Source organism: Cryptomeria japonica, chromosome 2 (assembly GCF_030272615.1).
Source record: "Cryptomeria japonica chromosome 2, Sugi_1.0, whole genome shotgun sequence".
NCBI classification, from domain to species: domain Eukaryota; kingdom Viridiplantae; phylum Streptophyta; class Pinopsida; order Cupressales; family Cupressaceae; genus Cryptomeria; species Cryptomeria japonica.
In genome coordinates this window covers 149,543,888-149,688,066 of record NC_081406.1, presented here as the reverse complement: position 1 = coordinate 149,688,066, position 144,179 = coordinate 149,543,888, and the positions used below count along the sequence as shown (strand labels likewise).

The 144,179-nt window shown below is 37.3% G+C and overlaps 4 protein-coding genes across 5 annotated transcripts; 2 read left to right on the top strand and 2 right to left on the bottom strand.

Moving 5' to 3' along the window:
* The first annotated feature begins 51,977 nt into the window (after nt 1-51,977).
* Nucleotides 51,978-77,086, top strand: LOC131071352 (protein NUCLEAR FUSION DEFECTIVE 4). 2 transcript variants are annotated; one of them, XM_058007154.2, is made up of 2 exons: nt 51,978-52,909; nt 76,186-77,086. In XM_058007154.2, the coding sequence occupies exons 1-2, from the start codon at nt 52,205-52,207 to the stop codon at nt 77,029-77,031; spliced, it is 1,551 nt and encodes a 516-aa protein (XP_057863137.1). In that variant the 5' UTR covers nt 51,978-52,204; the 3' UTR covers nt 77,032-77,086. The 2 variants fall into 2 exon arrangements, with proteins under 2 accessions (XP_057863137.1, XP_057863138.1); XM_058007155.2 differs by having other exon boundaries at nt 51,981-52,909; nt 76,195-77,086.
* Nucleotides 77,087-79,473: 2,387 nt separating this feature from the next.
* Nucleotides 79,474-90,164, bottom strand: LOC131859527 (uncharacterized). The gene is made up of 3 exons (XM_059213402.1): nt 89,799-90,164; nt 89,150-89,687; nt 79,474-79,910 (listed from the first exon to the last, which is right to left on the bottom strand). The coding sequence occupies exons 1-3, from the start codon at nt 90,162-90,164 to the stop codon at nt 79,474-79,476; spliced, it is 1,341 nt and encodes a 446-aa protein (XP_059069385.1).
* Nucleotides 90,165-90,213: 49 nt separating this feature from the next.
* LOC131071392 (uncharacterized) lies at nt 90,214-102,975 on the bottom strand. The gene is made up of 5 exons (XM_058007208.2): nt 102,830-102,975; nt 93,020-93,980; nt 91,770-92,924; nt 91,428-91,591; nt 90,214-91,342 (listed from the first exon to the last, which is right to left on the bottom strand). The coding sequence occupies exons 1-5, from the start codon at nt 102,973-102,975 to the stop codon at nt 90,214-90,216; spliced, it is 3,555 nt and encodes a 1,184-aa protein (XP_057863191.2).
* Nucleotides 102,976-130,735: 27,760 nt separating this feature from the next.
* LOC131071322 (protein NUCLEAR FUSION DEFECTIVE 4) lies at nt 130,736-132,966 on the top strand. Its single transcript, XM_058007112.2, has 2 exons — nt 130,736-131,410; nt 132,703-132,966. The coding sequence occupies exons 1-2, from the start codon at nt 130,736-130,738 to the stop codon at nt 132,733-132,735; spliced, it is 708 nt and encodes a 235-aa protein (XP_057863095.2). The 3' UTR covers nt 132,736-132,966.
* The last annotated feature ends 11,213 nt before the right edge of the window (nt 132,967-144,179 follow it).

Below are 144,179 nucleotides of genomic sequence, written 5' to 3'. Positions count from 1 at the left end.
GAAGTTCAAAGCTGCTTGTGCATCCGAAGTGTTTGCGTCTCCGCAATGTTTAGGAAGTGTTTTTGGATTTTGATGAAAAGTTTTTACAATTTTTAGGGTTTTTGAATGTTTTATTTTATTAGGGGTTTTCATGACTTTTTATGATTTTTAAGACTTTTTCAAGACATCTTATGATTTTTTATGATTTTTAATGACATTTTATGATTTTTATGAATTTTTCAGGACATTTTTAGGATTTTTTAGGATTTTTTCGGGACATTTTATGATTTTTAGGATTTTTTCAAAACATTTTAGAAGATATAGTTCCTCTGATCATGAGATGCCAAATATCCTAACCCACTGCTAATGTTGAGGAGATGCCCCAATGAGGGATAAGACTAGCTTAGTATGTAAGGGTAACACGCACACAGGTTATGCAAAACAATCCACAAGATATGATGGGGGTGGGAAGACTATTATGGAATGGGAGGGTAGATACTGATAAGGCATGATCAAGTAGAGTACTAAAGGAAAGATGAGTGAAATCTCTATGCATGACACCGATTTCCCAGCTTCCACCATTGTACTTGCCCAAGGCACCTGTTTGCCAGGTTTTCACTAGTGGATGAATTTATTTTGCTTCTTTTTTGAATTTTCACTTTTGTTTTTGTGTCATGAGGTGCTTGTTTGCCAAGTTTTCACCAAAGTAATGATTTTTTCAGGATCTTTATCTCTAATTTTTTTAGGATCTTTTAAATAAACTCTCTGAAATACTCAGGTGTAGAACCTGTAAAGGTGAATGCTATTGATTGGATCTTCAAGCGGTTCACCCTCGGGAGTTGCTAGCTGATATGCTCCTGATCCATACACAACAGTGATAATATATGGACCAAGGCAGTTAGGTTCAAACTTTCCCTTTTTTATCTTTCTTGCTAATTCTTTTGATTTTCTTTAAGGAAAAGATCACCAACCTCAAATGTGCAAGATTTGACTTTGTGGTTGTAACTTTTGCACATGCACTGCTAATATGCTCCGAGGTGATTAAAATCACTTTGTCTTCTTTCATCCAACAATTCTAAGTCATGCAAGCGAGAGATTCTACAGTCTTCATCACTAATCAGGTTGCACAAAGAGACCTGTATGAAAGGTATATCGACCTCAATGGGCAATATAGCTTCAACACCATAAACAAGGGAATATGGAGTGGTGCTTGTGGGAGTACGGACACTCATGCGGTAAGCCCACAAGGTAGGGTTCAACTAGACATGCCAATCACGACTAGCTTCATTGACCCTTTTTAAAAGGATTTTAAGGATATTTTTGGTAGAGGCCTCACCCTGGCCATTACCTTGAGGATGATAGTATGGTGCAGATAAATGGTGTTGGATATGGAATTTCTCGTAAAGCTCATGGACATCTTGAATCTTGAAGGGATGACCATTATTAGTAATGATGGAAAGGGGGACACCATACCGACATATGATGTAGTTCAAGATAAATGTAGGAATTTGTTTTCTAGTGATATGGGTAAGAGGAACGAATTCAATCCATTTTGTGAAATATTCGGTAGTAGTGATGATGAATTTGTGGCCATTGGATGAGGGTGGATGGATTTTTCTCACGATGTCGAGTCCCCACTGACAGAAGGGCCAAGAGGTGATAATTGGTTGCAATTATTGTGTTGGCGCATGTATCAAGTCTCCATGTATCTGGCATTGCTTGCATTTCTTAACAAACTGATAAGCGCCCTTCTCCATAGTAGGCCAGTAGTAACCAGTATGCAAGAGTTTTTTAGCTAGGGTAGGACCGCTCAAATGTGCCCCACATATACCTTCGTTCACCTCTCTCAAGGAAGTGTTGGATTTGTCACACTCAAGACATCTAAGTAAGGTACCATCAAGACCTTGAGATATAAGGTATCAACTAAAATGACATAATGGGAGGCTCAACGAATAAAGGTTTTTCAGACCTTATTGGATTGATCAAGAGGTAAGGTCTTATCATGTAAGTAGGAAAAAATATCTCCATACCGTTGGGAATTGGGACCAACAATGAGACATATCATTTCAGAATATAGTACATTGTAGGCAAGCTCCAAGAGTATTTCAACTAAGAACTCACAATATTTAACTTTACTTGGCATTATTACAAGGGAGGCGATTGTAGTCATTGCATTAGCTGCTCTATTGTTGTCCCAAAGAATTTGCTCAAATGTGATTGTGGTAAAGTAAGCCTTGAAATCATCCACCATTCTCATGTATGGCATAAATTTTTTATCTTTTGTCTTATCATCATCATTAACCTGTCTGATCACTAACTGTGAGTCACCAAGAACACACAACTCTAAGATTTTCCATTGTACAACCATACAGAGTCCAAAAAGTAATACTTCATATTCTACAATATTGTTGGTACATGAAAAATATATCTTATAAGACTTAGGGATGCAATCTCCTTGCGGTGTAACAAAGAGGATTCCAACTCTAGAACCACCATGTGTGAAGGAGCCATAAAAATATAAAGTCTAGGGATTTTAAGATTTCATGTTGAAGATTGACTCATTAGGTAACAATGTGATAAGTGGATGATCATCTATGATAGGAGCATCAATGAGTTGATCCGCTATAGCTTGTCCTTTGATTTCTTTTCTTTCCACATACTCAATATCAAACTCGCTGAGAATCATGATCCATTTAGCTAGTCATCTTGTAAGGGTGGCTTTTCTCAAAAGATATTTAAGTGGACCAGTCTTTGCAATGAGATTTGTTTGGTGTGTAAGCATGTAATGTCGCACTTTCTATGAGATAAAAACTTCAACAAGACACACTCTCTCAATAGGACTGCAATTAATCTCATATCCCACTAGGGTACGACTGATGTAATATTTTGCACGTTCTTTTCCTTTAGAGTCATGTTGCACCAAAAGTGCTCCCAGTAATGTGGAAGTTGTGGATATATAAAACAATAAAGGCTTATCATTTGCAGGAGGTACCAATATTAGTGGTGACATCAAATACTCTTTTATCTTGTAAAGGCTTGTTGACATTTGTCATCCCATTTGAATGAAACATTTTTATGTAGTAGGTGTTGAAATAGTTGACAATTATCTGCAAGTTGTGCTATAAAGCGTCAGATAGATTAGAGTTTCCCTTGCAAAGATCTCAACTGATGGATATTCCTCAGTGGCAACATCTCAAGTATGGCTTTTACTTTTTCTAGGATCAACTTAAATTCCTGTAGATGATACAATGTATCCAAGAAATTTCTCAGAGGATACCCCAAAGACACATTTATTTGGATTTAATCAAACTTTATATATTTCCAACCTTGTAAAGATTTTATCCATGATTTCTAAATGTCCCTTCCTGGTGTAAGATTTTTCAAGCAAGTCATCCACATAATCTTCCAGATATATATTCATCATGTCATGAAAGATAGTAGTCATTGCACATTGAGAAGTAGCTCTGACATTCTTCAATCCAAAGGGCATGACATTCCAACAAAAATTTCCATGAGGACAAGTGAATGATGTTTTGATCTGGTCTTCATGAGAAATTTTAATTTGGTTGTATCCCGAGAAATCATCCATGAGGGATAACATCTTGTGTCCTGTTGTGGAATCCACTATCATGTCAATATTTAGAAGTGGGAAGTCATCTTAGGAAAATCTTTATTCAAATCTCTGAAATCCATGTGAACACAACCACTCCCATCAAGTTTTGAAACTGATATCAAGTTTGAAATCCATTTAGAATAGTCAATAGGGCTTATAAATCCAACATCTAGCAACTTTTGCAATTCTGCCTTTACTAATAGTGCCACATGAGGGTGCATTTTTATCAATTTTCATTTGAAGATGGAGAAAATCAAATCTGAAATCTTATTGCACGAGATTCAGATGATTCAACATCTTATCAATGGAGTACCTACAAAATAACACACATGCGAAATTGAAAACAAAACATACACAGGCATGCATTAAACATAAAATCTCACTCCATTGTTCTCCTACCAATCAAGATCTTGTATTTGATATATGGGTGGTCTTAGAAGCACGTGCACAAGAAGATATGATGGATGGATATGAAGATATCAAATATGATGAAATGACATAGAGATGAGATATCAAATATATTGAATGAGCACAATGAACAAATATGAAAATTTAAATGCAAGTGAAAACTTTGAAAATTCAAGCATGCAAATGAAAGATTGAATTTCTAGATGATTGAAAGAGAGGGGTTGGGTTTAAATATATATCATCAGGGTGAATCTAGGTTGTAAGATGAATGTGGGATAAAATATTGGTTTGGAGGTGTAAGGGTTTATCCCATATTCATTAGGTGGATGAAATGGGTAAGAGTGGAAAATGATAAATAAAGGATGTAGTTGATATGTAGGAGGTTTGAAAAATGATTTTAATAATATAGTAAATGAATTAATAATATATTATGACTATTATGATATAATGAAATAGTGAATATTGATGAATGGATATTATAATGTAACAAAGAATAATAATGGATAATATATTATGAATAATGGATACTAAGAATATTATATAATAAGGATCCACCTGATAATGGAAAAAAAAATTAAGTACGAGGAAATTTTAATGAAATTTTTTATGTGTCTACATGATCAAATCCTAGTTTTCACCTATAAAGTGATTCTCCCCCACTCTCCCCCATTTCCCCCTCGGAACTAAGTTCCATGTGCTGGGAGATTCAAAAGTTGTAAAGCGGGAAATTTGCAGAGCTGTCGGACTTTGAATTTTAATTGTGTGGTTTGGTTTGTTGTGGAGCATTTAGTGTTGTAATTTTTGAGAATTAAAAATAACAACTACGTATTCCTTCTCAATTTGGGTTTAATTGAGTTTGTATGCTACCAAAGTTTGTCTTATATAGTAAAAAGCTCTTTTTGTTCCTTGAGAATCATGTTGAGTTAGAAGGGCTTGTTGAGACTAAATCTCATTGTGTCTAAAACAATACTATCCCTTTATATTTCTTCACTTAGATTTATTTTTTCCCTTATTTACACTTATCAATGAAATATTTGTATAGGTTTTTTTTCTATGTTTTTCATAGGCATGGACCTTTGCATGTATTTTTATTAAAAATTTCTATAAGTTTGTGAAAATCTAGGAGTTCAAATTATTTTTGGGGCATTCTTTTATGTTTTGTTGGGGTTTCAAACATGTAGAGTTTCTCTTGACGTCATTTCATTCATTAGCTCCTAAAATCCAAACCAAATGGCTTAAAAGATTTTTATCATCAAGTATTGGACACGTGTCTTCCTCAATGTCATTCCCTTAGTATCCCTAATCATTGATCCCCAAATATTTCCACCGAAATTCCTAATTATATATATTTTTTTAACTAGGTCAAATTAGGCTTCCCCTTCCCTAAGTACTCTTTCCATCTTCACCCTAACACCATAGGCTTTGCAATTAAAATCTTCCCATGTATTTCAAATTGGAGAACTAGACAATCCCTAATTGATACACCTCATTTATTTCCTCCCTAATTCTTGAATTAACAATTAATTACTTTATTAGAGTCAACGTTTAGGTTTCCTTTTACCCATATACCATTTCCATGCTATCTAGATATCTCGAATCGTTGCCTTATAAAAATTTCCTAATTGTATTTGTAGATGTATAAAAATGACCATATTCCTAAATGAATATTTAATGTTCATTTTATTCTCATTCCTCTATTTAGTTAAATCTAATTTATTAAATCATCCACATTCCTCTATTTAATTAAATAAATTATTCAATTTATTTATTTAAATTCACTTAAGCCCTTTATATCATTTAATTAAATAAATTATTTTATTTAATTAAATCCCTTCTCTCTACTTTTAATTAAATTTACATTTAATTAAATAGTTCACCCAAAATAAATAAATCTAATTTATTTAAATCCCCCACTTGCAACCAAATTAAATTAAAGCAATTTATTTTAATTAAATCCTATTATCCCTCACCCACTTGCATTTTCCTACATCTCCCACTTGCCTCCTAACCCTCTTCCTAAATTCTTCTAGAATCACTCTAATCCTAATCAATTAACCTAAACCCTTCAATTATCCCCTTTCCCTAAATTTGAGGAGGCCACTTCTCAAATTTGGAGTAAAGTCTTCCAAAGGCATTAAAGTTGTTATGCCTTGAACAAGATAACTTGTTGAATACCCCAAAATTTGGAAGGACTCTTACAAGTTTGTCCCCAAAGTCTTTCAAACCATTAATGGTTAGCTAACCCTTTGTGTCATGGTTAGAGACTTTTTGCCTAACTCAACCCTCATCTAACCTAGGGGTCTCATCAAGCATTCATTGCTTTGACCATGGTTATCCATTTAACCCTTGCACAAGAGTTTACCCCTTGGGTAAAAGCTTTGTCCAATCGATAACCTTAACCTAACCTTAACCCTTACCTCCTAAGGTAACCATGAGGTCTTCTCAAGCATTTAATGCTTCTTGCATCCCCTCTCAAGCAGTCTTATGTTGACAATTGTCACCATTTCATTGGTGAGAATTGCAAACATGGATTGATAACTTTCAATCCTGACCATCCATTGCCCTGTTTCTCCTATAAATAGAGCCCTCATCCCTCAATTTTTATCATCCAAGTCTTTAGCATCATACTTATACTTAATTTTAGCAAGAATTTAGCCTCTCTTTGAAATAGAAATAAATCTAATAATCATTTTAGAGCATTTCTATCATCTTAGCTTAAATCATATAACTAGTATATCATGTTAGGATGGTATTTTTACTAACCTTGTCATCTTATCCTCTAGTTTAGTTTATTTGTTAGAATCATGCATAAATAGGATGCATTCATACTAAATTTGATCTAAAGCATCCCTCGTTCTTGCATTTGTCATCCCTAAGTCACTTTGCTCAGTGATCTGAGAGCAAAGGCATTTGGTTGAGGAACCTTATGAGATAGAGAACCATGGAACACTCCTTGGGAAGTTGAGCTATTCCTCATGGCTCTATAACTTGCATCAAGAGTCCCATGGGTGTGTGGGAAAGTTTTTGAATATTTTCACAATTTAAGTTTCATTGAACCGCTTTTCTCGCATACATTTCTGGCGCCCACCGTGGGGCTTGACCCCATTAATCAAATTAGTTTGTGAATATGACCAACTTTGCAGGTACGCGGGAAATGAGAATCGACGCGTAGGGAACATCTCTTAGCGCATTCGGTTAACAATTTAACGCATTCGGTCTACTATTTAGCGCGTTGGACTCATTATTTAGTGCGTGGAAACCCTTTCGTAGTGCATAGAGTTTTTAATCTTTCCTATAACTTTCAGCACGAGAATTTAACAGTCTAGTGCATTTGGCAAACAACTTAGCGCGTCGGTTTTGTCTGATAGTGCATCCGGTTAATACTTCAGTGCATCCAGTGCATTTGGTAGCGCATCACAGATAGAAAGCAAGAAATAATTTGTAACAAAGACCCCAAAAATTAGACTTGTGGAAGTCCACAAAACCATCTTTTTGCTAACTGACTAACTGGTTTTCTGCAGGTTACTAACAATTAGATTGCAGGTTTAGGTTTTATTTTACTTAAGGATTAAAGTAGTTTAATTTTTCTACTAGCTTTGCTAAGTTAGTAAAAAAATTAAAATTTCTTTCATTTCTTGTTTAAAATTGATCTCACATTTCATTTTGGTCACCTAAAAAGAACAACAACAAGAATCTTTCTTGCTTTCTTAGGAGAAAATTTTCGTTTGGGCATTTAAAAAGAACCAACAATCTTTCATTTTTGCAAAGGAGATTTAAAAAGAACCTCACCATCCTTTAGTGATTAAAAGAATCAACTTTAATTTTTGCAAGGAAAAATAACCTCACTTCTCCAGTTTATTCAAAGTAAAAGAGGGAAGTTCTTCCGCTTTTGTCGATTTCTTTTGTTGACCAAAAATTGAAAATTTTGCTTTGTTGACTAGGTTTCTTTACTAGAATAGACAATCGCTAATTTGAGGAAATAAAATAAACACCATGTTTTTGTGAAGCAATATCTCCATAAAGACTTTAAACAGATCATTGTGATAAAAGGTTAAAAAGAACACTTGTGTGCTTTGCTTCGAAAGTGGAAGGTATATGCTCTCACCTTAACTGGGTGATAAAAAAGCCAAACCACTCTTACGTTTTTAGTGTTTACAACATTTTAAATCCTTTAGCAGGCCTGCACTCCCGAGGAGTCAACAAACTCTTAAAGTCATTCTTTGGCCGGTGTGAGGGGAACGACCTAAGTGGGGAACGATTTTGCTGCCAAGTCTTCCAACCCACTATAATCAAAAGTGGAAAGTGATGAAAGTCCTTTCAATGGTTGTGCACAACGATTAGCCTTCCCCTAGTATATCTACGATATGTAAATCCTTTGTTCTAAAGGTTGAAGAGCCTCCTGAGGGAGTTTATCACTGACAGCCAAACAGGAAGCCTAATTACGAACTTTAGCATTAGAAACCTTGAGCCGAGTCAATATCCAAACATTTGTAGTATCATAGTGCAAGGGTGGGGAAGAATCCACCCCCACGATTACTCACCATATATCTCGCAAGATAACTACTCAATTATGAAGCAATTCACTTTGAGTTAATTTCTGGCAAAAGACAAAAAAATGGGCACCCCCTAGGGGGTGACAAGGCTGTTTGAGTTGACGAAGTATCAAGACTAGTGAGCTATGGTATTATCGATGACCCTTGAATAAAGAGTCTGACTGAATTGTTTTATCTATATCAAAACCTGTTGAAACACTGGGGATTTGAACACATCCTCATAGAATATACACTTTTTGTTTAGACTAGGCAAAAGGGTTATCTCTTTTATGTTGTGTTTTCATGTTATGCTTCAAAAAATTGTCCATCAAAGTTGAGAAGAATTCAAAAATCATAGAAAACCACCAAGTCAAAACAACCAGGGCAGTTTAGCACATAAGAGAAACATCTTAGCGCTTTGGAACCATCTTTTAGCACGTGAAAACTACAACTTAGCGCATAAGTTCTGAACTTTAGCACATAAACAATCCCAGCCTTCAAAATTCAAACCTTAGCGCTTACTAAAAATAGCCTAGCACGTTAGAACAACAGCTTAGCGCATTGAATTCAAACACTAGCATGTTGAGATCAAAAGTTAGCGCATTGATATGACATATTGGTGCATAGCTTTTAAAACTAGATCAAAATCAAACAATCCAAGTTAGTGCGTCAGAAAGGCTGCTTAGAGCATTGAGATCATTCTCTAGCACGTTGAAGACATTTGGTAGCGCATTGGGTTTCTGGCTTAGTGCATAACCGAAACTGAGAAAACAAAGAGCAAAACAAAAACTTTAAAAAAAAATTCTAAGAACAGTTTAGGAAGCCATTTTTCCTCACTTGAACTCCATCAAGAAGAAATTCAAAATCAAAGTATCAAAACCATTCCAAAAGCAAGTTTTCTTTAAAAATGAAGTTTTCAAAATCCAAAAACTTGTCAAAAGATAAAACACATCTTTTCTATCAGAATTAGGTAACACCATCGCACGTATCGAAAGGTCCTCTAATCAAACGGATTTTATTCCAAAAACATACTTGTTTCAAACTTAAAGTTGTCAAATCGAGTTTCCATATCGAGAAAGCTCTTATTCCATAACATTTGATGCACTTTCTCGTGAGGGGGCATCTAAACCTTCATTTGATAAAAGCAAGCTTAAGTTTCCAAACAAGATATCTAAATCCAAAACAAATCAAAGGAAACCATTGATCGCCTGTGCATGACTAATCCTCATATTCTGAGAAGAAAGAGTATTTATCATAAAACTAAGTTGAGGAAACAACAACCTAGTTCTCTAAGACTTGCTAAATGGAATAGATTTTTATACATCAATCACCAACTCTTCAAATCTCATCGAACATTCCTCCATCATATGCACTTGTATCTTCAAGAAAAACCAAACGAATTTGACGAGGAACCATTGAGGAGTAGAGCATTCTGTCAAAAAGCAGTATTCAACCAATGCTTGAACCATGGAGGAAAAATCAATCCGGCTTTCTTCCCAGAAGTCTACATCACTTACAACGTACCTCGAATAGAGCCGCCAACGCCTGAACAAGATACAAAAGAAGAATTCATTCCCTTCATCATAGAAAGTTTCTATTAGATGCCCGCTATCACTCGCTCTCAATGAAACAAACAAAGAGAAACAAAACTAGAGTCTAGTATGGGATGACAATTATCAAATCCCTTTGACTATCCAAATCTAGAAGACATGAAGATCACTAAAGAACTCCTTCAGGAATGCCAAGAAAGTGCCTCATTCCAAAGACTCATAGAGGCTGATAAAGAAAAATACCTACTCATGCTCACAAGAAAAGGAGTTACGATTCCTAAAGACTTTGATTCAAACACTTTTAGAACAAGGTCTTGACTCTATACTTATCAATAAAAACAAAGAGAAGAAGACGCAAGTGACCTTGAGCAAAATATCCCTAGGCAAAACATACTCGAGCAAAACATCGTTGAGAAAAACATATCGTTACACACGCCATTCAAAAATAGAAACAATGAGAAGGAAGAACTCTTCCCTTGGAAAACAAAAGCACCCTTGGTTGCTCTCACACAACAAATGCAAGACATGCAACAAGGATCAATAGTATGGTATTCCTTGAATGAAATTTGTCCTTATCCTTTTGACAGAAAGTTAAACATGGTACTTTTTCCCCCAAATTCAGATGTTCCTAAATTTGACAAATATGATGGGAAAAGTGATCCTCGTGATCATGTCCGGGAATTCTATACCATCAGCCTGGAATTTACCCATGATGAAACCTATTTGATGCGATTATTCCCAAGAAGCTTGGGAGGGCAAACAATGGAATGATTATCCAAAATTACACCTCCCATCAAATCCTATGATGAATTAGTCAACAAATTCATCACTCAATATTCCTACAACATTCAACATGCCACCACCATGCTAGATGTCTGCAATACCAAACAGAAAAATAACAAAACATTCATGGTATTCCTTCAATGTTGGTGATGAATGGTCTCAAGATATCCTTGAGATGTGCTTGAAAAGGAAAAGATGGAAATTTTCATCGACAACTTGAATAACGAGACGAGTTACAAACTCAAGCTCCAATGCATACCATCTTTTGCCAAATTGATTGAAAATGGCATCCAAGTAGAGGAGACATGTGTAAAGAAAGGAACATTACAATTCCTCAAAGAAGGAACAAATTCATCCAACTCTCACTACAATAACCAGAACAACAACAATAACTTAGACAAATCTAGGTTCTGGACCGGAAACAAAAACACTGGAAATAAAGGAGGAAACGAAGCTAATGATGTGAAGTCCAAACAACCAGTGTTAGCTTTATCAGGAAATCCTCAGGATACCAAGAATCAAAAAGGTGCTAACCAAGGCACTAACAATTATGCACCCAATACCAATCAAGATCATCTTAACATGAACAACACTAACAATACCCAAAACAATAACACCAATCAAGGACCTAATACAAACTCACAAGGTAACACCAATAACTTTCCTAAACGCATGTACACACCATTAGGGAAATCATTGGAGTCAACATTCAGAGAACTCTTGGCAAACAAAATTATCTCTTTACCAACAATCAACAACTTTGAACCACAAGTCAAACCACCTTGGTGGAATGACTCACACTTTTGTGACTTTCATCGAAACAAAGGACATCAAAAAAATGATTGCATGAGGCTGAAAAACATTGTTCAAGACATGATTAATAGAGGTGATTTAACAGTCGATGATCTCAAGACAAATGGTGACCATGGAGCCTTTAAGAATCCTCTTCCAAACTACAACAAGGATGGAGCTTCAACCTCAAATGATACACGTGGAGCTCGTATCAATCACATATACAATAACACCATAAATCATATATCAACTAAGGACAATCAAGTAAATGTTATTACAATCAACGACAAGCATGAACATGAATCAATCAATGTAACCACCAGAGCTCAATAATATGTCTTGAAGGGACATACATTAACAACAAGCACCATACCCAAAATTCAATATGATTTGGTCAGTCAACTACGCAAAAATCCTGCTCAAATATCTATACTTGAGTTGCTGAAACTTTCACCAAAACACAAGGACATCTTGGAACACGCACTATTAGAGACAAATGTACCTTAGGATCTGGATACTAACAAATTCGAAGCCATGGTGGCTCACATGACAGGGCCTCATAATCTCACCTTTTCTGAGCATGATACTATTTCATTGAGCCATCTACACAATACTCCACTCCACATTGAAGTCTTGGTCTACAAACATCGAGTCAAAAGAGTATTAATAGATGGAGGAGCTGGACTCAATATATGTACCTTAAAACTTATCCGTGCATTAGGCTTCTCTGAGCAATCTATTGATCCACATTAAAAAATCACTATCAAAGCTTATGATGATGAAGAAAGATCATCCAAAGGAACAATGGTGTTGCCAATTCAAGTAGGACCAATACAAAAGGACACTATGTGCCAAGTCTTAGACATAGACCTCACATATAATATCTTACTAGGTTGACCTTGGATACATGAAATGCAAGCAGTACCCTCAACTTATCACCAATGTGTTAAGTTCCCATACAATGGACAGGAAATTTCTATATCAGAAGATCATAACCCTTTTCAACATTGTAATGCTATGCGGGTAGCGCAAGATAGTTTGGTTCCACATAACAAGGAAAAACAACTTTCCTCAGCACCAGATCTTCGACAAGAAAAGCCTAAATCTTTAGCTATGGATTTCAAATAGAAGATGAAAATCAAAGAACAAGGAATGGGAGAATAATCTTTGGAACCTTTGTGTTTAGTCAACTTACCAACATCGCCTAAATCTCATGGATTACCTACAACATCAACACATCAAGCGACACAGCTCATCACCAAGTTTGATGGCAAGTTTATTCAACTAGGCACACAAGCACATGAATCAGAGGAAAAGGACATCCTTAGTTGGCTATACAAGGATGAGGAAGAAGATAGAGCAACTACTATCGAAGTAGCTATACCAACATAGATGTATGGAAAAGGCTACCTGATCATGCAACAAATGGGATACAATGGCAAAGGACCTATTGACAAGCGTCAGGAAGGAATCACAAAACCATTAGATCCTCCTTCACAATTTTGTAAAGACAAAACAGGATTGAGCTATGAACACACTCTACCCCCAAAGAAGACACCAAATAAATATCAAAAAACTCAATGGAAGGCAAAGAAGAAATACAAGGAAGACTCATGGCAGGAGGCACTATTTGAATCAACAGAAACAATACGAAAGGAACGTGAATACTAGGAAAAAGAGAAACAACACGAGGAGTCATCCATTCAAACAAAAGAAACACCTTGTGCAAAAGTACATCATGTTCAAGAACCTGTTTCAAAAAAAGAAGAATCACCCCCGGACAACATCACTACTCTCCAAAGAGAGACAGTATATGAGCAGATGTAAAGAGTAGAAGCAAGATCTGATACAAAATCAGAGAAAACTATCAGACTAGTATCAATCATCAAGGACCTGTTTTCACCCTACAACATACCAGTCCACAACACTGAAATAATCTGGGATAATACCTTAGAGACTGATTCAAATGAATATGAATGGGGTAGTTGTTCCAATGTTACTAAAGATATTGCTGAAAACACCAGTCATACACCCCTTTCTCAAGAAGAACAAGGCATAGAACCTAGACTACTTGAATTTGGTCCACAAAATATTTATGATGCCAAGAAAATCGAGCAATGACATTATGAGCAAGTTTACACGGAAGATGATACCATCAAAGACCTCAACAGAATCATTAACTTATTTAATATCCCGACCAACCTTGATGATACCTCCATCCTAACACTTATAGCGGCTGAACTCAACCCACCCAATGACTCTTTACCACTTATCTTTCCTGACCTCATAGACTGGGATGAACCTGAAAATCATGACATACCAATTTTCCCCAATGATGATGCCATTATCCATTACTTGTGTACCATCAACCTAGAAACAGACTCTACCAGTGAACAACTTAATGACATCTGCAATCAGGAGAGTGCCAAGTCTCTCAATCACAAAAACAAAAGAAATAAAGTATCTATTTCTGAAAACTAATCAATGGCAACACTAGATCATAAAAAAGTAAAAATAAAGGACGCATCTATAGGTGAAAACCTTTTTAAGGCACCTAAAGATGAGAGACTTGGCACACTTCCTGAACACTATCAAGAGCGATCACCCATATTGATTGAGCCCACTCAATCAATCAATATTGGTACAACAGAAGCAACCAAAAACATACACCTAGCAGAATCTCTGATAGAGGCAAAAAAACAAGGGTTGATCAACTTCTTCAAAGAAAAGAAAATCAATTTTGCTTGTTCATACACAAATATGCCCAGGATTGATCCATATTTAATCATGCATCACTTGTCTATTGCTCCAGGAGATAAGTCGGTTAAGAAATAACTGAGAAAGATGAATCCACATATGGCACTCATGGTCAAAGATGAGCTAAAGAAACTATTAGATGTCAGATTTATTCGACCTATAGACTATGCTGAATAGATTTCTAACATTGTGCCAGTTTCAAAACCAGATAGCAGTATCAGGATATGCACCGATTTAAGAGATGTCAACAAAGCTTGTCCAAAGGATGACTTTCCTTTGCCCAGTATCGACATAATTGTAGACCTCACAACGGGCCATGCAATGCTATCATTAATGGATGGGTTTTCTGGCTATAATCAAATCAAGATAGCTCCAGAGGATCAAGATAGAACAATGTTTACCTGTCCTTGGGGAACGTATTGTTGGAATGTCATGCCTTTTAGCTTAAAGAATGCTGGGGCAACTTATCAACGAGCAATGACAATAATATTCCATGACATGATGCATGCCTTCATGGAGGACTATGTGGATGATTTACTAGCTAAGTCATTTACTCGAGCAGAACATCAGGGCATCTTAGAGAAATTTTTTGAAAGATTGGAGAAATTTCAAGTTAGGCTCAACCCTAGAAAGTGTGTCTTTAGGGTTAAATCAGGCAAATTATTAGGCTACATTATCTCAGAAAAGGGCATTGAAGTGGATCCAACAAAGGTACAAGCCATCATGGAAATGCCACCACCTAAGAACATCAGCCAATTCGGATCATTGCAAGGATGGCTCCAGTCAATCAGGTGATTCATTGCTCAACTAGCAGATAAAAGTCTACCATTCAATCATTTGCTACATAAGAATGTACCCTTTAGATGGGAAGACAAATGTGCAGAATCATTCTATCAAATCAAGAAATACCTAATAAACCCACCAGTTCTGGTACCGCCAATAGTAGGGAAGCCACTTATTCTCTACATATCAACAATAGACATTTCATTGGGGGCACTGTTAGCTCAAGAAAATCAAGAAGGAAAAGAACAAGCTATCTATTACATCAGTAGAACTTTAAATGGATATGAGCTCAATTATACATTCATTGAGAAGGCTTGTTTAACAGTAGTATTTGCTTCTCAAAAGTTCCGACACTACATGCTAGCTCACACAATAAAGCTAGTAGCAAAAATTGATCCTCTAAAATACTTGCTCAACAAAGAAACTCTCACAGGTAGATTGGCTAAATGGGTAATGATTCTTAGCGAATTTGATATCCACTACACAGAGTGACAAGCTATTAAAGAACAGGTAATTGCAGATCAATTAGCCGATGCACCACTACCAGATAAACAACCAATGGAGATCGAATTTCTCGATAGGGATGTTCTTACTCTTAACACCAAGCAATGGACCCTATTGTTTGATGGATCCTACACTCAACATGGCTCAGGTGCCGACATCTTGTTCATCACTCCCGAAGGACACACCATACTAAGGTCATATAGGCTCATGTTTCCATGCACAAATAACATTTCTGAATATGAGGCATTGGTGACAGGCATCAAAATGGTCATGGAATGGAGAATCACATATTTGCAAGTCTACGAAGATTCACAACTAGTCATAAATTAGATCAACAATGACTGTCAGACAAAAGATGACAAACTGCTACCATACAAACGAATGGTGGATGATTTCAAACAATATTTTGTACACATCACCTTCAACCAAATACCTAGGTTGGACAACAGAGCAGCCGATGCAATGGCTACTATTGCTTCACTGCTACAAATTCCAAAACAACAAAGTCATTACGAGTTTCTGGTAGAGCAATTGTTTTCCCCCGCCTATGACAATTCCGCATCCCATGTTATCTATGCCCTAACTGGTTCTGACTCTCCATTATATGGAACAATATACAACTATATCAAAACCAATACCCTACCCATTGACCTATCTTGAAATAAAAAAAATGTAACTTTATCTGGCAAGCCGCCCATTATACCCTCACTGTTGATACTCTTTACCGTCGAGGTCTAGATGGTACTCTTCTTCGTTGCCTTGATCATAATGAATCTGACTCTACTTTACAAGAGCTTCATGAAGGTATCTATGGCACACATTCCAGTGGTTCTACTCTTGCTAAAAAACTTCTAAGAATGGGATATTACTAGCCGACAATGGAAAATGATTGTTATCATTTTGCAAAGAAATGTCCTAAATGCCAAATCCATGGCAATCTTATACATGCACCAACATAGGAACTGCAACCATTCAAAACATCCTGGCCTTTTTGCTAGTGGAGACTGGACTTAGTCGGCAAAATACACCCTTCATCTTCAAATGGACACAAGTTCATTATCATTGTAGCATAATACTTTACCAAATGGATTGAAGTGGTCCCCATGACCACAATAAATGGAAAGAAGATTGCCTCCTTCATTCTTAATTATTTGATCTGCAAATATGGCATTCCAAGTTCCATCATCACCGATAATGGATGACCTTTCAAAAATCAAGATGTTGGAGAACTATGTGAACGATTCAAAATCCAACAGCATTTCTCTACACCTTACTACCCACATGGGAATGGTCAAGCCGAGGCATCCAACAAAACAATATTGAAAATCCTCGAGAAAATAGTGAATGATGCAGGAAAAGATTGGCATGTGCAACTCAATCCAGCACTTTAGGCATATAGAACTAGCATCTGCACACCTACAGGGGCTAGGCCATATTCATTGGTGTATGGATCAGAAGCAATTTTGCCCCTTGAGGTGGAAATTCCATCACTCAAAGTATCTTTAAAAGGTCTCATTCCAGATGAAGAGTATCGAGTAAACATACTCCAAGAGCTAGAACTTCTAGATGAAAAGTGACAATAGGCCTATACTAACCTCAAAGCATATCAGCAACACTTGTGTCGAAGCTACAATCACAAGGTCATCCCTCAAATTTTTAAAATTGGTAAACTAGTACTCAAAGAAAATCCCAAAAATCAGCAAGATTGAGAAAAGAAAGGGAAATTTGAACCTAATTGGTTAGGCCCCTATGTCATTATATCAACCTATGGATCAGGTGCCTATTAGCTAACAACTTCAGAAGGAGATGTGCTTGACAAACCAACCAACAACATTCATTTGAAGAAATACTATACTTGAGCAGTCTAATGCATGAAAAAGTCAAAAAAATCAAAAAAATCAAGCAAAAGAAAACAAAAAGGTACAATAAAAACAACTGGTGAAAACATGGCAACAGACACTATTGTGAGAGGACAACTCCCCTATCTATCTTTACTCTCAAACTTTTGTATCCACAATCACACACTACCGACCATCGCCCAACACTTTATCAAAATAGCATTATCCAGGACATACTTAGCATAGTCACTATCCTGGTTTATTTGAATATCACTTTATCATATCCCACCATGGCTTGGTAACCACTGTGCATATCCACATCAAGAGATAAATTTAGCTAGGGGAAACATGGATCAACATTTCATTCTAAGTGAAAACTTGTAGCAGACTAAGAGCATCATGTCCATCAAACAAATCAGCAATCAAGAGAACAGACATTGATCACTTAAATGATTCACAACACATAATGGATGATTTTCTGAAGTATAAAATGTTTGCATCTGGCATGAAGTTTTGACTATTTTTGCACTCGAACTTTTTTTGAACTATTGGATCCTCTACATTTTCTCAATGATGCATCAAGCTAGAGAAAGTCATTAAGACTCCAATATCTTTTTAGTTTTTTGTCTGTGAGGTGATCACTTGTACTGTGCACATACTTATCTCGAGACGTGATTCAAAGCATATCACTGAAGACATGGTTCCACTTTGCGCATACAACTGGTTTAATCTTGTCTGTTTATACGCAAGACGCACTCAGGTCATCTTGTTCAATTATACCTCGACACTTGTGCCATCTTGCAAAATCAAAAATCATGTAAATTTTTCTCAGGTCATTATGGTTCAATTATACCATTATGCTTGTATACATTTTCAACATATCCCAACAAATCAATGCTCAATGATGATAACCACAAAGAAAGCAAAAACATGTGACTATACAGGAATGCCAAACGAAGAATGAGGATGATCAATTAGTTGCATATCATTTTACAATTAGTTGCATATCATTTTAAAATTAGTTGCATATCATTTTAGAATTAGTTGCACATCATTATCATTATCATACATCTCATTTTCAAGAATACATCTCACAACATATCATTATCATACATCTCATTTTCAAGATACATCTCACAACATATCATTATCATACATCTCATTTTCAAGATACATCTCATACATCATGCATCAAATATCAAATCACCTGAATCTATCTAAGCATTGCATCACCATCATAGAAGCATCAAAATCATATAGAAAGCATCATCCATAAAAAACATTACATGTGGATCAAAGAAAATAGGTGTCGTATATATATCTAAAAAATAATCAAGTGTACAAACGATATGTCATGTCTGTCCCAAAGTACAACAAAATGATCAAAATACAATAGAGACAAGGTCTCTTAGGTATGACTATCTCCTAAGGGTGATGATCTCGTAGCAGATGTCCCAGCACTTGGATCTCTAGGTGGATCCTGACGAGTAGGACCAGTCACGCCTCTGCTCTCTGTCCTCAAACCAGTCTGCCTAGATCAACTAGATCTCATCGCTATGAAACTAGGAATTCTGCGCTCCCTGGGAACAAGATCATCATAATGCCGCTGGTAATACTTAGCCTCCTTGACTGTGTACTACATCTCTCTCAATGTGTCTCTCATCGAGCCACCCACCGCCACTCTCTCCAAACTATCTGCTCGTGCCTCCGCTTGACCCAAGCGCTCCAAAATGGTATCACGCTCAGTAGTCAACTGTGTAATCTGACGCTGATGCACCAACAACTGTGTTTGTAGATGCTGCACTGACAACCAAAATGATCTAATCTGAGCATAGTCATAGTGCGTGGGAATCTGAATCTGCAAGGGTACCTGTGTAGTGGTACCCCCTATCCCTCTCCCTGTCCTCGACACTAGTGGGGGTAAAACATCAGACCTCCTCCTCTGGGCTGGCTGCCTAAAATCATCTATCCCTCCCACAACTTCTATCACCTCCCCCACTCGCCCACCACCACTAGCTCCAATAGCCAAACCTCCCCTCCTTCTATCCTCCATGGCCCACCGCACTACCCTCTCAACCCGTATCCCTCTCTCCCCACCAACTCCACCTCTATCTCCTCTCCTCCCTCAATCTCCTCTCCCTCTATCTCTACGCTGACCTCGGCCACCTCCTCCATCATATCCATCATCAACTCCTCCACCATCCCCACTTCCCTCATCCAACTCCTCTCCCTCCTCTCTCCGTCTCCCTAGCCTCTTGGGCTGCTTATCCTCATCGTCATCAAAAGCGGGAATCATCTCCGCTGGATTCGATATCCTAGCTACAAAATGAGCCACAAAAAGTGCCACGAACTCATTTGTCATGCCTACATCCACTACCCTGTAGGAATAATCCTAGATCTGGCCGACTAGGTGCATGTACTCCTTAACTGCCACAACGCTATCAATGGTGGGTCCCCACTCTAGCACATCCTGCCTTCGTCGAGCATACAAACATGCTCCCTGTGGTATCCCCTGCTATCGTCCATACTACCGATGAACTCGGTCGTGCAGGAATCTCTCAATAATAAAGGGCATTCACCCTATCAAATATCGGGACATGTAGACATAAGGCATCTCCATCCCATCCTCTACCCACACCTCGCACTCCATATACGATCTCCAGAAAACCGTATCGATATCATCAAGCACCCTCCTCCAATGCTCTAGTTTGCCCAGCTTATGCTAGACAACTATCCCTTTGTATCCATAGGCATAAGCGTACCCAATAGGCATGTCTCTATCTGCAAGTGGCCTCATTGCAGGAATATGCTCCCACGCCCACACCTGTAGCAACATAACCCCAGCTGATAGACTCCCATATCCCAAGTACACCATCTGATGCAGATCCCTGTATAAGTGGGCCAACATAGTAGACCCCCATACAATCGGTGACCCTGTGTCACCATGTCCTCCAAAACCAATCCCCATCCCACTGCTAGTCCCTTTGACCTATGGTCGAGACATAAGAAGCCACCTATGAAGCCTGCCAGTACTGATGGTAGAGGAGTGTAATCCAAAACAATAAACTCCTGCCATGGGATATCATATGCACAAATCATATCATCCTGTAGGATCTAGCAAAGAGCCTTTGTACCACCCTCCTTAGTCTACTCGTATGGCAATAGTGCACCTACCACGGGAATCCGCAAAATCCAGTAACAATCCTTAGGTGTCACTGTAATCTTACTTGTTGCCAAATGAAAGGTGTTGGTGTCAATATGCCACCTCTCAGCTAAAGCTGTCAACAAACCCCAGTTAATGATATACCGGGGCATCTCTAACAAAGAGGATAGTCCACATCTCTCAATGATATCCCTCTCTGCCTGTGTTAGTCGTGGAATCAAAGACCACGGTCTTGGAAATTGCTCTCGCGACTGCACAACCCCAAGCATCACAAACAAAACATGTCCAGTATCAGTTCCCTCATCAAATCCAAATTCATATCATATCAACTTGAAACATTGAAAATCTATTCAAGTTTCACATCATATCCTATCCAAATCAACATCAGAACATATCAACTTGAAAAACAAATCAAGTTTCACATCCATATCAACTTGAAACACAACTCAAGTTTCACTTCCATATAAGCTTGAAAAACAACTCAAGTTTCACATCCTTATCAACTTGAAAAACAACTCAAGTTCCACATTCATATTAACTTGAAACATTGAATATCAAATCAAGTTCATATCAAAAATCCATATCAAAATCCACATCATATCAAATCCATATCAAAATCAGATCAACATCAACTTGAAACATTGAAAAACAAATCAAGTTATCTATCAAATCCATATCAACAATCCATATCAAAGCACCATATCCGAACTCATATCAAACAAATTATCAAAACAACAACAATAGGCACGCAGGTTGACTATCGCACCCATCCCAGAAAAATTGGCAGACACCTACTAATCCCTCACAAAATCCTATTTTCTCCAACATTTTCGCCTACGCGCTACAAACTTTTATCTACGTGCTAAACTGCTAGCTATGCACTATCCAAAATTCCCTATGCACTACCAAATACACCCTAAGAGCTAAACTATTCCTATGCGCTACCCTATTCTATCCTTACGCCACCTAAATCACCCTATGCACTAAACCTCGTCTATGTGCTATCCTCATCTATCTTTGCACTATAAACCTAACCTTACGTGCTAGCCAATTCTACCCATGCAAACCCCTATTGACCCTATGCGCTAGGTCTTACCTATGCGCTACCCTTTCCCCCCTACGCGCTAGCATGTTAACCCAATGTGTTGAATGACCTTGATGCGTTATCCTAACCTACCTACGCGCTACCCAACCCAACCTAGATGCTACCCTAATTTCTAAAACTCTACGTGCTACCCTTTTTATCATATGTGCTAGGGGGTGGACCCTACGCACTAAACCATTAAAATCTGCATTGAAAAGTGGAAAACATGACCAAAAATGACAAAACAAAAAGCAAAAGGGGGAAAAATTGATGACTTACTAGTGGTCCATACGTTGTAGCCCTCTGATACTGTCGAACGTGCTTGAATCAATGAGAAGCATGGGGAACCGACATTTTGTCTTTCTCTCAAAAGGTCACTTTCTCCAAAGTCAACAAGCACAAATGATACAAATAAAACAACTTTTCACCTTTTTATAGGGAAAATGGAAATTAGGGTTACGTGGTGGAACATGTAAATTGCTCGTGGTCTCACTTCTAACCCTAACAAACATCATTATTGAGAGATGAATCAAATTAACACATTCAACATAGACAAAATCTTAAAATGCAATGAAATTTATCAACAATTATCAAAATCAAATCAAATTTTCAATTTTTTTGATTCATCCCCCGAGGGGGCATTATCAACATCATTTATCAAATCTGGAATATCATTTATCAAATCTGGGGCATGACATGAACATCTCGATACACGACATCACATTGATCATGATCAAATTTTGACGACACATCAATTTTCTTTGAATCAACATGTACACACACATCACTTCAAAGAGGGGCAAAATGTAGACGTATAAAAATGACCATATTTCTAAATGAATATTTAATGTTCATTTTATTCTCATTCCTTTATTTAGTTAAATTTAATCTAATTAAATCATCCACATTCCTCTATTTAATTAAATAAATTATTCAATTTATTTATTTAAATTCACTTAAGCCCTTTATATCATTTAATTAAATAAATCATTTTATTTAATTAAATCCCTTCTTTCTACTTTTACTTAAATAGTTCACCCCAAATAAATAAATCTAATTTATTTAAATCCCCCACTTGCAACCACATTAAAATAAAGCAATTTATTTTAATTAAATCCTATTATCACTCACCCACTTGCCTCCTAACCCTCTTCCTAAATTCTTCTAGAATCCCTCTAATCCTAATCAATTAACCTAAACCCTTCAATTATCCCCTTTCCCTAAATTTGAGGAGGTCACTTCTCAAATTTGGAGTAAAGTCTTCCAAAGGCATTAAATCCTTTATGCCTTCAACAAGATAACCATTTGAATGCCCCCAAATTTGGAAGGACTCTTACAAGTTTGTCCCCAAAGTCTTTCAAACCATTAATGGTTAACTAACCCTTTGTGGCATGGTTAGAGACTTTTTGCCTAACTCAAACCTCATCTAACTGAGGGGTCTCATCAAGCATTTATTGCTTTGACCATGGTTATCCCTTTAACCCTTGCACAAGAGTTTACCCCTTGGGTAAAAGCTTTGTCCAATGGATAACCTTAACCTAACCTTAACCCTTACCTCCTAAGGTAACCATGAGGTCTTCTCAAACATTTAATGCTTCTTGCATCCCCTCTCAAGCAATCTTATGTTGACAATTGTCACCATTTCATTGGTGAGAATTGCAAACATGGATTGATAACTTTCAATCCTAACCATCCATTGCCCCATTTCTTCTATAAATAGAGCCTTCATCCCTCCATTTTTATCATCCAAGTCTTTAGCATCATACTTATACTTAATTTTAGCAAGCATTTAGCCTCTCTTTGCAATAGAAATAAATCTAATAATCATTTTAGAGCATTTCTATCATCTTAGCTTAAATCATATAACTAGTATATCATGTTAGGATGGTATTTTTACTAACCTTGTCATCTTATCATCTAGTTTATTTGTTAGAATCATGCATAAATAGGATGCATTCATACTAAATTTGATCTAAAGCATCCCTAGTTCTTGCATTTGTCATCCCTAAGTCACTTTGCTCAGTGATCTGAGAGCAAAGGTATTGGCTTGAGAGACCTTGTGAGATAGAGAACCATGGAACACTCCTTGGGAAGTTGAGCTATTCCTCATGGCTCCATAACTTGCATCAAGAGTCCTATGGGTGTGTGGGCAAGTCTTTGAATATTTTCACAATTTAAGTTTCATTGAACCGCTTTTCCCACATACAGTATTTTCTTGTTTTTCATACTCATCATTACTTTCATGCCTTCCTCGACTCTCAAAAATAAAAATAAATGATCTCTTTTGATCCCTTCAGAGTCAAACTTTCCCCTTCACTCTAGTACCTAAGATACTCCTTACTCTCGATTCTTGACATTTAAAAAACTCTTTTTTTCTGGATCACTTTTTGTAATTTCCTCCATTCCACCTACTACAATGGTATGCTTTTGCTACCTCATTTTACTCTTGAAACACAAGCTAAAGGTAAGAGGTATGGATTCTCCTTGATCGTTGACAATTTAAAGCTCCCACCTGTTCCACATACTTGCTAGAGCGACTTGGAAGAGCCATGTGTGTCAAAAAAGTGCTGATATAATTATCAAAACTATATTTTCACCTCCCAAATACCATTCTCCATGGTTTTGGTACATTTTTTGAATCATTCTAACAATCTTTCAAGTGACAAAGGAATAGAACCCAAGGGTTTCTTGAATATCTTTGAGTAAGAGTTAGTTAAGCATAAACCCCCTTAGTGGTTCATATTCCAATATTTAATGAAAGAGGGTTTGTCCATAGTTATTTTGATAGTTAATTTAGTTCATCCTTTTTTCACCTTAAATAGTAACAAGTGCAACAATTTTGGAGCTATTACAAGGCATTGTAGAAGTAATTTTGGGAAGGCCTCTAAACTAGATAGAAAGGAAAGCTTCTCTACTTATTAGAGGAATGTATCTAAGAATGTGTGAAAAAGGAAGCAAGAGGGAAAAAATTCTAAAAAGTCAATATCTAGTCATATTGCATTACATGCTTAAACTGAGAAGAGTGATGCATCCAATAAAAATACTTCATCTAATGCAGATGAATGTGAAATCAAAGAAGAAAGCACTAACAATCCTATTGTGGACTGTTGTATCACATAATGTGATGACCTCAATGAGATCAAGGAAATATAGTGCCTTTTGGGATAAAAGTATGGAATCTGGCCATGGTACAAAAGGCAAAATATGATAATGTTCACTTTCAAGTATTTCAAACAAAAGATGAGAGAGATATCCCTCTTTTTTTTAATTTAAGAGGAAGTAAAGGTTTAGGGGGAGCATTGACACCCTACCTCAAGTAGACATGGTGGCCTTATAGTTAAATAAAAAATGTATTAGTGCATGGATTATTTTAGACAAGAGGAGAAAAAAAATTAGAGGAACGATTCAACCGCCCCTTTGCCATTGATGTCAAAGGTGGAGAGAGAAAGACAAATTTCTTGTTAGACAAATCTTGTTGATAAAGATGAGTATTGGTAATAGAGGAAGAATTTTGTGTTTTTCTATCAATGACAAAGGGAGAGATTGTTAGACCTAATGTTGACATTGATGTTATAGGAGTTGAGAAATACAACCCCACAGTAGCCTGAAGATCTTCTGCAAGCCGAATAACCTATTACAAGGAGAAGCAATGAAGCAAAATCTAAAGAACACGAAAAACACAGGAAAAACTATTCTCCAAACAAGAGAGCTCCAATTCACCAGGAAAAAGTATTATGAAAATATAATACAATGAAAAGAAAAAGTAACCTCTAATAGGTCAAGAAACCCTAAAAAGGGAAAACCCTAGGTTTGTACATAATAATTAATTAAAATAATTAATTATATGCACCTAATGTTAGCTTAAGTGTAAAAAGATAATTGGAAACTTAAAGAATTAAACAAAAAATGTTTAATTAATCAAGTAAAGACCCAATTACTCTAACACCCCCCCTTAAGCTAGACTTAGGGAGAAGCTAAAACCTAGAACAACTACTGAAAGCATGAAAGATGGGTCCCGGCAACAAGGCCTGATCAGGTACCCAAATACAATGAAATCTCTATGAAACGGAGACAAAGGAGAAAACCTAGTGGGAAAAAACTCCTCTCCAAAAAGAGATAAAAGAACATGCTGAAAGAAGAAGAAGGAAGGAAGGCCTCATAAAGACCCCCCAAGGACAACATCCTTCACCCCAAGCATAGAGCGCAACTGAAGATAGCGCGGCGATGCAAAAGGTTTCGTGAAGATGTCTACAACCTGCTCAGAAGTGGGAATGTACTCTAGAATGAGAACACCATCCTGAATCAACTGATGGATGAAATGCATGTGAAGCTCAATGTGCTTCATCCGCTGATGCTTTACCGGGTTGCAGAAAATATGAATAGCACTCTGATTGTCACACCAAAGAATAGTGGGACGATCAAGAGGAAAACCAAACTCAGTCATCAACTGTCAAAGCCATAAGATCTCTTGACTAGCGAGCACAGCAGAGCGGTACTCAGCCTCTATAGATGATAATGCATGAGCAGTTTGCTTCTTGCAAGACCATGTGATAAGACAAGAGCCAAGACAGAAAACAAAGCCGGAAGTAGACTTCCGATCAGTGACATCACCAGCCCAATCTGAGTCAATGTAGCCAACAATGTGTGGTTCCCCTGATGTATAATGAATGCCATGAGAACTAGTGCCCTGAATGTACCTCAAAATACGTTTGGCAGCTTGCCAATGACTCTCATGAGGATCATGGGAGAATCGAGAGACAAGACCAACCGCAAAGAAAATATCAGGATGGGTGTGAGTCAGGTACAACAAACTGCCTACCAACTGCCTGTAAAGTGTAGAATTGACTGAAGGAGTGGGACAAGCTGTGGTCAAAACAACCCCTGACTGAAATTGTGTTGGAGCAGGCTTGCAATCAAGCATGTCGAAGCGTTGAAGCATGTCAAGAGCATACTTCTGCTAGTAGAGAGAGATCCCATCAGAAGACTGAATCACCTGAAGACCAAGGAAATAGTGCAAGAGACCGAGATCTGTCATCTCAAATTGATCCATCAAGGCACGCTGAATATGCTGAATCATAGAGGATGAGCTACCCGTGATGAGAAGATCATCAACATATAGCACAAGAATCAAAATGTCACCCTCAAGAAGCTGGATGTAGACGGTGTGATCAGAATGACTGCGGGAGAACCCAATGAAGAGCAAGAAAGAGTCCATCTTCTCATACCAAGCCCAAGGGGCCTGTTTGAGACCATACAATGAATGCCAAAGTCTACAAACCAAAGAACTATCCTGCACAAATCCCTAAGATTGTTCCATGTAGATTTCCTCTTGTAGATCCCCATGCAAGAAGGCACTCTTCACATCCATCTGAAAAACAGACCAACGCCGAGAAGCTGCAAGAGAAAGTACAAAGCGAATGGAATTCATCTTGGCTATAGGGGCAAATGTCTCAGAGTAATCAATACCCTCAACCTGTGAAAAACCCTTTGCAACAAGACGTGCCTTGTACTTATCAATGGAACCATCAGTAGCATATTTAGTGCGATACAACCAGCGACACCGAACCATCTTTCTGCCCTTAGGAAGAGGACAGAGATCCCATGTATGATTCCTCATCAAAGAAGAATACTCCTCCTCCATAGCACAATCCCACTCAGGGTGACCTGTCGCCTCTGAAAAATTCTGAGGATCATCTGAAATAGCATGACTCAAAAGACTAGAACCCACTATGTGAGAACGAGTTCGACGAGTAAGTGAAGGATCACCAGCTAGAGTACCTGCCGCTGCAACAGTAAGGCGAGCCCACTTGGGCATCTGAGGTGGAGCAGGTGGAGGTGGAGATGGTGGGGGTGGGGATGGTGGATCATCAGCACCATCATCAGAATCATCCTCAAAAAGATCCTAAAGTGGTGCAGTGGCCGGAGTAGGCAAAGGAGTAGATACTCGAGTCGGGGTATCCACTATGGGAAGACGCTCATCAAACTGAACATCCCGTCGAAACAGGACCTCTCTGGAATCAGGATCAAACAACCTGTATACCTTAACATCCTCACAGTAGCCAACAAAAATGAGTGGTCGGCTCTTCCACTCCATGGCTTTCCTCTGAGCATCAAGAATAAAGGCCCATGCCTCACTACCAAATACCTGAAAAAAGGAAACATCAGGCTTGTCATGAGACTAAGCCTCCTCAAGAGTCATATGTCGAATAGCCTTGTGAGGCATCCGATTCTGAATATAGTTGGCACAATTGATTGCCTCAGCCCAAAAAGATGAATCCATGGACCTGGACTGAATCATACAATTCACCATCTCTCGTAAAGTTCTGTTCTTGCATTCAGCGACACCATTCTGCTGAGGGGTGTAGGGAACAGTAAACTGATGTTGCAAACCATGCTTAGTGCAAAAATCTCTGAAAGCCTGATTCACATACTCCCCCCCATTATCTGTACGTATCCACCGAATAGAACAACCAGACTGCTTCTCGACAAATGTCTTGAAGATTTGAAATGAATCAAAGACATCAGACTTGTACTTAAGAAAGTACACCCATGTGCGTCTGGAGAAGTCATCAATAAACGTGAGTACATACTTGGCCCCTGATAAAGAAGGAGTGGGAAATGACATTAGATCACTATGAATCAACTCCAAGGGTGCCAAAGCACGAGAGGCTCTCCCCTTTGGAAAGGGATCTCTGTGATGCTTGCTAAGAACACAACCATGCCAAACACCATCAGTGCAGGAAATCTGTGGGAGCCCAAGAACAAGTGCCTGTGTACTCATCTGTTGAAGATATCTGTAATTGACATGGCCCAATCGCTCATGCCAAAGCTTACTCACTGAATCTGCATGTGCCATGAGAGATGAACCTATACCCGAAGAGGGCTCAAATTCATCAAATCTGTAGAGACGAGATGCAGAATCCACACTACCAGAAGCCACAACCAAATCAGGGTCATGGAGGTCCTGAATAACCACATCATGTGGTGAGAACTCAACTGTCTTATTAGAGCCAGAGTGGCAAATCTGATAAATGGATAGGAGGTTCATCGAGATGTCAGGGACAACCAGAACATCCTGTAGAGTACCCCCATCCAAAGAGACAGAACCTGAACCCAGGACGGAAAGCTGAACTGAGTCACCCACTGCAATCTGTGAAATACCACAAGAGGCAAGAGAAGTAACCAACTGCTGAGTATGTGTCATATGGTGAGAAGCACCAGAATCTAGAATCCAAATGGACCCAGAGGTCGAAGCTCTAGCAGTGAGAGCATGACCTTTCCCTATGGAAGGAGAAGACGCCTGAGGTGAGGAAATGTGATGTTGTTGCATGGCTTCCTCTAAAGCCTCTAATCATTTCCAACACCTGGAAACTGGATGTCCGTCCTTCCCACAAAAACTGCAAGTGTCTGATGATTTCTTCTTAGTCTTGGAGGAAGACTCACCGGACTATGAAGGTTTCCCTTGTTTGGGAGGAACTAGTTTTGAATCAGACTTAGGAGCAAGCTTGGATGAATTCTCACTACCTGCAAAAGGCTTTTTCGGCTTCGGTTTCTGCTTCTGTTTGTCCTTCTCTTTAGAGGACTGAGCAACCAATGATTTGTTCTTGGAGCTTGAGAGCATATCCAACTGAGAAAGATGAGACTGCTCCCGAGACAAGCGCTCACAAAAGACATCAAAGCTAGGCATGGTGAAATTAGTACCCAAACCATCCATGGTGGAGTAGAAAGAAGAGGCAAAAAATTGAAAGGGACCCCGAAGCTTCGAAAGAATCAAATGAATGCACTCTGTATCAGTCTTGTTCTTTCCACATCCCTGAAGAATAGATCTGGTAGTCTTGAATTTGTTCAAAAAATCCTCAATAGTGGGAAAGGTATCAGGTAACAATGAAGTCAACTCTACCTCAATCTGTAATGCCCGAATCTCATTGACCCTCCCGAAGAGAGAATCAAACTTCAACCACATATCCTGAGGAGTAAGCAACTCATCAAGGTGAAACAAAAGACTGTCGGAGACATGCAAAGCGATCAAATCCATGGCCTCATCCAGCTTGTTCTAGTACATAAGAACCTCATAAGGACAGTGAAGGTTTGGTTGAACCTCATCCAAAGTAGCCCACAACCCTCGTGACTTGAGAAGCCTTGTGATGTGGGGCTTCCAGGTGTGATAGTTGTGTGAAGTCAACAACTCAACTGAAGGATCTACCATGAGAACAAAGAAAAAACTCTGCACCTGCACCTGCTTGTTGGTTGTTTTTATTATGTGATCTTTCAGAATAGACAGAAGATGCAGAAGGGTTTGTTTGTTTTGAGAGTTTAGGTGTTCCTGATTTTTGATATAAATGACAGAAAGTGAGAAAAAAACACCCCCCCATAATGGAGAAACCCAAACCCTAGTACATAGTAATGAGAAGGAAGTAGTGCCTAAGCAAAAAAAACTTCAAACTAATATCTCATGTACCTAGTGAAAATTCTAAGAAAAAAGATCACAAATCTGAATAGAGCATGCTGAGAGCTTTCCAACACCTATTCGTTTTCAAAAAATGGAGTCCGTTTGCCCATTCTAAGACCCCGAAAGTGCAAAAAAGAAGCCCAACTTTGACTGGTAAAAAACATAGTCAAACAGTAGATCTAGGAAAAAAAATCCACCACCATGAGGTCCGGCTCAAAATCACCTTTCCAATTCCTATTCGTTCGCCAAAATCCTATTCCAGATGCATGATCTAGGCCCAAAAAACCAACCCCCTCTCAAAAGGACTAGAGAGGAGGAGCAGGGTGGTGCTCCGGGCGGAGGTGGCGCTCAGGTCGGGCAGAGGTGGTGCAGGGGCGGAGCGGCGCAACACCTGGGTGGAGGTGGCACGGCCGGGCGGAGGTGGCTCGCCGGCGGGTACTAGAGCGACGCAGAGGCTCGCCGGCGGGAGCCGGAGATCTTCGCTGGAGCGGTGGCAGTGTCTTGCCAGCGGGGGTCGGAGCGTCGGTCGGCGTCGAAAACTTGCCGGAGCGGGAGCGGGAGCAAGGACTTTGATCGCCAGCGATGGGAGGATTTGGCCGACAGGAGGCTTGCAGCCTGCGGCGCCAGGTGGGGTCGGCCTGACAGGTCTGTACGGCACCGGACTGTCAGGTCCGGTGCCCAAGCAAAGTTTTTGTTAAAAAAACTTTTGATTTGCCTTCTAATTTTTGTGATTTTTTTTTGTAAATTTTTTTTTGAAAATCAAAACAATTCGGCCTGCATGCCGTAAAAAGGCAATTTTTTTTTTTTGCAAAATTTTTTTTTCTCGATTTGCATGCCAGGGTCGTACGCCCTGGCTTGGAGAAAAAAAAATCACCCAAATGCTCAGGGGTCAAAAATGGATAAATTTTATATGACTATAGGGGTTTTTGGGTCTTCTGAGAACGATGGTGAGGTCCGTTTATGCCCAAAGTGCTCAGAAAAAAACCTTAACCCTAAGCACACAAAAAATGTCTGAAACCCCATATCTGCTTCCAAAGCCAAAAATCTCAAAAAACAAGAACAGGTAGCTGCAGATCTGAAGCTCTGATACCATATAGGAGTTGAGAAATACAACCCCACAGTAGCCTGAAGATCTTCTGCAAGCCGAATAACCTGTTACAAGGAAAAACAATGAAGCAAAATCTGAAGAACACGAAAAACATAGGAAAAACTATTCTCCAAACAAGAGAGCTCCAATTCACCAGGAAAAAGTATTGTGAAAAGATAATACAATGAAAAGAAAAAGTAACCTCTAATAGGTCAAGAAACCCTAAAAAGGGAAAACCCTAGGTTTGCACATAATAATTAATTAAAATAATAAATTATATGCACCTAATGTTAGCTTAAGTGTAAAAAGATAATTGGAAACTTAAAGAATTAAACAAATAATGTTTAATTAATCAAGTAAAGACCCAATTACTCTAACAGATGTCAAAGGTGATGTCAATGTTGTTATTGATGTCAAGGTATATGGTAGTTGTAAAGTATTAATTGATCATATCATGTCATGCCACATATTTAGAAGCACAACGTAAAGTATTGTTGGATAGATCTATCATTGTACTAGTATCATTGTTCATGTTTTTATAGCATATTTGTAGATCTCTAGAAGTGTCTGCAGTGGGTTTCTAAGGTTTGTTGCTCAAAGATAGTATGTGAATCTAGTTGCATTGTCCTAGAATTTGGTATAGTATTCTATTCCAATTGAGAATTATGGCTTGTATTTTGGAATTAAAATTAAATTTGAAAATGAAGTATCAGATTCAAGAGTTTCATAGGTTAAGCTTCAAGAGACAAAAAGTTATAAGCGATAGCGTGTTCACTATGTTAGGTTGTTGACTATCTCGATATTCTCAATGGATGCACTAGAGAAGGATAATGTGTGCCAGTTGGAGGAAATGTTGGATATTGTTGGTCATTGTTGTTGCTAGGATATGTTGTTGTCATTGATGTCAACATATTCCTTTGTATTTCTTTGGTGATTGCTGATTGGGAAGATCTTTTGATCCGGTTTCGCTGATCACTATTTTGCAGAGTTCGGTATATCCTCTCGTATATTCTGGTGTGATCAAATAGTGTGCTAAGATTTCAGAATATTGAATGGGATGGTCTTGTGTATCTTCACTTCAGATGGTTCATGATTTGGTGCTCTGCAAGTTATTTTTCTTCATGACAGTTACCAATTGGTTGTGTTCTTGAGCTTTCAGATGTTGACCGATGAAGATTTGAAAAGTGGTGTTGGCACAACTATTCCTGACGATTCTAACATGCTTGTTGGTGTCTCTTAGTCGTGTCCTATTTGTTTTGGCAATCTGTATTGATCATTGTGCAAGTTTTTGGTGGCTTGCCTTAATCGATGATGATTTTCATGTTATGCAATTTTCCTGGTGGTGTGGCATGTTGCAGATGATCTTGGTGTGATTTCTGGTGGAGTTGTGCATTTGGGAATTTTCTTTAGATCCATACTATGCTATGTAAACCATTATATTGGTCTGGTGGTCGATCTTTGTATTGTGTGATGTAATTTTGTAATTGAGAGTCAAGGGTTAGGGTTTAGCTGACCTTGTTATCAAGGTTGATGAATTATATATATATATAGGTGATATATTCATGTAGTTTGGATGTCAATGTTGTGTCTGCATTATCAGAGAGAGGTGTTTGTGTGAACAAGTGATTTATCCTTTGATGTTGTGGTTGAGGTGAGATTGGTGTTGCAGAGAAGACAACTATGCTTAACTAGAACTGTAATCATGCATTTGGAGATTCTATTCTTTTAGTTCATTTCTTCCGAATTGTAGTCCAAATCATATTGCAAGTCAGTGAGACTTCCCTAAGAGTTGTAGCCTTCTGGGCCATTATATTTGAGCAGTGAGCTCTAGGCAGTGTGCCTGAATGCATATGCATTCCCCATTGTAATATTTTCACATACTACTGCAGAGCATCATCTTATTGTGGGTAGGTTACCACCGTGGTTTTTCTCTGAATCGGGTTTTCCACATCAAAAATCTTGGTGTTGTGTGTTGTACTTTCAATTTGCTTATCTATCTTATTGTTGAAATTCATCAGATCTATTTTAGGTGGTAAAGTTTGTGTATTCAATGAAGACTGATTCACCCCCCCTCTCAGTCTTCCTTCTTGATTTTTGCTACCACTAAGAATGTGAAGGTTTTTTGGGACTAGTGAAGATCGTATTGGGTAACACATTATGTTTCTCCACTTCTAGTCGAATGTGTGGACTTTAGGACCAAGCTGACTACACATTTGGTTAAGGAATTTTCTTGTGGTTGACTTGTCGATTTTGTAAATATTCTCTAGCATGGACATTAGTATGCAATTATTATTGGAATAAATATATATTATTGATCTAGGTTCATTCAATGTAGCACAAGTTGGTAGAAGTGGCAAAAATTGTGCAAGTTATATATTCAGTAGGTAGCAGAGATGAACTGAAGTGTGTGAATCAAGTTGTAGATCCTATATACACTGAGAGAGTTTTTTGATGCAGATTAGATCTAACAGACATTGAAGGTTGATTTGTGAGGGTCTTCTTAGTAAATATTAAATCTCTTTTTTGTATTTGAAGTTGGTGTCTCATAACTTGAGTTGGTGCTTAGTTATTTGGCTAGAGGATTGTTGTATCCTATAGGTTGGTGCTTGGAAATCTGATTAGAGATTGATGTCTCCATCTTGGGTTGTAATTCTTGTGGGTTGTTGCTCACAAAATATTGTAAGTTATTTATTATCTTTGTGAGACTGGATTTGGGTAGTAGATCTAAGTAGATATCCTCACCATGGTTTTTCCCTTCTAGATTTCCATATACATATCCAATGTTCTCATGTGTTGATGTGTGCTAATGTTTATCATTTACATATTTACCTTAATGGTAATGTGAGATACAATAATATTTAATCTTGTATTGTATTTGAAGTTTGAATTTCGCATAAATTGAATCACCCCCACCTCTTAGTATATCTGTGTGATTAATAATTGGTATCAAAGTCAAGTTCCTTGGAAGAAGTTTAATAGATTGAGGTAGATTTCAGATGGAAAACACATCAATTCAAGGTATTTCTTCAAACAAGGAACCTCTATTTGATGGATCCAATTATGCTTTCTAGAGAGTAAGAATAGAAGCCTATTTGATGGCTTTAGGTTTGATGTTTGGCAATCTATTACTGATGATTTATAAGATTCCAAAATATCCTTTAAGAGATCGGGCATGAACAAGATCATGTGAAAAAAATGCAAAAGAAAGGAATACTAATTTATGTTGTTTATCTAACTTGAAATTTGTGAAGATATGTACTACCAAATTGCATATCATATTTGGAACAAGCATTACAATATCTACTAAGGTGAAGACAAATTCAAGGAAGTAAAATTTCAGACCTACCGAGGACTGTTTGAAAGTTTGGAGATGAAGGAAGAAAATATCATTGCATATCTACTCTAGGTTGATGAAGCTGGTGATACTATTAGAGAACTTGGTGGAGAAGTAAAAGAATCAATGATTGTCAAAAAGGTGCTAAGATCCCTTCCCTTTAAGTTTGATTCAAAATTCTTTATAGTAGAAGAAGCCAAAAAGATGAATAGTTTAACAAAAGATGAGTTACATGGGATCTAATCGCATATAAGATGAGGATTTTGAATGATGAAACCTCAAGAAAGAAGGCAACTTTCAGGGCATGAGAAGAGTATGAAGAGATTGCAGTGAAGATTTAGATCTAAAAGAAGAAAATTTTATGAGGAGATTAAAAAGAGGCTATGACAAGTATAAGGGTAAGTTACCTTTTAAATGTTACAATTATGATAAAATTGGGCACATTGCTTCAAATTGTTCCTTCAGAATAGGTAGTAACATAAAAGTCACAACTAAAAAATCTAACCTGACTTTATTAGCCAAATTAGTTTGGAGACTCATCTCAGAAAGAAATGAATGGATCAAATTCATGACTAATATATACCTTGTTGGTCATCGAGATTCTAGATATTTGATGTTTTTGAAAGTTCTCCCTTCTAGTTCTTTGTTGTAGAATAACATGTGAAAATCAAGATTCATCATCCCTAAAGGTTTACAATGGATTGTTGGTAATGATAGAAGTTATATTTTTGGAGGATTGTTGGTTGGGAAATTCTCCTCTATGTGATCTCCCATAGGCTCATCCTTTTAGAGACTTTTGTTTTCGGAATTTTGGTTGGAAGTTGGTTGATTATCTTCAAAATGGAAACTAGAAATATTTATCCATGTTGGATCTTTCTCTTGCTAATTTTCAAAAGCCTCTTTCCTTCTTTCATGTCCCTGTTGTTCCTAAAGATGATCAGATTATATGGTCTTTTTCTTCGTATGGATCTTTTAAAGTGGCTTTGACTTCTAGTATTTTTTTGTACCTGCTTATTCATCATCCCTTTTGGGCTAAGCTTCAGAATCTCCTTCTTATTCCTAAAGCTATTTTTTTCTAGCTTTTGGCCTAGAATAAAGTCCATACTATTGATAATTTATGTAAAAGGGGATTCGCCATTCCTAACATGTGTGTTCTTTGTAAGTTTGTCTTTGAAGACTCCTTTCACTTACTCTTGGGCTGCTCTCCCTAATTTTGTTGATGATCTTTGGTCCTAATAATGTTCCCCCTTCTATAATCGTTCTCTCAAGATTCATTGGTCTCTTGTTATTCCTCATGTGGCTTTGGGTATCTTTCCTCAAAATTGTTTATAATTTTAAAGTTGTCTACATTGAAAGGAGAAAGACTTTGGGGAAATTATTTTATGTCTCCTCGAGCTAAAAATGTGGTGTAATTCTTTTTCCTATTTGTTGAAGATTTCTAAACAAAATTTCATCCCATATTCATTCATTTTAGATGCACTTTCAAAGTAGCACTTTACTTCTACAATGTGATATAAGAAGTTGTTAAATATCAATTACCATACAATATAGTAGAGGTAAGTGTGACCACCCTTCTGTTAGATTTGTCCATAATAAACCATAGCTATTTCTTGATATAAAGATTCTAGCAATAATAAAGAACCATGTTCCTCTTTGTTCTTGAATTTTATGAGAGGGAATGATGATAAGATACGGACAAAACTCCTCTAATAAAAATATTATCAATTTATGAACAAAACTCCAAGTTGTCCATGAAGTTAGAAGCACTCTATGATCTCATAGTAAAATATTATGAATATAATAACAAAACTCCAATTTGTTCATGAAGTTTGAAGCGTCTTGTGATCTCATAGTCTGTTGCTTATCAAAAATTTCAGCCAAAAGTGTGTGGAATATTAAACACAGAAGGTCGGTTTGTATATGCGTCGATGACCCTTCAATGCAGAACAACATTCCTTTAAACTCAATTCTTCTCTGCTAATCTCAAATGCAGAAAACGCTAATCAACACATTCTCTTGCATCCCTAAAAAAAGGATCTTGAGTGTTATGTTTCAGTATTTAAATAACAATCTGATTTTGAAAGGATGTGAAAGCTTACAAAAGTTCTCAAGATGAGCATAGCTATGAAAGTTCAGGAATGGATGAAATCACTTAGGAGGTCGAGATCCATTCTCGTAATAGGGTATTCTAAGATACATCTAGTGGGTGTGTGTTAAGGTAGGGGAAGCATATCAGTAGTCGTCATAGCTAACTTCATCAGATCTTAAATGATTATTCCATTTCAATGATTTTTCTTTTGTTGTCTCCACATATAGTAGGTGCATGTTAGGGTAGGGGAAGTGTATTGTAGTCATTATAGCTAACTTCATGCACCTACAAATCTTAAACGGTATATTAAATTTTGATAATTTTTTTTTTGTCTCCATATGCAACTTGATTACTTATAGCTATTGTTCTAGCTTTTAGGTAGTAACAATGCACATTGGGGGATTTGTTTTATGTGGGCAAGGATAAAAAAGTGGTCATTTCAAACTGTCACCTGATACCTACTTAAAGATGCCCCAATAACCATGCACTACAACTACCTCAAAACTAGCCAATACTTATGCACAAATATCCCAGTCGTTGTGTGCTATGGATACCAATAAAGTTGCACAACTCCAATTAAATTCTTAAAATTCTAACTACTGTGCGTAAAGTGGATGACTATTGGTACATGTGAAATTTATTAATGGGCTTTTAGTTATCATTTTTTTGTTTCTTTAAAGTTAGTAATTGGGGGGATGGGTGAGCAAGGAGTGAACGATGATTGGAACATGGGCAGTAACTGGTGCTCTTCCCCTAGCTATGAAAGTCAAGGAATTGATTGCATCACTTAGGAGGTTGACATCCATTCTCGCATTAGGGTATGCTAAAATACATCTAGTGGGTGTGTGTTGGGGTATGCTATTACATTATTAATTTATCGAATGTCATTTTTAGATAGTGTTGTGTCAATTATACAATATATTAAATAATTATTCATCTAATAAGTCATGATTTTCACTTCACAAATTAAATGAGCATCAACTATGAAATTATTAACTTGTAATGAGTACCAACATCATATATCAACTCAAAGTCATAAGAAATGATTTTTTATCTTCATACTAATTTGAAGCCTAATCCCTACACATACAATCCATCATGCTCTTGTTTATAACAATAAAATCTCAATGCTACAATTTTTATTCCCAATATCCTAATGATTTAAGTGTTTCAATTTTTTTGTCTAATTGTGACAAATTTTGAAAATTAGGAAAAACACTTGCACTTTTTGGTCAAAATGTAGACCCATTTTCTTAGAGTTGCCCAAAGGAGCTACAAGTGGTCTCCATTTTTATGCTAATATTGTATTATGTTTCCCAAATAATCATTGAATTATCATAAACACCATTAGATTTATTTTCAAGAGGTGTATAGAGAATTCTTTAACGTCCACGATTTATCCACACTGATACTAATTCCAAAATGCCTTGTTCACAAAGATCCAACCCTTTTCTATTGCATCTCATGATTTTGTAGATTTTATTTACAATACGGTATTTTTATTTTTAAAATAGGATGAAAATCCATTTTTCGATAACCATGACTTTATTAGAGGTGTCTATTTGTCCATCTACAAGAAAGACAAATCTCATGAAGGTGGTTCATAAGATGAACTTTTGTTTTCTCCTTATTCACAATCATAGTACATCATGATCAATGATATCATAATTGAGATCATTCTTGACTCGTGTGTCGTCATGCTCAGTACGATTGACCTAATTTACAACTTTCTTTCCAATATGGTAATCATGATTGTTATTCTATTCTATATGCTTAGTGGGGTTACAAACTCCTCATGGGTAGGTGGATTTTTGAGATGATGGAGGGGATTGTTTTCCTTTTATTCCTATTTTTAGTTTACAATAAGATGAATGAGTTGGATTGATGGTTTTAACCTTGGTAGTAAGGTGGGAAATGATGATAAAGCTTTGTAATGAGTTCTCAACATAGTTTCAATTATTTTGTGGATAAGATGGAAGTAAATTATTTGGATTTGATAATCCCCATTTGTGATCAATTATTGCATGTGTGTCTTGATTGGTATATATATAAACTGGTTTGATTCCTTCTACTATTATAGACTTTATGGTTTTTGAACTAGGTGGATTTGGTTTGTTTAATTTCCCATATACTTTAACTTGTAGGGATGATAGCTCTAGGGATATCTTAGACATCCTTAATGCATTTTTGGTTGAATCACATAATGGAACTTGAAATTGGGTTGGTATGGCGTTGAGAGGCTCTTGTTGTTATATGGAGCCTAATCAGACTCGGAGGTTAGATTTTCACTACTTCTATCGGTGTGGTTTCCCCCCATATTTTTTTTTATGGAGGTTTGGGGGTAGTGCCCCCAAGATGGGGTCAAGGGGCTAAAGGCGTTGGGTGTTATTTTTCTATTGGCTGACATGTTGTAACCCTAATTTTGTAACTGACATAAGCCTTGTTAAAAAGGCTAAGGGTTAGGCTTTTCTGTAGAGAATTTTGTAGCATTTTGCAGTGGTATTGAGTTTCAAGGGGATTGTTGGTTGTAATAGAGTTTGATTTACTAGATAATAATATTGGACTCTCTGTTTGGTGGATGTAGCCCGAGATTGGGTGAACCACGTTAAATATTGTCTCTTTGTTATTATTTCTATTTTTTTCATTCCTGTGTTGAATATTTATCTTTGTATAATTGATATTTTCTGCATGCAATTCCTAATAGCTCCTAGATATCCTTAATGGACTCGAAGTTGGATAGACTAATTTTGATAGTTTTAGAGGATGATGATATTAGTTTGGGGTTGTTATAATACCCTTTGTATTTACTTGTGTCATTTTATAGTAGTCCTTGGATAAACTCTTTCTATAGGAGGGTGATAGGATATATATGAGATGATTGATACGATATAGCATATTAGTTTGTGAAGCTTTAGAATCATAGGAAGATGAGGTTGTAATTGGATTTAATTGGTTTTGATGGTTTTCTCTATAATGGTTTTTATGTTGTCTAGGCTAGAATAAGGATGACTTAAATGGATATTTAAGTGTTGTTCATGAGGTAGCTAGTACTAGAATGTCCTTAGTTTAAGTGGCATCATTTTTTTATGGTCGTTAAGGATAATATATGGTAAGATATCTCATAACAATATTTTTAATTTGGTCTCTTGGTCAATACTATCATCATAATCATAATGACCATACTATAGTTTCTCAACAACAGTACCATCATCAAAGGTGTTTTGATATTGGTTGTAATGTGGCAATTCATAAGAGTAAACTCGATCGGTCACTTTCATGTCTTGCATGTTTGGATTTAGGATGAAGTAATATCTTGTTTAATAACATCATTAATTTAATGATCCATGATTATTTGGGTTAGGATTTGGTTTTAATTATTCAAATGACTGGATTTAGGATGACCCTAACATTGAGGTTGATTGTAGAGGCTCAAGGATGAATGCTAGATTAGATGGAATGAGTTTTTAAAGGGAATCCATTTAGACTTAAGGGTTGGTTGTAATGGATAGAAAGGGGAAATTGAAAGGGGGATAACTGTAGATAACCTTTTGGATGATTTGGATGAATAGGTTTTTTTCCAAGGATGAAAATTGATAGTTTGGATATTTGGATTGATTTTGGTAGGTTTGCTAGAGTTGGACTATTAAATATTTTACACTTTTCTATCTTAATTTTTTTGGATTAATTAAGATCTCTGGAACCTATAGATAGTTGTAAAGTTCCAAAAGATGGATTTGGACCTTATGATGATTGAGGGTTCCAAGAATATTGTTTTAGGACATAAGGATAATAAAGGTACCTAAGTGATGGATTAGATGTTTTAACATTAAAGGATACAAAGCTAAATTTTAAAAAATCCAAGGATTGATCTTTAGGATGACAAACTTGGATTTTATGATTACCATGTGGAAGTGCACAAGATGGAGTGGATTTTATTTGATGTTGAAATATAAATAAGGCTTTAAAGCATTGTATTAGACTAGGAGAGAAGGATTTGGATCAATTTAGGTGGTAGTTATAAACTAAGATTCTAAGGATTGAATTTTGACTAAATGGACTAGGTTTTAAGAGGGGTTGGACTAATGTGATGGAATAAAGTATGTGTGGACTCATACTTAATTTAGATGGGGGATAATGTTAAGTTTGGATGGTTTGGAAATCTTCAAAATTTGGATTGTATTAATTTGGATGGGGGGGGTAAAATAAACTGAGATCTAGAAGATGGATCAATATTTGAGAATGGCCTAGAATTTGGGGGAAGTTGGGATAATTTGGATGGAGGAATAAAACTAGAGGGGTTAGGCTTGGTTTGATTAAATTTCAAGGATTGGATCAACATAGATTGGGTATTCAAAGCACAAAAAAATAGGATTTGGATAAATTTTGGGGCGATGAAAATTAAAAATGGGATTGCACTTGCTATAAAAATATATGGAGTATGGATTTGGAAAGTGGACTATGAGGTTCAAGAGATGGACTTGTTTGGATGGGTGAACTACTTAAACTTTACTTCAATATTTGCTTAGTGATACCAATTTGGATGTGTAGTAATAGAGTGTCTTCAAGTTTGAGTTGGTTTCAAGTTTACAAATAAGTACAGGTCTAACAAATCACCAAGAAAATAAAACACATTAATGATCCTAGGTTATTCAAGTAAGGTATATGTTAATTCTTGTGGGCTAACAAATATACTTCTAAGAAGTTGTGGATAGCTAAGGAATGTAAGGATTGTTTCATCACCCTTACACTATTTACCATTGAGTCCAAGGTATTTCCCACAGTTAGCTCTATCTCTACCACTTAGAAGTATGGTGTAAGTATCTTATCAAGGCTAACTATTTATCAATGCACTACTAAGAAATATGACTAATGGTATTAAGCTAGGATAAAAAGTTCTCTAAGGGTATAATTTATATATAACAAGGGCACACGATGCCTACTTTTATGAACCAAATCCAATCTACAAACATATGGACAAGTTTTGATCCCTTCCACCTTACCCTCTTTCCCTCCAACCCCAAATGATGATGATTAATAAAGATGTGCTAGTTACAATGATGACTCCTTTGGGGTACAACTTTAATTTTCCCCCCTTTTGTATTTCACAAAAATGTATGATTGAGATCATCCCATAAAATGATTAAATTCTTACAAAAGCCTCCTTTAAAAAGTAAAAATTATTTTTTATCCCTTAGGTGATAAAGCCTCTAGGTAGGCCTCCTAAAAAATATAATAAAATTTTATTTGTATCCCTAAACTAACCCTAAGGCATGAGGGGAGAACATTCGTAAGTGCTATATTGGGATTTAAAATCACTTGTTAATTTTAAAACTAGAATCTAAAAGTGTGGTTAGTTCCTCAAATTTAAATGTGAGTAAACAAGTAAAAAGGATAAACACAAATAAGTGATTTGTAAAAAATATATTCTCTCAATGTCCTACAAAACTACAAGGTAATAGTTTGTAAGAAATATTCTTTAACTAGAATGCAATTTCCTCTAGAAAAAAAAATGTCCAAAAATCAAGATGAAAATGATCAAATGTACTTAATAGGGTATAGGAACTTAACAAACATGGAAAAATAAGTAGAACATGTTAGAGCATATTTAGCTATTAGTTGCTTTTTTACAACTAGTTATGCTTTTTTGTTTAAGTTCACTTTGAAGTGCTTAGTTTAGTTGTGCACCTAGTTTAGCTTTTATGCATCTAGTTTAGCTAGAGTTGAGCTTTATTTAGCTCCTCGTGCTTGCACTTTAGTTCTCCTAAATTTATCTTTGTGCTTTCTTTATAAGAACCTCATTGTACAATTGTAATTCATCTTGTAATTATGTATTCTTTTCTTTTGAGTAATATGGCATTTTTTATGCAACTCTTGTTTGTGGAAGGTGTTATTGTTTTTCATTTGATCTTGCAGGCTTGTGTTGGTAAATTCAATATGGTATCAGATCTCTTCTTCAATATGGTATCAAAGCTTTTAAACTTCAACAGAACATAGGTGAAAAACTTAAAAAATTGTTCAAATAAAATAGTTTATAGTTTTATCAAATTTTTCTTGCAAGATTTGAGATGCCAACAATTAGAAAATGATGTTAAGAATTAATAAACAAAATGTTGGTGTCGTATGAGGCTAAGGAATTGATTCAATTTTTGGATGTACCAAACTAAGGATCACACCCAAATAATGAATAGGGGCAAGTGCACTAAAATGAGAGACAAAAAAAAAGTAGCCAAAATAGTGATTTTGGTCGTTACATGACCACATTATTAAAAAAAGCCATACAACAATCACATTTATCCTTTTTATATATAAATCATACCCTTAGAGAACTTTTATATATAGAACGTAAAACATAATTATGGTTTATACATCATAAAAACCACTTTATAAAATGTGATCTAATTTTGAAAAGATGAGTGAGTTTGTACAAGGGGTTGTGTTCTATTGGTTAAATCATTGGGTTCTCATTTGTGGAGATCAAAGTTCAAATCCCAAAGGGACATCTAATATGGAATTCAAAGTTGTGACTCTTAGTCTTCCATAGCTGGCTTCTAGGTGGTTTCTAATAAGTGGATTATAATTTGTGACTCTTGGTCTTCCATAGGTCGATTCTAGTGTGGTTGCTTGAAATGAGCTAATGGTGGTTTCTAATAAGTGGATTCTAATTTGTGACTCTTGGTCTTCCATAGGTTGATTCTAGTGTGGTTGCTCAAAATGAGCTAGTATTAATGTCATGGTTGTGGTTGCTCGATATGAGCAAATATTAGTGTCATGTAATGGTCTCAAGTTGATGCTTGTATGAGAAAAATATTTGTAAATGAGCTGGAATATAAAAAAAAAAGATGAGTGAGTTATGTTAGTTAAAACAACTTCTACCATTTTTGCTTTGGAATGGGTATAATGAGTCTAAAGGGTTGGGCTTCTAATCTCCCCTTATTTGACATATTTTTTTTAATCTTCAATAGCATTTTTAACTTCAACATCATCGTACTTATTTTATAATAATATTTGATAACATTACCACCAAAATGTTTCACGTCTTCTTAGCTTTCTAACAATGTATATATGGGATACATTAACATATTTTTTTAATTTTCTTTTACTATTGGTTCTATATTGTTCGATTATAGACATATTGAATTTTCATTATGAATATTGATGTGACACACACTCTAAGTGATGCAATTTTTAAGATGCATCTGCTTTGAAAAATCACAAAAAAAATCTAAGTAATAAAAAAATATATAGCTCTTAGTACTCAACTATATTTTTACCAAGTTTTTAAAGATACAAAATGCCACCAAAAATAGGGGGTGCACATTAAACATTAAATTATATTTTATTAAGAGAAATATGAACACTTTTGTGTATGCACACCATTTAAACCTCTTAATCTTGTCATATCTTTAAATTTTGAGTGCATGCATCTTGAATTACTCATCCAAGTTCATGTTTAGCTAACTAAAAAAAAGTGGCCATTTGACTCATTTTTTATCCCTATTTTCATGTACTTACCCACTAATATTAGAGAAATATCTAAACAAAAAACAAAAAAATTACAAAAATTGAGAATGAAGATGGTGAAAATGACATATTAGAGTATAAATGGATAGATATAAATTAGGAACCAAATATTAAAATATAAAAAATAATAGAAACAGTTCATGATGAAATTTATGAATAGAAGTGATGATTTATAATTTACCAACAATAAATGATGATGGTGATAAGAACTTCACATATGATAACATGAAAAAAAAAATTGCAAAAGATATATCTCACATGACACAAGAGATCTATGTGAGCCAATATGTCCTAATATCCAATATATGCCAAATATAGTAAACCCTTAAGGTAGGGTAACACCATACAATACTCCTTAAGGAAGAAGCCACTCCATGCTATATCTCCAAGAGATACAATATCGTACTTTACACTTGTCTCTTACAATGATAATCAACTTCCTTTATATATACCTCTTCCTAATAATACTATGGAAGGTTAAATCCTAATGAAGGCTTGTTCAACTTCTAATATAGTTAATTTCATAAATTATTCTCATGACCCAATATAACTAACATAAGGGATGTGCACCATATGTTAGCATCACCATCCACCTAAATATCTTGTAATACCATATCCCTAGTTACAAAACATGTCATCCCTCATTTACATGTTTCATCCTCGAAACATGAGAAGAAGCCAAAGAGTATAACTTTTGAAAGTTATTGCAAATATGATGCAATGACCAATCATCTAGCCATCCATAATTGATCTATGTTGTGACTTTTACTTGATAATTCTTGGATACCATTCTTGAGCCATAATTTGTTGCATCCATTTGATTTCATTTCTTTTCATAGTAAGTCATATGCTTCCATAAGTTGTTAGACAGATCTGATACCAGGAGTAAACTGAGAGGGGCGGGGGGGTGTGAATCAGTTTACTCTTAGAAATCAGAACTAATGCATATCAAAACCATTAAACCAGAGCATAAAGAAACCAACACAATAAAGGATAGAACATGAAAGCACAATACACACAACACCAATATTTTGACGTGGAAAACCCGATAAAGGGAAAAACCACAGTGGGAAACCCTACCCACAATCAGATAATACTTCTGCAGCAGTATGTGAAATTACATTGGGAATTGCACTTGCAATCAGGCCAACTGCCTAGAGCTCACTACTCATCACAAAAAGAAGTCTCACTGACTTACAAAAACATCGGACCACAATCCGAAGAGAATGAGTTGTGAAAGTAGCATCTCCTAATGCTTGATACAGTTCTGGTTAAGCACGGATGTCTGCCCTACAATACAAAAACCTTCATCGAATGATATATCACTTGTTCGCACATAAACCTTCCTCTGATAATGCAGATATAACCATCGATCCCCTCCATCCATCGATATCCAAATTACATGACACCTATAAATATAGATAATCAACCTTATTGACACGGTCGGCTAAACCCTAAACCTATAAACCCATAATGACAAAAAGTACATTAAATGGTATCACTGGACCAATATTATGATTTACATTACATAGCATGGACCTAAATCAAGTAACCAAACAATTCCATCCACCGTAAATTCTGCTAAGACCAAAATCCAACACGCTTCACCAACCGGTAGAAACCCTTAGTGAAGTAACATAGAAAGTCTAACTGGATCCAAATAGGACCACCATAACAGCACACCAACCAATGCAAAGTAACCAAACACTCGAAATATGATCAAGAAGCACCTTCAACATGATAGAAACTGATTCCATAAGCTGGACCAAAATCATTTGACCAAAACATCAAATATCACTTACCGGTAAAGCTAACCGGTACCAGGAACACAAGTGATAGTTACCGAAGCACCAAAACATGAACCAACATAATATGGAAAATAGATAACCATCCATCGTAAGAATCCAAAATCAATTCCAGAGATTTGATCATACCGGATCAAAATCATAGCCAAAACCAAGATGATCACAAAGACTAACCGGGTAGCCTCCAACCGGAATACAGTGTTGACATTAATGACAACACTTAACCAAATCCAACATATTTTCAACATAAGTATCCATTACTTTTGAGATACCACCGATTGTTGTAATTGATCCTTTGATTCCATGTAGGTCCATAGTGATTGTCTTGTTTATTTATTGTATTATCATTCCTCTGTGATTCTTTCCTCACAATGATGTGGATGCCTACATGCTATACCTTGTGCTATCATTGGAACCTTCTCTGATTCATTTTTTTTCTATCACTTGTTTTAGTGATTCCTTAGTAGAAACATTTATCTCTTCATTTTTTGCAACATCTTTATCCTCTTGCTTTTCCTTTAATTTTTTTTATACAATGAGATTCTTGAAATTTCTCTTCCTTGACCTTTCTTTGGACTTCTTTATGTGTAGTATCTTATAATGTAATTTTTTTCTTCTATGCCCAATCTCTAATGAACTCCTTTTGCACATTGATATTTTTTTCCCAAAGATTCTAACCAAGGATAACCAAGAACAATATTCACTCCATCCATATCCAAAGCATGAAAGTTTGAATGTAAAACATATTTACCTATAAAGAGCTTTAAATATTCATAAATTTGAATATCCATGCCTAATATCTTACTATCCTTGATGTTCTTTCATGTACATGTATCTTATTTGCTAATTCTCTATGAATGAAGTTATACTTGTCATGAGGATTTATAGAGACAATAACCTTTTACTTTTGAATTCCTTCATGAAAAATAAAGATTGAATTCCTTACTTGGAGATAAAGTGTATGCGTCTATATCATCTCCCTCTTCTTCTTCTAAGTCTTCTCCTTCTCCATCTTCTTTTTCTTCATCTTCATCTTCTTCATCTTCATCTTCTTCATTCTCCTTCTCTTCTTCTTCTTTTGTTCTTTATCATCATCATCCTCTTCTTTGTCTTCTTTATTTTCTTCCTCCTCTTGTTTCTCTTATTTATTGTCCTCATTATAATATCTTCTTATTCTTCTTCATTTTCTTCCCCCTCTTCTTTCTCTTCTTCACTTTCTTCCTCTTCCTCTTCTTCACTGTTTGGAACCCATCTATCTAAGAAGACATGTTCTAGTTCATACAAAGAGGAAATACTCTCATCTAATGGTGCATACCATTTCTCAGCTTCACCTCTTAAACAACATAAAAGAAAAAAATTTCATAGTAAATGTTCCCCATAATTTATTTTATATTTATGGAACCATTCTAATGCATCTCCACTTCCATCAAAATTAGGAAAATCCATTGAAACTAGGGTTTAAGAAAAAAAAAATTAATACTTACCATTTCATCAAATCCAATTGACCCAATTTTGACATGACAAAAACATGATGTAGTAGGTCTCAAATTGAAAAATTGAATTAATAGACCCCCAATGAATTTTTATGAGCTTTCTGAAAAAAAGTAAGAATTTTAGAAAAATTCGTTGATTTGCGACTCGGAAGGAAATTTTATGAAATATATTGAAATTGTGATTACTCTCAAAATATAAATGACAAAAACCTATGTTTTGGAATGTAGACTCTTTAGTATCACCTTAGAAAATTTTTAACAATTAGGAAGAAATTTACTCAGATATGTGAGATATGTGCTTTACAAAAATTTAGCTCTGAAAACCTCATTTTGTGTAACTCACTCAATTCTACTTTCATTGCTCTAAATTTTTTTCTTGAAAATGCTTCAATATGTTATTCAAAAATCCTTTAAAACTCATAAACAAGTTTATTCAAATTTGAAAGATATGTGATTTCCAAAATGACCTCTAAATCTGAAGAAAAATGTCTTGAATTCATGGTGCCAAGATCATGCTTTGATACCACTTGATAGGAACTTCACACGTGACAATAGAAATAACATATAGCAAAAGATATATCTCACATGACACAAGAGATGTATGTGGGCAAATATGTCATATTATCCAATATATGTCAAACACAGTAAACCTTTAAAGTAGGGTAACACCATAAAATACTAATTAAGGAAGAAGCCACTCCATGCTATATCTCCAAGAGATCCCAAATACAATATCATACTTCACAAGGTTGTCTTTTACAATGATAATCACCTTCCTTTATGCATACCTCTTCCTAATAATATTATGGAAGGGTATAAATTGTAACGAAGGCCTACAAAACTCCTAATATATTAATTAATTCCATAAATTATTCACATGACCCAATATAACTAACATAAGGGATGTGTGCCACATGTTGACACATTCATCCACCTAAATGCCTTATAATAACATATCCCTAGTTACATAACAACTGGTAATATGATGGTGGGAATAGTGATGAAATGAACAATGTTTGAGAAATGGCCAGACCTTATAACAAAACTAGACAATCTATAAAAAAGAGGTTACACAACAGTGTCAATGATATCAAATATTAAAACCCCTAAAGATTTGACTAGAAAATGTTAGAAAATTTTCAAAATTGATGAAAACAAAGGCATATTGTCAAGCATGAGTGCTACCAAGTTGAAAAAATTTGGTGAAAAGTGACATAGGCACCGAGATGCAACTCTAGCAATGAGGAGCATTGTTGACTCATCATGAAGAAAAATACAAGGAAAAAGTGATGCTTGGAACTTGTAATGTACAACTCACAAAAACTCAAAAATAAATGTCACATCAATGAGATATGGGCTTCATTTGATGTGCTAGAGATGCAGACCCCCTATTCGCACTACAAACAACGAGTAAGATGCAATAATAATCCCAAGACTCAAATAACAAGTCACACTCATGATAGAGTAATAATGGAAGCAAGCAATGAGTAATTCAAAGTAATAACAAAGACCATGCATCAAACCTCCATTATTTCAAATATGCTCCAAGATGAAAGATGATGGTATGTATATTCTTCGTTGCTAGATGCTATTTAATTTGACAACATAAGGGTATTCTATGACTCATGAATGAAATGGCTTAGGAAAGCCTTTATTATAGATTCATCCAAGGGAGAATGTAGAGGTAGGATGAAAAGATATGATCAATGGTTAGAATTTTGTTTTATGGATGGGACTCTTATCCTTTTGACAAGTATCAAAAGAGGGAGCAAGGTTCTCTATCAATGGAGAATATTTGATCAAACTATGAGAAAATTATATGAGAGCAAGCATAAGATGATAAGATGTAAGGTGGAAGGACAAGTGGACATAGGAGTGAGGATGCATCAAGATTAAGAGATGGATTGGAGGTCGAAGATGCTTCCAAGCTAGCATGCTCACACATTCTAATAAGGAGTGGGATGAGTACACATGTAAGAAGATGGAGAGTAAGAATTTTTATCCTTGTTTTTTAATTAAATGGTTATTATTAAAATGATAAAGTCTTTTGTCTGGATTAGTGATGATGTAGATTTTTAAATTAGAGGAAGATGTTAAGGAGGGATTAGTTATCCTAATCAATTAGTTAATCATATATTAATTTAATGATTGGTTGGAGGAATTGAAATCCAAGATTAATTAAATAAATTGACTTTAAAAGAGAAAAGAGAAATCATTGGTAGAAAATCAATGAAAATAATTAATTTAACAATAATTTATTTTATTAATTTATAAGAATTTAATATGAAAAGTTAGAAATAAATCTGAGATATCTACAACACACATTTACTTCTTATATTATCTTTATCATTGATTTTATTTTTTATTTTCAGTAAATATATATCAATGCATTTGATTTAGATATCTTTTCTTGATGTGATATATAGCAATATCTAAATTAAAATAGTATTATCTTAGATTTTCCCATATCATATTTTTATGACTTTTTTGTGTCAAATGCATCATGACATCTCGAAGTGAAAAAAAAAAAGAAACTATTTCTTGTGCAACACTACAAAAATTAAAAGATGTGTCAAGAAACCATTTCTTGTGTAACACTTCAAAATTTAAAAGATGTGTCATCATTTTTTTAATAGACTTAAATTAGTGTGGAATAAAATTGTCAATGTCAATAAGATTAGAGATGTGGACAAGTTCTAGAAATTTGAGAAAATACATTTGAAATTAGATTTCTAAAAAGATTTATTTTTATTTAATTGAATAATTTCATATTCTTTTTACAAGAAAAAAAATCTACTTGATAGTTATTTTTAATAATTTTTTGTAAATTTTGTTTTCGATAAAATTAAAATTATATTAATGATAAAAGGTGGATAATCATAAGTAAAATTTATTAATAATAGAAAAATAATAGAAAAATATCATAAAATGTTTTTACAATAGTACATTTCTATGGAAGAGTAGTAGATAAAAATATATTAGCAATGAGAAGACATGAAAAAATAAGGTCAAGAACAAAGAGACAAAAAGTATTGAGATTAAGAGTAAACGAAATTTAAGAGCAATTGCTAAGAGTAGGAAACGGAACAAGGGCAACAAAGAGACAAAAAGTATTGAGATTAAGAGTAAACGAAATATAAGAACAATCGCTAAGAGTAGGAAACGGAACAAGGGCATCAAACTGAGTCCTCTTAAGATGAAGTTGAGAGACAAAAAAATTCAAAGATGAGAGTAAATGAAATACGAGAACAATCATTAAGAATAGGAAGTGAAACACGCTATCAAACTAAGTAGAGTCATTTGAAGATGTAGTTGAAAGTCAAAAAGTATTCAAAGAAGAGAGTAAATGAAATATGAGAACAATCATTAAGAATAGGAAGTGAAACAAGGGTACCAGACTAAGTAGAGTTCTCTAAAGATGAAGTCGAAAGACAAAAAGTATTCAAAGATGAGAGTAAATGAAATATGAGAGCAATCATTAGATGTGAAACAAGAGCATCAGGGTAAGTAGAGTTCTTTGAAGATGAAGTCAAAAAACAAAAAAGTATTCAGAGATGAGAGTAAATAAAATATGAGAACAATCATTAAGAATAGGAAGTGAAACAAGGGCTTCAGACCAAGTAGAGTTCTTCGAAGATGAAGTCAAGAGCCAAAAAGTATTCAAAGATGAGAGTAAATGAAATATGAGAAAAATCATTAAGAACAGGAAGTGAAACAAGGACATTAGATGAAGTAAAGTTCTCTAAAGATGAAGTTGAGTTCTCTAAAGATGAAGTTGATAGCCAAATAATATTCAAAGGTGGAGTAAATGAAATATGAGAACAATCATTAAGAATAGGAAGTGAAATAGGGGCATCAGATTAAGTAGAGTCCTCTCAATATGAAGTCGAAAGACAAAAAATATTCAAAGATGAAGGTAAATAAAATATGGAAACAATTGCGCCCACGGGTTAGTAGAGTTGGTCAAGCCTTGGGCTCTGGCCTGAAATTACCCCGTCACAGACACTTGAGGGCAGTGCTGGTTATCCCATGGCTGTAGGGACTAGTCTCGCCTCACCGCTCGCCACGTAAAGAGAAATCGCTGGACGGTGAGTCGCAGGGATACCCTTCGAAACCAAAAAAAATAAAAAAATATAGAAACAATTATTAAGAATAGGAAGTTAAACAAGCACATCAGAGTAAATAGAGTTCTCTGAAGATGAAGTCAAACAAAAAAGAATACGATGAAATCATCACCTACTCTACCAAAATTGGACCAAGCTCTCATCAAAATTCACTGTCAATTATTAAACAAAATAACATTTAAAAATAATTAAAACACTCAAACCAAAGTAAATTAATATAATTGAAAAAGACCCCTGAACAAAATAATTTTAACTTTCCGTGCATCTCGCGCCTCATTTTAACTTTGTTGGTCATGGCAGATAGGTGGGTGGTGTAAATCAATCCAGTGAGAATCGTCTTGTAGTCGCAGTACACCCCATTACAGAAAAAAGAATCCAATTCTGATTGGTAGAATGTGTTCTCACAGCATTAAGGTCACATCAGAAACAACAATTTGTTTGAATTCCTCATTGTTGATCTCTGACTAAACATTTCTCATAAAAAACTGCAACCAAGTTTCCAAGAACAGGGCTTGAATGGGGATCGATTCTGTTCAGAACAGATGGATGGTTTTGGTAGCCTGCATGTGGATTGAATGTTGTGCAGGACCATCATTTGGCTTCAGTATATATTCTCAGGCCATAAAGACCCGATTTGGCTACAACCAACAGCAATTGGATACCATCTCTGTTTACAGCAGCTTAGGAGTTTTTGGGGGCATACTCTCTGGCCTGTTAAACCAGTGCCTCCCTGCCTGGCTTGTTCTGCTCATTGGGTCTCTCCTCAATTTGGCAGGCTACACAATTGTATGGCTGTTTGTATCTGGGAGACTACCAGTTCCTCCATTGTGGGAGCTGGGTTTATTTACCTGTATTGCCCTCAGTGGCTCCTTATACTTCAACACAGTTTCACTGGTGACCTCTGTAAATAGTTTTCCAGATAACAGAGGACTAGTGGTGGGTTTGATGAAGGGATGCCTTGGTCTAAGCAGTGCCATTCTGTCAACAGTATGGAAGGTATTGTTTCCAGATTCAGATGGGTCTGACTATTTGTTAGTGGGGGCCATAGTCCCATCTGTAGTGGCCTTTCTGCTCATGCCAATTGTGAAGAAATGTGAACCAGATGACTGTAAAAATGGGTCTTCAAGAACTATGCAAAATCTCGCTTTGGCGGCTGCACCCATGGTGTTTTTAGCAGTGTTTTTCATGGCTTCCAGTTTCTGGGATGGACACTCTTTGCAGGTGAGTAATTTCATTGTTTATGATGTTATTTCTTTGAATTTATACAAACAGAGTTTTTTCTTTTAACTTTCTTCAACCATTGGTTAGAACAGACTTTTTTTTAAGGGTAACTAGTAACAGTATTGGAAGATGTTATTATTGTTTTTTAAGGCATTATTAGGTGTCAGAATTCACAGAATTGTATTCTTTTTGGTATGTATATTGTTAAACTCCAACTGAATCAAATAGAATAATGATCTAAACTAGTTAACTCAGGGAGGTTTATTAGTTTAACATACCTCATACTAAATATCACATTAAAGTTATTCTTGCATCTTCAAGTCTGATAGGATACATTCAAGGAGTTATCACAAGTTGAACATCAAAGATGGAAAGAAAGAAATATTTGAGTATAGGGGATGAGTGAAAGTTTGATTTAAGAAAAACATAGGAGGGAGTTTCAATATCGAGAGATGAACTTACTTCATATTTGATACCACATTAAATGTATTCCTACATCTTCAACTTTGATAGGAATCATGCATGGAGTTGTCCAGAGTTGAGCATCAAAGATGCCAAGGAGGAAGTACTTGGGTATTGGGATGAGAGAAAATTTTGATGGTAAAAAAATGAATAATTATTAGACTTTGGGCATTGGGGATGGAAAAAAGCATGCACTCCAATAATATTAAAGCTAAACCTGTGATTTCAAAATGTAACTTCACAAAAAAATGTTGGGAATCATGTAGGGAGTTGTCAAGAGTCTATAATTAGAGATGTTAAGACAAAGTACTTGAGCATAGGAGAAGCGAAAATTTGACTCAAAAAAACAACATAGAGGAAAACTTTAGCCTTTGGGGTTATGGATGGCAAGGAAAATATACCTTGAGAGAATAAGGCCAAAACAACTCTAGAAAGATGAATAGAAGGAACTGTCAAAATTTGGGGTTCATGAATGACAACTAATAGGTACAAGATGTAATAAAAGTTGTCAAAGTGTAGTCTTGACATGGTGGTTTTCACACACATATTTTCTTTTGTTTCAAGCAAGGGTAGATTTGTAATTGTAAATATATTCATAGGACTTTGAACATTGTATGAGGTGGGTTGTTTCTTTGATAATGGTTGGGAAGGTATTGCAAGTTCCTTAGTGGCATACAATGTGGTTATTGTGAGCTTGCGATAGGTCTATGTTAATAATAGATTTAGTTGGAAAAGTAATATCAATTGTTTTTCCATACCAAAAGGTAATACGTACATATTTGATTACAAGAATAGTGGGATTTTCATGTATAAATATTTTTGTAGTTTATCTTCCTTCTATTTCATAATTACTACCCCACGATGTTAGAAATGCTACAAATTGACATATTAATTATTGTAATAGTACATTTTATTGTTCTAATTCCATCTCTTTTGCATATGGTTGAGGTAGGAAAATGGAACATAAGTACACTGATAACATCAACAAATAAATAAAATATAGTGAAGTGATAAAAATAAGAAAAATATTTAGGGTTGTCATGAAATAATTGATAGTATTTTGTATGTTTTAATTATTTTTTATGATTTATTGTATTACTAATGACAAGAAGGAATCAAGTGTAATGGCATGAATGTGTTAATAATTTTTTTATCTTATACCTTAACTTTGACAACCATTTACTGAAACGATAATCAGATATTTACAAAGGAGCAAAAGACTCCTTAAATAGAGATTACAAACAATGTTTCTAAAACAGAAATGATTGAGAATGAAAGACATAAAATAAATTTTCTAAATACTAAATAACTCACTTACATGACCATTATAGCAATATTACTTTAATACCCTCCCTTAATGGTCATTCTACTAACTCCACCAAGTTTGTCCCAAAATTTTACAAATTTGTCTGGACTCAAGGACTTGGTAAGAATGTTTGCAGTGTGGTCCTCAGCTAGAACATACTGCAACATTATTGATCCATCTTCAACATTTTGTCGTATAAAGTGACAATTGAGCTCTACATGCTTTGTACGTTCGTGAAAGACTAGATTCTTGGCAAGCTTTAGCACCCCTTGATCGTCACAAAACAAGGGTGAAGGCCCCACTTGAGACATTTTCATGTCAGAAAGCATCCTTTGAAGCCATGTTGCCTCACATGTTGCTATAATAGTTCACCGATACTATGCTTCTGTCGAGGAAAGAGCTATTATCTACTGCTTCTATCATCTTGAACTTGTCTAACAAAATCCTAGCATATATAGTCTGAGAAATAAAAATATTGTCACTTGTTTGACTTCTACTCTGAGACAATATTGTAGAAGGCCCAAATCTTTCATATCAAATTCCTAACACAAATTTAATTTGATTTGCTCAAGAAACTATGCCCCACTACTAGTAATGTTGATATCATCCACATAGATGCCAAGAAGAATGATGCCACTGCTAGTGAACGTGGCATATCAATTGGGATCTACATGATTCCTTTGAAAGCCCTATGCATCCAAATACTTGTCAATCTTTATGTACCATGCCCTAGGGGCCTGCTTTAGCCCATAAAGAGCCTTCACCACTCGACATACCTGGTGCACTTTTCTTGCAATCTTGAAACCTTGAGGTTAAGTCATATAGACCTCTTCCTCCAAATCTCCATTGAGGAAGGCACTCTTCACGTCCATTTGATGAACTTGTTAGCCAAACTAAGCTGCAATGGCTAGAATAAGCTAGATGGTACTCATCTTTGTTGTAGAAGAAAAGGTCTCATCATAGTCAATGCCTTCTCTTTGTGAGAATCCTTTAGCCACCAACCTTGATTTGTATTTATCAAGTGTTCCATCAACTTTGTACTTGACCATGTACACCCATTTGCAACCAATGGGTTTCTACCTTGGTGGGAGATCTGGCAAAACCCAAGTATCATTCTTCAAAAGACTATGATCTTTATATTCCATAACATTTTCCCATTTAGGTTTACCTCTCGCCTCTAAATATTCTTGGGGCTCATAAACATTCTGAATATTGTCTATAAGAGAAAAGTCCATAGTATTTTGCTTACTATTGCCTCTAGATGATCTACCCTCAACACGCTTGTTATCCTAAACATCACCAATGAGCTTTGCCCACCAATTAGGCCATAGGGTAGAAGCATCTTCTTCCAAATTATGAAAATCATAATGACTTGGAATGCTTGGAATGAAATCATCTAGATGCTAATCCAGGTTATCCTGAGGGAAATTTGTTGGTAAAGGTTCGTGACTAGGAGATTCCACAAGTTCGGAATAGTCAGAGTCCCTCCCTTCAGGTGGAGCTAATGGCAGCCTAACACCCAAATCTATAGTCTATAGAGGTTGATATTTTAGGACTCTTGATAGGAGAAGAAAGTTGAAAAGGCCCGTCTTCTTCATAAAAAAACAATATCTTTGCTCAATGTGAGACGATCAATGTCCAGGTCAATTAGTCGATAGGCCTTATGATTGTCACTGTAGCCTGTAAGCATCAACTTCTAACTTTTGGAAAACAGTTTGTTCATCTTAGCATTTGGAATCCAAACATATGAAGTCAAACCAAAAACTTTAAGATGGCTGGTTTTTGGTTTCCTTCCTAACCAAAATTTCTCTAGGGTCATCTTCTTAACGAAACTCTGGGAGAAAACGGTTAAGAAGGTACACTGTAGTATATACTACCTCAGCCCAAAACTTCCTTGGAACATTTCTATTCTCTAGCATACAATGGGTCATTTTCGTAATAGTATGGCTCATCCACTCAGCAACACCATTTTGTTGAGGGGTATAGGGTGTGGTAAGTTGTTGGATGCCATGTTTACCACATAAGTTGATGAATTTGTTTGAATGGGACTCACCCCCATTATCTAACCTAAGAGTGATGATTGGACATCCTGACTCTTTTTCAACTAAGGCTTTAAAGTTCTAAAATTCATTAAACACATTTGATTTTTCTTTGAGTAAAAACACCCACATTTTCCTATTGAAATAATCAACAGTCAAGAGAAAATACCTGGCACCAGTGACCAATGCAGTATGCATTTTTGCACAAACATACATGCATGAACCAACTAAAGGACCTTCGATGCTCTCCAAGCTTGTTTGTCTGAAAATGGAGTTTGATGTTGCTTCCTTGTTTAGCAAGCTTTGTAGACACCATGTGTATGTTGTTGAATCTTAGTTAAGACTTCCACCAAATTCTCTTGATCCAATTGAGAGAGGTATGATAGGTTGAGATGCCCATAATGTTGATGCCATAGAGTACTAATGTATCGATGGATGAATTCTTTGTAGCCATTGTATGCTCCTAAGACTCTCCAGTATCAACCAACCTATACAAGCCATGATCTTCAAGGTCAACTGCAATTGTTTTCTTGGATTCCTTGTCAACAATGTGACACTTATATGCATTGAAGGTGACATCCAACCTCAAACAATGCTGCATAATTTGACTCATGGAGAGAAAAATGAGCTCTATGCCCGAAACATAATACACATTGAGAAAAAATCAAATTTATCCCACCAGATGTAATCTGAACATTGCCTTTTTGGAACACTGTATACTCTTCACTACCACCAAAGATCACTAAATTTGAGCAAGCCTTATACTCCATGAATCAATCTCTAGTATGTGCAAAATGTCGAGAGGCTCCAAAATTCATATACCAAGAAAGAGACTTGACATGATCTACTGGTCATTGGTAATTAACTACCACCTCCCATCCTCACCCCCGGTTCATCCCAAGGGAATCAACTGTATCCATCCTTCACCCCCGGCAAATGCCCATAGAATAGTAGGGGCCTCCCCACCTTTATATAGTTGGGTGGGTGGGAACTCTAGTGGAGGGAGATCAACTCGTTGGGAAAGTCCCATCCAGGAAAGTAATGCTAGTTGGAGGACCGGTTGGAGGAGCTACCGATTCAAAGTAATGCGAGACATAAATTCATAGAAGGTAGACTCCTTCTGCTTAGAATTCTCTACAACATGGGCTTTCTATTGAGACCCTCCCTAGTTGGATTTTCGATCAGCCAACCACTTTCTGTAGTGTTTCTTCAGATCACCAAGCTTACCACAACAATGACATGTGATATTCTTCAAATTCTTGGAACTATCCTTAGATTTGTCTTATCTTTTCTATTGAGAGGACTTGTCTTTGCCTATGTCTTTGACAACAAAATCCTATTCCATACCAGTTGTCTTGTTGTTGCTACCAAACTACTTCTTCCACCTGTCCTATTGCAAGAGCTAGTTGAAAAGTTCATCAAAATTTAAATCAAAATTGGTAGCAATGATGTTCAGAGTTTCAATAAAATGCTCATAGGATTGTGGTAAGATTTTTAGCATGATAACCACCATATCCTCTTCTTCCATCTTGCGACCAATGACCTCCAATTGATCATGAATGTCTTTGATCTTCACTAAATGATCTTGAAAAGACATCTTGTCATTCATCATAATGGAGAACAACATATTTTTAAAGAAGAAAGCTCTGCCTTTATTCAATGTCTCGTGCAAATCCTTCAAGTGAGTCTAAATTTGTGCAACAGTCTTGCTAGATGGTATTTCTAGAAGGATCTCATTGATAACATATAACTTGAGCAACATAACCACTTCATGATTATGCTCATCAAACTTGTCCTAGTCTTTATTTGCAGCAGTGGGAAGAGCATTGTTACCAACAACAATCTAATCTTGACACCAGTACTCGAAAATTGTGAGCATCCTCTATTTCTAGGTATTGTAATTTTTATCATTGAATTTTTGGTTGCTTTCCAACATAATGTTGGTCATGATGCCATCCCTCCCGCTTTCCAAAGGCCTAAAAAACAAGATAAAAAAATATCTTCAATGCTTTTATTAAAAATTTATCAGAATTTGATTTTTCTATCAAAAATTAGTCAAACCCTAGGCAATCAATTGACACAAATCCCTAAGCACAAATCAAAACATGAAAACCTCTTATTTGTCAAAAATCGTAAAAAAGGGGTCTACAAATTTTCAAAAAATTGGCAAAAACCCTAGGTCTTTAGGAGTCCACAATTTTTTTAAAATAGTTTTTTGCAAACCCTCGATGTTTAGAAACCCTAGTCACTCAAGAGGAGCTACACAAATTTTGAAGTGAAAATTCGTTCAAAAATCCTGGTCGCAAAAAATAAAAACCAATCTATAATGGACAAACCCTAGGCAACTTGACGTGGACAGAAAAACACTATAAAATGCCACGATTTTGAAGGGAAAATGTTCAAGAGACTGGCCAAAAAATAGCGTGTAGCCCTAAAAATCCTATCGTGTGGAAAGGGTACCAAAAAACACCATGATTTTTATTAAAAATCATCTAAAAAAACTCAGAAACGATATCATGATTGTAGACAGGAAAGCCTATGATTTTCCTCCAAAAAAAATCCACAATTTTGCATGAAATGTTTTTGATTTTTGTCAAAAACAATTTGCACAATTTCACAAACGAAACCCACAAATTTTTGAACTAAAAATCGATGCAATTTTCAACAAAACAAATGCCACGATTTTTATAAAAAAAAATTGTTCAAAAACTTTAAATTTTTTTTAGGTAAACAAACTACGAATTTTATTATAATTTTTTTTTGCCAAAAAACTCAAAGATGAACCTCTTCTCTGATATCATGAAATGATGATCAAACATTTACAAACCAGAGGACTCCTTAAATAGAGATTATAGATGATGTTTCTAAAATAGAAACAATTGAGAGCGAAAGACAAAAGAAAGTTTCTAAATACTAACTAATTGACTTACATGACCATTATAGCAATATTATTTTAACATTTACAAGTCAAAATACTGTGTTTATTATAAACATAATATTTTTACCATCATCTAGACTACCCATTTTTCAAATTTGCAAAAGAAATCATTTTTAAAAATTAATCTACTATTTTATAAATAAAATTTATTATCGAATATTTTTTAAAAATGATAGACCGAAAATTAATCCTTTTTTAAAATACAATTTATAGTTTTTTTTAATTTTAATTAAAATTTAAAATATCAATATCAAACTAGCATATGCATTTTTAATAAAAAAATATGTAAAAGATATCATTTTCACATCTATTTTAATTATGATTTAAGTGGAATAGCCACCTCAAATTTATGGATTTTTCTAAAGATAGATATGTTAGTTTTATTTACTAAAGAATTTTTTGATTTTTTTTTAAACTAAAAGAGGGGTAAAAATTTATTAGCTCAAAGAAAGAGATACAAAGCAAGAAGGGACAAACACCCAATAGAGTAAAGATTACACAACTCTATCAGTTTCCACTAAATGATCCAATGAATGAGACATATCCGGAGATAATTGTCCCCTATCCACAATATTCCAACCATGCCCATGATCAGAAGCCCATTTGGCTAAACAATCAACAACTCCATTCCACTCCCTAGGAATGTGAGTAAAAATAGCAGATTCCAAGGAATTGCACAACCAAAGAATCTGTCTAATTACCACAACCAAGTGCAGCTAACCTCATCTAACCGCCACTCATTTAACAGAGTTACTACCACTTGGGAATCAAATTCACAAATAATCTATTTCCAACCAAGAGCACAACTACACTCCATTGCATACAAAATGGCAAGAGCCTCCATTAAATTATTGGTATAAAAACCTTTATAAATTGAGAAGATAAACCGGATGTCTTCAGAACTATCATGACCAACTCCACCAATACCAGCATGACCGGGATTTCCCTGAGAAGAACCATCAGTGTTAAGTTTCAAAACTCCTTGAGGGGGAGAGGACCAATGACCCTCCCTGTTAATCTTCCGCAAAGGGTGACAACATATATTTCTCATTATCCGCATAGCATGTTGCCCCTTGGAGAAGGAACACCTCCTTGAAGAGGAAAATTGAGCGGATTACATATATCAACATCTTCACGATCCACAATCCCATCAAAATCACACTTTGCCATTATAGTCTCACGAATAGAATAAATAATTTTCCACCACAAATGTTGAACAACCATCCTAGCATCATGAAAAATCCTACGATTCCTTTCCAACCAAATATGCTAGATAATAAAAGAGGGTCCAATACCCCAAGCAACCTAGAGAAAAGAAGTCTTAACAAGAGGCCTGCCCCATCGAGCCTAGAATTCAGCTAAAGAGAAAACATTCTAGCAGGCCTGGTTCTAGAGTCCCCACGAGAGATGTCAAATTACCCTAGAGAAGGAGCACTGGAAAAAGAGGTGAGAAACACTTTCCTCACTATTGCAACAAAGAGAACACATAACTTGGGTCCATGGAAACCTTGCTTGCAAAAATTATCCCAAGTTAGACAACGATTTTGGACAACCAACCACATAAAAAAGTTACATCTAGGCCAAGAAAATTTACTCCACACATGTTTCCACCAAGGGACTTCCACCTCTCCAAAAATCTAATGAACAAGCTCCAAGTAACCAACAACAACAAAATACTTACCAGAAGAGTCTTTGCCCCAGGCCAGAACATCATGCCCCACCAAAGAATTACACTCTCGCAAAGCAAGAATTTGAGCCAACTCCTTATGAGCTTCCTCAAATCCACCAGGTGGCCATTCACAGAGGTCCTTCCAAATAGAACAACTAACCAACCCCAAATTCCAAACAGTCTTATAATACTCCACCTTATCCCAACCCGCAGTAGAAAAAACATCACAAAGAGGTTGGAGATGAGGATACATGGAAAGGAGAGGAGGATTGTCATCCCAAGAATCCAACCAAAAGAGAGCTTTTTAAGCCCTTATTTGTTAGGTCCCGGAGACAACTGAGAGGGGGGGTGGGGGGGGCAATCAATTTTCAAATAAATTTAAATCAAAACAACTTAACCAACTTAATGTTGAATACCGATAAACCAGTCTTTATATCGGTTGACAATTTTATCAATTAATTGCAATACCAGTAAAGATTAATGCATGAAACAAAAAGACAAAGTCATCCACAACACATAACACCAATATTTGTACGTGGAAACCCTGTAAGGGGAAAAACCATGGTGGGAAACCTTACCCACAATCATATGATACTACTGCAGATAGTAAGTATATACAAATGGGGTCTGCACATGCAGAAAGGCCAAGCGCCAAGAGCTCACTGCTCAAACACAAAATAGGAGTCACATTTACTACAATTGGATGGTTAAATCCAATAAGGATGTACTGCTCAAAATAGCATCTTCATATGTTGGATTTAGTACTGGTGTAGTTCTGATATGCTTTCACAAAAACCTTGCTTCACCTTCAAATGATGTTTGTGTGTATAGCTCTGCTTATTCTCGCATATACCTTCTCACAATTCTTCTTCGCATTCCACATTCAATCTTACATTTATATCATAACCTAAGACCAATTTTAGTAGGTCGGCTCTACAAGATATTACAATAAAATCATTTTACAAACAAAACAATATCCGATGCAATAACCGATTTAACATGTCGGCTTGATGCATTTACAACAATAATAAATCATCTCCATAGCATGGCGTGCTGATCTGGAAAAGATAAACCTGTCGGTGTACAACCTAGACCTATTTGCCAGTAACAACAAATATGCAAATACGAATATGCCAATAAACAAATCTCCAAGACAAGGTGTCCAAATGATGTCTTCGACATAACCAAGTGTTTTCCATGCCATTCCAAGTGCCGGTGATCATTATATCCTGCCGGTGTACCATATATTGGTGACTGTGCTTGTCGATGAATATTGTTGGTTCTCCAAAGTGTCAAAGTTGAACCATACCAAAATACCAACAATCTCCCCCTTTGACATTGATGGCAACACAAGACGGAAAAACCATCAAAGTGCCAAAACAGAAATGCCAAATACCAAAGTACCAACAATTACCAAAATATAAGTAAACTCTCCCAAAGTAACAATCTCTCCCCCTGAGAGTAACATGTGTTTCCTTGTGTGTTTTTTTTTCATACCAATCTCTCCCCCTTTGACATCAAATGCCAAAGTAATAGAAACATTTCCAGATACAAAATACCAACCAATTTAGTATACCAACTACTCCCCCTGAGAAGTAGCTTCCTCATCAAAGCTGGAGTAAAAGATTTCTCTGTTAATTCTGTCGGTTGATGACAAACATCAACTTGCATCAAAAATTTCTTGTAAATATCCAAGTGTAGGATTACACTATTTTCTACTTTCTTCTTGTCATTAGTTGATAATGAGTCATATAATCTGTTAATGTTTTTCAGCTTTCCATCCTCTGTTATTTCATTTAGAAGTTTGTCAATTCGAGCAATGGTTTGTTGAGTCTTCTTCTTAGGGGTCAAATTCTTCTTTGGAGTTATTTTCCTAACTGTGGGCCTTACTGCATGTTGTTTCTATCTGGTTCTTCTAGGAGAAGGTGAATATTGTTGATTCTCCAAAGTGCCAGAGTTGATAAGTGTTAGTAGGTGTTGACATCAATGACAAAACCATACCAAAATACCAACAATATTACATATCCAAAATAAACCCCTCTTAACAAGCTAAGACCCAACTTTTAGAGTATGCCAAATTATAGATCCCCTTCCTTCCAAACAATAACAAGGAACATCGAAAATATTAACTCCCCTAAGATACTTATGTTGGAGAATGTGAGCCCAAAACTTTAGTATCATCCACAAACTAAAGATGAGAAAGCGTGGGCAGCCCATGACTCCAACTCCAACCCTGAATCAAGCCCAAAGAAACTTGAGACTTAATAAATCTTCTCAAGCCTTCCGCCATAAGAATAAACAAATAGGGAGAAAGAGGATCCCCTAGCGAAGACCACTAGAAGCTCCAAATAATGTAGACGACTCACAATTGATAATAATAGAGAAGGAAGATGAAGTAACACAGCTCATCATCCAACTGACCCACTCCTAACTAAAACCAAAAGCAATGAGAAGTTTTTCCAAGAAGCACCACTTAATTCTATCATAAGCTTTGGCCATATCCAAATTAATGAACATAGATATATCTTTAGACACCGCCATAGAATGAATGGCTTCAAAATAAATCACCACCCCATCTAAAATTTGTCTACTTGCCACAAAACCCCCTTGCTCATCTAAGATCAAATTCAAGAGCCACAATTTGAGCCTCTTTGCAATCAATTTAGTAACAATTTTGTAGACCACATTACACAGAGAAATGGGCCTAAAAAAATCTAGTTGGTTAGTACCTTCCTTTTTGGGAATAAGAACAAGAAAAGTAGAGTTCAAGGCTCAAAGCATGTATTTACTACCAAAAGATTCTCGAACCACCTCTAGCAAATCCAAATTAACAATACCCCAAAATTCCTGAAAAAATTCAACAAGAAATCCATCTGAACCTTGGGCTTTACCCTTACACATACCAAAAACAACCTCTTCCAGCTCAAACAAAGAAACTAGGAACATAAGGAACTCATTCATCATATTGGTGACCAAAGAGGGGATACAAGCAAGGACCATATTTTCCTCATCCTCGGTTGAAGGTGAGTCTTTGAAAAAGAAAGCAAAATAGTATTGAGTAGCTTTATGGGACAAAGCTTGAAGGAAAATCACCCGAATGCCTTCTGAATTCGCCAAAGAAGAGATATAACCCCCATTCTGATGAGCTTGCACCAATTTATGAAAAAAGATTGTATTCCTGTCATCTTCCTAAAACCAATCAATTTGAGCCTTTGGCTTCCAAAAAATCTCTCCATAAAACTCCCACTCCTCCAATTCCCTCACAGCTTGAGACTCAACCCTACCCAAATCCTCTGAGAAACCAAGATCCTGAATCTAACGAGTGACAAATGAACTTGAGCATTCCTCTTCATAGCATAAAGGTTACCATAGCACAACTTATTCCATCTCTTAAGCTGAAATTTGACAAACTGTAATTTCTTAACAAAGGAATACATAGCAGTTGCATAGGGGGGACCACAATCTCTCCACCATTGAGCCATTATGTCATGAAGAGAAGAGTCACAAAGCCACATAAACTAGAACCTAATAGGAGGATTTTTAGGAACTAAAATAGATGCGGATGAAAATTTGATTGGCCAATGATCAGAGCCCCTCAATAAAGAATTTCAGAATTACTCAAGTCACCGCCAACCCAAAAACAAGAAACAAGAAACCTATCCAATCGCTCAGATATAGCTTCATCTCCACATCAATAATTATTCCAAGTGAAGATCCCATTAGATGGCTTAATATCAACTAAGTTCAGGGAATCCACATTCTCACGAAAAAGATCAAAGGAAGGACCCAACTGAGCTAACCCTCCCCTTTTCTCTTCCAAACTTAACACATAATTGAAATAAGCACCTAAAACCCATGGAAGGAAGGGAGCACATGATCTAACATACTGAATATGAGACCATAGAAAAAATTTGCCACGAAATTCAATCAAAGCATAGACATTAGAAACCAAAATAATCTCTCCAAATTCCAAACTAGAGCCAATTGTCGAAAGAGCAGAGTGGCACGAGATCCACTCGAGAGGAATAGTCTTTCTTGGGTCCCAAAAGAGTGCCAAACCCCTAGAAGAACCCATAGAACCAAACCCATAGAACCAATGCACTGACAATGACCAAATCACCAGATACTAGAAGCACACTAAAACATAGAGTCAACAGAAAGGCTATGTTGGCATTTTGATGCAATTTTGTATGATCGGTAAATGATATGGTTGTCATTGTTGGCAACATCATCTCCTTAGTCTTCCCCATCCTTAGGGAGTAAGAAAACCGGGCAGTGAGTAAACAGACAGACAATAAGTATACCGATAAGTAGTAGACCGGCAAGCAGTAAGGTGATCGGGTAGCGGTGAGTAGATCGGTAAGAAAGACGTCCACCGGCTAAGCAAAGACTAAATCGGTACACAGGAAGAAATTAGCTAGACAAGGTTGTGATCGGTTCACCAGAAAGGTTGGTAATCGACAAACTGGTAATGATCAGTTACAACCAGTTAAATCGGAAGTCTTCTCTCAGTCAACCAATGGACATATCGACATGTTCAACAGTATTGACAAAGATTCCTACATGATTTCAGAAGTGCATTTCAAGGCTTGACAACGGAATTTTTAAATGAATGTTCTGGAGGGAAAAGTTGGCAAAAGACTTAAGGATTTATAAATTCACATATCTCAATCTTGAGAAGGTTGTTGTCAAGGTGATTAAAGTTAATGTGAAAAAGAACATAGGGGGAGTTTCAGAGCATGCAGAGCCGAGTGACAGAAGACCGGTAGAGTGGGGTTTCACAGAGCAGTGACTCAGGTGACAGAGGACTGGCAATGCAGGATTCAAGTATCAGCAAACCGATAGAAGGCAGAGTTGTGAAGGACAGGCACAACCGATGCAGACCAAGACTGATGCCTAATTGTGATCTGATTAGGCTAATGTGTAGCTTCTTGTATCTGATCATTTATTTGTTGTTTTGAAATGACTGCAACATAAATCCCTTAACTGGGTGGACTTTAACAGGTCCCATTGTATAAATCCCTTAACCAGGTAACATCTTAACTGATGTTCTAAGTCCTTTAACTAGGCTACCTTTAACAGGGTAAAGGCACTAACCGACCTTCATCAAAATCCCTTAACTGGGTAGCACCTAACCAATGTCTTTGTAATCTCCTAATAGGGATGGCTTTTCACCGGGTGTACTCTAGAAGAGTACAAATTTTGTGAGTTTCTACTCACACCGTGGTGTTCTCCCTATTGGGTTTCCACGAGATAAATCTACGTGTCTTTGTGTATTTTTTCATGTATGCTCAATCTTCTGCAGTAAATGTGTACATTGGTGAATGGTTAATTAGTTCATACTTAAAGAAAAAGTATCAATTAGTGAAAACCGGTAATGTACTGATTCACCTCTCCCCTCTCAGTATCAATTGGGACTAAAAATTGGTATCAGAGCATAGTTCCTCTGAAGTGAAGCTTAACAACTTGAGCATAAAGATCATGGAAGAGTACCGGTATCAAAAGCAAATTGATGAAGCCAATGAGATTATTGCTCAATTGAAAGAGAGACTGAGAAAATCTCTTGCTAAAAGGAAGGAATTGGCTCAACATCTAAATGAGAGTCAAGATATCATAGATCAACTCTCTGAACAAAGTGGATCTGAAGAAGCTAAAGAAGCAATCTCAAAACTCATGGAAAAGAACAAGAAGTTGACCAAAGAAATCACACATCTCAAAAGAGAACATGAAGGTCAGGCCCTGAGAATGACTGAGATATTGGAAGCTAGCAGAAGTGTTGATGAAAGAAAGAGAGAGGCAAAAGAAGATCTGTCAAAATTTGAAAGAGCTAGGAGGCTTGCTAAGGATTCCCTGAGGAAAAATGATGCAATCATGATTGAGAAAGATGAAGAGATCCGAGTTCTCACTTAGGAAAATGAATACATACATAAACAACTGAATGACAATGCAGAAGAAAAGGAGAGGATAATGAAAGAGATTGAACAACTCAAGAGTGAGTTGAAAACTAAAAATAAGAGAAATGAGAGGTTGAGAAAATTCAATGAAAGCTCTGAGAAGGTATATAGACAATTGAAGGCTCAGAGAAGAACAAAGGATACAACCAGTCTTCGTTACCCTGGTTCAGGTCCTATGGAAACTGGAGAATCATCTAAATCCAAAAAGATGAAGGATGATAAAAGAAATCACTTGGAAGAAAGAGGTATGAAGTCTTCCAAATTCTCATGTAATCATTGTGGAAAATCGGGCCATAAGACCAATGACTATAGGAATAAACTGGTTAATCAAAAGAAGACTTTCACTTTTGATGGTTACTGCCATAATTGTCATAAGTATGGTCACACTGCTTATGAGTGTAGATCTCAATCAAGTAGCCTGTCAAGTGCAAAAAGATTTAATGGACATTGCTTCACTTGCAATAAGTTTGGACACAGATCGGAAGAATGCAGGTTCAAGACAAAGGTATCAAGACCACTGTTCAAACCGGTTAGTCCTAACAAAAGAAGTAATCAGTTGAATGCCACCTGTTCCAAGTGTGGTAATTTTGGTCATGTTGCTGAAACATGCAGAATGAGGATGGGTCAAAGAAACAATCCAGGACCATGGAGGACAAATGGTATGGCATGCTTTAACTGCCATAAGATCGGCCATCTAGCTAGAGAATGCAAAATCCGATCCTACAATTGGTCTGCAGACAAGAATTGGTTTAGAAAGAAAAAGGAGCAAAATGACCTAAAAGGAAAGAAGACAACTGAAGAAATAAGAGATGAAATAAAAAAGACATGGATCGAGAAGGATGAAGGAAAAGAAGGACAAGGACATCCTGAAATCAAGTCATCATCCATCGGTGATGACAGTTCCACTTCTAACTAGGCATACCGATGCCCAGGGGGAGCATATATGGTAAGATTACTCTTGAATCCCCTCAACATATGTAAGGATGTGTTTATCTGCATAGTTGTGATGCATAAAATTTGGTCTAAGATTTCTTAATTGAATTTTATCCTGTGAGCTATTTATTTGAGTATCGGTATCAGCAACTAATAATCGGTGAAGTCAGATCAGTGTACCTTAAGTTGTGTGCTTTAAATCTGACCGTTAGATTCTAGCGCCGATAAATCTCAATGGATAAATAAGAAAATGGTAGCTCATTTTCATTTACCTAACTACTTGAGAATTTTCATGAGCTCCTGTGCTTTCAAAGGCGAGTTGAAAATTGCTAAGCTTTGTTTGTATGCAAAAGAGATTCAAGCAGAGCGATAGTGGTGTTTGGTATTCCCTAGGAAAGGGTTTTCAACTGCATCTGTGAAAATCTTGATTGAAGGTCATCATGGCAGCACAGATATCGACTCCTGTGTTGGTTGAAGCTATCAAGGAACCCCAACCCGAGTTCAAGTTGCACCCGATGAAAGCTGGTGAAATAGACAAGATCGGTGCTTTATCATCCATGCCCTTTGGTGTATTGTTGGTAGAAGATATTCGTTCTATATTCATTGCAAACTCGAAGAACTTGGAGATAAGTTCATTTGAAATGAGTTTAATGGGTTTTGTGACAATGATCAATTGAAACCAGAATTTCTATCTTTGAAGACAAAGGGTCTGGCAAATGTGATTGATTTTCCTGTTCAGTTTCATGACGACTGGGTTAGATATGTACTAAGAAGGGTTCATGATCAATTTTTGTGGCAAATGTGATTGATTTTCCTATTCAAAGGAGGTGATTCGAAGAGTGACTGGGTTTAGTGCTACCGGTGAAGCATTAACCCTAAGAATGATTTCATCAAATGAAGTCATCCGGTTAACCAAATCCCGGTGTGATAGTCGAGCTATGACAATCGCCCATATTGAGGATGCTAAAGTAAGATTTGCTTCTACAGTATTGGGTTACAGGGTTTATCAATCTAGCCAGATGAATAGTGTGACGAGCGGTGTCATCCATGCTGGATATCGAATTATCAAAGAAGATGCAACCTATGACATATGTGAGATGATTCAAAGTTAGTTCATGGTGAACATGGAAAGAATAAAGAAGGATAAGAAACAATCCTTCAAATATGGCTCTCTACTGGTATGCATATTCTTCTATGTGCTAAAATATTTTCCCAGTAAGGGTAGTGTAGTATGGTCACAGGAAAAACCTATCATGGTTTAGATAGGTGAAATGATTAGGGATCTGGGAGATAAATTTGGGGAAGCAATGTGGGGATATTTCAAAGAATTCCAAACTAGAATGCACAAAAGGGAAAGAATTCCAACCAGAACAGTGCAGAAATACAAGAACAACATTTGTTTTCTTGTAGATACACATTGTTGTATTGTCCAAGCAGTTGAACCCAGAACTTTTTGGGTTCCACCTATGGGGTATGAGGTTGCAGCAGATCTAGTTAAAATTCATATCAATATGCTTCTATCTAAACTAGTAGATTTGAAAGCAAAGAGGTTTGGAACATATGAAGAGGCAAGTTCTAAAATAAAACAAGAACTTCAGGTGCCTATCATTAAAACAAAAGTAAAGAAAATGATTGATACCCTTGACAAGAAATATGGAGGTGAAGCATCCGGTGCCACTACATCCACCGGTGCAAGTGAGCAAGCAGGGGTCACACCTACCAAAGATGAAGAACTGACCGGTGAAAAGAAGAAAGTGACAAAAATAGAACCAAAGGGCATTGCAACAACTAAACTAGCAACATACACAAAGGAAAAGAATCTAGGTACTCTGGTATCTTCACCAAGCAAAGATAGACCGGTAAGAGTAATTTACACTAGAAAGACAAAGAGTGACCCAAAAATTAAAGAGGATAAGAAAGAAGGTGACACTGGGTTAGATGTGGAAGTAAAAGAGGTTAGAAGAAGTGAAAGGAATAAAGCTCCAACAATTGATGAGATGATGCATGGTATCAAATAATTTGGAGGTCTGTTTGGTATTGTAAGGAGATATTCTCTTAGTAATGATGAAGACAAGAGGAAACTTGAGGAAGCTTTGATTTGGAACTTGCACACCTTTTGTAGAACTCCCAGTGAATTGTATGGCATTATTCAATCAGATTTGCTAGATAAAATTGAAGGAAGATGGAAGACTGCTCTAGCTATTGAAAAAGAGCTCAGAATAAAAGCACTCATGGAAGTGCATCATGAATTAGATTTTGATCAAGCTTCACTGGTGGCTGAAGCATGCATTCAACATTTCAAGATAAGGAACAGAATTGGAAGAGTGATAGTAGGTGAAATTAGAGAAGTGCACGCTTAAGGTATTGCCCTGTGGAAGGAAATTATGGACCAAGAAAAGAAGGTTGAAGAAGAAATTGAACAAGAAATTAAACATGACAAAGGGGCAGCTGTCCTTGATAAAGGAAAAGCTAAAGATTCTACTAAAGGATTTGATACGTTCTCTGTTCAGGACATCATAGGAGATGTTGTGTCAGACATCCCCAATCTGACAACAGGTATTGAACAACCCGTTCATACACTGGTAGAGGAAGCCGATAAAACTAAATTGTCAAGTCAAGATGAAGTGTTAGTTGAAGACATTCCTTATGAGGATACACCTCACAAAAACTTGTCAACACCAAATCCTAATCTCTCTCAAGAAGGAAATGAGGAAGAGAAGAGAATAGAGAAAACAGAGACAAAAAGGAAGACAGAGAAAGAAAAAGAGGAAGAAAAGAAAATAGAAGAAGGAAAAGAGGAAGAAAAGAAGACAGAGGAAGAGAAGAGAACAGAGGTAGGAAATGAGGAAGAAAAGAAAACAGAGGAAGGCAGAGAGGAAGGGAAGAAATCAGAGGAAGGAAAAGAGGAAGAGAAGAAAGCAGAGGAAGGAAAAGAGGAAGAGAAGATAAAAGATAACACAATAGTGTTGGATAACCCTCCGGTAAAAAAAAAATTGGACTTAGATAGGGAAAATGTAAAACAAAAGGTAAGAATCATCACAACAACTAGCTCAGAAGCTGAGCCCTCAAAATTTGAAGAAGGAACATAGGAAGAAGAAGAAGGTGTTTCAATTATAGATATAAAGAAAATGACCCCTAAACAGTTGATAAAAGTCTCAGAAAAACTGAGAATCCAAGCTAAAAGGGTAAAACTAAGAGAAAATAAAAAGAAGGTAAACATCCTCACCTCAGCCAAAGCAATTCTCTCCAATCTCATCCCGGACATTGCAGTTGATGATACTGCACCCATTATCGATCAGTTGAATACTCTAGTCAAAGCAATAAGTTCAGAGGCAACCGATCTGGAGAAGGTTGCAATAAGACAATATGAAACAAAGCGAGGAGATAACCTAATGGAATAGATATCAGTTGGAAAAGTTTCTCTATCTACCATAACAGAAGAGGTTAAGACCACACTATAGCAAGTCGGTCAACTCTTAATGAAATATTCAAACTTTCCTGTCTTAATCAAAGATTTGGATGATAACATAAATCAGATTCAAAAGGAGATTCAGGATCTGGTAAGCTCATTTGATCCTCTTAGTAGTTCAACATCAACTTTCACTGGAAAAATCAAAATGCTCAATCATCAACTCAGAAAGTTGAAAGATGAAGAAGACAAAAGAAGTCTTAGCACGTTAGAGCTCCAGTGCTATTTAGCACCAATCATAGACTTCATGCAACTGAACATTAAAGAGGCAAACCACTTAATTCATGCACCTGACTGCAAGACAATTGACGATATGGAGGTCGTCATTGCAGTATTACATGGCCACTTTACTACCATGAAATAAATTCAATCTTCATGAGAATCTTCTTTAAAATTTGCTCAAGAAAACTTTAAAGAAATTTTCCCTTTATTTTGACAAATCATTTTTTATAGTCTTTGCCATTGATGGCAAAAGGGATAATTTTGGCTTTTATGGACTCCTGTCAGGAACATGGGCCATGTGACCGACACAGTAGTTTGTAGAATTTGCCACCAATGCCAAAGGGGGAGTTTGTTAGCATCCTGATGCAATTTTGTATGACCGGTAAATGATATGGTTGTCATTGTTGGCAACACCATATCCTTAGTCTTCCCCATCCTTAGGGAGTAAGCAAATCGGGCAGTGAGTAAACAGGAAGACAGTAAGTATACTGGCAAGCAGTAGACCGACAAGTAGTAGATCGACAAGCAGTAAGGTGATCGAGTAGCAATGAGTAGATCAGTAAGAAAGACGTCCATCGGCTAAGCAAAGACTAAATCGGCAAACAAGAAGAAATCAGCTAGACAAGGTTGTGATCGGTTCACTAGAAAAATTGGTAACCGACAGATTGGTAACGATCAGTTACAACCAGTTAAATCGGAATTCTTCTCTCAGTCAACCAACAGACATATTGGCATGTTCAATAGTATTGACAAAGATTCTGGCATGATTTCAAAAGCACATTTCAAGGCTTGACAACAAAATTTTTAAATGAATGTTTTGGAGGGAAACGTTGGTGAAAGACTCAAGGATCTATAAATTCACATATCTCAATCTTGAGAGGGTTGTTGTCAAGGTGATTAAAGTTGGTGTGAAAAAGAACACTGGGGGAGTTTCAGAGCGTGCAGAGTCGAGTGACAGAAGACCGGTAAAGTGGGGTTTCACAGAGCAGTGACTCAAGTGACAGAGGACCGACAGTTCAAGATTCAAGTATCAGCAAACCGGCAGAAGGCAGAGTTGTGAAGGACATGCACAACCAATGCGGACCAAGAATGATGCCTAATTGTGATCTGATCAAGCTAATGTGTAGCTTTTTGTATCTGATCATTTATCTGTTGTTTTGAAATGACTGCAACATAAATCCCTTAACTGGTGGACTTTAACAGGTCCCATTGTATAAATCCCTTAACCGGGTAACATCTTAACTAATGTTCTAAGTCCTTTAACCAGGCTACCCTTAACAGGGTAAAGGCACTAACCGGCCTTGATCAAAATCCCTTAACTGGGTGGCATCTAACCAATGTCTTTGTAATCTCCTAACAGGGATGGCTCTTCATCGGGCGTACTCTAGAAGAGTACAAATTTTGTGAGTTTCTACTAACACCGTGGTTTTCTCCCTATTGGGTTTCCATGAGATAAATCTGTGTGTCTTTGTGTATCTTTTCATGTATGCTCAATCTTCTACAGTAAATGTGTACATTGGTGAATGGTTAATTAGTTCATACTTAAAGCAAAAGTATCAATTAGTGAAAATTGGTAATGTATTGATTCACCCCTCCCCTCTCAGTATCTATTGGGACTAACAAGCTAGTCTCTTGAACACAAAAAATATCAAAAGAATGAGATGCAATCAAATCATGAATAGCTTTTTGTTGAGGGATTCTATTCAACCCCCTAACATTCCAAAAAAGAATAATCATGAAAGAGATGGGGAGAAATGAGCCTCAATGGACTTGATAGACCCAGATTCCACCAACAATTCCCCAGCTAACTTAATCTTCTCCTGGTCCTTTTTGTGGCCAGTTTTTGAATAATTGTCAAAAGAAATTTTCTTAAGGGGCCTTTGTTGCAAACCCAAAGCCTGAGAAGACCCTCTTCCCTTTCTGAATGCCAACACCCCCTTGGCCAGATTTGTCAAAACAATATCATCCTACAAGTCTGAATAGTCGCCTAGGGCCCTCCAATCAAAACTAGGACCATTAGGGGACATCCCCTACTGTTGCTCGTCAACTGAACCCATAACAACATTCCCCTGCTTCTGCACAACATCCATATTCATACCAATAGCCCCAGAAGAAACATCCACAATATTCCCTTCCTCTAGGGCTAAAGTGTCCAACACCTCAAATCTGTTGAAGCCCTCATCATTCTAACTATCCCTATAAAATCTCTTTTGTCCTCGTCCCTTAGCACGGGGCTTAACAGGCATAAAACCATCCTTATCAAGGCCACCATCATTCATAGGAGCCTTTCCTTTGTCCCCATTATTCCTCGTCAGAGTCAAAGAAGAAGGAGAGCCACCAGCCGCCTTATTAACCCTAGAACGCTGACGTTGAAGGTGTCCATACTTGTGGCAAATCCGGCACCAAAAAGGAAGAGATTCATAATCTAACTATTGAACCCATGATGAAGAGCCTACACAATTTTCCAAAGAATCTAGCGACAAATGATTCAAATCAATCTCAACACAAATACGAGAAAAAGAAATTACCTTCTTCTCAAGGGTTTGTTGAGCGATCGCAATTGAATTCCCACGAAGAGTAGCAATCCACTGTAAAACTCCCTCCAAAACTCCAAAGGAAGTCGTGACAAGCAAACCCAAACAGGAGCCCTTGAAAGCAATTCTTCAGCCAAATTGAAACTTGTATGCCAAGGTTTAATGAGCAAACCCACATGATTGTAAAAATAGGGTCCTCCCTCAAAAAAATGATTCCAATCAAACATGCAGGAAAAGACAACCATGAAATAGTTGTTCACGGCTAGCATAATCTCCATATCCCCCTCAACCTACCAAGAACGTTGAATCCAAGCTTCCAACACTAACAGAGAAATACAAATCCCAAGAAATTTACATATCAAAGCATGTTTGCTCCAATAAGCTAAATCCTCCGAAATCGATTTAGGAAGAATGACCAAAACCGGATGATCTAGACTCCTCAATAGACAACCATTCACTTTCTTAAGTTTAGAGCCCTCACCCACATAAAAAGAGTCTGACGACCTTGCATGCACACCCAAAGAAGATCCACTAGGCAGTACAACACCTACCACCACCAAGCTAGAGGATAGTCGCTGCTCCTCCATACTTGCAAAAGACAAACAAATCACACCCAACCTCCAAAAACCCACCACAATCTAACTGCAACAAACCCCCAGCCCCAAACACCACACCAAAAACAACGAACGCCCCACCAAACACCACACCAAACAAGAGACCCATCATCCCTTGCCAACCACATAGCACCTCCAAACACTCACCCTACCCCATGCAGCCCAAGCACAAAGACAATAGTTAGGGCATGAAGGCCCTAGCCGCTATAGGAACACTCACAAACCACCATCGCTATCCCCATCCATCTATAGTTATATTGTGACCAATTTTTTTTAATTTTATTATTAATTAAAATTTATTTTATTTCGACTCAGCATTTTCAGGTTTGGGAGGAAGAGTTGAAAGAAATTATGGCTCACGTAGGTCAAGAACCTGTGGAAGAGATTGAATGCTTCCCTAAACCAAAGTAGCTTGAATGGGGTAAGCGTGTTCCTATCGTTCTCGAAGGGGTTAATCCTCCCTTCCTCCCAAGCCCTTCCTCCTCTACGGGGTGACAACAACAACCTTTATCAAAAATCATTTTTGATCAGGTCTCAAAGTAGAGGTTTAAGTTTCATTTTTGATAATGTTTTAGTCTAAGAACTTTTAACCTTCTCTATATCCGATTCTTGGACTCTGGAAATTTTGGATTTCCCCTATATAATCTTAGGGCAATTTTGTAATCTTTTTATTCTAGGTTTAATCTTCAAACTGTTAAACTCTCTATGTTATTTATGTTTATATTCATATTAAATATTCTTGGCTATAGCCCTTTACTGATAAAATAAAAGTTGTTTTATTTCAGCTCAAAATTATTTTATATTGTTACTTGAAAAAAATATATAATTCAAAAAATTGTTTCATTTATTGAAGAGTTATTGTACTTTAGAACTATTGAAGAATTATTACTTTTTTATTTACTTGAAGAGTTTTAAATTTTTTAAAATATATGTTGGTTTTTAATCATATTTGTTAACACACTCATGTCATTACATTCCATTTCTTGATACTCTAGATAGTTATGCCTCTTGACATAATTAAAATGAATCTTAATTGTTTTAATTTTTAATTTTAAAAAATGAATACAAGAAAAATATTTGTTAAATACATATTTACATAAGGTATTTTATTTAATACGATTTAATAAATGATTAAGGTTTTACAGGGGGATCGAGTGAAGCTTGTTGTGACACTTATCACTATAGCAATTCCCTTGTATGTGGCATGGAAAGCGAGCACTAATGAGAGGACTTCAATTGGAAACAAAACAGTTTTGGTGCCACTAACTACTCAAGAAGATTCAAATAATTTTGATAAATATGTCATTATTGAGTGTGCTGATAGTTCGTTGTGGAGAACAATTTGCAGCATTAATTTTTTTCTAGTATTGTTTTCTTCTGCAGTTGCTATAGAATCAGGTGGAGTGACAATTAACAACATGAACCAGATTGCAACATCTCTTGGATATGCACAACAAGACATCACTATATTTGTCACTTTGATATCAGCAAGTCAATTTTTAGGTCGCTTTGGGAGTGGAGCATTGTCTGATTATTTGCTCTCCAACTTTGGAGTAGCAAGGCCAATATTAGTTGCACTAGCTCAATTAATTTTGTGTTGTGGGTATATGCTTATAATAATAGCGGGCACTTTTCCTCAAGCTCTATACTTAGGTTGCATTTTCATAGGATTTTCTTTTGGGACAAATTGGTGTTTAAGTTCCATTACTATATCTGATTTATTTGGACTACACCATTTTGGGACATTATACAATGTCATGATGATGGGGAATCCAATTGTATTGTATGTTCTATCTGTGTGGGTTGCAGGATATCTCTATGATATAGAAGCAGCTAAGCAAGGAGGGGGGCAATGCAAGGGTAGCACATGTTTTAATCTTACCTTCATTATTTTGTTTAGTATTTCTATGTTTGCAACATTAGCATCATTCGTTCTCTGGTGGAGAACAAGATATATTTATAGAAAAAGAATGGATAACTAAATAGGTATTGTGGACATAGTGGTAATAGACACAAGTTTAAGGTTGAATGCTTCAATTATGTGGATACCTTTCTTTGGGATGAAGCTAAATCAATCTAGACTAAATGTCAACATATCTAAAATATTCACATCATGAAATTCATGGCCTTCAAGTTGAGAGTCAACTCCAACACTACAATCACAAAGAAAGATCTTTGTTGTTTATACAATTGTTCAACTTTATCTAAATGATTATGTTCATTTGGTATCTATGTTTTAAACAAAAGGTTTATTCATTGGAAAATGACTATATATATTAGCATGTGGTTTGATCTTATTAGCCATATTCATTCAATTATTAATTTAATACCTAATTTTTAGAAAAAAAAGAATATTAAAATTGATGATTCAATGTTATATTTTTTGAACTACTCTTCAAGTAGTATTTTTGTGTTTCATATATTCTATTAGTTATAAATATGGAAATTTTTAATAAAGAATTTCAATACTCTATCTTATTATTATTATTACCTTATTGAATATATCTATTATTGAATTACTTATAAACTATAAAAAATCAGAATTGGTAATCATTTCTTTAACTAAAATTTTAATAAACATAGATTAGAAACAATTAATTTGTTTGATTATTTTTTCTAAAATAAAAACTAATATAACAAGAACTATTCTTATTATTATTTAAATATTAATTATCATAAAAATATTACATACCATCCACTAAAATTTCAAAGTTAAGTCCTAGAAAAATGTTGCATGTAAGAGAAATAATGTAATCTTTAATATATATGGTATTCATTCCCTACGTAATGACAACTTCCCTTTTATATTCTTCAATTATGCTTTATAATTTTATTTCATTTGTTTTGGCCTTCAAAATTTAAACTACAACAATATTACATTTTGAAGGAATGTTTATGTTTAACATTTTTTTTCATAGTTTTATGAGTTCTAATGTTTCATCCTTATCTACCAAGATTTTGTGTTATGTCTTTCAATGTGTTATTGATATACATAAGAATTCATTATTTGAGTTAGCTATTGATAGATGATATAATATTTGAATTTTATAGTTATTATGATAATGTCATGATCTATTTTTCATTCATATTTTTAATAGTATGTCATTCAAAATAGTAATATAGTTTAAGAATATTTTGAAATGCGATAACATAGAAATACAATAAAAAATTTAAATATTTTTCAAAATATAAATCAATAAACATATAGATTCTCATTTCATCTTATAAATATTGGTATTATATTATTTTATAGATCAACATGATTCAAAAATTTATAAATAAGATATAATCTAGATTAAGATTGTTGTCTTATCAATCTACCAAGATACATCAATATACATATTTCAGTTTTTCATTATAAATGGGTTAACCATTCATCATAGTCATCTAGTTCAAGTGCAAGCAATATGTCCATCTAGCTATAAGAGACAAAGAATCATCTATGTGTTTTACCTTCAAAAACAAGCTAGGCAATCTCTTGCTCATCTTCCTATTAGACGTAATCTAATCTGTTAACAAGGGTAAATAATAAAGACATCTATAGTTAAACTGATTTCGAGAATCAAGTAAAAATACAAATATGCACCCATCACATGCATTGAATCATGCAATCTCTAGATACCCTCTAGCTACCGTGACTTCTAACTAATAAAAACCTTATGGTATAGTGACCCTAGAGATATTGGTAGTTATAACATCACTTTGGCCAAACTATGAGATTATTAGTCACATAAATACAAGTCATTCATCACAAAACTATTGTCTCTTGCTTAGCTTCTTGATTAATAGTTAACTAGTAAAATGCAAGTATAGACCAAAATATACATTAGTTTTTGGTTATCGAACTCTAAGCATGCCCTACCCTAAATTAGTCCTATTATATAGTAGAAAGATTATCATAATTATATATTAACATATAATCGCTAAGTTCCAATCTCTAGGTATTCCCTAACTTGGAAAGGAATGGTCTTGCCTAACTTTATTGAAAAATGTGACAACTAAAATAAATTATATATGTTAACCATTGTTCCCTTACCCAAATGTTTGTATATAAACTAGCCTAGATATCTTAATACATCTATCTAAAATACGCCGAGAGATATCAGTCTCGAGGCGCCTATTTTAAATTGTTGTTGAAAATATTTAGGCGCCTCGAGACTGATATCTCTCGGCGTATTTTAGATAGATGTATTAAGATATCTAGGCTAGTAGCATCCGCAACGCAACATGTAAAGTATTAATTTATCACCTTTTGTTTTAAATAAAGCATATTTATCCTTTACAAATCATGATGCCTATCCTATTCAATGGAGTGTACAATAGGAATTCATATTAAATGCAACATTTCATCTTTAAAAACACAAATTTAATCCCAATTTTAATAGAAGAGTTCAATTCAACAATGTATACATTACATAAAAATATTATGTTTCCAAAGATTTGAGTCTTTCTTCCTCTGCTTTCCTTTTGGTGAGTTGCTTTCCTCTCTTCATTTTTTCATAATGATCATATGAAAATGGTGGTGAGATTCTAATTCCATCCAAGGCCTTAACACGTGATATAGCAACAAATGTTAATCCTGACCTTTCTCTTGGTCCTATGTCAATTGTTGCCTTTGAAAGAGTCAATCCTTGTGATTTATGGATTGTTAGTGCCCAAGCCAGTCGTAGTGGCAATTGACGTGTACGGCCCCTTTGTATTGGTGAAATAGGAATCAAATTAGGAGATGCATCTTCAAAAGGAAGTCCAGAATAATTGTCAAATTCAACCATAACATATGTTGGTGGATCTGGTGGGGCACATCCAGGTTTGTATATGATATTTCGGATGTATCCTAAAGCTCCATTCACAAGACCCGCTTCTATCCATAACAATAACAACAATATTGAAAGGCTAAATGAATCCAACCACTAAACCCTAGCCTAACAATGAACAAAGATCCACCATAACATATGAAGATTACCTAAGACAATGCAAATAATTCAAAATCACAAAGATTATACCAATCACATGTCCAATAGGGTTTTGATCTCCATTCTTCCTATCTCCATTGATCTTGCTTGATGTATATTTGCTCTCAGATTTTTGTACGCACAAGAGCTCAACAAAGAACGGAATGTGGTTGCAAGTAGGATCGTAGTGTAGCCAAGTGATCATTAGCATGAGTGATTAGGGTTTGACAATGAAGGAAGCATCTTCTTAAATAGAAGACACAATATGAAATGGAGGGTTAAGATTGAGAGGTGTAAAAAAGAGAGGTCGGCTAGGATTAGAGGGTAGGTAAAAGAAATACCAAAATAATGAAAGAGGTAGGTAGTGTAGGAATTAAGAGATGAATGACATGTGTCATGTGTAGAAAAAGATAATGAATTAATTAAATAAATAAAGATTTATTTAATTAATAGAAGAAATAGGACAATTAAATAAATAAAAATATTTATTTAATTTAGGAAAGAGTAATTTAAATAAATAAATGTATTTATTTAAATAAGAAATAAGGCTAGAAGAGGATAAATGAATTAATTAAATAAATAAAAATTTATTTAATTAATAGAAGAATTAGGCTTAGATAATTAAATAAATAAAATATTTATTTAATTAATCATGACAATTTTGAGTGTCTACATTTTGCCCCTCTTTGAGACAATGCGGCTTGTCGCGTTGTTTCAAAGAAGATAAGATGAACTGATACAGAGTTGCCCCAGAATGGGAATAATATGCCCCCTCGAGAGATTGGATGAAAATGTCTGAAAAGATTGCAGACAATCTCTCAATAAGAAAGAAAGGCTAGAATGGATTGACCGAATAAAGTGACAAAGTCACAGGATGAAGAATACTGACTCGGGAAATGAAGGCCAGGGCTAGGGTAGGCTATAAGATAGACCACGGGCAAAAGACATCCTCATTGTCATCTACACCCTTACGAGATCACAGTGCAGAGCGAGAAAAGAGCAGCAGCAGTCAACAGCGATGGCCTTCGTACACAGATTCGACCGCGTTCGCCGATTCCAGAGGCCAACAGAGGCAGGAGAGCCGGTAAGTACCACCAAACCTCCTCGTATTTTCATGCATTTCAATTTTTGTCATTAATGCTTAGTAGGTAGCAATAAATGCGCTAGGAATAGGACATTAAAAAAATGCAAAAACGTAGAACCGCGTCTGTGTCGGTGCCAGGCGCGTCTGTGTCCAACAGGCATGTCTGTGTCGGTTCCAGGCGCGTTTACGTCTGGGACCGCGTTTGTGCTTGATGCGGGCGCGTCTGTGCATTTCAGACGCGTTTGTGTCCTGTAGGGGCGTTTAGGTTCCTAAGTCGCGTTTGTGCATGATGTAAGCACGTTTATGTCCAGAAAGCGCGTCTGTGTTGCAAAAGCGCGTTTGTGCAGTCAAGAAGCGCGTTTATGAGTTTAAAGCGCGTTTATGTCTTAAAATGTATGGTTTCAGTCTTCTAGGTCAAATCAGCAGTTCTGTGATGAACATACGCTTTCGATTGGATAAGCTACTGAGAGGATACATTCAAACAGGTCCTCTAGGAAGACTAGGATAGATCAAGGCACTTTGTGATGAACAGGGAGCACCAAGATAGAGTACTTTGTGATGAACAGGGAGTACCCAAAGTATGAGCAGCACTTTGTGATGAATAGGGAGTGCGAAATGTGAGTAACACTTTGTGATGAACAGGGAATGTCACACACGTAGTACTTTGTGATGAACAGGGAGCACTACTAGGATAGATAGCAACACTTTGTGATGAACAGTGAGTGTCACTAGGATAGATAACCATATGCATTTAGATAGCAAGAAGCATTTTGTGATAAACAGTGAATGCCACGATAACTGACATGATTAATTGTGTGACTGCAGGAGTATCTACCTATGTTAGAGTCACGGGAGAGATTCCCGTCTACACAGAGATTGCGACCAGAGTTGTCGTTTGAGGATAGAGCTGCTATTGAGGAGATGGGCCTCAGACATGTGCTGTATGTGCCTGAGTTTCGGGCAAACATGGGTTTGCTGACTGCGCTGGCGGAGAGATGGCACTCCGAGACTTGCACGTTCCACTTGCCGATGGGGGAGATGATAGTGACCCTCGAGGATGTCTATAGGATACTACACATACCGATCGATGGAGAGCTGATCCCATACGATCGAGATGGAGACAGAGAGGCGCTGAGACGGGTATTCCAGGATCCCGGGCTGGAGATGAGAGCAGGGCACGTGGCATGCGATACCATGACCGCGACAGGTTTAGCGTTGCCAGCTGTGATCGGAGGAGCCATTAGTGGGTTCTTGTGTCCAGACAGAGCGACACGGGGGTTGGCAGTGGGCTGGGGAGGAGCACTAGAGACATTGGTGACCGAGCACACCAGATATGCATGGGGTCCATGCGTCCTAGCGCATCTGTATTATGAGTTGCACCAGTTCGTCTACCATGGATCAGTTGGCTTGGGTTGCGGAGTGACACTGTTACAGGTGTGGGCATATGAGCATCTGCCGATCACACGGCCTATTCACTTCAAAGGCAGAGGGCATGGGTGGAGCTTTGTTCACTTGTACGATATGATTACGTCACAGCCTCGGATTGGCCGGCTGGAGCACTGGAGGCGTGTGATAGACGACATCGATGTGGTCATCTGGAGGCCGTACCTGGGGTGCAAGGAGTGGGAGGATGACGCAGTGGAGCTGCCATATACATTCAGGAGCAGATATTTGATTGGGCGGACGCCCTACATTTTGGAGAGGCAGCTGGTAGACAGGGTTGGCAGACAGTTTGGCAGGATCCAGAGGATGCCACGAGGCTCGGGTATGTATGCCCGCACAGTCAGGGATCAAGCACAGTTCGGGCCATTGTTATCGTATGATCAGGCCGTCACACAGCTGACAGAGATGATGCCACTACCCTGGGATATGTGGCCGGAGGTTGAGGATGCAGGCATGGATGCAGAGTACTCCGCGTATTGGGCAGAGCATCCATTTCCACGGTTGACAGATCCGGGAGAGCTGCTAGAGGGAGAGGTTGGAGGGGATGATGATGATGGTGGTGGAGGAGATGGAGGTAGGGGCCGACGGAGGCGGAGAGGAGTAGTGGGGGAGAGGAGGGTAGCACCTCGGAGGGAGGGGGGATAGGAGGGACCAGCCCAGGTGGTGAGGGGTCGCGGTGGATTGCCCCTACAGGTACCAGCAGCACAGGGTCCTAGAGCACAGGGACCTAGACAGGGACAGGTGCAGGGGCAGGTGCCAGTACAGGCACAGGTGCAGAGACAGGTGCAGATTCCCAGGCATGTACAGAGACAGGTACCGGTTCAGGCACCGAGACAGGTACAGGGACAGGCACAGGTACAGGCACCTGCAGAGGAGGAGGCACAGGCCGAGGCTGAGGGTGGAGATCTAGAGGAGGATGAGCTGCTAGAGCTAAGAGAGATTTGCCAGGGCCAGGCAGACGAGATCCAGGATTTGGAGCGGGAGAGGGATCGTCTCAGGATCAGGCTCAAGGACATTGAGCGGGAGAGGGACCAGGCTATCCAGCGATATACTGAGGCTGAGACAGCTCTGAGGGCAGGGAGGCAGGCGGCAGAGGACGCAGGGGCAGGCTACGCATATGTCTTGCGAGCCAGAGAGGAGATTGGTTACTGGAGGGACCTTTACTATGGTGCAGTGCCAGCAGATCAGCGGGCGAAGAGCTTCCATAGACCATCGCGGACAACGACGGCTACGGGAGGGAGTCGGAGGAGGCAGGCATCTAGTGGTGGGGTCATGGGTCCTCCACCACCACCAGACAGGCAGGGTGATCCTGGAGCGGGTCCTTCTACAGCTCAGCGTCCGTCGAGGCCAAGCGGCTCTGAGGGAGGGAGTTCATCATAGCCATAGAGGGCTCCCCTTTGTATCAGTATATGTACCATTTTTGTATTGTAGACACCTGCGGGTGATTTTGTAGCCATATGATTCTTTTGACATCATTGTATCATGACACATTATATATATATGAGAGATGATTCATTGTTTTGCGGCAGCTATATGCATGTGTACCTATATGTGATGAAATGTTCTTATGTGATGCATGTTTTATGATATGGATGCTTATATGATAGGATGCAATGCAGTATTTTTGTTCTTTTATGTTGTATATGTGATGCATGATGCAAATGTGAATGTATGTAATGCAAATGAATATGATAATGCAAATGATTATTTACATGATGGAAATGTAAGATGGGCTAACATGTGTTGTATGCAGGATGTGATGCAATTGTGATATCTATATGTATGTATGAAATGCTTATATGTGGTGATGCAGGTGTAACTTACATGAAATGCAAGTGTTTTTGGTGTGTCATTATACTCAGTCATGTGATAGCGGGCTATGCGGACTCGAGAAGGACAACGGAGGCCAATCAAGAAAGGGGGATGGAAGACAGAAGATATGAAAGTGAAAGAGCTTCTTATGCGTTATCATCATTGAGCTTTATTATGGCAAAATAGGTTATGACAATCGAGGCATTTGTTCGACCCAGAAAGTCATTTTACCTGTTTGCATGGAGATAAGACAGTCACAAACAAAGAATGCCCCAGTTCATACTAGACTCACAGTGTCCTCATATCCTTGGACAAGTCATAGCATTACTAAGAGACAATCCACAGACAGCAAATGCAAATAGGTGACGATCATATCCAATGTCCTTGTTAACGTTTTGAGTGAACATCTCCACCATTTATTTCTGTGGGATTTCGCAAGAGCATCTGCTAGCTAGATTTCTCCATCTTTGTAAAAATGTTGCGAAAGATTCTCCTTCCTTTTGTTTAGTATTGCACAAGGTAGTGACTGAGACATCTGTTTCTATGTTGTAAAAGAAATGCCGAATGAATGCCTCGGCTAAGTCGCCCCATGACTTAATACCAGGAGGTAGTTGAGAAAACCATTCCATAGCTTGATCGCCTAAGCTTTGTGGAAACAACCTCATCAAGTATGTTTCTTCTGCGGCTACCTCAATACAAGCTGTGAAGAATTGTCTTATGTGTGCCTTGGGGTCTCCTTTCCCTCTATACTTGTTAAATTTTGGCGTCACAAAGTGTGCAGGAAACGGAGGCATTGGAATGCTCTTATCAAAGGGATAAAGACATATATCTCTCATAGTGTATGTTGGTTTTGATGTGCTCATGTCCTCCATTTTCTTTTGTAGATCTCTTATTTGTTGTTCCAAATTATTCTTGGGAGGAGATTGATTTCTTGTAGCATACCCCGTGTTTGAAACACCCATTTGAGGAGGAGCTTGTTGCATGTATGGATGATACTGATCGTAGACATGTCCATATGGAGGTCTATATTGCTGCGGCATATATGGAGCACTTGGCATAACTTCATGTTGAGGGACCCCATATCTATTTTGTGCATATATACCATATTCAATAGGCATTTCATTTTCCATTGTGTTGCCCCCAATTTTGACATGAGGTCTCCTTGTGTCAAAATTTTGAGGATGTCTTTGAGTATCTACTTGTTTTGATTGATCCATACCTTGAGCATGTGATTGAGCATATCTATCCACATAAGGCTTCCATGATGGTCTTCGAAGGTAAGTATCATATGTTTGAGCTTGTGTATGTGGGATTTCTGGTTTTTGAAGTAAAACTGATGGTGACTCTGGCATCATATTCGGTGCTCTATTTCCTCCACTATTTGGTCTCCTTTGATCCATGTTGGATTGAGTTTGTTGTGAGGGTCAACTTTCCATAAGTTGAGACATGTCAAAGTCATGAGGTATTTTAGCTCCACTTTGTGCCATCATGTGTAAGAAGTATTGACGATCTCTCCTCATTATCTCCTCAACCAATCTATTGAAATGAGGATTCATTATGGATTCTTCTATGTCTGCTGATAGTATTGAAAGGTTGTCCACATTGTCATTACGTGTAGCATTGTTGTTTGTAGTGTTTGTGTTTTCCACATTTGGATTGTTTCTATAAACATCCATGTCTGGTAATCTAGTGTGCTCAGGATTATAAAATAAATCATTGTCATACTCATAAGAACTCATGTTTGCGGATTCTTGAGCTTCTTTAGCTATTTTCCTAGATTTTTGAAGGCGGGTTTCAACCATGAACTAGGTGTTTGACCAAGATGTGAGAGACTAGATGAAAAATATGAAAAGAGTATGGAAGACCAAGAGTTGTATGGAGTGTAAATGAATCTTGAGGTGTACTTGCTATGTCCAAAGTGTAAGACCAAGTATGTAAGTAGTAGAGTAGGTGTGACTTCCAAAGAGATGATCGTTTCTCTTGATGAGGAAAGCTGACCTTGACTCTAAGTAAGACCAAATGAGACCCAAAGGTAAGAAACCTTGATGAGGGACCACTTAGCAAAGTGTAGTTGTGTGTATTGTGTTGAAAAAGTATAGTGAGGACAAGCAAGTGACCTTTTTGACCCAAGTTTAGACAAGTATGAATGTAAAATGAGATGTGAAGCAATGATGGACTGTATGAGACCTTGGGACAGGTTGAATGCTAGATGAAATCTGAAGAGACAACCTAGGAAGCTCAAGTATGCCGAAACTGATTTCCCTTTGTTTGTTGAACTGTCAAAATTTTCAATTCCTGACACAGACGCCTCTGTATACTTCACAGACGCGATTCCCAAACACAGACGCTTCTCTATTAGACACAGACGCTGCTAAAAACACAGACGCTATTCTGCCCTTCACAGACGCGCTTATATGACGCAGACGCGGTTAAAACAGACACAGACGCGTTTCTGTAAATTTCGTGCAATTTTTCCAATCTGTGAAGTTGTTTTGTTGTGACCAAATCCGACTGTTTGACTGTTTTTCGTGACAAGAGGACACAATGTTGATGACTCAATGTTTACAAGTGTTTAGACTCCAAAAAGTGTGTTGTTTGATGTAAAATGTTTTGCATACACTTGAAGACACAAAAGACACAATGTTTTGTTGTTTGGTCTTGAATGTTTGAGTGTTTAACATAAGACAAGCACAAATCTTAAGGTTGGCCAAGACAATAGTTGTTGATCCCACATAGGGTTTTACCCCTGAGGCTACGCTATTCAGAGTGGATACTTAGATGCTTGACCTCGCTAGCTCCACCCTCGGCACTCACTTCTCAGGTCAGCCAAGCATCAGTCCCCATGAAAACTCCCCATGGTGAACTTTGTATCTCTAATAAGAACCATATGTGTGTAGGCCGCTACTAGAGGTCCGACCTCCTGCCTCAACAACTAGAAGGATTTGGGCTTCTAAAACAAAAGGGTGCTAGTAAGGGCATCCGCTCGTGTGGCCATACATGCAACACTTTCAGCTCTGTAAATACAGAAGGCTCCCAGCCGGTAGGGGTTACGCCCTACAAATGATCAAATAAATTTGATCAAACGGGTTTATGGGGAGACATAGTGTCGGTATGAACTAATCAGCACACGTTATTCATAGTTTTCAAGATGAATACATTTGATTATAGTGGCTTGGAAGAAGATGACTTTTCTTTTGCTACCACTTGGGTCGTTCTCTTCTCACTAGTAGTCCTAATGACCACACGGGAAGACAGGCCCTCTAAAGATTAAACAAAAAGAGCCTATTGCTCAAGACACAAAAGACAATGATTCAATTTTAGTGCACCAATGGAAGTGTTTGCTAATCTATGAAAACAAGGCACACAACAAAATTACAAAACCCTAGCTAAGGCCCTGCAACAAAATTTGTTAGTAGTTTGGGTTGTTTCAAATGATAACCCCTTCCTGCAAGCACACAAGTTAGGTAAATTTTAGAAAAACCCAAAAGACTTTGTGAAAAGGGGCCTTCAACAAAAACGTTTTTGCTTCCAAAACAAAGCTGCACAAACTTGGTTAGCTCTGCAAGGGTTAGTACAAAAAAAAAAAAAAAAACCAGATCTGAAACCGTAAGCGCGAAATCCGAAAAATTGAATCAAAGAAAATTTGAAAATTTCAAAACAGAAAACACAGACGCTGTTATACCAGACACAGACGCGTCTTTACGACACAGACGCGGTTCTGTGATGCACAGACGTGCTCAGAACACACAGACACTCTTCCAAGACGCAGACGCGATCAGACGCAACACAGACGCGTTTCGGATACACAAACGCGGTTCCAGAAACCTGCAAAATAAAAATTTGGCAAAAACACAGGCGCAATTTCCGATCCCGCAGACGCTCCTGAAACTCAGAGACGCGATCCGAACGCTCGCAGACGCGGAAATACCTAAAATGTTGTCGAAAATTGTCTGATCTGCAACTTCAAAATGCAAAAATCTACAACAAAAATGTTAAATGCAAAGGGACAAGAGTCCCACCGGGCGTGCCAAAATGTATATGGTGAAAATGGATAACAATAACAACAATATTGAAAGGTTAAATGAATCCAACCACTAAACCCTAGCCTAACAATGAACAAAGATCCACCATAACATATGAAGATTACCTAAGACAATGCAAATAATTCAAAATCACAAAGATTATACCAATCACATGTCCAATAGGGTTTTGATCTCCATTCTTCCTATCTCCATTGATCTTGCTTGATGTATATTTGCTCTCAGATTTTTGTATGCACAAGAGCTCAACAAAGAACGGAATGTGGTTGCAAGTAGGATCGTAGTGTAGCCAAGTGATCATTAGCATGAGTGATTAGGGTTTGACAATGAAGGAAGCATCTTCTTAAATAGAAGACACAATATGAAATGGAGGGTTAAGATTGAGAGGTGTAAAAAAGAGAGGTCGGCTAGGATTAGAGGGTAGATTAAAAGAAATACCAAAATAATGAAAGAGGTAGGTAGTGTAGGAATTAAGAGATGAATGACATGTGTCATGTGTAGAAAAAGATAATGAATTAATTAAATAAATAAAGATTTATTTAATTAATAGAAGAAATAGGACAATTAAATAAATAAAAATATTTATTTAATTTAGGAAAGAGTAATTTAAATAAATAAATGTATTTATTTAAATAAGAAATAAGGCTAGAAGAGGATAAATGAATTAATTAAATAAATAAAAATTTATTTAATTAATAGAAGAATTAGGCTTAGATAATTAAATATTTATTTATTTAATTAATCATGACAATTTTGGGTGTCTACAGACGTGTATGGCCCCTTTGTATTGGTGAAATAGGAATCAAATTAGGAGATGCATCTTCAAAAGGAAGTCCAGAATAATTGTCAAATTCAACGATAACATATGTTGGTGGATCTGGTGGGGCACATCCAGGTTTGTATATGATATTTCGGATGTATCCTAAAGCTCCATTCACAAGACCCGCTTCTATCCATAAATTAGATGTTAACATGACCCTTGCATCCTTAGAAATTAATAATTCAACATCTAACTCATCATTTTGACCTCCTGCTGGATTAGTACTACCTTCTTTACTTGCAATGCTTCGGGCTATTGGTCTTCTTAATGCATATAACTTTTTTCTATTATGGTTATGCACATTGTCATTTGTTGCAAATAGATGAATATTATTATCAAACTCCTCCTTAATTGTTGGATGTAATGAAGCATCTGTTCTTGTCATCAATAATTTCCAATCATCTATAGTTGGATGTGCATCTCTAATATTTGTGAGTAATTGGCAAAACCTTTGTTGGTCTTCAGTTTCTCCATCTTGTCTAAACACCTTATCCAAAGTAACAACTGTCTTAAACTCTTGCCATAATAATTTTGCACGCACATTACTATCATAAGGTGGTTTGTCACTAACAGGAGGTAGTTATCCCAAATCTCCTACCAAAATGATTGATCTTCCACCAAAACTCATGTTTGATTTTTCAGGAAAAGCTTGACGTAGTCTTGAATCAATATTTTGTAACAAATTTTGTCCAATAAAACTCATTTCGTCAATCAATATATATTTAATATGTTGAATTTCTTCTTGGAGACTTGTGAGTCTTGTGCCTTCTAATTCAGCAAAATCTGCAATAGGTATTCGTAGAGTTGAATGAATTGTTGATGCACCAATGTTAAATGCTGCAACTCCAGTTGGTGCTAGTAATAATAAGGGAGAACATTGTGATCCTGATGCATCATTAAGAGTTTGACGAATTGCATGAATCAGATATGATTTACCTGTTCCAGCTATTCCTTGAATTATCATGTATAGTGGCATGGCATTGTCAACTTGATTATAATGTGACATAATAATATCAAGTGCTTTTTTTTTGCTTAGCACCTAAAGTTCCATATGATATACTTGACATCATATCATCAGGTATTAATAAGCCATTCTCTTTCATAGTGTTGATAAAATTTATTGCTATATTTGTGTAATCATCTCCTTGATATTCTGCACTCCATGGATTTTGTTTATCAATATCTCTTCTTCCCAACATATCTATTTCTGTTACATCCATAATTTGTCCACGATGTAGTCTTGATATGATCTCCCACTCATGTTCGATTGTATTTTGATTATTTGGTAAATCATCATCATCTTCAGAATCATTATGATCTTCAGTTTCATTTGTTATAATCCTTCGTTCCAAATGCCATGGATTATAGTTGAGTGACTCCCAATTTGATATAACTATGTTATCATCAAGTCCAATATCTCTTTGGATATTACGAAATGGCTTGTACAACAATAACTCTGACCAACAAAAATCAACCCATTTTTCTGATTGACGTGTAGGTACGGTGGTAAATCTTGGAAACACCCTCACAATAGCTGCTATAGTCCTTGCTTCCCATTTGTTATCTCTTTTTCTCTTGGAATTATAAGTCCATGATCTAGCTGCATCTATAAGTGTGACACTTTCCATTGCATATGGTCTATCCATGTATTCTTCAATGAAATGTTTTAGGTGACGTTCATCATCAATTTCTTCATTTGTTATTACTGGCTTGAACACCTCTCTTGAAACATTTAAAGTAACAAAAACTCTACTACTTTCTACCAATGGTAACTCTAGTAACATATGACATGTTTCTTGTGCTCCAATGTCCCTCTCAATGAGTGTTTTTGTTAGAAGTCTCCTATATGCCCTTGATGCTGCTTCATCAGGATTTTCTATATTTGCAAGTCGCGTTAACATTTGATGATAACTTTCTGAACTCTTTTCTGCTTTTGCCGCATACTTTGCAATATAATTCATTACAGCATGTCTTGAAAGAACTGGTTGCCAATCTACATTTGCTCTCCATAACTGAAGTATGTTACGATTATGCGTGTTTACTCTATCATCATTTCTTGCAGGTTCATACACTTTATCTCCTGTGGCTGGGTCTTCAAATAATTTTGATCCATCTAGGTGTAATGGCCATGGTGCATTGTACCTACAAACAAAGAGTGAATTGTTAGTTTACATAAATATTTTAATTATTTATTAGTACTATTTTTTTGAATATATAAATATCTTACCTACAAACCATTCTTCCTCGTTTTTTACGAAGGCAAGCACCCTCTTTACACATTGTATGGCGTTCAACACAATTGAGCAACTCTTCATAGTCACGTGCTAAGTCAATCTGGTTTAGTTGTTGTGTATTTCGAAGGCATGGATGTTGTGTAAAATTTTGTAAGACCTATAATTAATGATATAACATATTTTATTAAAGAAAATATAAATCTTTAAGTATAATATATTTCAAAATGAATATATACAATTGAGAATTATCATACCTATATGTTTCGTTGATGTGGATCCCCTCGTGGATTCCATGCGTGGATAATAGAATCAAAGTATTTTTTAGCATGTTTTACTTCATCATGATTTTTCCAATCAAGATTGTCTATGTTAGGTGCTCCCTCTAACCATATGAATCCATGCACATGTGGTGATCCTCTATGTTGCCATTCATATCTTGACCAATAATCTTTTGCCTTCATTCCCTTTTGCAGTATTTCCTTTCTAAACATTGTATAGCGTAGGTGCATGTAATATGCCACAATATGTGGGTAGTCAATAATATTTTGACGCCTCCATTTTTGTGCTTCTTGTGGATTAGTTGGTTGTGTCCCTGGCATTAATGCATGCAAATCTGGCCAGTACATATTTACTGCACTCAAAGTAAAGAAAATTGTTGGTGTACCAATTTGATGCAAGAGGTCAAATAATTCAGCTCGACATTTTGCCCAATAAGACCTTGTACCCCTTAGTGTTGTGCCAAAACGCATCAAACGATCAGCTAGATGTGAGTGTGGTATATTTTCCATATGTTCTCGTAACTCATTGATTGTGATTGGCATCTCTTGCAAACTCTTTTTGACAAACACTGCAGATGAGTTTTGTGCACGATGTCGCATAATCATATTCATCATATAATATCTAAATCTTGGGTGTCGGCCAAAACGATGATCTCTATATCGAAGTAAATGCTTAACAAATTCATGTAGATGGACTCTCCTTATTCGTGGTTCTATCCAATCACACTGTCCATTTGGGAATAGTGTTGGAAAAGCCATATCAAGTAATCTTTCAGTGACATACTCATTTATTGGAGATGCTCCAATTCCTGGCCAATCAATTAGTGATCCAGGATCCACATTAGGATTATTTACCCATGCATGAATTATTTCCATTTCTCTTCGAGCATTTGGAGGTTTAGAGGCCATTGATGTAGTGTGATTAATAATGTTTTCTTCATCCATCTCCAATATTGGACCCGCAAATACATATTCATTTGTGTCTGAATCAAACTCCATATGAACAGAATTCAATTGATCAAAAATGTTCTCATCTGAATTACATGTAAGGTCATTAAGTGCATTTTCATCAATTTGAACATCTCTATAGAACTTATCATGTTTTATTTTATATTTAAGTGCTCTATATACCCTCTCTTTATTAACTATAAAATTATAATTTGTTCCACGTTGATCTTTTTTTCGAACAATGATGATTGGCAAATCTTTTATCTGATGTGGTAAAATTTTAGCTATTTCTCTCACTTCTTGTGGAAAACTTATGGTATGTCCTTTATATTTGTATTGACCCCAATTGCATGTGTTACTTGAAGAATTGGGTTGACACGTGCTATCAACATTTCTTCTATTTGTGTTAAATTTGCAAGTTCTAATGGTTGTGGACCAGGATCCATATTGTTTGATGCTGAAAATCGATGTTCATTTTTCTCTTGACGACATCGATTGCAAATAGGGCCCTCAAGTACCCACACAACCTTCATTGCAGGATAACTCTCTTGACAAATGTAGCACATACTTGGTGAAGAAAGTTGATCGAGTCCATGTCGAAATATCATTTGTAAAGTCTTCAAATCAATCTCAATATTTCCATCATTATTAACTACTCCTTGATCTCTTCTATTTTGTGTTCTTTGCAATTGTCTTTGTCTTCTTAGAGGAGTTGTTAATTCTTGTTGTGAACTATTGTTTTCCATATGATTTTGAAAATCAACATTCATTACATTTTGAACTCTATCATTTGGTGTTTGTAGCACACGATCAATTGTCAAAGAATTCATCCCTTCAGAACTAACCTCAATTGCTTCACGATTACGGACTTGTATTTGTTGTCTTTCCATCTCATTCAATTGATCAAAATGCATAGCTCTTTGTATTCTTCTTCTTAATATATATCCATCATCCTGAGATGTTTGTGCACGATGTTTCATCATTTTATCTGCATGTTGTCTCATTTCCTCTTCAATCTCTGTCACTGTCATTTCTGCCCTACATTTAGCACTTCTTTGTCTATCATTTTGGTTTCGATGGTTCCTTTCTTCTTGTCTTTGTAGATCAGTCATTTGTTCACGTCGTTGACTCATATAATTTCGAGCATATTCTCTCTTTTTTTCTCTTTGTTGCTCTTCAGTTGAATGAATTCTTACTTCCTCTCTTTCTGCATTAGCCATTTGTTCACGTCGTTGTCTCATATAATTTCGAGCATATTCTCTTCGATGCTCTTTTCTTTGCTCTTCATTTTCAAAACTTGTCCTTGGATGACGAGGCATCCTACAAATTTAATTATAAATTATTACATATTTAAAAATATCCTTATTAATAATTTATACTACCTATTTTAAATATGTACATATCAAGTTAATATCAATTTAATTAAAATAAAAAAAATAAAAAAATATATAATTAAATATAAAACTAAAAAAGAATATAATATAAATAAAATTTATTTAAAAACTAAAAAAATATTAACTTAATTATACAACTTAGGTTCATATCAACTTAATTATATACAAAATATATGAGAAATATTAACTTAATCATATTATTTAATTATATAAATTAATTTAATATCAACTTAATATATAAACTACTATAAATAATATAGAATTAAAAAATATTTACTTTTACTAAAAAGATAATAAAAAATATCATTATCCATTATATATATAATACCCATTTTACATTACAGGTAAAATAAAGTAAAAATGACTTACTTTTTTTAGAGTATTTATTTGCACCACCTTGCACTATATCCTGGGTAAATTTATTCCCACTATTTGCACTATTCGCAGTTGCTGGTAAATTTATTTGAAGTATTCGCACTATTCGCACTTGCTGGTGATAATTTTTTTTGTATTTATTCACAGTAATATGTTTTTAATTCTACAATTCATCGGTATTTATATTAGTTTGAAACGTTATGACTATTTAGTTGTCGGTTCAAAAAATATAATATTTATTAATTATTAAATAATACTTGTCGGCTTTCAATTTATTAAAGTTAACATTTTTTTTTAACACGGTCACGCCATCTCACTCCACCTCGTGCTGCCACTGTAGGTTACGCCTCTCGGCGTAATTATTCTGTTGGGATTAAACCCAAGTGATACCTTGAGCATTTGAATATTGCATGGAATTAGAATAAATAAATTATTTATCTAAATCAATAGAATGTTAAAAATAGAGCCAACAAGTCTCCTCCATACCACTTTTCTTGTATAACCCACATATCACAAACGAGTGATGTCATATGTGATGTGTGATGATTCATTTTTACTTTCTTATTGTTTGCTTTCTTCTTCTCATATTTTTAAAAGTTTCATACATTTTTTATTAAGAGATATTTAAATATAAAAATGATTCCCAAATTTAAAAAAAAAAAAAAAACTTATTTCATTTTATATAAATAGTTTAACTACATGAATTAAGATACATGTATCTGATATAAATCCTTACAGAATTCGAATTCATTTTATTTTATGTTAAATTTATTTTTAAATTTCAATTCTATTTCTTAAAAATATTTTAACTTAAACTTATATCTCCTAAATTTCACAAGTTGTAATGTCCCATTTTGGGAGGACACTAAATCTTGTCCACTATACTTGCAAAATTATTGCAGATTATGCATTTTCAGTTTGTTGTGGTGATTTAGACAAATTCAATTTGATGTTGTTTCCCTCTTTGAAAGCTAAACAATGCCTGCTATTGTTGATTTGTTTGATGTGTATTTGATTGTTGAAGATTCTCTGCTTTCTTGGGAGAATTGATGTTAATTACATTGATTTTCTCCATTGATTGATAAGTCCCCTTCAATGCTTGGAATAAATTTTCCTTTATACTTTATTGGTGAAGGGTCACCACCTTTCATAAGAATTGTGTCACCACTTTTCATTGTTTCCCTTGGGAACAAATTGATCTCCCATTTTTTATCTCCTCCTCAAATGACAAGTTATCCCCTTTATATCCTCCAATGTGAGGGAGGGTCACACCTCTTCATATTACTCACAACTTTTCACAAATACCACCCTCTCGAAAGGGTCACGACCCTTCATCATTGCTGCCCCATTGAAGAGTCACTTCTTTATCTTCTTCCCATTAATGCTTCCTTAATTCCTTTGCTCCCTTCTTTCTTCCTTCATCTCTATTTTTTCCCCAAATGAAGTTCTCTTCTCTCCCTTTTATATCTCATGCTTGAAGGAGTCACAACTTTTCATTTCATGTCTTTTGACCATTCATTAAACTTAACTAAATTTTAATCAGCCGATAGACTATTTTTAGGTGGGGTTTATCCCCACTGGAAAAATGTCTCACGCTGGAGTTTTTTTAATCTATCTGTGTTTTTGCCCGTTGGTTTCAACTAGAAAATTTGTCTTTGAGAAATTGTCACTGCGGAAATGACGAAATTTTCAACATACCTTGTTGATGTCATCCCTATGAGTGTTCACAAACATAGAGTTTTCTAAAATGCAAGCAGACAAAGCCCGTTGACTGTTTCTTTCTTCATCAAAGGGGACTCAAGCTAGAGGGAGACAATCTAGTCTTAATCACAAGATCAACTGGGATGGAAATAATTTTTCTCTACCTTGTGTCTCAATAAGAAGACTAAATCAACAAGGCTTCCATCATGCATCCTATTCAACACAAGACTAGCAATTTTTCACCGACATTAAATAAAAAGAACATAACCATCCCTTACAATGCAGAGACTCAATTCAATCTAGCAAACAAGAGGGTTTTGATGACAATGTTGAAGAGCAACAAATTTTTTAGAGCTTCCTTGTAAAATCCATTTTGTGCACATTCTGTAATCATTTTATTTCATTCCTTGACATGACATCTCTTTGAGGCATTTTGTCAAACAATTCAGGTGTGTTGTCTATGATTCCACATCTTGCATGCATGTCTACCAGAGCATTTCCAACTATAATATCTGACAAAAATCTCCCTCAATCTTGTGATCATTGCATCCTAGAGCATTTTGAACCATAATATATGACAAAAATCCACCTTCATTATGCTTTGATGAATGTCCATGCCCTATTCCAAAGCTCCCATTATATCATGGGCAAGGAGGATGTTGCCAAAGGTTGTTGAATCTAACAACATGGCTTTATACTTGCCAATTGCATTTGCTTGAAAGTTTCTAAATCTTTTTTTACAAATATTAAAATTGCCAATTTTCTTTCTGAAAAACCCTAATAGAACACAGCATTATCTATTTTATTCTTTAAATAATATAAAACCTCAATATAGGTTGGTAATTTGAGATTTGGCATTATTATTTTGAGCCTATTAATGGTGAGAGGTATTTGGAAACTAGATCCAAGGAAAAGCCAAAGGGAAATCCTTGTCAATTGAAAAGAACAAAGAAAAGAAAAGAATAAAACCCATTTTGTGTAGTTTTAGTTGAATGTATTTTCTTTTGGTTACAAGTGTAGTTTTATTGTGGGAATATCCATTGAAGAGGCACAACCAGATCATGCTTCTTCTACTTGCCCTAAGCAAGTCTATTATTATCTCTAGTTCTATGTACAAGCGCTTTATACTTCAAACATCTTGGCCTCTACCCAATTGTTTATTTTCCTATAATTGGGAATCGAGAGGACAAATTGAAGTACTCGCCACTAGATTTCTTCAAAATTTGGGGAACTTGAAGCCCTTCTTTCCAGACCACATTTTTTTTCAAGAACTGCCATGTTTGAAATTTAGCATCAAACCTATTTAAGATGCTTCTAAAATACAAGCCAAAAGACAAAGCTGCGAAAAGAAAGATTTTGAAGAAGGCACAGTTAGAGGCCGAAGGAAACCATGAAGTCAAGAAGCCCAATTTAGTTTATATGTCTACAAGATCAATTTTAATTTTTGGCAATGAAGTGGTCACAGTAAAGACCACAAGCACTACAACAATAGTACTACCAAGTCTACCATTTTGGAATTTTTTGCATTAATACAAAGAAAATCAATCTCTTTTTCGTCGCTGGATGATAATGTTGGAAATGCAAATACACTAGCTTTAGTTTTACATGTGAAACAAGGACAATTGACATGTAGTGCAACTACAATGTTGCAAGCATGCACCTTAAACCGGATTAATACTTGACAAATAAGAGAGTCGTGCAATAGGAAACATATTAGAATTGATGTATTAAGATTCTATTTTGTTATTTATGTCTTTCATAAATTGCATATGGTCATGTAGTTTCACAAGTTCATAGTTTTTGGTTTTCTCTTTTATATTTCATAGTTATATGAATTTAAAAGATGCCTTGGGATTTTCAATTGTAATTATTGAAAGTTCAATATATGACCATGAATTCTCATGATCCATAGTTCCTACTTGTCAACGCATACTCTCAAAAATTTTGACAATTCATTTGCAATGGTCACAATTCACACATTCATGTTTGGATGTTATCTATTATCTAATATTTTGGGAATAGGATGTTTTAATTTAATTTTTTTTAAATGAATTAATTTTTTTTTTAATTAAAGCAATTTGAATAGTATCTTGGACACATAAATAAGTTTTATAAATATGAATAAAATTTTAAAATATAATAAAATATCAAAAGGTCTAGAAATATGAGTTTCATTTATAAAACTAGATACAACTTACAAATGTGTCATATTTCTGAAATCTTACTAAAATATTTTCATGCTAGATTCATAATTTTACATATCAAAATTGCAATCATGCCCCTAATTCCTTGTCACCCTTCAACCAATAGAAGATCTAATCATAAAGACATCTTATATCAACCAAATAAAATTAGTGTGTTCTTTAAATTTACCAATAAATTAGACAAATCAAAATCTAAAATATATTATTTAAATCCAACAATAAATTTAGCAAACCATTCCATCTCAATACAAAACAAACAAACAGAGACATAGATAGAGAGTTACGTGGTTGCTAAATTGAAGCTGGAGTTTAGTTATTGTCCATTGTATGGAACTATCTATAGTTGAAGTGGTAAAGGCTCATGTGACAAGGAATAAAAACTTGAGCTCTCCCTTTTCATCATGGGACAACTTAGCACTAGCTCAATGGAATAACTTATCTCTTCCTTTCAAGGGGAGCTTAATGATTAATAGGACTAATCCTATTAATAGGAAGGAAATCAGATGGAAGGTGCCTTCTCAAGGTTTTCAAAAGGTCAATTTTGACGGAGCTGCAAAAGGTAATCCAGGGGTATCGAGAATTGGTTTCGTAATAAAGAGTCATAAGGGTGAATTCATTAGGGGGGTTTTTGCAAGGATTCCTAATGGAACAAACAACATTGCTGAAGCACAAGCTCTTCTACTGGGTCTTCGAGTGGCAAATTCTTTAAATCTTAAGAAAATTGAAATAGAAGGGGATTCTATGAACATGGTCTTAGCTTGCAAGTATTCATAGGTGTCAAATTGGAGTATTCAATATATTATGCAGGAGGTTAAAACCATCATTTCAAAATTTGAACAATACTTTATTGCTCACTGTTTCAGGGAGGCTAATGTTGTAGTAGAGTATTTAGCCCATCAAGGTTGCAATCTGTCACATGGGGAATCAGTTATTTCTCAGGAGGATATTCATGAGGACCCATTGCTTTTGGATAAACTTCGGAATGATTTTCCGATTCTGTCTATGGAAGATTGAGGAAGTTGTGTTAATGGTATCAAATAGGCTTTGACATTTGTCCTAAGTATTACTCACATAATGCAGAGGAAGAATTGCTTCTTTTGACCAAGGATGTATTGATATAGATACCTTTTTTAAGATACCCAGCGCATGGACATTTAAAACGCACAAAAGTGATGTGATTGCTCTAATCATTTGAGGTATTGTCATCTTATCAGGGAAATGAATCACTTGTGTGACACTGACGAACTCCCACAACTAGTACTTTCCGTTCCTGCCCTGTTCTGCCAATTAGTGAAATGTGGAAACTCTATCAGTTTCCTAAAAAAATCGCACAATGTATTGGCTTGCTTGATTACCTGAGCACATAAGAATTGCCGGTTGTTCTTAAACATCTCCTGCAACTACAACAATACAAGAATCGGATGTCATGTGCGAAAATCCAGGTGTTCACAATATGCTTCTTTTCTGAGTAGTGGCATTGTCTTTTGGTTTGCAGGCTTATATGTGTTCATTGTAAATTCTTTGATCTTTCTTGAGAGGTGTGGGACTATAATCCTCCACATAGCTTTTGTTTTTGGTCCCAAATCCGCATTTGGTCAGAAATTGGCTCTCGTTTTATCTCCTCATAGGCAGTTTCCAGCTCTATCTGGTTTGACTCATAAGTGGACAGCGTTCTATCAACTTGGCCTTCTCACCTCTGCAAGAGTTTATGTGGGGCTTTCCTTTGGCGGTTTGTTTGATAGAAACGAGCTCTTTGACGACTCAATACAAAGATCGGTCTGGATTTCCATCATTAGTGGTATCAGGTTTCAATCTACTTCACCATTTAGATCATGGATTCAGTCACATTGGCAACTCATAGGGGAATCTTTATATTCATTATCTTTAACCAACTTTGAACTAGCATCATCAAAGGAAAGCACTAATGCTTGGTCAAATGTAGAAAGTGAATAGTACCAGACTGATGTGTCGACACCAAATTTTCTACAGTGAAGACGTGCGACTTTTGGATTTCTTTATTTTTGCACAAGAAGTATCTATCGCATTAAGATGCTTATTTTGTAAATGAAATTGCTCTATGCCTCTGTAAAATCATGATGGATCCTTATAACCATCATTGATATGAACTTGTTAATTTAACGGGATGTTTTCTTGCTGGTTCTTTCCTGCTGGTTTTCTTTTTGAACCAGTTTTTTGTAAATATTTTATACTTATATTTAATATATTATAGTGACTTGCCACTTTTGTCAAAAAAATAGATTGATTACAAAAAAAACTGGTTACAAAGAGCATACCGACAGGGAAGAACCATCAATCAAATCTCATAAAAAAAAGTCACACAATCAAATTCAGAAGCAATTATATACTATTATGAATTGTGGAAATCTGATGATTTTAATAAATAAATCCTATTTCAACAAAAAGGAATTACACGAGTACCAGTAGACCTCCACTTATACTCTCAGTAGTTAGAAATTGTAGACTTTATTATTCTTTCGCTGTCCACTTCCATTCAATTTTCTCCTCTCTGCGTTTCACCTTCTCTTAGTGCCTTGTCTGTGCTTCCACGGATGTCCATACCCTGTTTCAAAACTCACTTCACAGGCTGTGTGGAATGCTGGGCAAGGTTGCGGAATTTGGCTATAACGGCTACGGGTGCAATTCCCATAAATGCCTTCAAAACAAAGTCTTTTTCTTGGATTATAGGAGCTTGGCTGACTGGAATTTCGCCTCGATCTGCTGAGACAAGGTTATAAAGAGTGTGATATAATCATGTACAAAAGGATGGATGCTGAAAATGAAATTGTTGTCGCATATGAGACGGATTGGTAGAGATTTGACTTTATTGTTGAGCTTTATGCTAAATCAAGACGAATGGTCCCATCTATGAGACTCAAGATTGCAGAGAGGTATTTGAGGATTAAGTAGATTGAATGGAAAACATTTTTCATTGAATCATTGGAGTTCCAGACGCTTCAAAATGATCGACAACATGCTCAATGAAACATGCTTCAAAAGAAGCACCCTAATTGTTTGACAAAATGTCTTGTTTGTAACCAAACGAATTGTTCGACAAATTTCATCGACAAAATAGGCCTTTTCAATCAATTGCATCTTCTTGTATCAGGCATGTGCAGTGTTTGGTGTTAAAAGAAGTGAACATGAGCAAAATTCTCTCGCTATTTCAGGAGTGCCCTTTAATGTTGCGATCGCAAATCTAGCACATTGGTGCATTGGAACTGAAGTTTTAACTCAACCTTATTCCTCCTCAGCAGGGTTCTATTCTTCCGAATTGGGCTGCAAGAATAATACACTCATTATCTCGATAATTTTCCCACAGATCTTAATTGCAGTGATGGAGAGGTCCAATATAGAATGGATAGTTATCTATTGTATATAGTCTTGGCTGAATCCAATCAAAATTTCATTCAAATGTGATTCGAGATAATTCTGAAGTCATAAACAGTTCATCTGCAGAAATTATAACTCAATTTATATGTGATATTTTGATGTTTCACAATCCCACAGGGTATACCTTAGATGGTATTAAAAGTTTAATGTTTCTTTTAATAAGTTATAAAGTAATTTTCTCTATTTTCCATGTTCATGGCACTATTTGGTGTCAGACAATGTTAAACATAGGTAATGATTTTTGAGTGTTATGGAGAGGATGACTGTTCCTCGTTGCTAGTACTGGTTGCACTTTAATTGTCAGTATCGAGAATGTAATCCTCCCACAACTACTGTTATAAATTAAAGTAGATGTAAAGCTTTCTTATCAGACCTGTATAATTCCGCTTAAAAAATACCTTGGGTTGTATGCTGACATGCAGGCTCTCAAGTGATCAACTTAATTTGTGTTATAATGCAAAAACAAAGATCCAACAAGACTCAATGTGAAATATAATTCTGTTAGCGGTAATATTGTACGGAATAAAATAGTTAATTAGATAGTACTTTCCTTTCATTAGTAATGTAACCAAGGGATGGTAGTTACGGTGCGACGGTTGGCACTCGCACTCCCTCGGTACCTTTATATACCTCGGCATGTAACTTGTAAAAGACATGAATTATGAATGGAATAGCAATTCTTATGTTTTATCTGATATCTATGGCATTAGTATTCGGCATTGAGTATTCTGTCTGTATGTTCTAGACTGTTCACCCGAAGGGTAAACATTTGGTGCCATTGCCTAGACATACTCGGGAAAGGAAGGAGTGGATGGTGCATGGACACGATGGGCCTACCCGTTGGTGAGATTAACCCAGAGGCCGACGACACACAAACAGAGCTCTACGATGCAGAAGACACTGCAACGAGGGAATTCTCAATCCTGCTTCAGGTGGCCATCGAGACCTACGTCCGAAGGGAGGCCACAGAGGCTGACGTCCCAACAAGTGCAGTGTGGACCACACTGGAAGTTAGCCCCGCAGCGAATCGGTTGATGAACCACCTCCCCCGATTGCTTGCACAGGCATCACTGGCACAACGAACTCGCCTGGAGGAGATTGCCCGTGAGGAGCGACGCCAACAAGTCCTCCAACAGTACGAAGAAAACAGCCGTCGCTGGGAAGCAGAGCGTGATGGCACGAGGCCAAGGGGAAATTGAACACTGAACCTCCAGGAGGAATAAAGAACATTCTATACTATAATGATGGTGTCGTATTATTGACACAAATTGTATCCGACGGGATGAATTAATAAAGAAGTGTTCTATTTTCATGTGTTGTTGCTATTTATGGCGATGTACGGGAATTAATGCCCAACCTATTAAACAAAGATAGAAATAAGAAAGCACAAACGGAGGAGTGGGAGGCCGCATAGAGGGCCTTGATTCTGGAACAACAAGTAGAACGTAGACGGAGGCTGAGGCAACTTGCCAAAGGACGACCTGCCGAAGGGTTGCCCAAAGGGAACCAAGGAGGTGTCACGGAGGGTGCAGAAGCCGAGGAAAATTTCTACGCATCGCCAGAACACCGTAGGATGGGAAGCCACGAAGAGTTTTTGGAGGAAACAAGGTTACGAAGGAATCTGGTCGAAGAGACCCGGGATCAGTTTAGGAACTTATCCCTTACGCCGCGAAGTGAGGACCACCAAAGGAAGCCAACAGCGGACGCGGGTGAGAACGAAGGTGAGGGCAACCATACGACTGTAGGTGCGGAGGATCCGCAGACACACGGCAGACAAAACACCGTACCCCCAGTCACTCAAGCAGGAAACACCATCGGCACAGGAGGGAATGGCGCGGGTGCACGACAGACACAGCCACCTCCAGGGACACGACCACCATCAATGGCCAATAGGCAGAAGCTGCCAAAATTCACAGGCGACAGGAAGGAGGATCCCGTCAGGCACTGTAGAACCTGCGAAACCATATGGGCGGCCAATGGTGTCACCGACCGAGACGAATGGACAACGCAATTCCCAGCAACATTACGAGGAGTCGCCATCGACTGATACTCGGATATTGACAAAACTACAGTGGCCACATGGGACACGCTACGGAAAGCCTTCGAGAAGGGGTTCTGCCTACTCCGAGATGACAATGAAATAGTGGCAGAGATATACAGCACTAAACAAGGACAAAAGGAATTAGTTTGTGCCTACGGAAGGCACCTGAAGGAGCTAATTGGGAAAATGGAGAGTCGGCCGGCCGACGGACTCAAGAAGAGTTGGTTTGTAGAAGGCCTAAAACCTAGTTTGAAGAGGAAAATGAAAATAGTCCCTCCTTCGTCATACGATGATGCATACAACAGGGCTATGGACTTGGAAAGTGAATACAAAACGTCCAAGAAAAGGGGGAAGTCTTCCTCTGATGAGAGTGGTAACGAGGGGTCGAAAAAGAAAGCGACGGCCCTGCAGAGGGACATGGAGAGCATGATGAGGGAATTTAAAGCGATGAAAGGCTCAACTAGCCGGACCGAAGGAGAGGTGTGGTGCATGGAGTGCAAGGAGGAAGGACATACGAAGGGTACATGCCCGAAGAAGGACTTTTGCGAAATTTGCCAAGTAATGGGACACTCCATCAAGGAGTGCCCATACAATATGAAGGCCCGAAGTATGCAAGTGTTGTTCACCGAGCAGGCCACAACATCCGCGCCAGTGGGTATGGCCCAGCAAACCAACACAACGGCATCATCTAGAGGTTACCGAGACAACAGACGCGGCAGTGGAAGGAATAACAACAATAACAATAACCAAAGCTGTGTCCAGTATGACGCCAAGGGTCGGCCAATGATCCAATGTAGGGCCTGCAATCAGTGGGGGCACTTCGCTCATGATTGCACAAAGGAAGCCACCCCTCAGCACCTCTGCCGATGGTGTGGGCCAGGCGACCATGAGGACGCCAATTGCCCTAAGCCAGGAGTAAACCTTTTGAACATAGAACCTACGAAGGCAGAAGTCTTGGCAATCACAAGAGCACAGGCCAAAAAGTCCGCATACCTAGATCCTCGCACAAAGACCGAGAGAGTGCGAGAAGCAAGAGAGGAGATCACAAAGGAAATGGCCGCACAAGGAAAAAATAGCCACGAGGCCACAAACCCATCACGGACGAGGGGAGAAGAGAGAATCTTATGGCAAATATTGCAATTGGAGGTACCCGTGAAGATTCAAGACCTTGAAACCATGTTGCAGTTGAAAACGGCTATCTTAAACTCCGTACCCACACAAGTGAAAACAAGAGAGGTCGTAAGCCCCATGGTCGACCCTGTGTTGAGGGAGGTCGTAAGCCCCACGGTCGACCCCATGTTGGTAGTCAACAGTGGACGCCAACCGGCGGTGGTAGAAATGAGCATCCTCAAGACTACCTTGACGGACACTATTGTGGACGAAGGGTCAGGAGTAAATGTGCTCCCAGAAGCGACATGGAAAAAAATAGGAAAGCCTACATTGTGGCCTCCCACGTTCAACCTACTAGGGCCAGATCAACACGGGATTAAACCCCTTGGTACCCTCATGGCCCAGCGGGTGATGATTGCCACACAACCATTCGTGCTGGATTTTGTAGTGATTCCACTGAAGCAGAAAGGGTATGATGCCATTCTCGGGCGTGGGTGACTCATTGCAACAAAAGCGAACCATAACTGGAAGCGGAATACTCTTTCCTTGGAAAACATGGGGAGGAAGTACGTGATCGATCTCCATACGCAGATGGTGAGTGAGGAGTTAGCATCCTCCTCTGACTCGAAATCTGAGGGAGACCAATCGGGGGAGGGTGGAGACGGATGCGGCATGGAGCCCAGTGACAAAGGGGTGTTAGAACTGGAGGCATGCTCGGGGGATGACGGGGACTCCTTGAATGGCCTCTTCCACTAGCAAATGGGAGATTATGGATTATTTACACCCTCGTGCAATGTATTGAGCATCAAGGAAGAACCAGATATAATTCCCCCAGAGGACGCACTAGTTCCCGAAGGGGAAGCCTCGGTGAATGAGACGCCGACGCACTAGTTCCCGAAGGGGAAGCCTATTAAATATCAGGAAGCCAATTTGAAGGAGACAAATCTTGGGGGGACGAGCAACCCCAAGATCATCCTTGTTGGAGATGACTGGAATCCAATGCTGAAGGCCGCAGCCTTCAAAATTTTCCTTGAATACAAGGATGTTTTTGCATGGACGTACAAGGACCTGAAGGTTGTGCCCCCAGAGCTATGTGTACACCGCATAACGTTGGTACCGGAAGCCCAACCGGTGAGGAAGCGGCCTTACCGTATGAACAAAAATTATGCTGCACGGGTGAATGACGAAATTGAGTGGATGTTGGAAGCAGGCATAATCTTCGGAGTGCAGACAAGCGAATGGGTGTCTCCCATTGTGATTTCCCTCAAGAAAGAGGCCAATCAGATCTAGATCTGTGTAGACTTCCGGTGTCTGAACGCTGTCACTATTAAAGACCTGTTTCCCATACCCTTCACCGACAACATCCTCGAAGAAGTGGCTGGGCACGAAATCTATTCTTTCATGGATGGTTTCTCTGGGTATAACCAGATATCCATCGTCGAGGAGGATAAGTTGAAAACGACCTTTGTGGTGGAGGACGGTGTGTATGCATACAACTGAATGCCCTTCGGTCTATGTAATGCACCCGCGACCTTTCAGCGCATCATCTTGCACATCTTTGCCAAGATGTCCGTGGGAAACTTCAAAGCCTTCCTAGATGATTGGTCTATTTACAGCGGACAGGACATCCACCTAAAAGCCTTCGGGGAGTGCCTGGAGAGATGTCGAAGGGCACAGTTGGTCCTTAATTCGAAGAAATGTAGATTCATGGTACCACAGGGAAGATTGCTTGGACACATTGTGTGTAAAGAAGGATTGAAAACGGACCCGGACAAGATTCGGGTCATAGTAGAAATGGAACCTCCTACGAACGTCACTGGGATAAAGTCCTTCCTTGGTCATGTAGGGTACTACAGGAGGTTCATCAAGAACTTCGCTGAGGTGTCCCACCCGTTGGATAGTTTGACACGGAAAGGGGAGCCATACATCTGGACAAAGCCACAAAGCAATGCATTTGAAGAGTTGAAGACGAGATTGATGGGAGCGCTCATACTGGCATACCTGAACTGGGATTAGGAATTCCACGTTCACGTGGATGCCTCAAATTATGCCATCGGGGCTACATTAGCCCAAGTAGGAGGACACGGGTTGGACCATCCCGTTTATTTTGCGAGCAGGTTGCTCTCGAAGGCTGAAAAGAACTACAGTACCACAGAACGCGAAGCCCTCGGCATGGTCTATGTCGTACAAAAATTCTGTCATTACCTACTCGCTACACCATTCACATTTTACGTTGACCACCAAGCACTCATGTACTTGGTAAACAAGCCTATTATCCAAGGGAGGATAAGTCGTTGGCTATTGCTACTACAGGAGTTCACATTTACAATTGTGGTAAGACCGGGGCGAAGCCATGTCATAGCCGATTAGCTGTCCCAGATTAAGTCGGGGGAACCTCCGGAGGGAGTAAACGATGATTTACGAGATGCGCACTTGTTCCAAATAGCCGTACTCCCTTCGTGGTACAAGAAGATTGGAGAGTACCTGTCGACGTCCCGATTCCAGGAGGATATGCCCCCAGGGGAACGGAGGAAGCTAGTACTAAGAAGCAGAACCTTTTCACTAATCAATGACTTACTCTACAAAATAGGGCCAGACCAAGTACTAAGGCGTTGTGTCATGGAGGAAGAAGTCCCCAGTGTATTGAGGGAGGCACACGAAAGACCTGCAAGCGAGCATATGGGTCCAGACACTATGGCCCGCAAGGTGCTTCTGGCAGGACTGTGGTGGCCAACCGTACATCACGACGCCAGGGAGTGGGTCGTGGGGTGCGACACTTGCCAACGGGCAGGCAAACCCTTGAAGCCGGACTTCATGCCCCTCAACCCTTCGCACGCACAGGAACTCTTCGAACAATGGGGACTCGACTTTGTAGGGCCTCTTAAGGCTAGCCGCACACGACGGTGCCATTACATTGTGGTCGCGATAGAATACTTGACTAAGTGGGTGGAGGCGAGGGCTCTTCCGAATAACTCCGTAGTAAGCACGACTAAATTTATCTATGAACAAATCATTACGTGATATGGCATACCTATTCAGCTGACCAGTGACCGAGGGGGCCACTTTGTGAACCATGTCATATGGTTGTTGACCACAAAGTTTAAGATTTTTCACTCATTATCGAGCCCGTACTACCCACGTGTGAATGGGCAGGCCGAGGCCACGAATAAAATATTGGTGTCGGTAATCTACAAGTCCTGTGGAGTAGAAAAGGAAGACTGGGAAGAGAAGTTACCCTCCATATTATGGGCCTACAGAACGACTTACAAGGTGACCACCGGTCAAACTCCATTTCAACTGATGTACGGTCAGGAAGCTGTGGCGCCTATCGAATTTATGGTACTGAGTCTCCGAATAGCAATTGAAAATTGACTCGGAGACATGGAAAGCCTGTGAGAGAGGCTTTACAACTTGAACAAACTGGACGAGCATCGGATGGTGGCGCAATGGGCCAGGGAGGCCACACAAGCCAGAAGAAAAGTATGGCATGACAAGCATTTAAAACGGGTAAAATTCACCCGAGACAGCTGGTGTTGAAATACAACGGGAAAAACGAGATCAAACTAGGGAAGTTTAAGGTGAGATGGCTAGGACCCTTCCGAATTCACGAAGTCGGGGCCAACGAGGCCATCCGGATGACAATGTTGGACGGAAAACAGGTGCCCGAGGCTGTGAACGGCTCCAAATTGAAACCCTACCGCGAACGACAGCTGCACCAGTGGCCTCAGGGACAAAATAGTTGAAAAAAAAAGAAAAAAAATATATATTAAAAAAAAAAAAGAAGCCACCCGCCAAACGGTGGAGCCCACGCGTGGTGAGTGTTCACCGTGCGGTGGCATGTCCATCGTGCAGTGGCACGCACCGAACGGTGGTGTGTCCACCGTACGGTGGCACACACCATGCGGTGACGAGTCCATCGTGCAGTGGCACGCACCGAACGGTGGTGTGTCCACCATGCAGTGGCGTGTCCATCGTGCGGTGGCACGCACCGAATGGTGGTGTGTCCACCGTGCGGTGGCACACACCGTGCAGTGGCGTGTCCATCGTATGAGCCACACATCGTACGGTGGTGTCCCACGGTGAAACCCCATGGCTTTATAACCGCACAATCAGACACACCCGTACGGCAGCAACGGAAGAGGAAGAGGAGAATATTAAACCGTACGAGAGAGAAGGAAAACATCATTATCATACGGCTGCAGCAGTTCAGTATAGGTGTGGGGAAAGAGAAATAGGCACGTGCTTGTTATTTTAACCCTATTCTTTTTTTAAAAGAGGGCACAAATGACAAAGGGAGCATTATTTAATGGACGTCAGTGGGAAAAGTTGGCAAAAGCAGTTACAGCAGTTACCTGGTGTAGTGTCGTCAACCTCAGGGAACAAGAACGTAGTCCGGATCCTGCCTTCGGGTGTAAAGGTAAGAGGCGGCATGGCTGACAACAGCAAAAAGAAAGGGAAGAAGGTACAATCCAAAGTGCAGCAGACTATAGCAAAGAGTGAGGTGACGATGGACACAATCACTTTCGAGGGTTTGACTGGCATAGATTGCAAAAAGTGGTGGAACAAGACCTTGAACGATGACCCTATGAAGATACAAATGTGACTTGCACAAGTACAGTGGGCCATCCAGATGCCAATTTTTTGCATCAGGGACTTTGAGGTGATGCTGTGGGCCATGATTGGTACCTACGACTCGCACAGGCGACAGTCAGTATTTAATTACGACCATCAACAGATCACAGTATCCTTTGCTTCGACCGAATTTACCAGAGTTTTCGGTATTCCTGGGGTGCACGGAAAGAAAGTGGATAAGGCACAGAAAATATCCCCAGATTTCAAAGACAAACTTCTGAAGCTGATGTGTCGCGACGACCTCACACAAACAGAACTTGCTAGTCTTCAGCACGCAAGCAAAAGTCGAGGTCTAAAGAAGTCGTTTCTAAGAGAAGGAATATGGCGGTGCATGGTGGATGTATTGAAGAGCCGATTGATGGAAGCAAGTTGGACTTCAGATATTGCCATGGCATAGGTGGTGCTCGTGAATGGCATCCATAATGGTGTAGTATATGACTGGGCATCTGTATTAGCAGATAGGATGGAGGAATTCATGACTCTCCAGCACAGGACTTTCTACATGCCCTACCACACTACCGGGCTCTTTCTAGATGTAGTATGCCATCGGGGCTCATCGAACCAACACTTGGCACCACAAGGTCATGTACACCCTGGCCAGCTCCCCATATTTTATTGGATTCACCTGGACACCATGGCACCAAGCGGAGATGTACACTCTGGCACGAAACGAAAGAGAAGGGTAGTGGTTTCAGTGTCGGCAACCTCGAAGTCCGCCAGTAGTGACACGAGTGAGGAGGCAGAGGACTCCAGTGATACGGCCACGGAGAATAGTTTTAGAATGGTAGGTCAGGGTGGGCAACATGTAGAGAGGGACATGGGGGCAACATTAGCAGTAGCCGCCCAGCCTCTGGATGGGCAAACGACTCCAGCAGGTACCACGTTGCCTCCTCCAGGCGCGACAGTGCTGGTCGTGCCTGTTCCTGGTTTTGGGCAAGGTCGGATACCCGTGATTATGGTTCCCCCACCTACGGCCGCGACACTAGTAGAGCCTCTGGTGGTAGACGAAAGTCATCCCGCGACAGTAGTAGAGGTTGGATGGACAGAAGATGGGGAGATGGGGGTACCAACGGAGCGTCCTGGAGAGAGTGGTACCCCTTCTCAGCAGGATATGAATGCATGGGTAAGACGATTCAAGCTAGCACCAATAGCCCCGGCTGGAACAACAGTCCTTTCTCCAAGGCGTGAGCAGAGTCCTCACGAGGTTGTGGACCTCATCGGAGATGGTTCGCTAGAGCTGACGCGGAGTGTACCGAGGGACCACTCACCCATCCGTGAGTTGATGTTGAGCCCTACGCAGGAGGGGTTGACCCCGAGCTTCCCACAAACTTCCCACGGGGCTATGGAGGAGCATGGTATCGTAGCATCTCCGAGAGGGGATGGCAACAGGGAATTAGAGCAGTTTCTGGCCGATATGGCTGTGGAAGCCAGATGGGTGGTAGCCTCCTTGAGGTCTCAAGGAGAGGCCCGAGCAGACGACGAGTTGGAGCAGCTACTGGAGTTTATGAGGGACAAGTGCAGGACCCACTTTACTCAGTGCTTTGAGTTTGGTGGATGGCCTACCACAGAGACCTTACAGATGTTGGAGAATTGGGGCCTCCGGGAGCAGATTGGCAAAACCAGCAGACAGTCATTGTTGAGGCGAATAGAGCAATCCTTTTGGGAAACCTACTATGAGTTGCGGAGGACGCAATATATTGCCGACAAAACAGAGACCCAGCACAGGGAGATCGTGTTGGCACAAGATGAGTTGGCTACTAGGTTCTAGCAGACGACAGAGCTCCACAGAGAGCAATTGGCTCGGGCGACGGCCACATGGAATGAAGAACGAGCTGCCTTGGAGACAGTGTTAGCCGAAGAGAGGACGGCTAAGGGTGCCTTGGAGGCACGGTTGGAGGAAGTGCACAAGGACAGGACTATGTTGGAGAACCGACTAGGTAGTGCTTTGGAGCAGGTGGACCAGAAAGATAAGAAAGTCTTGGAGGCAGCATTAATGGTGAAAACAGCGATGGAACGCCAGATGGTTGCCGAGCGGGACCTCAAGTTGCGGACTGAACAAGTCTACGAGTTATGCGCTCGCCTGAGCACCGCCCCCTCTCCACCAGGGACGCTTCCTCCACCCCCTTCTCAGTCCTGAGTTTTATGTTGTAATCCTTCCATGTTGCTTTCCAGTCGTCAGGAGACGACCTTGTTTTTTGGGGGAGATGATGTTAGCAATAATATTGTACGGAATAAAATAGTTAATTAGATAGTACTTTACTTTCATTAGTAATGTAACCGAGGGATGGTAGTTACGGTGTGACGGTTGGCACTCGCACCCCCTCGGTACCTTTATATACCTAGGAATGTAACTTGTAAAAGACATGAATTATGAATGGAATAGCATTTCTTATGTTTTATCTGATATCTATGGCATTAGTATTTGGCATTGAGTATTCTGTCTATATGTTCTAGACCGTTCACCCGGAGGGTAAACAAATTCTAATATGCCACAAAAAGTGGTCAGATTATCTTTCACACTATTAAACTGCGTAGGAATATCTATAAGAGTCTCGACTCTCTACACATCCACTGACTGATCGAGATCTGAGGAGTCAACCGAAGGACAACTTTTTGATGTACTAGAACTTGGTTGTGTTACACAAACTCAACTTTTTCAGTACAGATGGTGACATTAGATTCAGCTTCTGTCAGTTGTGCTTATAACTCTCAAATCGTTCTCCTTGCTTCATCTCTGTTTCCCGTCAACTAGATCACCTGAACTTCATGGCTTCTTATGAGACCTGGTCACTTAGTGCGAAGATCTCACAATGCCTTCTCCTTGTGCAAGAAGGACTCTTGTAGCTTTTCTATAGACTTATCCTTTGTTATTCTGAATTAATCCATAAGAAAAATATAGGAATGATGCAAAACAATTCCAATTGATTTAAAATTTTTAAATTGATGATTTCTGGATTTGAATGCATGATTTTTTTCATCAACGTTTCAGATCATGCTCCATGATCTATCATCAGAATGAGAACTAGAAAAGAGAAGAGTAAAAAGATAGCAGATCAGACTAACTAAAAATTACACAGTCAAATTCAGAAATCATCAATTTAAATCTATCATGGACTGTGGAAACTTAATACATTTAATTGAAATTGACTTTAGTCTTTATCTTGTGTGTCTTTGTACATAGCATCACATTACTGCATTAGACTCAAAGCACCTAATTGCTCATACTGCTTAATAAATGTCACTATAAATGAATGTAACGAGGAAACCATGACAAAAGCACAAAATCGATTTGCTCTACTTTATCAGTAACTGTTATATACCTTAGCACCCAAAAACAATAACAATTCTTAAACATATTTCTTGCTATTAGAGTAATTACAAAATGGAAAACTACCATATTATGTCGCCCAAATGGATAAAATTGGTTACAATCCTGATAATCCTATTCCAAATAACTAAATGTGTTCTAAACACTGAATTTCCTATAATGTACTTAATGTTTCAGGGAGTATTCAAAACATGAATGAAAATATATTCCACAACTCCTTTTTCTGAAAAAATCTCCTTTATTTTCATTAGAACAAAATAACAATTAAAATGAAAATAAGATTTTCTTTTTCTTTCTTTCTTAAAATCCAATTCTATTTCATGGTACCTATTTAGTTTATGTTTATTTTCAGAAAATACATTCAGTTGGTGATTTAATGATGAGAAAAGTGTTTTTGCATAATTGCTCAGAATGGTTTTTACTATGGAAGCAATAATTGTTTGGGGAATTAATTGGCAAAACAAAAAAATAAAATTTTTTGAAAAAATAGGGAAAAAATCGGATTTACAAAAAAACGTAAAAAATTGCAGAAAAATCAATCAAAAACTACTTTTTAAAAATATTTTAGGGCATTTCCTAACAGAAAAATAATCTGATTTATTACAGAAAATTATACACATAAAATTTAATTTGTCTATAATAAATTATATACACAGAAAAATATAATATCCTGACAGTTTTCATGCAATTTAAATTTGCTATGTATATAATTTATTATAGACATAATGAATTTTCTGTGTAATTTTCTGTAATAAATCAGATTATTACGTTAAAAAACGTATAATTTTCTGTGTATATCTGAACAGTATTCATGCATTTAAAAAATGGCATCGAAATTAATATGAATCTTCGTAAAAAAGAACCTAAGCAATTTTCGTAAAAAAGAACCTGGCAATGGCGTGTGACCTGGCTCTTCTTCCTGTTGAGCTCTTCTTCCCGTCAATGGCTCCCGTCGTCCACATTCTGCCTCTGAAACCCTTCACGCATCATACTTATAAAAAAATTTCGCCATTTTTTTAACTTTCTGCACCGTTTAGGGTTTTCGCGGGTTTTTTGTTCTGGCAATTTTTTCCCGACTACTCGCGTGCGACTGTTCCAATTTTTTCAGGATTACACCCGATAAAATCGTTGACTGCGTTGACAGAAAAAATCACAGGGAATTGATCGGCCAGGCCTGCGATCAACGATTAATTGGGTATAATCGCGATTTTTTGTAGAGTTTTGCTTCTTTGGTTTTTAGTACTAGTTTTGCCTTGGTTTACGTTGAAGCCATCCATGGATCCCATGAATTATTACATATTTGCTAGAGGAAAAGAAAGTTGCTATCACCGCACTTATCTTTCCACCTCGCAAAGGCAATGTAGGAACTGCAGCCTATCTCAGTGTGTTTTCTTCAATCTTCAGTGTTGTAAAGGGCATACGAAGAGATTATTGTAATGAAGAAGGATTGCCAGATACTCTTGAATTGCTTATTGATGATATAATTCAAAGAGACTAATTTTAACTGTCTGAACCTTAGTATTACTTTCAACTTGAATGTAAGAGATTATCAGAAACTAACTTACTATACAAAGGATTTGGAAGATAACTAGGGAAATCATCCAAGAAATCTCAATTCTGATGGGGAAAACTTGCTAGTTTATGAAAAATAGTATGGCAATGTCTTTATTGTAGTGCAACCGACTTTTGGATATGAAAGTGACCCCATAAGGCTTCTTTTCACAAAATCAGCAAGTCCAAATAATCGATTGGCTCCTTATAATTCATTCATTGATAAAATTTTCAAAGTTGATGTTGTCTTACATTTTGGAACTCACGGATCCTTAGAATCCATGCTTGGTAAACAACTGGTACTAAGTTATGTGTGTTATCTTAACAGTTTTGGTAGGAAACATCCCCTATATATATTCAATGCCCCTAACAATCTCCTTGAGGCTACCATAGCAAAATGCAAAAGCTATACTAACACGGTTACTTCTGGATTGTATGCAGGTTTAAAACAGCTTATTGGGCTTTTTTCTTCAAATTTTTTTTAGTGGATCATATGGCCCATAAATTAGCAGGAAGACTTAAGAGTAGTCAACCATCCGGTTGTATCATGAGGGTTATGTGAATTCCTTATATGCTTAACAATCACTGTATTAGTTTGGAAGTCATCAAAATTTTAAGGGTTTGCCGTCTAAAATGGACCAAGTCTAAAAAATAAGTTCCAATGGTTTGCATTTTGTTATTATGGTGATAGCACATTGTATATGTAGCACAATGGTCATCTAGTGTAAAATATGATTTAATTTTTGTATCCCTGTATCTCAGCAGTCACTATTTGTAGTAGACCCTTGTTAGAGGGTTTTGCAATTTGTACTGACATTTTTGTCTTTCAAAATTAGCATTAATGATGTTTGATTGCACATGAAAAGCATATCAATTTTACAATAATTTGTTTTATCATATTGTTGAGCCTTATCAAATAAATGAATTAAATAAAGACAATGAATATATGCAGAGGGAAGATGAATCAACAGTTATCCAGTTGCAGACTGAATATTAAGCTCCTGGGCAGCATTTTGTGAAGCAAATGCATCAAAACGCTTAATGTTTTACTAATGTGAGGTATCAAGGACAAGTATTAAGAAATGACAAGTCGTGGTTACAAATGGCCATCACATTCCCTTGACCATGTGCCTATGAAGTTATGAACTAGGGAATTTGATGGTGTTAAATAATTTAGAATTTCTTACACAGCCATTACATAACTGATGCAGAGGCATCGTATTCAAATCCTCTAGGCTGCACTTGTTCCACTTCTGTGACTATTTTTTTATAGTTTGAAATTCAAAATTTTGGCAACCATGTAAAATTTAAAACTCTGCTGCTGTATGAACTGAGGGAGGCATTTCATATACTCCCAGCAACATTAATGCGCAGCAGCACTGGAAAGGAAAATGAGCAGGAGATCTAGCAGAAATGGAGTTCAGTTTGAGTGAGGTTAAGATTAATGGTGGAACTTAAACAAATGGGTAGGTAAATGCAAAAGGCAGTTTTTTGTACATTTTTGGAAGGAAAGAAAACAGAGAGAAGAGCTCAATGTAGGCAGAAAATAACAAAACAGAACAGAAAGGAGCAGGAACAAAACAAGCTGCAAGGAGCTGTGTGTGTGCTATGAGTTAGGAAGAAGTAAAAGAGAGAGTAATTGAAGGATGGGCCATCATGCCAGAAAGAGAGGCTATGTTGTCAGTGCAGGACTACAAACTCAAGGCAGAACAGGGAAAGTTAATTGCTGCTCATGTTTTTGTAATCTCAATCTATGTATGTAAATGACAATTGTTTCAGTTAATGAAAAGGAGAACAATTCATTTTGACACTGCTCCTTATGATGTGCCCGAGCATGTGTGATTTCTGGTTTTTAATTCATAGTTTGTGCTTGACTACAAATTACCTGTCCTGTATAATTGTTTTTTACTACAAATTACCTGTCCTGTATAATTGTTCGTGTGCATGGGTTATCATTGCCAGTATATGTGTGTGTGTTGCCATTGACCTACAGCAACAAGTAAGCTGAGAGTGAGTTACAAGACAATTGCACCGAGCAATTGCAAGACAACTTGCAGTAATTAATCTATTGCTTCCCCTAAATGCTACATTAGTTAAAACAACACAACCTCCCCCTCGATTGCATGTGTATGGAATTGAACGAATTTTGGTGCTGCAAGAAGGTAAGTCCATCGGCATTGTGTTAGAGCAGTCTATAGATCTAGGAAAGAGTGTTGATTTTGGCTTAGGTTTGGAAAGATCCCAATGAAGCAGTGACTGTGGGTGTGTATCCTTGTAGCAAAGAGGGTTGCAACTAGAAAGTTGTAATGGTTAGAAAAGAGAGACAGGGCATAACAATGCATCCAAGGAGAAGAATGGTAGAGATTGTTGTAGCAGCAGAAGGCATCAGGAGAGTACAAGTGAGGATATATGCCCTAAAAGTGCAGGAGAAGAGGCAGAGTTCATGAAAGAGCTGGAAGTGAGGGAAGAAGATTGAGCAGGAATCGTATGACAAGAAGATGAAGATATAGAAGCAGAACTAGGTGCAAGAGAGAGGAAGCTATTAAAATCCATCTCCAACAATGGAAAAGGAATAAGGATGGAGCTGCCAAGATTCTTGGGCAGTTTGAAACTAGATGAATTAATTAATTGGCTGACAGAAATGGAGGAGCATTTCAAGTATGATGAGGTAGAGGATGTATGCCCTAAAAGTGACAGGAGAAGAGGCAAAGTTCATGAAAGAGCTGGAAATGAGACCAAAGAAGATGGAGCAGGAATTGTAGGACAAGAAGATGGAGATGTAAATGCAGAACTAGGAACGAGAGAGGAAGCTATTAAAAGCCATCCCGGACATTGGGAAAGGAAGGAGGATGGAGCTGTCAAGCTTCTTAGGAAGTTTGGAACTAGATAAATTAATTGATTGGCTAACAGAAATGGAGTATTTCAAGTATGATGAGGTAGAGGACCCTAGGAGAGTGAAGGTTTCTCAAGCTAAGCTGAAAGGACATGCAACACTTTGGTGGAATGAGGTACAAGCTGAGAGGAGATATGGCAGAGAAATAATCACTAGGTGGTATAGAATGGTGAGTATGATGAAGGCCAAATTTTTACCAAGTGACTATCAAATTGAGCTACTTAAGAATTTGCAAAACTTATGACTAAGGGAATCAAGTGTGAAAGCCTACACTAAGAAGTTTTACAATTATGAGTAAGTAGCCTGATATCGTAATGGACTGAGGATGAATATCCAAGATGAAGTGAGCATGATAAGGCTGCAGACTGTTGAAGAGACCTATTGGTATGCTTTAAAAGCTAAAGAAAACTTGACAAGAAGGCATCAAGACACATCTAAAAGAAATGGTGGATTTAGCAGAGGAAGAGGACGGGTGCAAAGAAAATACGACTGTGACAAAGAGATTAGACCACCATATAATCAGAAGGATAACAATGAAACCAGAGGAAGATCTTATCTTTTAAGAGGCAGACGTGAACCTAGGAAAGGCTGAGGATGAGGTTTCCAAGGAACTTGTTTTATGTGCAAACAATCTTACACCAATTTTAAGAAACCCACAATGCAAAGGAAAAAGGTCAAGGAGGAATGAAGTTGCAAGTGCACATGTAGCCAAAGGAGATGAGGAACCTATAGGGTCTATTACCTAGCCAAATGAACTAGAGAAGGGAGGAACACATGATGAAAAGAAACTTGTTGAAACCAGCAAAAAGGGAAGATGAACCTGTCCAAAGGAGGAATTTGTTTAGATAACAATGTGCAAGGTAGGTGGTAAATGCTAAAAGGTTATCATGGATAGTGGGAGTATGAACAATCTAGTCTCAACTGAAATGGTGGATAAGTTGGGGTTAAAAAGGACAGCTCACCCAACTTCTTACGAGGTGTCTTAGTTGGAAAAGAGCACCAACTCTTGGTTGATTAGCAATGCTTAGTGAATTTTTGCATACATACCTATAAGGATAGGGTGTGGTGTGACATCATGCTTATGGACATGTATCATTTTCTTTTATAAAGATTGTCGCAATTTGACAAGAAGGCAATCCATGATGGGAGAGAAAACTCACACTTTGAAGAATGGACACAAACATGTTCTTACATTATTGGCAACCTATTGTGACGTATTCACACATCGCCCCATTGCAAATGGGGACCCCTACTTTTTGCTTTCCTGGGTTTGTTTTCTGGGTCTTTTGGGGACCTGTCTATTAGCCTTTGCGTTTTGAGTGTTGTCCGAGGGACCACTAGGATGGCAGGCTCTGTTTTAGCTAGGGTGAGTCAGTGGATGCTCAGGGTTAGGGTCATCTTTGAAAGTCTTCCTTAGAGCGAAGTTTTGCTCTAGTTGCTAATTGTGTCTTGTTTTTGAAGAGGTCAATGAAGCTCGGTGAGTGAATATCATTTTTGAAGGTCTGAGTTAGGTCAAAATGGTAAGTGATGAAGTCTTGAGCATTGATTGATGAGTAGTTGACCTATCTATCCTTTGGAGATGCCTTGGACAAATCTAGACATGATGATTTGATGAAATGGTCAAGAAGCCTGAGCTAGACTTGAATTTCACTCCTGGCCCTTCCAAAGGGTCCAGAGCGAAATTTCACCAAGGACCCAAGATTTCACCTAAGTCAAAGAGTGGTTGAGCGAATTGGCAAGGATATGGAAGGATATGCACCAAGGGTTGAGTCTAGGGAAAAGTCAAGTTAATTCCAAAGTGAATCAAGCCTGGAATCAAGAATTTTGCTCCTGACCCTTCCAAAGGGTCCAGAGCGAAATTCTTGAATGACCTTATTTTCTCACTAAGACCTTGAAATAAATGCCACTTTGAGAGCAATTTGACTTGATGATGATAGGAGGAGGTCTAAGAAGTTATATTCAAGCCAAGAAAGGGAGGAAAAAGGTGAGAAATGAGCCCAAGTAAGAATTTCGCTCCTGACCCTTCCAAAGGGTCCAAAGCGAAATTCACATAATCTTCATTTTCTTCCTTGTTATGGTCAAGTTTTGGACTTCTAAGGCATGATTGGAGTGACCTTGAGGTGTTCTAGCCTTTGAAAAGAGGTTTGAGGTGATGAAATGGTGAAAATCAACCTAGAATGGAAATTTCGCTCCTAACCCTTCCAAAGGGTCCAGAGCGAAATCCTCATTTGACCCTCTATTTTGCCTAGGACATTGGAAAGACCTTGTTTTGAGCTAAGTAAGTGGCAAACAGACTTGATGGTGATAAGGAGAGGTGAATTTGATCAAGTTTGAAGGTGAATTGAGGCAATGGAGTGTGAAACCAACCTAATTTATGAATTTCGCTCCTGACCCTTCCAAAGGGTCCAGAGCGAAATCCTAGATAGGTCCTGTCCCTGGCCATGTTTTTTTAGCGAATTTCTCCTAGCAAGCCATTTTGAGGTCAAACAAAGTGTTGCATACATGGGAGAAGGATCCAAATGGAGAGTCAAGGTAGAACAAAATGAGAAGAGTGGAGCCAAGTAAGACAAATCAACCTAAAAGAAGAATTTCACTCCTGACCCTTCCAAAGGGTCCAGAGCGAAATTCCTCAAAGCACCTATTTTCTCCTTGTGTGAAGCCAAGACATTGATTCCTATGGCATACTTGAAGGAGGAGTGAGGTATTCTTGTCTTTTGAAGTAAATTGGAATGAAGAAAATGAAGGATCAAGTCAAAATCAAGAATTTGCTCCTGACCCTTCCAAAGGGTCCAGAGCGAAATTCTCAATTTCACCTAATTTGCTCATGATGAAGGTCAAGTTGTGGATTCCTAGGCTTTGGTGAAGATAAGGATAGCGTATGCTTGCCTTGGAAGGCATTTTGGAGTAGAGACATGATGGAATTTGTCCTAAAATGCAAATTTCGCTCCTGACCCTTCCAAAGGGTCCAAAGCGAAATCCTTAAAAACTCCATTTTGCTCCAATTTTGCATCAAGCTTGGTGTTGGTTGAGATTGAGGTCATCCTTGGACATGTATCTGAACAAGTATGGTCACAAGGTGAGAAGAATTTGAGCCAAGAATGCAAATTTCGCTCCTGACCCTTCCAAAGGGTCCAGAGCGAAATTCCTAAGTGGTCTACTAATTTGCCTAGGTCCTTGAGAAAAACCTTGTCCTTGGCAATTTTGGTGGTGAATGACTTGATCTTGGTGAGGTAATGTTGAAAATTAGGTCTGATTGAGCAACTTTGTCAAAATTCGCTCCTGGCCCTTCCAAAGGGTCCAAAGCGAAATTTTTATAGGGCCTGTCCCTGGAGAGGATATTGAGCGAAATTCCATTTTGATGTCTTCTCATTAATGATTTAAGGTGGAAAATGCTATGTTGAAATGAATATGTCATATGTGCTTAATCATCTTTTGGTTTGTTTTGCAGATAGGAGGAGACCAAGCCAAGACAAGGACGACCTATTTCAGTCCATCCTCATCTAGGACATTCCAAAAGCATAAAGGTGGACTCAAGGCGTTTTGAAATATTGAAAGACTACATGTGTTCAAAACCTTCACTTTGCCACACAAAGGAACCACAAGGCGACAAAGAAAAGCCTTACCAGCACTTCAAGGTGAGATATGCTACTGGAGAAGGAAGACTTGACAATAAGGAAGCCTCATCAAGCAAAGGAAGTACATCATTCATCATATCAAAGACAGAGGAGGATCGACCAAGTCACAAGCGTCAGACAAGGTGGCATCCCAGTCATCATCCCTCCAGTCGGATTGGTCCACCTCAGCATGTCCAGATTCAATGTATTTGACTCATCAGAGGTGGCACAATTCTCGATGTACCTACCCCTGCTTCCTATTGGTCCTCACTCCTGGAATGTAATTTTCTTATTGGCTAGAGGAAGTTTGTTGTAACAAACCCTAATTAGGGTTTCTATCTTGTAATCCTAGCCATTGATTCTAAGTCAATCAGAGTCGTCAATTTGTAAAGGCGTCTCTATATAAAGCCTTGGCTCCTCATTTGTAAAGGTTAATAGTTAGCTAATAGTGAATAGTTAGAGAGTAGGAAATAGTTAGAGTAAAGTAGAAAGAGAAGGCAAAGATTGTTGCCAAGATATTGTTGCAAAAGACTTGTAAACTTCATTGAAGAAATGGTGAATTCTATGGGTTGATTCAACAATTTGCATGGTCTCTATACTTCTCAAATTTGATTTCATGTTATTAGGTGAATGGAAGAAATTTGTATGATCAACGGTGAAATTCGTATATCCATACTACTAGCGGTTTGTTGATTGCAGACTTGCCTTGCGTAGTCAACTGGAATCATTCAGCTTAAGCTTAACTTCAATTATCGCTTCTTCATTGATATGCATCAACCTGATGGTGTCCATGCTTGTAGCAGTGATCTAAACATCATAAAGCTTTCCTCAGAAGATCGCAGTAATCTTGTGGAGATGATCTTAGGATGTCAAAGCAAGACTTAGTTAGAATTTCATCAAAGGTCATTCATTGCTCTTACGTTCTTAGTGTTAGAAATAGATCTCGTTCCAACCCTTATCCTTTTTCCTTTTTTTCAAAATCAAAGGCCAGTGAAATTCTACGTTCCAGTAATATCCAAAGCAAATTAGACGTTCAGGTCGTCGAAAGTAAGTCCCCTTGTGATTCCAGCAAAATCACATCGTACCGCAAAGAGCTTATCCACGAGTAGAGAACCTACATAACAGAACCTTGGAGTTTCTTCGATTGATCCTTCTGTGAAATCTTCAGCATTCGGGGAACTTTATTCAAGAGAGGATAAGATACCTCTGGGTATTTTATTTTGTGTTTGGTCGTGTATAAAAGACACATCAAGACAACCAAGGAAGAAGACGTGGAGAATTGTCCAATGATGTTGCTAGTGTAAGGAAAAAAATTCTTGAAGGAGCTCTGTTGTGACCATTTCGCACATCGCCCCATTGCAAATGGAGACCCCTACTTTTTGCTTTCTAGGGTTTGTCTTCTAGGTCTTTTAGGGTTTTGTCTGTTAGCCTTTAGCTTTCGAGTGGCGCCAAGGGGATCACCTGGATAGCAGGTTCTGCTTGAGTTAGGTCAAGTTGGTGAGTGATGAAGTCTGGAATGTCCTGATCCTAAAATTTGGCTAAGTCTGGAATGTCCTGATCCTGAAATTTGACTAAGTCTGGAAAACTGAAAATCCTCCAAAAACTAGATTTTGCAATATAGCTCCTGGAGGTCTAAAACCACTCTCAAACATCCTGAAAGTATATATGGAATATAACTTATACTTAAATGTTATATTCCATAAAATTATCCTGACGGAGAGTCTAAAAATGTCAAATTTCGCTCCTGACCCTTCCAGAGGGTCCAAAGCGAATTTCGCTCCTGACCCTTCCAAAGGGTCCAGAGCGAAAATCTACATAGGACATTCTAGTTTGACCCAAACTTAGAACCAACTCGTTCCCAGGCATCTTTGAGGGCAAAACACTTGTTTGGATGGAAAAATGTGAAAATGAAATGATGGATTCTAGCCAGGAAGAGGAATTTCGCTCCTGACCCTTCCAAAGGGTCCAGAGTGAAATTCATTATAAACTTCATTTGCCACCTTGTTTGAGATTGAAACCTTGTTTCTAACTTGGAAAACCATCTAATTTTGCCTTGTGAAGTGGTTTGAAACTTGAACACTGAGCAATTTGGCCTAGAATGAAGATTTCGCTCCTGACCCTTCCAAAGGGTCCAGAGCGAAAATCTTATTTGAGCTTATTTTTCACTAATTTTGGCTAAATTGTGATGTGCAGGGTCTCTTGGAGTGAAGATTGGACATCATTTAAAGATTTGGAAGCATGCGAAATAAAGATTTTTGGACAAAATGGTGAATTTCGCTCCTGACCCTTCCAAAGGGTCCAGGGTGAAAATTCTAAAACCCACCTTTTCCTCCAAAGTTTGAACAAAGCTAAGCCTAGGCATGGGTTTAAAACGACATTTGGATTGCCTTAGAGTGGAAATGGATTGCCATGAATGCAAGTTTTGAAGTCCCAAGGAAGAAATTCGCTCCTGACCCTTCCAGAGGGTCCAGGGTGAAATTTCTAAATTCAATGAATTCCTTTCAAGTTTGTGCTAAAACAAGGCTAAGACCAAGGTTGAAAAGGCCTTTGAGACCACTTGTGAGTAGATGCTTGTTTTAAAAAATGATGATTCTAGGTCAGATGGTGAAATTCGCTCCTGACCCTTCCAGAGGGTCCAGGGCGAAAATCTAAAAAACCCCTATTTTACCTTGCAATGACAAACCAAGCATGCATGAAGTGAATGAAGAGGATCATTGCCTAACCTTGTGAGGTGGATTGGAGTTAAAATGATGGAGTAAGCCTAGGCAAGAAAAATCGCTCCTGACCCTTCCAGAGGGTCTAGGGCGAAAAACCCTAAATCCACCTTTTTCTCCAAGTTTTGAATGAGACTAAGCCTGGACCTCAGTGAAAGATGCCATTTGGGATGCCTTGGTGAGGTTTTGGACTTATAATAATGAGAATTTTGGGCTCAAGAGAGAATTTCGCTCCTAACCCTTCCAGAGGGTCCAAAGCGAAATTCCCTAAAATGCAATGTTTCCTTCAAAGTTTTGATGAGCTAGCCCAGTGATGGAGGTAAATGAACCCTGGAGATCGCCTTGAAGGAGTTTAATGATCAAACTAAGGTCATATTTTGGCCTAAAATTGAAAAATAGCTCCTGACCCTTCCAGAGGGTCGAGGGCGAAATTTGCATTTTCACCTAATTACTCATGGGAAATGATAAAAATTGAAATGTGAGACCTTGATTAGGCCAAAACAAACATAAACTTGCCTTCCGGGAGATTTTGGAGTGAAGGGAATGAGGTATTCAAGTCTTAAATTGAAAAATCGCTCCTAACCCTTCTAGAGGGTCTAGGGCGAAATCATGAAGAAGCTTCATTAAGCCTCAATCAAACATTGATATTCCCCAATTTGCGCTAAATTCCCTATATTAAAACATTTGGAAAGATTGAATTAAATGCGCATTAATTAAGGCATTTTTAATTTAATAAATTCATTTTTAGGCCTGGAAATATTTAAAAAATTTTACCTTGGAGGCACTAAAATAAATTTTTTTTAAATTAAAAAATACAAATGAGTGCTCAAAAAACATTATTTTGCCTTTATAGGCAAGTCGGCCACCTTTTCAAGGAAATTTTATTTTATTTAACCCTTATTTGCCAAGTTGGCCTTGAAGAGAGTAGGGTGAGCGCTCTATATAATGGGGGAGTATTGCTTCAAGTTTCAAATCATTCATTCATCCCTTCTAAGTGCGAAATTGATGAGCAATTTGAGGAGTGAAATCCAGCAGATTGGAGGCGAAATTTTGCTAAGTGTTGGAGGCTAAAGAAGGAGAAGCTCTTTTGGAGGCTAATGGAGGTATAATTCATCCAAAGGAAGACCACCATTCAACCCTTGTCCAGCAAAATCCGGTCTTCTTTCATCATTTTTCAAGGTTCATAGTTAGGCTTTCAAAGGAGAAGGCATGAAGAATCATTTTGAAGTTCTTATTCAAGATTTATTTTTGATTTCATTGCCATTAATTTGAAAAACTAGAATTCTGGATTTATCATGTCATCTCCAAATTAATATCTTAAATCATTCTTTTGGAAGGTCCTAAATTCTATGCTTTAAGGTTTGATGCTCAAAGACTAACTTTAATCTTTTGTGTAGGCATCAAATGGCGGCCCCGGAGTCGGAGGATCAATTACTTGGCAGACCCTCATCAAAGAAGATCAAGCCAGGACAAGGACGACCTCCTCCAGTCCAGCATCAACAAGGACGACCTCCTCCAATCCAGCATCAACAAGGATGACCTCCTCCAATCCAACATCGACAAGGACGGCCTTCTTCGGTCAAGCATCATCAAGAATAACCTCTTCCAATCCAGCATTCCAAGGCGAGGTACATCATCATCCTGCACATCAAAGACAAAAGAAGTCAGAGCAAGGGTTCGTTGAAGAAGCAGATAGTTTCAGATGAATTAATTAAAGCTAGCTTCCCAGCATCATCGAATTGGATATCTACCAAGTTGCAAGTGTTAGACAAGGTGGCATCCTAGTCGTCACTCCTCCAGTCGGGTTGGTCCACCTCAGCATGTCCAGATTCAATGTACCTGACTCATTAAAGGTGGCACAAACTTCGATGTACCTACCCCAGCTATCCATTGGTCGAATATTCCAGAGAAGACATGTGTCCAATTAATACAATTATTTCATTGGTCAGAATTGAGTTTGTTGTAACAAACCCTAATTAGGGTTTTCATTGTAGAATCTTGGCCATTGATCTCAAATTGATCTTAGCCATTGAATTGTATTAAGAGCACCATATAAGCCCCGGCTCTTCATTTGTAAAGGCTAATAGAAAGTAGTTAGTGAATAGTGGAAAAATAGTGGGTAAATAGTTAGTGTAGTCAGTTGATAGAATAGCACTTAGAATAGAATAGAGAGAGAAGGCAAAGATTGTTGCCAAGATGTTGTAAAAGACTTGTAAAACTTCATTGAAGAAATGGTGAAATTTATGGGTTGATTCAACAATTTGCATGGTCTCTATACTTCTCATATTTGATTTCATGTTATTAGATGAGTGGAAGAAATGTGTTTGACTGATGGTGAAATTCGTATATCCATACTACTAGCAGTTTGTTGATTGCAGACTTGCCTTGTGTAGTCAACTAGAATCATTCAGCTTAAGCTCAACTTCAATTGTCGCTTCTTCATTGATATGCATCAGCCTGATGGTGTCTATGCCTGTAGCAATGATCTGAACATCATAAAGCTTTCCTCTGAAGATCGCACTAACCTTGTGGAGATGGTCCTGCGATGTCAAAACAAGACTTAGTTAGAATTTCATCAAAGATCAATCATTGCTCCTACATTTCTTAGTATCAGAATTAGATCCTTTCCTCGCCCTCGTCCTTTTTCCTTTTTTCAAAATCTAAGCCATTGAAATCCTGTGATTCCAACAAAACAGATGTTTAGGTCGTCAAGTGTAAGTCCCCTTGTGATTCCAGCAAAATCACATCATACCACAGAGAGCTTATCCACACGTAGAGATCCTACATACAAAGAACCTTGAAGTCATCCCGATTGATCCTTTTCGCGACATCTTCAGCATTCGGAGACTTTATTCAAGAGAGGATAAGGTACCCTTTAGGTATTTTATTCTGTGTTCGCATGTGCATAAAAAACACATCAACAAGCTCAAACATGAAAAACTATGTTTTGCATTAGTTCCTAAGGTACTACAAGTACAATTGTTGATAGTAATGAAATACCTTCAAAAGTGAACAAACTATTGAGAATTTGATGATATTGTCCAAGGAGTTGTCAAAAAGACTACTACTTGTAAGGAGTATCAACCATCACATTGATTTGATTTGTATAGAAAATGAACAGGTGAACAAGCAAACTTTGGGAGCTATTGGAAAGAGGACTGATTATAGAAAGCCTCAGCCCATTTGTAGTACCTGCCATGTTAGTTCTCAAGAAGGATGGTGAATGGAGGATGTCCACAAATTCACAAACCATCAACAAGATAGCTATTAAGTATTGATTTCCTTTACCTAGAATAGATGATCTTCTAGACTTCTTGGGGAAGGTTAAGTACTTTAGCAAAATTGATTCAAAAAGTGGTTATCACCAAATTAGGATAAGAGAGTGATGTATGGGAAACAACTTTTAAGACCAAAAAGGGGCTATATGAATGGTTAGTGATACCCTGCAGATTGACAATTGTGCCTAACACATTTATGTGGCTAAAGAATTAAGTATTGAGACTATTTCTAGGCAAATTTGTAATGGTTTACCTTGATGATATGCTGATTTTTAGCAACAGCAGGGAAGAACACTTGTTGCATATTAGCCAAGTCTTGCAAAGGCTCAAGAAGCACAAATTATTAATTAATTTGAAGAAAATGCAGTCTTCTAAAGAAGGAATTGGTCAATTAGGGGTTTGTTATTTCTCCAAAGGGTCTGTAAATGGATTCATAAAAGGTGGGGCCAATAGTGAATTGGCTTATGCCTCGGAGTTTGCACAAAGCCTGTAAATGTTTATTCAAAATTTCAGTGGGATTCTAAATCCATCACCAAGACCATTAGAGGAGATAGGAAAGAGTTCACGTGGACAACAATAACAGATAGGAGCTTTGAGTTCCTAATGAAGGTCACTGAATAGCCAGTGCCAGCTTTACTAAATATTGCAAAAGCATTTCAAATGAATTGTGATGCAAATGGGATAGCCATAGAAGTGGTTCTCAACCAAGAGGGTAGACCATAGAACCTGCTAAGGATGTAGCCTCATTCGGATTGAAGCAAGCAATATATTATGAGTAAAATAATACATATATATATGTTTGAATGGAAATATATATATATATATATATTTCAAAATCATATTGAATGAAAATAACATTAACATATTATCATTGTATTATCCGATGACTTTCAAGTCATGTTCGATATTACTACTACCGAATTGCTATTGTTAAGCACAATAGATGATTTGGCACATAACTATGATGGTTGACAGTATATGGTGAAGTGCTATGGACACGTAGGGTCATGATCCTACGTGGGATAGGGGTCATGCCTCTACGTAGACATAACCCTTCATCGATATATATATATATATATATGCCAATGATATCGGTGCTTGCTGATAATGAAATCAATAACCGTAGCATTTACATTATACAGCAAGCAGTCGATAAGTAATATATTCATCAGTTATTATTTGTCAGAATCAAATACATATCAGCAATCACTTTGAAAATCTGTTCTTACCATACAGCATTATTCTTATTGTATTCTCAGATCAAATCTGAGATTATCCTTACGAAAGAATATCTGAAGACTGTGATAAAATCTGAAAGTAAATATCAGATATAAATTGAAATAAAAGACTATTGTTTTTCTCTATCACTGATCTATATTCCTTAATAGAACCATCACCTATTTTAGCTTCCTAATGATTCCAAGAACAGGTATTCCGTCTATGATCAAGAGTTTTATGCTATAGTGCAGGCATTATAGAAAGGAGGCATTGTTTACTTCCAAAGGACAGACCATCATGCTTTGCAATTTATTGACCACACTAAGGTTAACCAATGACATGTGAAGTGAGTGTACAAGGTTACACCTTTTTTCTCAAACCTTAAAATGGGAGTTCAAACAAGGTAGTAGATGCCTCGAGTCACAAAGTAACATTAATAACTAAGATGAGGGCTGAAGAAGTTAGTTTCGATGCCATGAAGAAGTTGTACAAGGAAGATTTAGATTTTAAGGCTGCATGGACAGTATCTAAGGAGCCTACTAGCATAGATAGGACACTATGGATGGACTACTTCATATGTAATGGATTATTATTTAGAGGATAGTAGTTTTCCATATCTCGAGGATTGGTGAGGGAAAACTTAGTCAAGGAAAAGAATTGTGGCAGATTGATTAGGCATTTTGGAGCTGATAAGACTTTAGTACAACTGAGTGAGAGGTATTATTGACCGAGGTTGAGGAGTGAAATCAGAAAATTTGTGCAATGATGCCAAGTTTGTCAATATGTAGAAGGAGGGAGTCAAAATATTGGAGTATATCAGCCATTACCCATCCTAGAGAGACTGTGGCATGACATTAGAAATGGATGTTGTGCTTGGGTTGCCAAGAACACAAAGAGCTAAGGAATTAATCTTTGAGGTAGTTGACAGATTCTCAAAAATGCCCATTTTATAGCCTGCAAAAAGACCACTGATGCCACAAATGCCGCAAAATTATTATTTACAAAGGTTCATCTGGCTGCATGGTTTACCCATAGTTTCAAATCATGACACCATATGTGTAGGAATTTTTTGGAGGAACCTTTCGAAAATGTTAGGTACAGATTTGAAATTCAGTTTTGTGTATTATCCTCAAACTGATGGGTAGACTTAAGTTGTTAAGTAGAGTTTGGGAAATCTGCTAAGATGCGTTGTTGATAATACTAACCAATGGGACTTTGTATTGACTCAAGTCAAGTTTGCATACAATGACTACGTAAATAGAAGCACAAGTAAAACCTCATTTCTAGATGTTGTTTACAAGTACAACCCCAGTAGTTTTGCAGAATTAAGGGAACTTGAGAATGTTAAGGATTATGTGAGAAGTGTTGAAGGTGAGGAGTTTGCTAACTATAAGTGAGAGTTGCACCAACAAGTAAAGTAAAGACTCAATTGGAGTAGCCAATAGTACAAAAATGAGTGTTACATCAATGGGACTTTGATCCAATTTGATGTACCAGAGATGTAGACGACTTATTTGAGCTACAAACAATGATTTAGATGCAATAATAAATGCCAAGACTCAAATAACAGAGTCACTCTTGTTATAGAGTAGAAATGAAAGAAAACGAAATGCAAAGTAGTAACAAAAACCATGCATTGAACCTCCATATTTCAGATGTGCTCCGAGATGAAGGATGATGGTATGTGGATGCTTCTTTGCTAGATGTTACTTAATTTGACAACATAAGGGTACTCTATGATTCATAGATGAAATGACTTAGGCAAACCTTTATTAAGTAGATTTCTCCAAGGGAGAACGGAGGGCTAGGATGGAAGGATATGACAAATGGTTAGGATTTAGTTGCATGGATGGGACTCTTAGCCTTTTGACAAATTTCAAAAGAGGGAGCAAGAATATTGATCAATGGAGAAGATTTGATCAAATTATGAGATGGAATTAGGTGAGAGAAACTAAAAGTTGATTAGATGATGAGGTGGAAGGACAAGCATACTCATGTATGTATAAGTGTGAGTGGGGATGAGTCAAGATTAATGGATGAGGTGGAGGTCAAAGATGCATCCAAGTTAGTATGCTCACATGTACGAGCAAGAAGTGGGATGAGTACACGTAAGAAGATCAACAATCAAGATTTTGATCCTTGTTTTTCAATTGGATGGTTACTATTAAAATGTATGAAGCCTTTTGTCCATTAGTAATGATGTGGATTTTTAAATTAGAGGAAAATGTTGAGTGATTAGTTATCCTAATCACTTAATTAATCATTTATTAATTAGTTGATTGGGTGGAGGAACTGAAAGCTAAGGTTAATCAATTAAACTGACTGAATTAATTGACATTAGAGGAACAAAGAAGAATAATTAATAAAAGTAATTAATTAAATAATATTTATTTACTCAATTTGTAAGAAATTAATAGGAAACTTAAAAATAAATTTGAGATTTCTACATAACATTCTTCTTCTTATATGTCTTTTATCATTAGTTTCAAAATATTATATTTTCCATTAAATGTATGTCAAGACATTCCAATGAATAAAGGCTACCTCATTGTTGTCCTCCGAGTTTTAGAACAGGGCTTGAATAGCAGACCATTATATTCAGAATAGATGGATGGCTTTGGTAGGCTGCATATGGATAGAATGTTGTGCAGGACTATCATACGGCTTCAGCATATATGCTGAGGCCATGAAGACTTGCTTTGGCTACAATCAGCAGCAGCTGGACACCATCTCCGTTTACAGCAGCTTAGGGTTTTTGGGGGGCATAATCTCTGGCCTGATAAACCAGTGCCTCCCAGCTTGGCTTGTTCTGTTCATTGGAGCTCTCCACAATTTGACAGGCTACGGGATCCAATGGATGTTTGTATCCGGAAGACTAGCAATCCCTCCATTGTGGGAGATGGGTTTGTTTGCCTTTGTTGCCCGGAATGGCCCGTTATACTACAACACAGTCTCGATGGTGACCTCTGTAAATAACTTCCCAGATAACAGAGGACTAGTGGTGGGTTTGATGAAGGGAAGCGTCGGTCTAAGCAGCGGCATTCTGTCAACAGTATGGAAGGTATTATTTCCAAATTCAGATGGGTTTTCCTATTTGTTAGTGACGGCCATAGTCCCACCTACAGTGGCCTTTCTGGTCATGTCAATTGTGAAGAAATATGAACCAGTAAACTGTAAAATTGGGTCTTCAAGAACAATGAAATACCTGGCCTTGGCGTCTGCACCCATGGTGACTTTAGCAATGTTTTTTATGGCTTCCAGTTTCTGGGATGGACAACCTTTGCAGGTTAGTAATTTCACAGTTTATGGCGTTACTTTTTCTAATATATCACTAGCAACAGAGATTCTTTTTAACTTTCTACAACCATTGGTTAAAACTTTTTAAAAAGTTAACTAGGAACAGTTTTGGAAGGTCCTATTATTAGTTCCTGTCGATAGGCACGATTACTTATGCATTCGTTAGATACAATTTATTCTTTTTGTTGTCCAATCATGTCATTGAATTAAAAAAATCTATTAACATTTCTATAGTTTTCTTATTTTTACATATTTTAATAATATTATCAAAATGATTTATTTCTTTTCCTATTGGCTTATATTTGTTATAGTCATTAGCATAATTTAATTTTTTCCCTTTTATTTGTTCGAAAAATATTTATTTATCTAATCTTAATAGTTCGGTCTGAATAAAATGGGAAAAAGTAAATTTAGAAAGATCTAAAAAAGTCAAAAATCTTATCCTCTTCTTTAATGCAAGGAGAAAGGATCCAATCAGATGTAACCAGTTGTTAGAGAAATGTGGACAAATCTTATCTCATTGAATGTGTCTTTGAATGCAGAGAATGATATGACTTATGCATCCGTTAGATGCAATTTATTCTTTTTGTTGTCCAATCATGTCATTGAATTAAAAATCTATTAACATTTCTATAGTTTTATTATTTTTACATATTTTAATAATATTATCAAAATTATTTATTTATTTTCCTATTGGCTTATATTTGCTACAGTCATTAGCATAATTCAAATTTTTCCCTTTTATTTGTAGAAAAATATTGTTTCTCTAGTCTTAATAGTTCAGTCTGAATAAAATGGGAAAAAATAAATCTAGAAAGATCTACAAAAGTCAAAAATCTTATCATCTTCTTTAATACAAGGAGAAAGGATCCAATCAGATGTAACCAGATGTTAGAGAAATCTGGACAAATCTTATCCCATTGAATGTGTCTTTGAATGCAGAGAATGATATGAAATTCTATTGAGCCTTTTGTTGCGCTGCAATTTGGCAGCCTTTTTCTTGCAAAAATATCAACGGCCATAGCATGAAGCTTTTGTGCAATAATGTAGCTATTACAAATTCACTAGCCAAGGGTTTTTCTTTTTAAGAATCGTATTTAATATTTTCAGTTTGCCCAAGTTTAATTTATGGCTTTTGATTAATTCATTTCTTATGTTAAGAGGCAACTAAAGTTTTTTACGCTCTCACAGTTTTTTTACTACACCAGAATTGACATTTTTTTATGTTATTGATTGTTGATTATGTTTGTTGCTTGCTCTTTTGGCTTTTGTTATGGCCAGGCGGAGGTGCAGCGGGTGGTGGTTTCTCTATAAGCGGGTTTGCCTATGTCTGGGGGCTTCTGTTATGCTTCTTTGGTTAAAATTTGGAAGGGAATGTTCCCTGATTTTTACTTGAAAAAAGTTTTGTTTATTTTTTCAATTGCAGATTTCTCTTCTGCTCTTGGTATAGGATAAAATGATACAAATGGTCTTTTTATATTTATGACGGAGTACTGAATTCACCAAGGATGTCAGGGATTTTGGAGATTCAATTCTCAGATACCTTCATTTGTTTCTGCAATTCTTCTAATATTTCAAAGTCATTACTGTTAAATTGTTTGGAAGTCTTTCTTTTTGCTTGTTAGTGTAGGTTTTTTCATTTTCCTTATGTTAGGAGGTATTTATTTTTCCTACACATATATTATTAAGCTTGCTTGAGTTATTAGGTGTGGTTAATATGAGGACACGTGGCGGAATACATTAGCTACATGTGTAACTCTCCACCTCACATGGGTAGTTGAGTTACACACCCTCTTTTGGCTTGTTGTGCCACCTCTCATAACCACTATTTTATCATTTCCTAAGTGGGTTATGGGGTAGTTGGGTTTCTCACCTTCTTTTGGCCTTATGTGCCACCTTTTATAACTCATTTTTTGTTTTTATGTAAGAAGGTTATGCCACATGTTTTGATATTTACCAAGTAGGTAAAAACCTCCCACCTTTTATGGGGTAGTAGGTAAAACCTCCCACTTTTTATGGAGGTGGGAGTTAATGCACCTCTTGGTTGTATATGCTATTATTTTTCTATATAATAAGCAATATACTCTCACCTTCACTAGTGAAGTGATAGCTCGGTGAGAGTCTTCTCTAAATTCTCTTCTTTATCTCTATTTTTCTCTCATATCAGATTTATCTTCATTCAGCTATTTTGATCTTCGATCATCTGTTGCTTGGAGTTGCATGTGATCTATGACCGACATCAAATCCTGCCTCGATTCTTGCTTCTCACATAATTTAACATGGTATCAGAGCCGTGTTGTCTGGTATAGCTCATTGCTTTTCTGATTTATTTGAGAGATTTGAGATTGTTAGATAGCTAATATTTTTCTTAAAAACCAAGTATGCTTTTCTCCTGCATTTTCATGTGATCTGGAGAATCAGAATAGTTTAAAGGAAAATAAGCTTCTAGTTAAATCTGGTTTTATATATGTGTTCTTTGAGATCTGGGTGATTGCAGCATTTTTGGTAATATTGGAGGCTTCTTTAGCATTTCCAGAGTGTCCAGAAGGCTTGTGAAAATCATAAGTGACTTTTATTTCACCAAATTCAAAGTTTGGAGAACACAGTAAAAAAATCAGAGTGAAATATTTTACTAGAGTTGTTTTCATTTCGGCCCTAGTGTTCTAACCTCCGTTCATTTTTAGAAAAAAATATTTCTGGGTTTTGTTCCCAGCATCGAAAAAATTCTGGGTTTTGGAAGGTTTTTCTAGAAAATTAATAATTTTTGCAGAAATCGAGTTTCAACAAGGCTTAAGCCGTTTTTCTATCAGGGAAATTCAGCAACCTTTCTTAAAAGTTGCATAACTTTTGCCTCGGGTGTCAGTTTTTTGCAAATGAGTACTTGACGGAAAGCTGGAAATGAGCACTCTTCATAATTGCAGGTCTTATTGAAATATTCTATCCTTCTTTGTTAGATATTGCAGGTTGAATCAGCTGCATGTTTTTTTTCCCTTCTATAGATCATATCTTTCTTCTCACAACTCTATTTTACAAAAACGAATAGTTGTTGGAAAGGTATTAAGATACATTGAGTAGCTATAAGGCTAATTTTTTCATATTTTGTGTTAAATTTATATGTATTTAAACTTTCTATTTTGGCCATTAAAGCCTTAGAAAGCATTGTAATCTGATAAAAGCCTTGTAAATGCACTAATTATAAAGTGTCAACCTTGTAATATTGGGGGGGGGTGATTTCAAATACTAGTGGAAAGGGGGGTGTCTCTTGTGTCTTCTTTCTTGCACTCTTCTTGACTCTTTGCAATCTTCTTTTTTGCTATCATGGATGCATCTACAATTCCACTTTTAACACCATATAATTACTTTGAATGGAAATCTAAGATGATAATATATCTAAAAAGACATGGATATCCTCGTGTTACTATGAGACTTGAAACTGAACCTCAAGATGCTGCAGAAAAGATTAAATGGTTTAATAAATGTGATGAAGCTTTTGGTACATTGTGCATGTCAGTCTCTCCTGACCTTCTTTTTCACATTGAATCTGCTACTACACCAAATGCAGTATGGACTACTTTGGGAAACCTCTTTGGTAAGCAGAATGAACTAAGAGGTCATCAATTGGAGAATGAACTCATAGGGTTGAATCCAACCAATTTTGATACTATACAAGACTTTTTCACTAAACTTAAGTCTATAAGATTGTAGTTGGAACAGTGTGGAACTAAGAAAGATGATAAGCAACTGATCTTGAGTATTTTTTCTAAGCTTGGTTCTAACTATTCAGTGTTTGTTTCTACATTCTATGCTACCAAATGTGCCCTAGGTACCACATTCAAAATGTCTTCTTTAGATGATTTTGCTGCAGAACTCACTAGGGAGCAGGACAAATTGGTTCAAATGGGTACAATAAAGCCCTCTAAGTCACATGCCTTAGTTGTAAATCAAGGCACAAAAGAACAGAAAGGGTCTAGTAAGCAAGATAAGAAACAAAAGAACCAAGGAGAGAAGAAGAAAGATCAGAAATCTGCTACTTCAAAGGCAGACAATGAGACCTCTTCATCAAAAGGTGAACAACCTAAGAAGGAGAAAGTCAAGTGTTCTTATTGTAAGAGGCCTGGTCATGATGAACATAAGTGTTTAAAGAAACAAATTGATCACCTTTCAAATCTTCTTGAAAAGAATAATATCAAGGTTCCTGATTCAGTCAAACAAAGTTCATCAGAAGGATCTTCTAAAGACATAGATAAGAGTAAGGGGAAAGGAAAGGGTAAGGCCCTAGTTGCTATTGCTTCACAACCAAATTCTTGGATAATTGATTCAAGTGCTTCACACCACATGGCTTCTTCAGAAGATGATTTCACATCTTTAGAGCCATGTTTTATGCCTTCCATCCTAATGGGTGATGACACTCCAGTTGAAGTGCATGGGAGAGGGTCTGTTGATGTGGGTGAAGGAACATTTCAAGATGTCCTTTGTGTTCCATCTTTATCAACTAATCTCCTATCTGTTTATCAGATCACTCACACTGGTTCTGGCAAGCGAGTTGAGTTCACACCAGATGCAGTGGTAATCAACGAAATGCATAATGGGTCTACTGTTGCTGTGGGAAAAGCAGATTATCATTATAGATTATATCAGTTTTCTCACTTTGTTCCTGACTCTCCTTCGACAGTTTTACTCACTCATGCAGATGAGGTGAGTTGTTTGTGGCATCAACGGTTTGGCCACTTGAACTACCGTTACTTGCAACAACTCAGTCAACAAGAAATGGTTTCAGGGTTGCCTTCTATTCGATTTTCTGATGGAGTTTGTCAGGGGTGCATTCTTGGTAAGCATCCAGAGGAGAAGTATGATAAAGGTAAAGCTTGGAGAACTACACAACTATTGGAGTTGGTACATAGTGACTTGGCAAGACCATTTCCACAACCATCTTTCAACAAGGCTAGATATGTCTTGACATTTATTGATGACTTTTCCAGATATACATGGGTTTACTTTCTCAAACAAAAGTCTGAAGTCTTTGAAAAAAATTTAGATTTCAAAGCTTTTGCAGAGAAACAATCTGGGAAGTTCATCAAGATTCTGCGTACAGATAATGGGGGTGAATATGTTAATAATCAGTTTGAACAGTTTTGTGCTTCAGAAGGTATCAACATGCAGCACATAGTTCCATACAGTCCTCAACAAAATGGTGTAGCAGAACGAAAGAATAGGTCCTTGAAGGAGATGGCTAATTATATGATTCACTCCAAGTCTTTGGCACCTCAGTATTGGGCAGAGGCCATCAACTGTGCGTGTTACATCCAGAACTGAGTTCCTCATAAAGCTGTGAAGGGGGTAACTCCCTTTCAAGCTTGGACTGGTCGAAAACCCACAGTTAAACACTTTAGAGTGTTTGGTTCTCTTGCATGGGCCCACATTTCAGCTGAAAAACGCAAGGCTATGGATCCGTAGAGTAAGCCTTGCATATTTGTTGGATATCCAGATGATGTCAAAGGGTATAGGCTTCTCCATCCCACTACTCATGAGTTGTTCATTGAGAGGAGTGTTCGTTTTGAGGAGAGTTCTTCTAGTTCTTCTTATACCACTTCTCCATCCACTATCACATTGGAGAAATTGCATTATGATGACATTTCTTCAGAGGATCTTAATCCTCCTAATCTTGATGAGGAGTCTTCTTCCTCTACTTCAGATGATGATAGTGATGATGAGGATTCACATTCCTCTCATAGTCATCATTCAAAGGTTGATGATTCTCCCCCAGACTCTCCAGCCTCAGTGCCTCTTTGGGCTCGACAAACATTTGAGTCAGCAGGAGATTGGCTTGGTGATCCATTAGATACTAGAAGAACAAGGTCACAATTTCAGCAAGCTCCACATCTCTTCATTGCTTCAACTTCTGATCCACAGTCCTTTCGAGAAGCTTCAGGTGTTCTTGAGTGGGATGCTGCAATGCAAGAAGAGTTCAATTCCTTGGAAAGGAATCACACATGGGATTTAGTTCCTCTTTCTAAGGGAAGGAAACTTGTTCGATGCAAGTGGATCTATCGAACAAAATTTGCAGCGGATGGGTCGGTTGATAAGTATAAGGCTCACTTGGTAGCAAAAGGTTTTTCCAGGGGTTGATTACTATGAGACTTTTGCTCCAGTTGCTAAGATGAATTCCATCCAACTTGTTCTTGCTATAGTTGCAGCCCATCGTTGGGAAGTTCATCAGATGGATGTGAAGAGTGCATTTCTTCATGGTGACCTTCAGGAGGAAATCTACATGGAGCAACCACAGGGGTTTGTTTAGGATCCTTCACTTGTGTGTCGACTTCGAAAGTCTCTCTATGGCCTCAAACAGGGTCCTCGAGCTTGGTATGCCAAGATGGACTCATTCCTTCTGACAGTTGGTTTCACTCGGTGCCATTCTGATCCGAACGTATACATTCTGCAACAGGATGAAACTCTCACATTTCTGGTTCTCTATGTTGATGACTTGTTACTCACAGGGAGTCACTCATCCACCATTAAAGCAGTGAAAATTGCTCTACATGATAGATTTTTGATGTCAGACTTGGGTCTTCTGCATTACTTCTTGGGAATTGAGATCACTCAATCATCTTCAGGAATCTTCCTTGGACAACCCAAGTATGCACTTGATATGCTCTCCAGATTTCACATGGCTGATTGTAAGCCTGCACCTACTCCATTTTTGTCAGGGTTCAAACTTGAGGCTAAGTGCTCTTCACCCTTGGTTGATGGCACTTTATATCGACAGCTTGTTGGAAGCCTCATTTATTTGACTCATACGAGACCCGACATTTCTTATGCTGTGGGTATGGTCTCTAGATTCATGTAGGAGCCACATGAGTTGCATTAGAAAGCAGCTAAGTGGATCCTCCACTACATTCAGGGTACTCACAATTATGGAATTCAGTATGTAGCAGGTGTGGATATTGACTTGGTAGGATATACGGATTCAAATTGGGCAGGTGATTCTCAGGATCGCAAGTCTACTTCTGGGTATTGCTTCTCACTTGGTTCTGGTCCAATTTGTTGGTCGAGCAAGAAGTAGTCTACAATTGCTCTTTCATCGACAGAGGCTGAGTATCGAGGGGCAGTCAATGCCACCACTGAGGCTATTTGGCTTCAAAATATTCTTACTGAGTTTGGTATTCCAGTTAGAAAGCCTACCATCATCTTTTGTGATAATCAAAGTGCTATACAGATCTCAAGAAATCCAGTTCATTATCAGATGACGAAACACATTGAGATACATATGCACTATATTCGGGAGCTCATTCAGGAAGGCATCATTGATCTTAAGTATTGTTCTACATCAGAGCAAACTGCGGACATCTTCACCAAACATTTCACCGAAAGCAAGTTCCTTCATTTGCGATCTTTGCTTGGGATGCAAAAGGTGTCTACTTCAGGAGGGGCTTCTTAGTCCTTCATTCTTTCTCTCTCTATTTAGGGGGCTCTATTCCTCTTATGGGGGGGCTTCTTCTTTTGGGGGGGATATTTATGTACATGGGTACCTAACATGGCCTCATTTGTCGGGACCCATCTTTTCACCCACCTAAGCTACGCTTAAGGGGGGGGTGTTAGTGTAGGTTTTTTTATTTTCCTTATGTTAGGGGGTATTTATTTTTCCTACACATATATTATTAAGCTTGCTTAGGTTATTAGGTGTGGTTAATATGAGGACATGTGGCGGAATACATTAGCTACATGTGTAACTCTCCACCTCACATGGGTAGTTGAGTTACACACCCTCTTTTGGCTTGTTGTGCCACCTCTCATAACCACTATTTTGTCATTTCCTAAGTGGGTTATGGGGTAGTTGGGTTTCTCACCCTCTTTTGGCCTTATGTGCCACCTCTTATAACTCCTTTTTTGTTTTCATGTAAGGAGGTTATGCCACATGTTTTGACATTTACCAAGTAGGTAAAAACCTCCCACCTTTTATGGGGTAGTAGGTAAAACCTCCCACTTTTTATGGAGGTGGGAGTTAATGCACCTCTTGGTTGTATATGCTATTATTTTTCTATATAATAAGCAATATACTCTCACCTTCACTAGTGAAGTGATAGCTTGGTGAGAGTCTTCTCTAAATTTTCTTCTTTATCTCTATTTTTCTCTCATATCAGATTTATCTTCATTCAGCTATTTTGATCTTCGATCATCCGTTGCTTGGAGTTGCATGTGATCTATGACTGACATCAGATCCTGGCTTGATTCTTGCTTCTCACAGAATTTAACATTGCTATACTCTAATTTTTTTGGAAAAAAATTGACATTTTTAGCTAATTCTGTTCTGAAATTTTTTCCATTATTTTGGTTAAAATTGTATGGAGATTTTCTTTATTTTTTTAATTAAAAATTATAGAAATTATTGTTAAATGTGTAGAATATTTTCATAGCATGCCCGATTCTTCCATAGGCTATCTCCCAATATTTCCTATCAAAGTAAACATTTTAGATTCAAAATTATAATAAATTTACACACCGAAATGAACTTATTGTTTGGGTATAAGTAAAAAATTTAAATCTTGAAATTGATTTAGTGGTTTGGGGAAATGGCCATGGTTTTGACAAATTAAAACTGTTCATATTTTAATATGAAAGTTTATCTGAGACTAAAATGCTAACTCAAGAAAATCACTTGAAATCATTTATTACTATTTATCAGGTAGTCAATTTTTCCTGATGCTTATAGTTTTACTATTTACTAGGTAGTCAATTTTTCCTGATGCTTATAGTTTCAACCTGCAGTTGAAAGACATGGTAGACTGCATCAAAGCTATTGATCTAGCTGTTGTTGTGGTTGAGGAAATTTTTAGACACTAGGCAACTTATGCTTTCCCCACTCCGTATTATGCCGGGTTACTTTTACTTCTTTAAGACCACTTTGTCCAGCTGTTAAAGAATTGGAATCTACATTCTTTTTGTCCGTGCACTACGAGAATGTTGTACCCATTGATAGATACGGATACAGTAAATTCTGGAGACATACTTCTATATAATTCCCTTGAAACGAACAATATTTCACTACATCAAATGTTAGCCATAAGGAGTGTAAATATTAAGTCCCTTCTTCCTTGATGAATGTCATCGCATTCCAACACTAGCTATTAGTGATAACATAGTTATAGAGTGGATTTAATCATAATTACTTTTGTGATTGTATATTTTGCAAGGTTAATTTAAATCAAAACGGTGCAATTATCTTAGGAACTATATAAATACATAATGGTAGATGAAATGGTCATTAAACTGTCACTTATTTCCAGATCAGTATTAAGTTTGAACTTAACTTCACAGTATTTTTAATAGTAAAACCATGCACAAATTCCTAATTAGTAGAGATTAATTATTTATAACATTCCAAAAGAGGAAAGCATTATTGAAATAGATATTATACATACAAACAGGAAGCCCAATGAAATACAGTGATCCATAACTTCAGAAATACCAACAAAATAGCGAATAAAATTTCCAAAAATCATAAATTCATCATTTTTCATGAAAAATCAAATTATTACTTTTTTCAATGTATTTGTATTGGTTGAAAAAAAATTAAAAGCAACCAAATTATGTACAAATAATTATGAAGTATAATGCCCAAGAAATGAGTGAGTTGTAGGAATTTATATGAGCAAATACAATACAATTATACAACATCTATTGAAAAAATTGCAATTAAGAAAGACAGAGATGACCAAAATAGAATTTTAATTAAGAAAGACAGAGATGATCAAAATAGAATTTTAATGAAGAAATGGATTTTATCTAGCTCCAGCAGAGTTGGAGGTCCCTGGTCTTTTGATGGGTACAATTAATTATTTTTACATTAGAAGATAGTATATTTTTTCTTTTTTCAACAAAATTCAAACTCTATAGATAGAATTGATGAGTTCTAAAATTCTATCAGATTAATCTTATATTATGATTTTTTCTTAAATGAAATTAATTTCAAACTATTATTTCAACTTATAATTCTAAACTACAAATTAATTTAAATACTAATTTAATATAATATAACTTTATATTTAATAATATAGTAATTTATCATTATGAGTTGTCTTATATTAATAGCAATTATTTTGAAGAGTGATATCACAACAAAAAAATTTAATTGAAAGATGATCATATGCAACTTTAATAGCAACTATTCCTTACAGTAATATCACGATTGAATTTTCATATTAAAAGAATATCCATTACTACTTTCTATGTCAAATCATGTTCAATAAAAAAATAGCATTTGTATTTATAAGACCAATTACAAACAAAACTTTCTATAATTACTTCTCATGATTTGCTTAATTGCTAATCAAACAAGTATTTTTGTAAAATTCATAACTTACAAATAGAGGAGATTAATGATAGGTTGTTGTCTTAAATTTGTTCATTCAGCAAATTTTACAATTCCTTTCTATGGCATTTATTTGGTTACTCACAAACTCTGATGATACAGAATGCATATGTTTCAAAGGACTCAACCTCAAAGCCTAGTATGAGGAGACCTCATGTCCTCCATTGTCCCAATGATCAAGCTAAACAAAACATTTCATACAAAAAATTATAACACTAATCTAAAACATCTCGGCAAGAACTTGATGCTTTGTGTCTCTTGTTATTATTGCTTTCTTTGAGGGCATTTTGGTTGTTATTATGTATTATTTTAAAACAATAAAAGAAATTAAAAGTTTTTCTTTTCCTTCATTATTGTAATTAAACTTTTAACTGCTAAGTATAAAAATCTTACAATTTTATATTAAGATATAATGTTCCAATATGCATAAAGTGGTGGGTTTTGGATATCCAAAAATCTTTATTTAGGATTTTGTTATCAAGGATTAGTCAAATGTTTTAGCAAATAAGTGTAAAGTCATACCAAGTTCGTTATAAATTTGTGGTAAACCCTTTTATAAATGTGACATCTTCTTTCCAAATATAGGTCAATAAACTCTTTTCACTGTTGTCTTGACAATATGAGTGATATAAATACACACATATATCATCATATTTCTCATATATAGTTGATTCTTATAAAATAGTAAAATGCATAGAAATAACATGGTGGTAAGAATGTAGTTTGAACACCTTAAATCAATAATATTTCATTATTTTAATTCCATATCATGTAAAAAGTTGGAAAAAATCTATCATTTCAAACATTGACTCAAAACTATGTATAATTTCCATCACTAAATGTTTTTGTAGAGCTCATAGTCACGCTTTCTCTTTATTGACTTTTATGCATGCTAATAAAGCTTTATGAATCTATTATAAAAAAAAAGTTATAATGTCTTATCAATTATAAATTAAAAAATCTAGATTTGTCCCAAATCAAGCATTAGTCTTTTCAAATCCTAAGCCCCTAAACATTTTTCTCCCCCATTTAAATAGAAATTTAACACATAGTAACAAAAGGGTACACCATATACAATTATGCAAGAAGGTAACACTAACCAAACTAAAAATTCAAAATCTCCAGCTCTCATCCTCCATGCCCCACTCTTGCTACTCCTACAACCCCTACGTTCACTCACACAACTTTGAGGACTTGCTACTCTTGTTGTTACAACCGTGCCTCCTCCTCAAGTTCCCTCCATTGTTGATGTATCTGAGCCTTCTATGTCAATTAAGGTTGAATTTGATCTGGGTTTTCCTATAGTCTCTTTGGTTGTACACTTTGTTTCTTCACCTTTCCTTGCCAAGAAGGTGGATGTTGGCCCCTTCCCTTTTGGTAGCACTACTATTGGTGTCCCTTAGGTGCAGGTGGTCATAGGGGCTCTTCTATTGTCCATTTGGTCTTGATCCTATGAAGCCATCTACAAGGCCTCATAGCAATGATCAAGGTACCAGATTTGGTCATGTTTGCAATCCGTGTGTGATTCAACCTCTCTCTTGTGCTAAATCTTCTCTCATGGTTGTCTGTGGCTCAAAAGTTGCTAAGAATGAGGATTTCTACTAGCAACAAGGCTTGGTGTGTCATTTGTCCAACCTCTAGCCTACTCTTCTAGACCTACAGTATTGGGTATAGGCTTCCACTAGACCTACAATATTGGGTATATGCTTCATGGAAGCCTATTATGTCTGGTAAGTTTGAGCTCTTCCCCTACATTAAAGGTTTCTTCATTGCTTCTTTTGAGGATCAAAATTTGGTGTTGGGTCAACTTTGGGCATGGGGAGAGAACTCTCCATTAAACCCTAGTTTTCTTCATTTAATCCCCTCACCAAACCACTTCATGTGCTCTCAATTTGGGTTATACTATTAAATCTTCCCCTCCATCTTTGGGAGAATTCTTATTATGAGGCCATTGGTAACTCGATTGGACGTTTTTTGAAGATTGAAGATTCTACTTCTCAAATGGATCATTCCACCTTTGCCTGCATTTTGTTGGCATTTCCAAACCCCTTCATGAGGATGTGGTTATGATGGTTGGGGATCAACCTTGGACATAGTCATTGTATTATGAGGGCCTCCCTTTCAAATGTCGGTATTGTTTCACTACTAGTCATCTAGCTTCAAATTTCTCTTTCGCATTAGAAAGGTACCTCTACTTGGCTGAAGAATGCTAAGGAAGATCACTTGATCATCAAGGTTCCTACATCTTCTAAGGATTGCTCTTCTCATGATTCTGACATGAGAGTCTTGCTTCTAGTGTGGCTTTGACATTCCTTGAAGCCCCTATAGTAGTTCCTCTTGCGTCATGTCAACAACTCAAATTGTGTTAGGTGCTTCCTCAAAGCTTTAGTCT

Excerpts from the sequence above, each read along its gene's own strand:
- LOC131071352 (XM_058007154.2), top strand. The coding sequence starts at position 52,205 with ATGGGGATCGATTCTGTTCAGAACAGATGGATGGTTTTGGTAGCCTGC. Across the intron at positions 52,910-76,185 it reads GGGATGGACACTCTTTGCAG|GTTTTACAGGGGGATCGAGT; the intron begins GTGAGTAATTTC and ends TAAATGATTAAG.
- LOC131071392 (XM_058007208.2), bottom strand. The coding sequence starts at position 102,975 with ATGTTCTTTATTCCTCCTGGAGGTTCAGTGTTCAATTTCCCCTTGGCC. Across the intron at positions 93,981-102,829 it reads GGGCAATCTCCTCCAGGCGA|GATGCCTCGTCATCCAAGGA; the intron begins GTTCGTTGTGCC and ends TTAAATTTGTAG. Across the intron at positions 91,343-91,427 it reads CGAGGAAGAATGGTTTGTAG|GTACAATGCACCATGGCCAT; the intron begins GTAAGATATTTA and ends CTTTGTTTGTAG.
- LOC131071322 (XM_058007112.2), top strand. The coding sequence starts at position 130,736 with ATGGCTTTGGTAGGCTGCATATGGATAGAATGTTGTGCAGGACTATCA. Across the intron at positions 131,411-132,702 it reads GGGATGGACAACCTTTGCAG|GCGGAGGTGCAGCGGGTGGT; the intron begins GTTAGTAATTTC and ends TGTTATGGCCAG.
- LOC131859527 (XM_059213402.1), bottom strand. The coding sequence starts at position 90,164 with ATGATAATTCAAGGAATAGCTGGAACAGGTAAATCATATCTGATTCAT. Across the intron at positions 89,688-89,798 it reads GTGGAAGATCAATCATTTTG|GTGTTTAGACAAGATGGAGA; the intron begins GTAGGAGATTTG and ends ACTTTGGATAAG. Across the intron at positions 79,911-89,149 it reads AATACAAAGGGGCCATACAC|AAGCGGGTCTTGTGAATGGA; the intron begins GTCTGTAGACAC and ends TGTTATGGATAG.